General features: G+C 42.5%; 3 protein-coding genes and 2 long non-coding RNA genes across 12 annotated transcripts in view; 3 read left to right on the top strand and 2 right to left on the bottom strand.

Moving 5' to 3' along the window:
* The window catches only part of COMMD2 (COMM domain containing 2), a 5,843-nt gene extending 5,709 nt beyond the window's left edge, over nt 1-134 (bottom strand). Inside the window, exon 1 of the mRNA XM_062603243.1 lies at nt 15-134. Within this exon, the coding sequence (XP_062459227.1) occupies nt 15-81 (67 nt within the window). The 5' untranslated portion in view covers nt 82-134. The remainder of the gene's footprint in view (nt 1-14) is intronic.
* Nucleotides 135-1,345: 1,211 nt separating this feature from the next.
* Nucleotides 1,346-40,005, top strand: RNF13 (ring finger protein 13). The gene is made up of 10 exons (XM_062603248.1): nt 1,346-1,494; nt 7,865-7,992; nt 11,148-11,228; nt 14,237-14,362; nt 18,465-18,552; nt 21,039-21,129; nt 22,577-22,682; nt 26,693-26,786; nt 36,709-36,789; nt 38,531-40,005. The coding sequence occupies exons 2-10, from the start codon at nt 7,879-7,881 to the stop codon at nt 38,893-38,895; spliced, it is 1,146 nt and encodes a 381-aa protein (XP_062459232.1). The 5' UTR covers nt 1,346-1,494; nt 7,865-7,878; the 3' UTR covers nt 38,896-40,005.
* A 2,242-nt stretch (nt 40,006-42,247) lies between these two features.
* On the bottom strand, nt 42,248-47,886 carry PFN2 (profilin 2). 2 transcript variants are annotated; one of them, XM_062603247.1, is made up of 3 exons: nt 47,609-47,886; nt 46,006-46,198; nt 42,248-44,042 (listed from the first exon to the last, which is right to left on the bottom strand). In XM_062603247.1, the coding sequence occupies exons 1-3, from the start codon at nt 47,738-47,740 to the stop codon at nt 43,945-43,947; spliced, it is 423 nt and encodes a 140-aa protein (XP_062459231.1). In that variant the 5' UTR covers nt 47,741-47,886; the 3' UTR covers nt 42,248-43,944. The 2 variants fall into 2 exon arrangements, with proteins under 2 accessions (XP_062459231.1, XP_062459230.1); XM_062603246.1 differs by having other exon boundaries at nt 42,248-44,363.
* Nucleotides 47,887-47,976: 90 nt separating this feature from the next.
* LOC134155760 (uncharacterized) lies at nt 47,977-113,196 on the top strand. 7 transcript variants are annotated; one of them, XR_009961709.1, is made up of 8 exons: nt 47,977-48,106; nt 66,959-67,149; nt 67,756-67,984; nt 71,480-71,715; nt 97,183-97,439; nt 100,676-100,800; nt 101,261-101,382; nt 111,942-113,196. It is a non-coding gene; the product is annotated as an uncharacterized LOC134155760 (long non-coding RNA). The 7 variants fall into 7 exon arrangements; XR_009961708.1 differs by lacking the exon at nt 47,977-48,106 and having other exon boundaries at nt 63,320-67,149; XR_009961710.1 differs by lacking the exons at nt 47,977-48,106; nt 97,183-97,439 and having other exon boundaries at nt 63,318-67,149.
* A 1,324-nt stretch (nt 113,197-114,520) lies between these two features.
* LOC134155763 (uncharacterized) lies at nt 114,521-116,691 on the top strand. Its single transcript, XR_009961717.1, has 2 exons — nt 114,521-114,718; nt 114,836-116,691. It is a non-coding gene; the product is annotated as an uncharacterized LOC134155763 (long non-coding RNA).
* The last annotated feature ends 26,947 nt before the right edge of the window (nt 116,692-143,638 follow it).

The raw sequence follows: 143,638 nt of genomic DNA on the forward strand, positions 1-143,638 counted from the left end.
TCTCGGTGCTGAACCTGCGGCGCCCGCCCGCGGCAAACAGCCCAGATCCGCTCTCTGCGCCTCCGACAGCACTAGCAGCATCGCTCCAGCTTACGCACGAAAGGGTGCGGCTCTGCACTGGTACGCGCCTGCGCGGGGAGTGGAGGCCCGTCTTGGAGGAAGGCGGGAGGCAGTGAGGTCGATGCGGCGACCACCAGCGTTTGTGACCGCCGTGCCACCGTTCTCGGTCCTGCCGAGCTGCGCTGGAGTAACGTAACGGATTCCAATCCCTTGTGCCCTTCGGTTCCCAGAAATCATAAACTAAAGGTGATTAGACAGTAAGTTTGAAAGTGAGAAAAAGGAATACAAATCTTATGCTTGAAAAGCAAGTGTAAAAATGATAGGAAAAGGTAAAAGAGAAATAAAACAGTGGAGATAACATGCATGAAAAAAAAAAAAGGGGAAAAAAAAACCCCAAACCTGAGTATCTATATATGTGAGTGAACTTCCCTAGGAATCCTGATAATTGCCTCAATGGCAGCTCATTTCCTTTGTGCCAAGAACATCAATAGGATAGTGCAGAGAAATGGACTGTATGCTGGCAAGGAAAAAAATACAAAAAGACTGGAAACATACAATGAGCCAATAGGTGATACATGCTATATGACCCCCAACTTGCTACCTTCCTTCCCCCACCCTCTCCTCCTACTACTTTTTGTGTTTAGAGTAACATTTCTCCAGGGTACTTTTCTGGTTGGACTTTTTTTTTAAATACAGAGTGGGGAAAACCATCTTGTCTCCCGCACAGTGCTGGAGTTCGATGTGGCAGCTTGTTGAGGCCCTTCCCTCGCCGGGTACACCCCGCCATTCCGCAGGACAGGCAGGCTCCGCACTGAGGTAGAGGCATGTCGGCTACGTTACTCTCCGGCACCCGATCCCCACGTACTTCGGCGGGACAGTTCCGCCGTCCCTCACTCCAGCTGAGAGCTCGAGGACGACGGCACACTTCGGCCAAACCATGATTCCGCCACGCACGAGGGGCTGAGGAGGCCACTCTGGCCGCCAGCATCGGATGCCCGTGATAACAGCCACGGTGGTCGCCTTCCTCAGGTTCCGCTACTGCGGATAACACAAGCGACAGAGTAAGCCCAACAACCAACCACCGCGACCGCGCACGGTGAGCCCAAACCCGACGCAGCTACAGCTACCCCACTCCTCTCTACCCGGCCGCAAGTGCGCCGCCTGGTGACGTAGCACAGGAAGCCCCGCCTCCCGCGGGCGGGACCGGCTGCTGAGCCCAGCTCCGCCACTCACCTGCTAAGCCCGCCCCGCGTCCGGTGCCAGCGCTTGAGTGGCAGCCCAGGCGAGCAATGGCCTGTTCCCCGGCCAACGTCTCTTGCCGCTCGGCGGTGGGCGGGACTTCCGCTGTGGCCGCGGAGCGGACGGAGGGCGCCATGGAGTCGGCCTAGGCGCGGCTCTCGGCTCCCCGCGCCGGGCCCTGTGCCGGGCCCGCAGGTGAGGGCCGCCACGGCGGGGGCGCGGTGGAGAGGGCCTCTCGGCACCTTTCCTTGCTGCTGAGCGTCCTGGCTTCTTGGCGGTTAAGAAGTTACCTGCGCTGTCACGCCATTGCGCAGCGCTTATTTGCTTCCACCCTTGGAGCAGTGAGGCGGGGCCGTCTGCCCGTGCGGCTTTGGCGGAGCCACGGCCGGCCCCGCTGCGGTGAGCCTAGCTGCCCCTTCCCGTAAGGCCTCACCACAGGCTGCGCGGAGGTCCGCGGGAGGGTGGGAAGGAAGGAGCTGAAAAGCTCTTCGAGCGTTGCTCCAGACTGGGTTAAGCTTCAAGTCTTGCTCTGACATGTTACGGCCCCGCCCGGTGTGTGGTTCCCCTCGGGCTGGCTGTACGCTGTGAGACTGGTTGTGCTTGGAAGAGAATGAATAGCGTGGAGCTTGGCTGGCTGACAACCCAGTTGCCTGTAGAAAGATGGAAACTGGTTGAGAGGAATAGCTTGTGCATTTTACCAGATCTGAACATGGAGCTTGCCGTGTGTGCGTTAGTTTTCAGTTCTGTGGATAGGTGGATATTCAGTTCTGTTGATGGAGATTTAGAATGTTGTCACTGAGTTTGCGTCAGGACAAGGTTTTTATGTGGTCCTGTGATTTTTGGGATTGTTGTAAGCATTGTAATCCTTTTAAGCGCTGAAGTAGAAATGTACAGATATGCGAGGTTTTTTTCACTAATTGAAGGGAAAAGAGCTGTTCTCTTGAGACTTGTAATATGAGCATAACTACTCAGGTAAGGAGTTGCTTTGTGTTGTCTTCTGCTGTGAAATACTTTTTGAGCCGATAGATAAGCGTCAGATTTTCAGAAGCTTCTATGTACTTTGTGGAGCTTGGCTTGTGGATATTTGCCAAAAGCTCTGGAGGTTCTTATCTGTGTCCTAAGCCATGTAATGTATTTATGACATCTGTCTTAAACGTGCTCCTAAGGCTTGTTTGCATTGGCAAGCATGAAACTAGTATTTTTGGCAGGATGTAGGGACTGTATCCAGGAGAATGATTTCCACTGAAGCTGTTTTTTCTGGTTTGGGAGTCAGTGCATTGGTGTTAAAAACATTGTATGTTTCACAGCCCCTATTATTAATGCAGACAATACCGTTAATGAATTAAGAGGTAGGCAAGACATTCTTTGTGTCCAATACAGCAGATAGCTATATCTGTTATATGTTGTCCTTGTGTCGATCTTATCCAGCCATCCTTCTGGTGAGAAGGGAGGTTTTGCTGTCCCCTTCCTTTGAAAGTGTCATCAGAAACATGTTATTTTTTTTGTACAAACAACAGTACTACTGCTGCCTTTTCTTTATGGACAATACCTTGTCTGGTATATTCCAAGTCAGTGTGTTTACTTCATGGTTGCCTTGCTGCTTGTAGGTGTGCTGTAATACAGCACACCCCACGTTCTCCTCTCCTCAGTTCTAACCTGGTTATCCTGTTCAGTCCTGTGAGGGAGCAGTGTAGCTCCTCAGGCTTGTGAGTTCAAGAATGTAGTGTGGGAGGAAAAATGATTCTCAAAATACCTGGAGTTACTTAAGGAGAACTTACACTGGAAAATCAGATGTAAAGTGCTGAAGATTAATGCAGAGACAAGTTTAACTTCTTTTGTGTGGTTTACTGTATAGTCTTTAATTACATAAAACTATATTTCTGTGTGCTCTAAGCTGTCTTGCTCAATTAAGAATGTTATCTACAAATGAGCCACGGAATTTCAGGAATTGTAAGATTTTTGTTTTTGTTTTTTTAAACTTGTATTTGAGGCAATAGTTCTTAGGCCCAGAAGAATCTGTGTGTAACTTTGACAGAGAAGACTGCACTGTGCATGCATGTTATTAGCAAGGACAGCTTTAGTTCTGGTGTTTCTCTGACTTGCTCAATACTGTTTTAATGTTTCTCTGTTTTGTGAGGTATGTGCTGAATTTACTGTCTTGGTTAAAATACTGTGATAGCTTCAAGTGTATTGTTGCTTCTGTCTGGTAGAAGTGGTTTTTTTATGAATTTTTTTTGTTCTTTATCCTTTCAGCTTCACTGACATCCTCTTTTTTAGGCCAGGCTGATAAGGGAAACTGTTAAATCTTAATTTAGAAATAAAAATTTATGAATGTCACAATTAATTACAGGTTCCTGTGACTGTAGCTTCTGTTCCTATAACTAGTTGAAAGTTGCACAAAGTATCATGTCTGAATGACCAAGTCAGAATCATGAGAACTGTTTTTGAAATACCAGCTGTTTCTTCCCGTTAGTAATGGTGAACTTTAATTATCTTTGTGTTAGTGTAAGTTTGAATCAAATTTAACTGACTGTTATTTGCTGTAATTAATATTGAGGACCTCTGATCATGGGACAGTGCTTTTTGCTTAGAAACCCCATAAAGAATACGACAGTAAGACAGGAGTTCTTAGGTACTTCTTGATTGTGAAAGAAAATGTAGTAGTCCTGAAAGAAAACGTAGCAGTCTTGCCTGCGATTCCTCAGTTAAGTCAACAAAGATACAATTTTCACTATGAAGTATCTACAGTCAAAACAAATCCCCATAGAACCATTTAAATAAGAAGCCTCAATTTTGAGGTTTTTAACATATCATACAAACAACTTGAATGACCTAATAGAGTTGAATTAGAAGTACTTTTAATTTCTCCAATAAAAGAAGTTAGAGGAGATCTGGATGCTCTGATAGCGATATTGTGTACCATCTAATTTTAAAACTTGTATTTTTTTAACTATTATAGCAATATTGGATCCAATGTATTTGCTGCTGTTTTGTGTTACCACTATTTTAATTTTATGTAATTTCAAGTAATTCCTCACTGCGAGATTACAAGAATTGCTGCAGAGGCTTAGGTGTTCATTTGTGGACCAAGCAATTCTTCTAAATTCAGCAATGCAAGTGGCTAGATTTCATGCTGAAGGTAGCATTTAGTTGTTGTTTCATACTCTGAAGTAGGTAGTGCACTGGATCATATGTTTTTTGTTGAATATGTTGGAGGTTTGAATGTTGGATTTTTTTAGCTCAATCACATTTAAGTGCGAGTTTTTGTAAGGGGCATAAGGTATTTTGTACTCTGTCTTCTTAAGAGATTGCCTGTGCATGGTCATGCTATAGCTAATCCAAAGAGGAATGTGGAGTTCCTCTGTAGACAGCTAATCATTGTCTATCTTAAGACTGGATTATGACTGTAGCAACAGTGCAAAAAAGAAATTGTCATATGTAACTTGTCATTGAAGAACAGAGGTCGTGATCTTCGGCAGTGGGTTGTGTTTTTGCAGTGAAAGGCGTTTGGAAGTGAGAGCTGAGGAGGAGGTTCTTCCTGGCTGCTCTCATAAACAGTGACTACTATTGTTCTCATGGGGATATTCCTGATGCCAGATGTTTTCTGGGGATTAAGGGTGATCAGGCTGCACACTCATATCTTACTGTATCCCAGGTTAGTTAGAGGCTGTGTTAGGGTACTTATCTGTTACAATTTGTTCTAAAGAGTTTTTGTTGTTAAAACAGTCTTCTTCAAAGAAAAACAGAAAGGTATTTTTTAAGCACTAAAATGTATTGCCTCACTTGGTGAGTAGTAGTGCTTGGAATAAACTCATTCTCTGTCACTTCTTTTTAAGACCCTGTCCAGCAGACTTGCCTGTTGTCCAGGTGGGTCGTAATGGAGACTCCCACTTAATCTTTCCTCTCTAAGCTTGTGTGCTTGTAGCTGTCCCACTGAACATGCATACTAGGGTCAGGTGATAAGAGCATGTCGCACAGAAATGAGCCATAGTTGTTGTCCCTCATGTTCTGTAGATGAAAGTGCAGCTGTTAAATGATCTAGGTTATTATGTAGCTAAAACACATTCTTTTAAAATGCAAATTCAGAAAACATCTCCAGTGTTATCAATGCTTATATATAGGCTCATAGATTAAGTCTATTTTTGTGACTTAGAGTTTCAGAACATGTTGTAATAGGACTTTGAAATTGTACATTGATACTGAGTTCTGTTTTAATAAAATGAAGTTGATAGAATATGACATCTGGGGAAAAGAAAGTAAAAGGGCTGAGTCAATAGAGAGGTACAGAAAACAAACACTGGTTTAATTCTTTTAGGGGAGGGGCAGAGACACATGGCAGTAATCCATCCTGTCTTTTGGCAACATCATATGGGACAGAAGCCTCAACACGTAGTGCCTGAGAGATGGGGAGAAGATAGATGGGCATCTGGCCAGTATTCTTACACAGCTCCATGTCTTTCCAGTTCAGGTTGCATTTCCCAACAGCACAAGTTAAGCCTAAATCTCAGCCCCTCACATTACTGCAGGCTGCGGGAAGTATATATAACAGGAATTTAACCCTCTTTAAAAACATTAGGAAACTTGTAAATCATGGGGGAAGTATTAAAAGGTACAGTTTATGTGGAAATCCAAGGACTCAAACTGGGAAGTGCTACTTTTATGGCTGGTTGCACAACTTCAGTTTATCCATTTGCCCTTTTGTGTAGAAATAGCTATACAGTTTAATAAATTATATTCTTATATTTTTCCACTACAGAACCTTGCTTCATTCAGTGCATGAGTGGCATGCACTAAAAGGCATCAGTCGTTATGTAGAAAGTTGAAATTTCTTCCTCTTCCTTGCCCAACCCAAGTTTTTGGATGTTTGATTTTGTGATTTAGCTAGTAGAATCTTAACCTTAATGTGAATGTGTATTTCCTGTTGTTTCTATTACCAGCTGATAGACCCACGTGAGGTTAAACGTTCATGGGCATTTAATGGTATTCCGCATTTTAAATGAGAACTTTGCAGAAACACCATTTCTTACTACCTTAAATGTGATATTTAGTAAATGTTGCAGATGAGTACCATGTTGTTCTTATTTTTGTGGGTTGTGAGAGCATAAATATGAGGGTCCTATAATTGTGGAGGAAGTTTGTCCTTCACAGGCATATAGTAAATTCTGTGATCATAAGGAGCAGCCTTTGTCAGTCGTGGAAATGACATTTCAACCTGAATCATGTTTGTTGTCTAGACTAGGGACTCTTTGGTGCCAGAAAAATAGTTATTTTGGAGAGACAAGTGGAAAGTATCTGTAACCTGTTTCAAAGAATACTGAGTTTCTAAGCTGTAGATTAATATGTTGTGTTAGCTTTTGTCTTTGCTGAAAATAATTGAAATGTTCAAAACCTAAGCGCTGTATCTTTAACACTTACGTTGCATTTGATGGGCCAATTTTGTGATTTAAGATACACGATTGCAAAATTGGCCAATTTTTGATAATGAGAGATTACAGAACAAAATCTGTTCGTTCAAATGTTTGTTTTCAGGCATGGTTGTTTGGGGGTTTTTGCTGGTGGTTGTTGGGGGTTTTGGGTTTTGGTTTTTTTTTGTTTTTTTTTTGTTTGTTTTTGAGGCAAACATGAAGGTCTTAGTGGCTTCATTAAGGGAGTAGGTATCATTCATTGCTCATACAAGGAAGGCAGTCAGGCCCTTAGTATATTTTTTTTTAATCATTAAAAAAAATCTTTGTGTGGCAAAGGAAAAACATGGAAATGTTTGGTTTGCTTCCTTCTAACCCCTCTACACACTTTTTTTCCTTGGTTAATGATAAATCAGTTTTTAAGAAGAGTTTCTGTCAAAAACCAAAAACCATTTCCAGATACAAGCTGTTGCTCTTTGCTCCTGTTCTTAATGAAAATTTATTAACAAAGCAGAATTAACCTCCATTTAATATCATGAGCTTGCATACAAGCATACTTTACAGAGTACTTGTACCCTTTTTTTAAAGGTCTTAAAAATGCAGATAGTTCACAGGAGAGTAAATCTCCTGTCCAGACCGTAAGTCGCATATGTACATTTGTGCATGTCACCGAACTTCATAGAACTAGTTTGTATTTCTTGCCTGTTGGTATCACACTGGTTTTGCAAGTGTGTATTTAGAAATAAATAAATGCTTTTAGTACAACTATTCCAGCTACATGAAATTTTGCTGATTTGGATTTATGCTAGAAGAAGGAAAGATAAAAATTAACAGTGTCTCAAGATTATGAATAGCATATAAATGTGCATTCCTGTATATAGTTTGCATTGATACATGTTTCCTAAAGCTCTTTGAAGTGGTAATATTACAGTTTTTGGTTTATGCATGCATTCCCATGGAGGTTACAAGCTCTTAGCAAAGAGGGTTTCTATCTCTAAAATAGTTGAATAAATTGAAGATTACTTGTAATCAAAAGTAAACATAGAACAAAGTTTTGCATACTACTTTAGAAAATTTTAACTGACCAATAGAGCCTAGTAAAAATCACAGAGGGAAAATATTTGCTGTATGTCTTGACTCTGGTTTGGTTTTTTTTGTTGCAGGTGCTAAATAAAATATGCTGTTGTCAATAGGAATGCTGATGTTGTCTGCCACTCAGATATACACTATTCTGACTGTTCAGTTATTCGCGTTTCTGAATCTTTTACCTGTGGAGGCAGATATTTTAGCAGTAAGTATAAGAAATCTCTGTAAAACTGAATCTTCTTTTAAACTATTCTATTAATGAATCAGTAAAATAAATGTTATAGTAGGTTGCTCAGAATGGAATTGCCTCGACATTTTAGTTCAATTAAAAAAAGAGTGCATTTTCAAATGAGCTTACAAATGATGTGTGCTCAGATACCGTGACAGAGTACTTCATTCCCTTAGACATTTTAAAAGTTCAAATCTGACCAGATACCCTATAGCATGTTATAATCCTGTTAAAAAATGTCATGATTATTGGTTTAGACACCAATTTAAGTTTTGATGATGAGTACCATTTTGTAGGGTAATGATATAAAATGAAGTAATATAATCTTTTGTGAGTAGTATAATTTATGTGTGTGCCTTGTCAGTTAAGTGTTTGTGTGTGTTGCACCTAGATAGATGTATATATATTTTTTTAATAGCTGATAGTATGTGCTCTCATTAAGAATAATTTTGTTGGTATGTGTAGAATTTTAAATTATCAGGCTAATAAAGAATATAATGAACATAGGGTTAGTGGTAAAAGTTGTTGCAGGGCTGTGTATTACCAATTTTATATATAATTAAACGTAAGTACTACAGTCTTCATAGTCTCTGCTATTTACAGTACTATCCAGGAGAGTTGTTAATATCCATTAATTTAAGAGAACAGCATGAAAAAACCTTGAAATTAAATGTTAAAAGTACTTAAAATATCATGGTAATGTGGGGTTGATGAGTACTGGATTATGCAACTTGGATCTTTGGGATGTTAGTGGTCTATTATTTTTTGTAGATACAAATTTTAAGGATCAGTGCTTTATAGATAATTGCTTTGTTGTGGAACTGACATCACCATTCTATTGTGAAATTTTAAAAATTACTTTCTACTGTAAAACTGAATTTCTCTCCTCCCCTTTCCTCTCTAACCAAGCACGTGATTCCTCTTTTCATAAGAAACCTCTTTTTCATTCTTGCTACTTCCTCCCTTAGAAAATGTATTTAAAACAAAACAATCCACCAACATAAAAAAAGGGCATTTTTTAAAGTTTAGCTTAATTTCTTTTATTTAAACTTGTGTGCAGTATTCTGAAATAATTCCATCTAAACATGAAGTGTGTTATTCATGAAGTGTCTGGGTATTTGGAAGTTATGGATCTATTCTCATGGGAGAATAGCATCATCGAGTGCTTTGGGTTGGAAAGGACCATAAGATCATCTAGTTCCAACCCCCCTGCCATGGGCAGGGATACAGCGGAATTGTGTTGTTTGCTTGTGCTGCTGTTGATTCCCTCTCCCTCCTGCAACAGGAAGGTTCCCAATGCTGCGGGCTGGCTATTGTCAACTGAAGGAACAAGTAGAAGGCTCTCCCCTCATCCCCCCTGCCCCGTTTTGAGAAATAGCACCTTGTAACAGAAAGATGGGTAGAAGACCCATTGAAGGGTTAAAAAAGGGTTTTGAAGGATTTCTGAGAATATCTTTGCAGCAGGAAATGAAAAGATGAACTAGGCACTTCTTTAAAGTTTGCTATAAAAAGTCAGTGGAAAGCTTATGAGATACTCAGAAGAGAGAATGTTTGCACACTGTGTCACATGGAGTTGAAGGCTTACAAATATTTTATAATCTTGGGAGATTTCATGGTTCAGTGATTGTCTGTGGAGTAAGATTCCACTCAAATTTTGGGTTCTCCAACAAAAGAAATTCTTTTCTGACTGATTTATGTGTATTATGCTTCAGTGTTCTTGGGTAGTTGCAGCCTCAAATGAAGGATTATGTTTGTATAAAGTAGTTACATGTATTGAAGCATTATTGTTTATTTTTAAAACAATGGCTAAAAATAAACAGGGTTGTGTCTGACTCCCAGATTAAGTTGGGGGTTGCTAAGTGATTCAAGAGTAGCACAAGCTCAGGAAGGACGTTTTAAGAAGGCAGATGAGTGAATAGTGAGTATGGAGGAAGACAGGTTTTACTCGCACAGTGCTGTGCTATGTGATGGTAGGATGGGAGATAAGGTGAAGAGGTTTTATGGAGCAGGTTGATTAAACAGAACAAAAATGCATCCTTCAGATTTAGTTCCATTCCTGTCTCTTCCCCCTCAATTTTATTAAAATCTGTGGGAAGGCAGCTCCTTTGAAATTTTGCTCCTTTGAAAGAGTTAAGATAAATCATGGTAGTGTTTTTCTGTGAACTGTAGTTTGAGTTTCTGTGTCTAAGCTTGGCTCTTAGGAAATGCCTTGTCCCTCTGAAAGAAACACAATCCTTACTTAACTGTTCTGTATGACAACTGTGTAATACAATGAATAGGCAAATATTTCTGAGTCACTAAGCTATGTAATAAAACTTAACCAACTGATGTGCATTCAACTCAGTTATTATGTAATTCACAACTTTTGCAAGAAACTAACTTTATCACTTTTAATGAAAAAATACAGCATACATAATTTATTTATTTTTTTTAATTGTGTGTGAATTCTGCATTGGTTAGTCATATCATAGAGCTACAGAAGATGAACAGAGAAAGGGGAAACCAAGTTTCCACAGATCTAAGGTCTTTGTAGTATTCCTCTGTTTTGAAATGAGAGTTCATCGTTAATATAAGACAAAACCATATAGTTTTCAGCTGCTAACCTGAATAGACAGCAGGTAATTTAGAAAGGATAATGTATGGAAGCTATTCTTTGCCTACAAGAAACCACCTGTTAGACGTTGTTCTTCCCTGTATGTGAGCGAATTCAAAGGAAAAAAAAATAAATAATACCCAAGCCAACAAGAACACCACAATCCAAAAAAACCCCACACCCCAGAACCTCAGCTGTTTTGATTTTTGAGCTTTTTGGGTTGTTTGTATTTTATAGTCTGCACGTATGATGGTATTTGAATTGTAGACAGTAGAAAGAAAATTTAACATATGGATAATTTAACAGAAGATCTGTTACTTCCTTGTATTGACAACTAGTTAAGAAAAGAATGATATTGCCATGACAAGTGGAAGAAGCAATTTTGTGATTTCATTGACATGGTCCCAAGAGGTTCTATGTCTGATAAATACTTTAATCTAAAAAACAAAAACATGGTTTTCTTTATTTCTGTTTATACCTGTTATCTATTTCTCTCCTGTTCCAAACCTGAATTTTCTTTAAAATTTGTTTATTTTAGTATAATCTTGAAAATGGAACCCAGACCTTTGATGACCTACCTGCTAGATTTGGCTACAGACTGCCAGCAGAAGGCTTGAAGGTAAAATAAAAAATAAAAAATCCCCACTGTGTCTGTTGAACTGTATCTGCTGAATATTTCTTCTGTAAGCCAAAAAAGATAGAAGTTAAATGAATAGCACTGAGGAAGAAATACAGAACAGATTAATCTACTGCTCAAGCAAAACAGATGTGGAAAAGGCCTGAAATGAAACCTCAAGGTGACACCATTTTCATGCCTACTGGTTTTGTTTTGGGAAAAAGTTAGAGCTGTGTAGTTGTTTACTGACTATATGAGAAACAGTGCAATTAAGTAATTTGCCCAAGTAGTGAGCCAGTTTAATAACATCCAAAATAAATACAAGGAGCTTTGATTCTAATCTTTTTAACTGTTAGACATCTGTGCTGTAACTAAGGTGAAGGTTGTCATCTCTGTAGTACTAATAATGAGTCTTAGTCTTTAATACAATACTAAAACTTATTTCCTTGGATTTTAATTATTTTGTAAAAAATAAGAAAAATCCAGTCCAGTTGTAGTTAGCCTTCAGTTTCTATGTATGTATTTCTTGAACTGCAACGTAATGCTGTGTGATTTGTATAAAACTTCTCCACAGAATACAGTTGGTTCCAGGCATACCACTCCAGTTAAAAAGAGTAAATGCTTTATGTGAAACTATATAACATAAGTAAGGTTTGCTGCGCTAAGTGGGGGAACCTCAGGGACCTAAATTTGTGTGTCAGCAAATCAGTGCAGAATCTTCAGTGGATCTTGCTTTTAATAAAGGGTGTGTAGTGTTGTGCCTGTCACCACAAACTTGATAAAGAACAGGTTGCTGGGTGCAGCTTCTCTGCTAAAAGGGAAATTACCGTTACAAAATCCTATTTCCCAAAACAAAATTGCTCTTCTGTTGAAGGTTAAACTTTATGAATACTACATATTTATGGATAAAATGTAAGATTATATATAAAAAGTATATTTAAACTGACAGTTTATAAACACATAAATTGTCTATTAGATATATTTTATATATTTAAACTATCAGTTTATAGCTATGTTTGTATATAATGATATAATTTCTGCACAGGTGGTGACCTCTCTATATATCTAAATCTGTCAGTGGAAACAGCTTCAAGCTGTCAACTGTAGGAGTTTCTTGAACTCACAGGAGCTTCTCATGATCTTTATTCACATAAAACAAATTACTTGTATTCTTATGTTCTAGCAATTCACTGCTCTTTGTCTGTATGGTGACCTCTTCTGGCTTTAAAAACGGTTTAAATCTGTATGAATATTACAGGGATATCCTTATTTCAAATGCTACTCCATTGCATTAGCCTCCAAACTCATCTGTTATGTTGGGACTGTACTGCAGACACAGAGCAGATTTTCTGTAGAGGTGTGTTTCAAATGAAGGGTAGGCAAAACCTGCTCTAGGTATACAATCTGGATTTTTCTGTATCTTGATAATCAAAATCTGTTGTGAAGAGATTGATAGAAGGAAATCTAATTACCAACAATGTAATTATTACCTAATATTAATGAAATTAATAAAGCTGCTCCTTTCAGGTGATCTAGAGATTTGATCAAGGAAAAGAGCATATTCTAGTAAAGGAAAAAGGAATGTCTGCTTTCTTTACAGCTAGAATGGATAGTTTTGTGAAGCGTGCGTGCCACTCTTTTTGGCATTTGCTTAAAGGAAACTTCCGTATCAGCGGTGTTTACAGAGCATGCATTGTAGTAGGGAAGACAGTTTAGAGTAGTAGTCAACCCTGAAGTCACGCCATTGTGGAGAGAGACTAGTGCCAGTGTGTTCAGTATTTGGGTGAGCATATTTTCCAGTTAATGTTAAAGCATGAGGTTAGGACATTTTCTACTCAAACCATTTTCAGTGGTGGAGTACTAACTCAGTCACATAGAGACAATCCAAAGACTGCTTCAAGACTGGTATTTCCAAAACTTCCTACATCTGTGGATCTTTCAACTATATCAGATTTGAGGACCTATAGTCTTTGCTTAGAATAGTAAACAGCTATTCTGTATGCTAGTTCAGTGTTGATTTCACACACATAACCTTCTTCCATTTTCCCCTTTAATTGCCAAGTATGAAATAGGTGTTAGTGCTTCTCAGGCTGTTATACTTCAGTTCTCTTGTTTGGTATCCATATGTCTTAGGTTACAATTCCACAATATTGATGTGGGAGGGGCAGTCCTCTTTATCTGCTGAATTATACTGCAAAGTCTGAGTTATGAACTTCAGATGATGTAACTGGGAAAACTGTATTTTCTGTCTAATTCTTTATAGACATGAAGATTCTGATGAATTACAGTAAATAGGAATGTACCAGAACTCTTGCTATGATGTAGGACTGAATTGATAATAAGAATTTGTTCAGCTGTTGTATGAAAAAGTACTTAGAATCATAGAATAGTTAGGGTTGGAAAGGACCTTAAGATAATCTAGTTTCAACCTGCCTCCCGTGGGCAGGGACACCTCACACTAAGCCATGTCACCCAAGGCTCTGTTCAACCTGGCCTTGAACACCGCCAGGGATGGAGCATTCACAACTCCCCTGGGCAACCTGTTCCATTGCCTCACCACCCTAACAGGGAAGAACTTCTTCCTTATATCCAATCTCAACTTCCCCTGTTTAAGTTTTAACCTGTTACCCCTTGTCCTGTCACTACAGTTGCTAATGAATAGTCCCTCCCCAATATCTTCATACGGGAGGTGCTCCAGTCCCCTGATCATCCTTGCGGCCCTCCTTTGGACTTGTTCCAACAGTTCCATGTCCTTTCTATGTTGAGGACACCAGAACTGCACACAATACTCCAGGTGAGGTCTTATGAGAGCAGAGTAGAAGGGTAGGATCACCTTCTTCGACCTGCTGGTCACGCTCCTTTTAATGCAGCACAGGATATGGTTGGCTTTCTGGGCTGCGAGTGCACACTGAAGCTGGCTCATGTTCATTTTCTCATTGACCAACTTGTCTGCCAACTCCTTTGTTAAGGCAAAGAGAAATGAAGCACCTGTTTCTGTTCGTGTTTTCTAGGGATTTCTAATAAATTCAAAACCAGAGAATGCATGTGAGCCTATAGCCCCACCTCCACTGAGAGACAATTCGTCCAGTGCTTTTATTGTGTTAATTCGAAGGCTTGAGTGCAACTTTGATATCAAGGTAAGATTCTTTTAATATTTTTTCCCCTCTCTGTTTCAGGGGCTTAAAGAATTTACTGGTGTTTCAGAAAAATACCTGTAGGTAGCATCAGGATAGATGCTGATTTGAACCGAAGGGAAAATTTTGTATACAGGCATATAAAGCAGTATTGTAACATGATTTAGTTTAAGATTACCTGTTTGGAGGCCAGGTTACTTGGGAAATAAGGATGGCAGATGCTGCAGTTTTAGAATAAAAAGTATTCGGTAGCAGTATCAGCTTTTCTTGCCAGTTAGAATCTTTGCTGCAGGGGATCACAGCAGAGCTTCTTGTGGCTCACATCATCTTTTGGCACACACTGAGACCATGTAAACAATGGTAGTGTCATAGTTGGCTGATGGGGAGAGGAGACAGTGCACCGTTGAGTAGAAATGGGCACTAATGGCAGGATGGAAATGTTTTTAAATGTTTATAACATGTAGGTGTTATGTTACAAAGTATTTATAAAAATTGTGACCTACAGCTGGAGTATTCTCTGTGTTAATTTCTTTTTTAAATACAAAATCAGAATTATTTGTGCTTGGCTAGAATACATGGTTTTCTTGAAAATGGCCCTCATACAGGGGCAGCTGAGGATATCCTAAGGAAAGCAGTGCTCTTTAATTTGCATTGACTTCCTTGCACTAAAAGGAGATCCAGCCCTGTCTGTTGCTATGTGGTATGGTCAGTTATGTGGTATGGTGTTTAAACATGTGAATTCTATCCAGACTGTAGATGCCACTGCTCACGTAATCTACCTTCACATCAAACTGGGAAATGTCATATATTTTGTACTGTGAATCCTGTCACTGTGTGTAAATGGTTTAGTGAGAAAAGGAAGGGCAGATGACTAATTGTCATTTTCATACCCTCCTTGCCTATCTGATTGCTGCTTCTAAATTGATGGAACAGTATTAGATTTGTAGAATCAGAGAATGGCTAGGGTTGTTAGGGACTTTAAAGATCATACAGTTCCAGTCCCCTTGCAGTTTTACTGCTGAAGACATGGTTAAAGGAAGAGGTCAGAATTTTTCGACCTCTGGAAGGGGTCTCTGGAATTTTTCGACCTCTGGAAGTCTGGAACAGACTTTTAATCAGGAATACTCGCTGAAAATTACTTGTTTTGCTGAAGAAGCTAGCACTGTGACTGAGCCTTCAGCATTTTTTACTGTGGTGCTAAACCACAAAAATCACATCTCTCTTGCTGGCTACAGAATTCTGGGATAGAGAAGCTTTGGAAAGGTAGGCTACAGACAAGAGTCAAGCAGGGGGAAGACATACAGAATTGCTTTTCCGCATAGCTATCAACTTAGTAAATGTAGATTCTTGTACTTTAATTTTACACACCTTGATTTGCCACACACTGTTAATGAGCATTTGTTGCAGAAAATGGAAGATTTGTACATTACTGTTGAGGGATTTCCGTGGTCAGTCCCTCAAGGATTAAGTCACACTAGCTTGGTGTGTAGAAATTTTTTATTATGTTTTGTATTTCATGTTGTATCCATGGAAAAGAGGATTCCCACACTTCATTAAACAAAGAGTATGGTGGAAGGTGGATGAGAAGTTCCAAGGCAGGCGTGGGTATCTATGTACTCACTGGCAAGTGAATTCACTCTTGTGTTGTTAATGCTATTGCAACATTGCGTTACATAATTTTATGCATAGTACAGCATTTTGCCCTAAAGTTTCTGCCATGAAGTGGTATGTGCATAGAGATGTGAGTTATATTACATGTCAGCTACTTGACTGACAGGATGTTTATTAGAAAGCCCTGTCTCTTCTTTTGTTTGACATCGAAAACTACAAATATAGGTGCATCGTTATTTCTTGATTTTTATTGTGTAAAAATATATACTATGCCAAAAACCGTTTCCCCTTGCAGACTCCCAAGGTGTCTGCATTTTCCAGCAATACTGTTTTGCTGTTTGGAATACAGCTGTTAGGAATAGAGGGAGAGAATGTGAATTGCTGGCACTCATGTAACTGTTGAGTAAAGAGTTGACTAATTTACTTATAGTGAAAGGTTACTATGCAGTAAGAAGTCACTTCCTGAAGGTATTTCATCCTGCTTAGGTGTATCTGAAAAATGGGTTAGTGCTTCATTTTTGGTGCACAATTAATGCTCTTGTCTTTCGGGTCCTGAGTGGCAAGGGTGAGCTTCACAATGTGATTGAACAGGCAGTTGCTACTGCTTTTTGCAGCTGGTTGGGGTGATTAAGCCTGTGGTAGCTTGTGTGAAAGGTGCCTGGCTGTGATTGTGTCACTGTTGTCCTTTATTCGACTAACCCTGTGTCACTGATAGCTCGAAAGCACATTTATATGTGATTTTACAGAAACGCCCTAATTTTATAATCCAGTAATTAAGCAAAGGGTCTGTGTTATAAGGAACTAGCAGAAGTGTGCAGGGAAGTGGAACACTTCCTTAAGTAATACAAATTATTTACAATCTGTCCTGAAGGATAATATTTCGTTGTATAATGGACGGTTAATAAATACTTATTCGGGACATGATGTCAAAGAAATAAACCAAGCAAACAAGAAAATGAATGCTACATAGAAACTATCACTAATTACCATAGCACATTTATGTGGCTATGAAGATTAAGAACCTCTGATAACCAGGGATCTTTAAAGCTCAGAACACTCAAACTTTTGAGTTTCTTCAGTTTCAATGCTTGGTGACTTGTAAGTTGTCCATGATGACTCCATTACTGCCATTCTGTGTCACCGGTGCAGATATATAGATATTCAAAGTTTTTAATCCTTTTTTTGTCTTGCTCTTGACTGTTTCATTTAAAATTCTTACGCCTTTTTTTGGGTGTTTTTTTTTTTTTTTTTGCCTGTTTTTGCTATTGTGCAGCAGGCAAGAAGGCTTCATATATCATACTTCACCTAGAGAACCTCTTTTTTTTTCAGTATAATCAGTGGAAGCTTTCCAGCTTTACAACTCATGTTCCTCATTGTTTGTCTCTTGAGAAATTGGGAGTGTGTGTGCGTATACATACACATGTATTTTCCCCTCTCCTGAGGGTAGAGGTCTTGAAAAAGAACACCCAGGTTTCCCCTTGGTTTTCCAGATCTGGTGATGATAGTCTGCTGTAGAAGAGAGGTGGGGGTGACTTCTTGTAGGACCAAGATTTGTGTGTATATTTGTAAGGAGGTGGTATTTGGTGCCATAATATCCAAATACTGCAACTGTTTTCCAGTTTCAAAGGCATTTAAAGCTGTGATCTTCTGTTCGGTTGTTCTTAATGATTCTTTGTTTACCTGTTACATAAATATTTGCATTACAGTGTCCTTCAGTAAATGCATGTATCTCAGTGCCCCATGCTAGCTTAGTTCAGAGCAAGTCTACCCAGCTGTTGCCAAGCTTATTAATGTAGTTTTAAACAGGAGTTGAATACAGGATGAAACCTTAATGTTTTCTCAAGGTTTTCTAGTGCTTTTTGCATTTTGCTATGAGTTTCAATGCTGCTGTGGATGCATTAAAGCAGTATCTAAGATGAATAGTTGTAACTTGGTTATGCTTATGTTAGTAATAGTCACTGCAGCAACTGCCATTTACATGGCCTTTAGGCTTTGTCTATATTCACAAAAAGCCAGTATATATCATAAATGTAGCCAGTACACAATGCTTTTATAGTTTTGTATCCATATTTGTAATTTTATACTTTTCCATGAGAAAGCTTCTGATACCTGGGCTGTCAAATTAGTTATTTCACATTTCTAAAGGCACAGAAAAGATACTACCCATCTGATTTCTTAAGCTATGAAATGGTAATTTCTAGTTTACCAAAGTTAGTGCCTTTATTTTCAGTTATGATTAAATATTATTTTTATCTATCCATAGAAAGTTTTAAGTTCTGTTTTTAATATATGTAAAAAATGTCTGTCTGCAGACAATGTTAAATTATTTTTCTGGAAAAGTAGTATGATTACAGGAATATAAAATAACATTTTTATCTTGCAACGTGCTAGTATTTGTAACTTGTTGAAAGTGTACCTTTTCTTAGAGAGGACAGACAGGTTGCTGTGTTTTGAAGCAGTGCTTTTTGTAATATGTACTTTGTGTGGCTTACAGGTTTTAAATGCACAGAAAGCTGGATACAAGGCAGCTATAGTTCACAATGTTGATTCTGATGACCTCATAAGCATGGGATCCAACGACAGTAAGTACAGGTATCACTTCTTCTCTCCTGTTTGAAAATCATTTCACCCACTAGTGTACAGTATTAAAATCAGTATAAAGCATTATGATGAACTCACACTAAAAAAAAAAAACAACACCAAAAAACAACAACAACAAACCCCCCCCCCCCCCCGAAAACGAACAACCAAAAAACCCAAAACAGACTACAAATGAACCTTCCCAAACCACCCCAACAAACAACGCAACAAAAAAAAAACAACAACAAAACCACAAACACCACTGTCCTGGGTTCAGCAGTAGCAGTCATTTTTCTCCTCCTTGGTAGCTGGTGCAGTGCAGTGTTTTGACTTTCAGCTCGGGAACAGAGCTGATAACAATGATATTTTGGTTTGGCCAAGGACTTTGTGAGGTTCATGCTCTGCCAGGGAGGAGGGGAAGCCAGGAGGAAGCAGAGACAGGACACCTGACCCAAACTGACCAAAGAAGTATTCCATACCACAGCACGTCATGCCCAGGATGTAACTGGGAGTTAGCTGGAAGGGCTGGTGCACTGCAGGGTTGGAGGAGGTATTGGTCAGAGCTTGGTCATGCTGGGGGGGGCAAGTTATCGGTTGGCTGGTGGTGAGGTGATGTATTCTCTTCCCTTGTTATTTCCTTTATCATTATTATTATTGGTGGTAGCAGTAGTGATTTGTGTTATACCTTAGTTACTAAACTGTTCTTATCTCAACCTGTGGGAGTTGCATTCTTTTCGATTCTCCTCTCCGTCCCTCCAGGAGTAGGGGGAGGGAAAGAAGGAGGGGAGTGAGTGAACGAGTTGCCTGACTGGGTTTAAACCACGACAACCACCAAAAAAAACCAAAAAACAAACAAAAAACACCCCAGGAAAAATCCACCCAACCAGAAATCCTCCTTTTAATATTTTAAAATAGGAGATGCTTGTATAAGAAAGTATATATCTACTTGTGTATTATTTGTGGCACTAAGTTTGTATGTTCTCCGAGCGTTTCTTTTGGTTTTCCTTTAAATTTTAGTTCAGCTGTTCTGGGATAAATAGTTAAGTTTGGGATAGACTGTATAACTGATATGGAAAATAGTGGATATGGTCTTAAGTAGAAATATAATAAAATTAAGCTACTGTATTGGAAGGAAATATAACTTTAAAATACAGCTTTGTAGTATTTGATAGTAGTTCAGTAGTTTTGTGTTTGCACTGTTGTGCACATTTTCTGTTCCCTTGGACAAAGGGATTCTAATTTCATATGATGCATATTACGTATTTTCAGTTTTTCAGTTGGAAAAGACTCTTTAGAGACCAGTTCACCATTTTCTGATTATGATGCTAGTTGTTCCAATTTTAATCTTATATGGAGTCAATGTGTTAGAACAGTTTATAATCTAGTCAAAACTTTTGTTTTATGGTGTATGGCTTTTGTCTGTAGTGCTGTAATGACTTTCATTGTGGCATTTCTTTATTTTGTTTAGTTTTTGAGCATGCTCAATATGGAACAAGACCATAAATGAGAAAAAAAAGTCCTTCCAAGTGGAAACACCATTGAGTAAACTAGGAAGTGAACTTTCAGCAAACTAAATGGCAGCTAGGTAGCCCGGAAAGCTACATGAAAGTGGTTTTGATGAATTCTCAACCCATGTGACTGTTATTTTCAGGTTTCGCTGAGAAATCAAAATGTAGAACACATTCACAACAAATGCAGACTTGGGTGGTGTGAGGTGACACTAAGCCATATATGCTTTTGCTTTGGGCAACCTGAATGCTTTGCTATTAACTAAACTCAAGATACTTTGACCCTTAAAATGTCAAGCATAAGTCAGAGGTGCAAATCAATATAAAGTGAAGCTGAGGAGGTTTTCTACAATATGGGATTTATCTTTCAGTGTTTTTCATTTGTGCTGCATCTTTTGAGCTTCTTATTACCTTCACTATTAAGCAGTGAAGGGGGAGGAGAAAGTTGCACTCAGTGTCTTGAGACTGAAATAAAAATCTGGGATTTATTCATTCTGTTTTTCCTTCTTTTTGATCTTTTCTATCCAAAGCTGTTTCCAGTATGTTCCCTTATAAATAGGATGAAAAGAAGGGAAGAAAGATTAATTAAAATTTACAGTAACAGATAACAAAATCCTGAGTTTCCAGAAATTTTGGAAATCAGTGGAGATGCGTGACTGATGAAGTCTCTGAATAAGAGTGATGATCTGGTTAAGCTTACTCTGATGGTTCTTCTTTTGTAAAAATATTTTGGCTGTATTTCTCTTTAAATGTTCCACTAAGAACTTTGATTTCTGTACCTGCAATAAAATACCAAGATATTTTGTCAGAAAAATACTGTCAATTCTTAAGTGATGTGAAGATACTTATATCAGTCTATATGTCATTATGTTAAAATGTCTTTATGTTGTAATAGTCTCATAATATTAAAAAGTCTTATGTCTTAAGAATGCCCATAGTGTCTGCATAATAAGTTTTTTTCCTACCTTTTTTAAATACAGTTGAGGTTTTAAAGAAGATTGACATTCCTTCTGTCTTTATTGGTGAGACGTCAGCTAATTCTCTTAAAGAAGAATTTACTTATGAAAAGGGGTAAGTTATCTCATATGCAGCTGTGTTATTCCTTGCATTAAGTCATTGCCTCTTTTTTAACATTTATGGGTTTAAAATAGGATGCTTTGATGACAGGGGCTATAGATATTCCAGGTAAAACTGTGTGCCTGAAAGCAATGGGCAGAAAAGATTTAAAAAATCAATGTAAATTTATTTCCTGCAGGAAAGTTACCATCTATTTAGGAAATGCTGCTCCTCTATTTTCATATAGCATTAAGCATGAGTTTAGCTAATGATCTAGGAATCACAGAAATGCTCGTGAGAGTATGTCTGTTTCAGATCTAAGGGTGTATTATTTTTACAATGTGTTTCAGTTCTCATTGAAGTCAGATGCTGGTCTTTGATGGGGGGCAGGGAATCATCCTTTATTAATAGCTCTAGAGCATCACAGATAACTTCCTATTCTAGGTAAATCTGCAGGAATCATTTAAGATGATTCTAACAGCATGCATGATTAGGTTTGCACTGCTTCTGTTCTGCTTTTAAGTTTAAAACTTGAAAAGCATTGCGAGAACAAGATGGTTGAAAAACGTATCTTGAATAGGATGGAAAAGGAGGTGTGTTTTGTCATTAGTCTAACAGTCTTGCTTCTGTAGGTTTGCCTGTCCTTTCACTGAGTAAATCTGAACTAGATTGTGTCATTGTTCTCAAGTAGATGCCTTGATAAATAAAGTGTGGTTCCACAAGAGTAGTGGTTATAGAACTGGTAACACTTTTATACATTGTACTTTCTCAGGTGTTTCTGACTGTTCCAACAGAATAATAATGGCATTTTACTTCCTCAGGTATCAGTACATACTGCTATTCAGATATCCAGTTGCCAGCATCCGTATCAGGTTGCCTAGGAAGATGTTTGGTTACTGTACTGTATTTTACTGACTCCTCAGAGGACAGAGGGTGCGCCTTACTATGCTTCATGATTTGAAACTAAACCTTCCGTATAACCCAGAAAACTTTAGTAAATATGAGTGATTTCACAGTACGTTTTGACAGAGTTTATATAGTCATGTTTAATGTATGGTGTCCCTGCCCATGGCAGGGGGGTTGGAACTAGATGATCTTAAAATCCTTTCCAGCCTTAAGTATTCTATGATTCTATGTTATGTTTCTCTCATTCTGCTATTAAAGCAGCTATGAGATTGTTTTCCTGGTTGCTTTAGATGTATTTATGGTTGAAGTCAGTAAGTAGTTTTGACTCCCAAAAATGTTCAAAGAAACATTGTTTTATACTTTCATTTGTTGTTGTCTTTACATTACGTGGCTATCAGCTGAATTTTCTATGTTGTGCATAGGTAGGTATTCCTTTAGTGTGCCTAGTGATAATGCTTTATTTCAGTAGGTTGTTTTTTTTTTTCATTGTACTTATTCTTTAATTCATTATTAAATTCTAACTTATTTAGAAAGTGTTACCTTTTTCTCCCCACAGTGGCCATGTTGTGTTAATCCCAGAGTTCAGTCTTCCTTTGGAGTACTACTTAATCCCTTTCTTAATAATAGTAGGGATTTGTCTTATTCTCATCGTCATATTTATGGTAAGTTTCTTCTTCTAATAACATTTTTTCTTTCAGATGATCATAAAAACCTGTTATTTGCTAAATTTACATGAAGGGATACAGTAAAAGAAAGTAAAGGTCGAAGGAGGTTATCCTGCCCCTCTGCTTTGCCTTTGTGAGACCCTACTTGCAGTTCTGTGTGCAGTTCTGTGTACAGTTCTGGTGGCCCCAACATAAGAAGGACATGGAGCTGTTGGAGCAAGTCCAGAGGAGGGTCATAAGGGGGTTTGAGCGCCTCCCATATAAAGACAGGCTGAAAAAGCTGGGGCTGTTCAGCCTGCAGAAGAGAAGGCTGTGTGGAGACCTCATAGCAGCCTTCCAGTATCTGAAGGATGCTGGGGAGGGACTCTTCATTAGGGGCTGCGGTGACAGGACAAGGGGTAATGGGTTAAAACTTAAACAGGGGAAGTTTAGATTGGATATAAGGAGGAAGTTCTTTACTGTGAGGGTGATGAGGCACTGGAACAGGTTGCCAAAAGAAGTGGTAAGTGCTCCATCCCTGGCAGTGTTCAAGGCCAGGTTGGACAGAGCCTTGAGCAAACTGGTCTAGTGGGAGATAATCTTAAGGTCCTTTCCTACCCTAACCATCCTGTAACAGTCAAATCTCTGTGTACTATACATACCTGTACTTGTAATCCTCTATTTTGTCAGTAAAATAAACTGAATTTTGCCAAAAGAATTTTGGCAAAGGGGTATCTTTAAGGGATCCCTTAGGATGTTCTACTTGGCATATAACTGCTTAAGAACTATCCTCAATGCTGCCCTTTGTTTTTTATCCAATAATGGCCTGTCCTTGTGCTCTCATAAGCTGAGACTATGTCCAACTTTCACAAACTTGTACTGCATAATAAACTTTAGTCCCTTGTTCCACTTTGCAGTTTGTTACTGCAGGTGTAGTAATGGATCAGCAAGCTTGGAACATGTTACAGCATACAGCATATGACTAACAGCTATAATGTTACCTATAGAGGTTCTCAGCTAGACATGCGTCTCCTGTACATAGCTATGCTATTTAAACTTCATTATTTCAGAGTACTTGGCATCCCACTTCTTGGAATCTGTGCTGGTCTCTGACCAATTGTCCTGGGTTCAGCAGTAGCAGTCATTTTTCTCCTTCTTGGTAGCTGGTGCAGTGCAGTGTTTTGACTTCGGCTCGGGAACAGAGCTGATAACAATGATGTTTTGGTTTGGGCAAGGACTTTGTGAGCCTCATGCTCTGCTAGGGAGGAGGGAAAGCCGGGAGGAAGCAGAGAAAGGACACCTGACCCAAACTGACCAAAGAGGTATTCCATACCACAGCACGTCATGCCCAGGATGTAACTGGGAGTGAGCCGGAAGGGCTGGGAGACTGCGGGGTTGGAGGAGGTATGGGTCGGTGCTTGGTCGGGCTGGGGGGGCGGGGGGTGAGTTATCGGTTGGTTGGTGGTGAGGTGATGTATTCTCTTCCCTTGTTATTTCCTTTATCATTATTATCACTGGAGGTATCAGTAGTGATTTGTGTTATACCTTAGTTACTAAACTGTTCTTATCTCAACCTGTGGGAGTTATATTCTTTTTGACTCTCTTCTCCGTCCCTCTGAGAGTAGGGGGAGGGCAAGAAGCGGGGGGAAGTGAGTGAACGAGTTGCCTGACTGGGTTTAAACCACGACACCAATTTATTATTTTACTTTGAGATGAAAATCAAGTAATGCATCAACTGTTCTATAGCATTTTATTAAAATATTTCTTTGTTAGTGGTTTTTTTTCACTGCAAATTACGTATTTCGTTGACAGTCTTGGGCATATTTGGTATAATCAGGATTGCAACAGCTCTCTGAAAACAAAGCAGAAGTGGTTAGCTAGAGGTGATGTAAAAATTCACCAATGCTTTGTCTGACCTGGTGATAACCTTGGTTGGAGGACTTTGTCTCAGTTAATTGGGTGAAAGTACAGCCGTATTGTATCCTGATGGTCAGCATTTTGATGTGAGTAGAGATGGTATGTCTAACAGAGAGCCATTACCAGGGATAATATTCTCTGAACATCTGTTCCAAGACTATCAGTATTCTAACTTGAGCGTCACTAATAATCTGCTTAAAGTACACCTAAGTTGAAAATTGAAACAAAATACTAGTAATCTAATAAATGGAATGTAGAATGCTGTGAAAGGGACTGTAGTATCATTTTGAAAATCAGAAGTACTTGCTTTGCACCTTATCAAAATACGGTGCGAAGCACTGGTCTGTCATTTTTTGGAAGGGTACTGATAAGGGAATGAAGGTGATAAGAATAGTTAGGGGGGCTCTTTTTTTAAACAGCAATTTGGAATGTTACCATTGAAGATAAAATTAATGAAGGAGGGGAGACATGCACTGTTGACATTACTGACATAACAATACTGTTATGAGGAGCGTGAGCTTGACTTTTATCATGACCACCACTGTGGAAATTCAGAAATAAGAGATGGTTTTTACTCTGAGAATATTTCTTCATATTTCACTTCAGAGTTTTTCACCAGTTTAGCTGCTTTTGTTTTTATTTAAGTTAGTGCTGGACTTCAGTCCTGTTAGCTACAGGTAAGTAAATGAACTAAGTTACAGACTAATTTGCACCAGTTGCTTTAGCAGGGAACTAGAGCTACATAACACAGTGCTAATCCCAGTGGAAGGCCATGTCTCCTTAGAATTGCAGTCCCTCGCTATGAAAACATCAGTTTTCTGCATCCAGAGCGTGATTACAAATGTTACAGGAGTGAGGTAAACAAATTTGTAAAGTGTTTTGACTGTAGGGCATAGGTGCGTTCTCTTATCAGAAGCAATTAAATCACAGAATGATTTGGGTTGGACACAGGAGTTGAGTGCACATAAGGTAATGATACTACAATTGGGTTGAATTTGGTCCTCATTCATTTGTGGTTTTGGTCCTGCTTATTTCAGGAAATCTTGTTTTTAACTAAGAAATTAATCTGAGGCTCTTCCATAGTTACTAAATACCTGAATTACAGAAGTAAAACTGCAGTTTATGCATACATATGGGGTAAGAAAAGAGTCTGAACAAACAATTTAGATCCAGAGATGCTTAAAAAGTAAAGACAGGTGTGATGCAAAAGAATAAGTAAACTTTATTTTGGCCAAACCGATTACAGTTTCAAATGTTCCTAATAGTATTTGTGCATAATATACATACACTTGTGCTTTTTTAAGAAATAGGTACTGGTATACTTTGTAACAGATTTTCAGGGATTCCTGAAGTGAGAGATGTTAATGCAGTTTATAATATTAATATTCTCTTGTTTTTTACCTTACCCACAGTGTAGGTAGGTGTAGAGCACTTCTGCAGATTTCAAATGACTTGTTAATGTGTATACTTTGATTAAGGCCCTTTGCTTGTCTGTCACTGTATTGGAAAAAAGAATGTTGTATCAGAGATGCTAGAATTAGAAACTGAACAGAAATAGCATTAGGGATTATTAAGAAAATGGAAACGGTGTCTTTGTTATAGTTGAAGATGGCAACAAAGGCTGGAAGTAACCCCTTTAATGATTCCTAAACTACACCTAGATACTTTGAAAACAGTTCTGATGAGTGTGGGAGTGATACCCTGAGAGAGCTGTAATAATCCAAAACTGTGATCAAAACCACTCAATGAATTGTGTTTTGTGTTGAAATGTGCCACCTCATTATATGTGGCTTTGATAGAGGATTGCCGCAATGGCCATTATTTTATGTAGTATAGACTTTTTTTTTTCCTGTTTCCTTTCCTAAAAAAAGAAAAAAACAACCGCCAAAAAACCCACCAGCTTGTTTATTTTCAGCTTCAAGTGTCATGGTCATTGGAAACTTCCTTTAGGCTTGTTTGGCTTCATCCTTATGTTCAGGCTAGGGAAGTGGTGATTCAGTTAGAGCCAGGATTCCCTTTTGACTAACTTACTGTGTAGACTCATAAATCAAAATATTTTTATGGTTCTTTTACTGTTTTAACTTTTTGTTTTGTCTTATGTCTGTTTCCAGATAACAAAATTTGTGCAAGACAGACACAGAGCAAGAAGGAATCGGCTTAGGAAGGATCAGCTTAAGAAAATTCCTGTACATAAATTTAAGAAAGGCAAGTGAATCATTCTTTGTCTAACTAATTAGACCCCATTGTTTTTAACACCAAAGAACACTCTAAATTGAGGAGGATTTGTAGTTTTGGAGATAATTTTGAGTATGCTTGAAATAGCATTTGGAGTGAAAGCACATGAAATACTTGACCCTGTTCTGACTGAAGTAGAAGAGTTTTAACATTTCTGTAACTGAAGTACAACTGATACCACATGCAGACTGCAGCTGAAAATTAAAATGTTGGTTAATATACCACAGAATTGGTCCAGAATTTCCACAAAAATTCCTTGTTGTGCTGTCATTAACAATGACCACAGCAGTCAGTCACTGATGCATTATTTAGAACTCCCCCCTGAAGGACTGTGCCCAGCTCTGTGATTGTCTGGAAACTGAGACACTAGTACATAAGTTGCCTGACATAGTAGAGACTGTAAACCAAAACTATCTTGTGGGTATAATTTATCTTATTTTCCAGAGGAGTGGTCTTTTCATTCAATCACCATACTTCTGTCAGGGCAAGAGAGATTTAAATTTAATGCCAAAATACTTGCTGCTGTGATTCTTTGTAGTGATTCATTTTTATGCAATATCTAATGACAAGGTGAGAAACAAAGCTGTTACTTTATTCAGTGAAATAAAAAAGCTGCTGTAATTCTTTCTCTGTTGTAGTCTATTCCTTAGAAGTAGAAAAAAAAATCTGCAACTTAATTTTGGGGTTTTTACATGTGCTGTCATTTTGCCATCATTGTTCATTCATAGAAGCTATTGCAAGGCATGAGAGGAAAAGGTGGGAAAAGTACTTACTTGAAACAATTACCACATAACACATGTCAAGAAAGAGTATATTTTCTGAGGCACAAAGACCATGTTAGGGGATATGCCTGGATTCAAGGATAGAATGGCTTACTGTTCTTTGCCCCTGATAAAGCCAACTTGTATTATTCATGACGTCGCTCTCGCTGTGCAAAGCAGATGTTCAATTTGAGCAATACCATGTTTGTAGAATGTTAGTCAGCCTCAAAGGAAAAGAAAAAGTAAAGTGTTTTCTTCTGCAGGGTTGACTGAACCTTGCGACAATGCTATGGATTTAAAATTAACCCTGAAAAATTATCATAAGCCAGTAAAGCTAACCTTAATTGTGTTTCCTCTTCTTGAGTCCTTGTGACATCAAATTAGAATAAAAATAAGCAGTAAATTATGTTCTACCTTATCTTGAAATTCATAAGAAAAAAGTTACTTCAAGAAGGTCAGTTAATGTCTTACTATAGATGCATACAATCAACTGAAAATCTCAAGAATTACATGACTAAGTAGCCAGTATATGAACCTATCTTATTGCTCATTTCCTTACTCTCCTTCCTCTTTGCTTTTGCTGACTTACACCATATGAGTTGTTTGGAGTTCTGTCAGTCACTGGAAAGCAATCTGGCTGTAAATCTCTAGGTAGCCACTGCATTCAGTGGCTTATGAAAAACAGAACAAAAGCTTATTTGTTCAACTAGGATTTCAATTTCTTTAAGCAAATGATCAGTTTGGTTCTACTGCTGTGAAATTAATCTTTTACATTACTTTAAGTCCTTTTACTAAAAGGACAGAATTTGACCTAGTACTTACAGTATATTGTCTTTAGTGATTATAATGAAAATGCATCCCTTCATGTTTCTTTGTGAAACACATGCTTTCTCAGGACATTATTGCACAGTCCATTTACTTCAGATCTCTTGATGTTACATCCAAACAATCTTAACCTTTTGTTTTGGAAAGATAGGTGAAACTAACTCCTGTGGACTATAATCCTGTTTTCAGGAATGCTGGATTTTCTTTTTGTCTCCAGTGTATTCTTAAAAATCCATTAGTATTGAAATGTTAGTCAACTACTGAAGCCAAGACACCGTAGATACTATTTCTTGGTTTTTGCCTTGTTTTTTGTATCATGAACTGCATCCGAAATGGTTTCGCTGTAAAAGGTTTTTAAGGGAAAGTTCGCTGTAGTGGTTGTCTAGAATTTTATAGGTTGATAGGCAAATGATGTAATGAAGATGCTTGTTCTGTATGGGGGATTGCACCCTGACATAACTGGAGTCGTTAACACAGAAAACACATGAATAATCTCTGATTTAAGTCAAATACCACCATAACACATGGAAATTTTTTTACTGATTTCAATAGGCTTTAGATCAGACACTTAGTATTTCTGTAATGAGTAGCAGATGCAGAAACAGAAAGATGTGGCATTGACTATCTTTGCAAAGTCTGAATCAAGAGGCCTTGCCTTTGGATAATTCCACAGAATGCAATGTACTCTGTATTTTCCAGGCTGGTGGATTTTTTTGGATTGTTGTGTTGTGGTTCCTTACAAATGGATTACAGTTGGGTCATGCAAAAGTCAGTGGAGGTTTATATCTTTTGTATGAATGACTTTATAACAAAGTGAACACAGCAAAAAAAGACGTCCATTTAATGTGCCTGTAATTTGATCTTTGACGTATCTGAATATTCAGAAGAATTACAGCTTAGATGTGAATTGGTAGTTACGGTAGAATTTGTTTTTTAGAAATGCATAATGTTATTTCCACATTAGCTTAATGTGGAATCTAGCAAAGACTAAAAAGATTTGTAGATTTTAACATTAGTGAAATTCCAGTGTAACCTCTCACTCCCATAGAAAAGAAAATATTGTAAATTTAGTGAAGATGGAATGCTGCAAAAGGAACAAATGTGTGGGCATATCATTAAGAAATTAAAAATGAACAGAACAATTTTTTTCTACATCGAGTGTCGAAAACTTAAGATTGCGAGTGGTTAGATATGTGATAAAGAATCCAGAATTTGGGAGTTGCTACAGCCACAAGACTTCTAAAAATGGAGCTGTTAGGTGAAAAAAGAGTTTTACTTTAGCAATCAGCTTTGAAATGCTTCATACACACATGAATAAAGCCCCAATATATGGAGCAAATAATAAGCTGTAAGAGTACATTTCATTTTGAGTAAATACATATTTTTATGTATTGAATTTTTGTGTACTTATCTTTATATGCAGACTGATAATACATGATTGAGAATAGTGGGGAATAGAGGTATCTCAAGGCTTTCTAAAAATCTGCTCCAGAATAAGTGCAGTTCTGCCATTTACTGCGTATTCCTAAATTATTTTTTTTTCCCCTGCAAATGGGAGTATAACTGATCATTACTGACCCTTCTGCTTAAATGCACAGTACACTTAATGTCTAATAGAGAAAATAAGTCATAAGGTCTGCTGGTCTTGGTAGTTTTGTTCTTGCGTTTTTCATTGTTCACAAGTGCACATATGTGTGGATGGGTAATTCTTTGTTTCTGAAAATACTTTACTTGTATGTGCCAAGTGGGTAGAAGATAATACTAAAGACTTTTCATACACAGTTCATTTAAGTAAGATACTATTGTGGTTTAAGCCCAGCTGGTAACTCAGAACCATGCAGCTGTTTGCTCACTCCCCCACCTTCCCCCCTCTGACCTGCTCCCACAGGGATGGGGAGGAGAATCGAAAGAATGTAACTCCCACCAGTTAACTCCCACAGGTTGAGATAAGAGCAGTCCAGTAACTAAGGTATAACACAAAACCACTACTGCTACCACCAATAATAATAATGATAAGGGAAATAACAAGGGAAGAGAATGCAACCGCTCACCACCCACCGGCCAGTACCCAGCCTGACCCAAGAAGTGATCTGACCTTCTGGGTAACTTGTAGCAGTTTCCACACTTTTTCCCAATTTTTTGTGATTCTGAGTCAGCTTCTAAAGTACAGGAATGGGTATTTCAGAAAAAGTTGTCTGCAAATCGTTCTTTTAGAAATTAAATCTGTTCTTTGAGGGGCATGCTGTCATGAAGGATCAGCATTACTAGAAAGTTTATCTGTATTTACATGGCCCAGAAATGGATGTGATGCTTTACCATTGTGTCATTTTTTTCTGAATGTGCTGATGTTCATTTGCGTGGGGATGTCTTGGAGAGATAAGCCTACTTAAGAGCAATGTGCTATCATTTTTCTGGTATTTCTCATACATGTTGAATGACTGGGGGGGGGGGGGGGGGATAAAAAGACAAGTATTATTTGAATGTGTTTTTTTTTTTAATTTTCATTTTCTGTGAGCTGATACCCGTGACAGTACTGACTGATGTTTAACATTCATTTCTGCATTGAACATAATGATAATGTGCTGATTATAAATGATCCATAAACGTGGTTTGACTACTAGGAACAACAGAGAGAAGGAATGTCATAGCAAAAGAGGAAGCAATTTTCTTGTAAAAGTTATAGCTGAAGTACTTCACTGTGTTACATTAGACAAAAACTCGTATGTCAGTGATCTAGGTCTGGCAGTAATGGGCTCTACTTAATCACTCTGACTTTTCCTACCTGCCCATGAAGTGGTTTTTGTTTGTTTGTTTTCTCTCCTGCTTTCCCTTTATCTTCTCCTGTTGTATAGGAACTATCAGGAAAACTGATTCTCGTGTCCACTGTGCTTATTTTGAAATGCCAGATTTTCGCAGTGTTGTTTTCCAGTGGTGGTCATCTGCTCTGCATGTTGAATACTATATATTAACAAAAGTAACATGAACCACATTTTACAGCTTCTATGCTACCACAGAAGCCCTTGGAATTTATCTTTGGGGAAACAGATGAGAATTCAGTTTTAATAATGGATTTCTGATATTTGGAAAATAGACCTATGAACTAGGAGGTCCTGAGTTGCAACATATACTCTGATGTTTTGCGTGCTAAGATAAAACAACCTCCATCCACTTTCTTTCGTATTCTTATAAACTGAGAGTTGGCATGTTTATTACTTTGCAGTGCTCTAGTGGAAGCTGAATACTTAATGTTACAATGCTCTCTCAATACAATTTTTTTTTTTGCATTAATTCCTTTTATTACTTTCTAGTTTAAAAATGTTTTTAATTAAAGCAGTGTAATTACTGCATATGTACTAATCTCCGTAATTTACCTTTGCCAATAGTGAAGCACTTTACAGATGTGCTCCTTCACTTATCTTTGCAGTCTTGCTTCCATACTTTCTTGCCTGTCAAACCACTAGCTTTAGCAAACCTGTAATTTAAGTAATTTGCTGTGTCTTTGTTAATTGTACCCGTGCCACTGGCTGGTTTATGTAGTGTGATTTAGTGAGAAGCCAAGCATTAGGTAACACAAGACCTTACTGCATGAGAGATCAGTCTGTTATTACATAGGTGTGAATAGTTCTTGGCATCTGTCTTAACACCCACAAATAAAGAAATCCTTTTAAAAATGTGAAGAAGTTGCCTTTTAAGGACATCTTACGTGCCTTGGTTTTGTATCTGCTATATAATTGAGTACTGTTTGAAATGTTTTGTTGGTTTTATACCTTTGGATATATGAAAGTTATAAGTTTTTGTTCTGTTTTAAAGTGGAAGTATTAGGCACAGGCAAAATACAGATTCAGTATAAATTCTGTCATGGCAATCATAAAACAGAAACAATCAAGTGTATCCAGTATTTTGGTAAAATGAGAGGGCTCATTTTGCATTCCTTTGCTTATTAGGGGAGTTGAGGTTGTACAAGGAATACAAGAGCAAGCCTTATGAGTGAGGCAAGAAAATAGTTGTGTGCAACTAGGCCTCCCTTACTGCCTTCCAAATATAGACCTAGTACCACAATGGAGAGCCCTTCACATACTTTATGGTTTTTCCTGCTTTCGTCTTTAATAGATGTCAATTTTGTTTGTAGTACTTTTGAATGATCGAAATCTTTGTGGGGAAGAAAAAAATAATAATTTTGGCACAACAGCAACATGTGACAGTCGTGATCCCGCATAAGATCCTATTCCATGTCTTCCACCCTATAGAAGACAAATTCCAGATGAACAACACCATGTATTGTCTGTATTTTTTTTTTAAATTGACAGCACCTTTAGAAAAGCCCAGGACAGAACATGTTTTATACTGAAAATTTTTAAATCTACAGAAGCACCTGGTACCAATGCAGCTAAACACAAACTCAGATAAATAAAAACAGCCTTATTGTTAATGAGCTGGCTCAGTTCTTAGAATCATAGAATGGCTAGGGTTGGAAAGGACCTTAAGATCATCTAGTTCCCACCCCCCGCCATGGGCAGGGACACCTCAAACTAAACCACGTCACCCAAGATTCTGTCCAACCTGACCTTGAACACCGCCTGGAATAGAGCATTCACAACTTCCCTGGGCAACCCAAGGAAGCTCACTTTCATTAAAATTGTCTGCAAAAGAAAGCTTGCAGAAATCCTGAATTGAAGCAGAGGAGTGCTTCCCTTGGTCTGATAATGTGGAGTATAAGGCATGTCCTTATTTAAAAGCTAAGGGTACAGTTATTTCTGTGTGGATATATGAATACTATTAGGCTACTACTCTAATTCTTTGGTATGTGTTTTTAATTCTTATTATGAGAAGTATTTAAACATGAGCAAGACTGATGTGAGTTAAGGATTGTTCACAGATTAAACTGGAAAAACTGTTATGCTGCATTTGACTGACAGTGTCCTGCATTTTGGAATTAGTATTTTTATGTTGGGTTTTATTTGAGTTTTTTACATTTGCAAAGAAAGTTTATTTTTCTCAGTGAAATATATTGCTACACAGTTAATGAAAAATCCTGGTCAAGTAGCTTTTTAGAACTTTAAGTTTTGAATTTAACTTTTTTGCTTTATTAATGATCTTATTATGAACACATGAGCAGAAAAATAGTACATCTTTCCTCATCTGTCGCTGAACAATTTAATTTTGCTGATCCTCTTTCCCTGAAAAGTGATTTTTCATGTAATACTTGAAATTTGAGCTGACAATGGCTATTCATCTTCTGTGCCTTTAGTGTTACTTCTGTTAGCTTTCCGCAGCTTTCTTGGAAAGCTCAGCTCCTTTGATGCTGACGTAGAGCTCTTAGTTTTCCTACTCTGATATACTTGGTCTCCTTACTTGTACTAAACAGATACAGAGCCATGCTGAGTTGCATTATGAAAACTGACTCTAAATACCTAATTAGTTAATTTTGCCATCTGTAGAAAAGCATTAGATTTAGCAGGATGGTATCAACATGAATTTTGAGCTGAATTTCCGGAAATTCTCTCCTGCCATGCAGTTTCATCACAGGCTTTTGTGTTGAAAGAACATCTCTTCCAAGTAATGCAAAATCTGCTGGTTTCCTTCAGCTGCAGTCCTTCCCGATAACGTAGAGTAAGCTCATGACCCAAGTGTGGGCCTGCTATAGCTATGCACTACTGAAGTCTGCTCCATTATTTCTACTTTTTCCCTAAAACAGCACTTTGACAACTTGGCTATTGTGTATTGCACAAATTTCTTTGAACAAGCCTGGAGTGTGAACTGCAATGTCAGTCTCGTGTATGTAATCTGGAAAGTGCTTTGGGAAGTAATATAGGATTCGGTATTAAAAAAATCTGTAAATTTGTGCTAAACTCTGGTGTGTCACAGGTTACTGTGGGTGATATGTGTATGTTGAAAGGTGAACTAAGTATGTGAAGACATTCTTTTGGCTATTAACTCTAGCCCTAGCACGTGTCAGTCTTATACATTTAAATCTGACATTTCCAATGTCAAGCCTTGGAGTGAATGTGCAGCAGTGAAGTTCTAGTGCAGCATATAGTCAGGAAAAGACGACAGAAGTTTACTGGGAAAGGATTAAGGTGATGCTGTGGGGCATGGGAGTAGAGAATAGAGTTGTGAGGATAACTGATGAGGTAACACTTGTGGGATGTATGTGGCTCAGGTTAGGTGGATTTTTTAAGGAATTGGATGGAAATGGGGAAGGATGCCCTGAGGGGCACTAGGAATGAGATATACAGCATCTCAGCCCTTCTTTTTACCTTGAGGTGACAAGATCGTGGGGACCTCATTTCTCTCATGGGGGTTGCTGCCTTGCTGTATGCCTTCTCCCTTTGGTATTTCAGTACATGAGATAGTGAACCTTTACTGCACATGCTCTTTCTCGTGGGACCTACACCTCCTTACTTCCCTAGCTCCTCTGTGAAACGTAAACTGCTGCGCAGTGGAACGTTAGGAAGCAGCTGTGAAGATGGTACAGATTGGGAACAGGCAAACTTGGTCTAGGGTTCCTGTTATGAATACTTAGTCAAAATATCAAAATATGCAGGGAATGACATAGTTCATTGGCATATCTGGGGTGTCCTCCTTTGGACAGTCTTTTTTTTCCTGTCCAGTCTTTTATCACTGGTGCCTTTGCTTTCCTATCACAAGGCATATAACCAGGATGCAGGCATACTAGCACCACATGCTGAGCAGATGACTGCCCTTGTGATAGGATGTGCAAATACACATTGGATCACTTGACCATGTAGCTATTATTCCCTTAACCTGTTAGTCAGTTGGTAGAAAAGCTTGCAGTTTAGCCTGCTGGCACGTGTACTTCTATCCCTGTGACAGGGAAGGCTTAACAGAGGGAGAGGTGGGCTGAACCAGGCAGATTTTTTTCCTGGTACATTGTAGTTTAGACATCTAAACAACGCTTCATGGTTGGGAGGGTGCAGCCCTCCCAGGCAGCTGCTTGTGAAGTGACAGTGCAGTATTGGGCAGTGCTAAGACAGTAAGGTTCATTTGTTTAAATGAAGTGCTAATGGCATAATAGAAGTACCATCTGGAAATAGTGAGTTGCAGCAGTGGATGTGTCTTAAGTTGCAAGAGAGGTATGAAAGAAGAGTTCACCAACTTTTGCATATGCAGTGGCTTTGAGCACATGGCCAGAACTTTTCCAGCCTTGACAGAGCTGTACAGATACTCAGCCCAGCTCATGTCAAAGCAGGGGGTCATTAACAAACAGTGACAGTGAGCCTTTCACTGCTTAAGTCCCTCTCAGGGTTTGATCGGATAAGTATTCACAATATGTACCTGAAATATGGCTCCTTATAAATGTAGCTACCTCTTTATTTTAAAATATGTACTTTGCACTACTCACCTTTAATAATACAGCCTAGTAACTGTCAGTCGTAGACAGGAATTGGGGGATCTAGGCTTATTTCTCTCCATTGTCTTCTTTCTTTTCACTTCCAACCTAACAATTCCTGGTCTGATGATAGCTCTTCCCACCTCTCCCCCGCCCCAGCTTCTCTGGGTGATATTGCTCCTCTGTGTTGTTGATAGAGAAAGCTGAATGAATCTCTTTTCAGCCTTCAAATATTTCTATAAAAAATATCTGGCTATTTTATTTTACTCTTCTTGCATGATAGTTTCTCTGTTATGTGATCATAATATTATTTCTTTGTTTCTGTTTGAATTAATCTTTTGAGGATACAGGTGGCTACATTACAGACTCCTGAACAGTACTTAACGCTTCTGGAAAGACTACTCTTTGGTGCTGTCTGCTGTTTCATTTTTGTTCTTCCCCAGTTATATCACACTAGCAACACTGTAGTAATCAACCAGTGCACTCGGTTTCTTCTCAGGTTATTTTTGTTGGGTTTTTTTTTTCATAACTGATTAACTCGGGTTATGAGAAGGGCAAAAGCTTCTGGTGTAACTGCAAACTTCAGAGAGCCAGCATCTTCAGGAAATATGATTGGTAAAAAGGACAGTGTAAAAGCCCTTGATAAAAACGAAACAGGAATTTTTATTAATTTTTTTAATCTTTTTATAAGAATGAACAAGTATTATAGATGTCGTGCTTCACATAGTTCGAAACATTTATTAACCTGAAGGGAAAGTGAATGAGCTGTAGCTTTAATAAGTAAGGGTAGAAATATAGCAGTCAGCTATGTAGTTTCAAAGAACCTGCCCCTTGCATGGACAGGGAAGAGTAGTAGTTTCTTCAGCCTGGGAAGCTCAGTAAGAAGACCTGTATGCACGTGTTTGCAAAGGTCTGTTGCAAATCTGTTAAACTGATTCTCAATTATGTGCTGCAGGAGATGAATACGATGTATGTGCCATTTGCCTGGATGAGTATGAGGATGGAGACAAGCTCAGAATCCTTCCTTGTTCTCATGGTAAGCAGCTGTATGTTAGGTTTGGCGTTTGTATTAAAACAGCTCTCTAAAACACCATGTCTAAACCCCACAGTGAACTTGTTTATTGATATATAAAATTTATTTTTGCTAATATGCAGGAGTGTATGTACAAATTGGGAAAATAACAAACTTTTTTTGTCTTTTTAAATAGAGAAAAAGCTCACATTCCCACTTCTGTGTTTTAATTTGGATGTACACATGGAAGAACATCTGCGTTTAACACTGTACTCTAAATGTCTGTTATTTAATGGGAAAACACATTCCAGAGTTACTTTTTAAATTTAAAAAAAGTAGGCTTTTGCTTTCTCCAAGGCAGTTAAACCATAAAAACATAATTCAGCTATTAGTGACAAAGACATTGGACAAGGTGATGTAGTCTGTCCTGTAGCCTGAAGCTGTATACACTACTGCCTTGGCTGCACTTGGAAGTCAGTGTTGTCAGTGCAAAAATGAGCAGAACATTTATACTGTGACAAGTAAAATACCGTACTGTGTGAACAGTCTTTCTGAAATACAGCCCACTGCAAAAGGTGCATCTAGTAGTTGTGTACGTGTCTATCCACAAGACAAGACTGCTTGTAAGTGCATACAAATACAAGAAGCATTTAAGAGCTTCTGTCTAGAAGTCTCTAAGAGGCCTGGGCCCAAGAGCAGCTCTAATTCTTTTGTATTTTTTATTTTTGTTTTAAACCTGTGTCCACTCTATCACAATAGATTCATCCTTCCTAGCTTGAGACCCCTCTCTGCCTCTGAGTCCATTAACTGTATTACAGCCCTTTTGGCTGGATGCAGTTTTACCCAGAGTTTTCCTCATTAGATTCCTGCTCTGATCAAGCACTGCAACAGCAAATACCACATCACTAAGAGATGTAAAAAAAGAGGCAACTGATGTTACAGCCTCACATCCACAGTCAACACAGCAGGTGACAGACTAAGAACTTTGTGGGTCCCAATCATAAAAATTTCAAAACAGGCTGACAAAGAGTTCTCAGAAGAGAAAGAACAGATCCATAGCATCTGTCTCAGCTAGGGACTGCAAAGTTAATGAAACCCAATCACTAATATCAAAGATTGCTGACAAAAAAAACCCACTACAGTAAGTTTTCATGGAGAGCATGCTACTCACAGGTTTCAATGTGTACTAAACACAGTATGCTCTTTGCCAGATACAAGTCTCTGTTAATAACCAGAGCTTACTTTTTATTACCCTAAGAGACACTTTCAAGTTTTGTTTTTTTTTTTTTTTAAACCAGGCCAGTCTAGTCACAGTGCCAACTGTAGAACTGATTTATTATTGTCAAAATCACATGGTAATTTTATTTAATAACAAGGTGCTTCAGTACACATCAGTGGAAGTTAAAGGCACTATGAGGAGAATGATGGTGGGCATGTTTGCTGCAAGATAGGTACAGATGGGTATAGATCCTCAAGAAGCTTTTAAAAGTTATTTTGTCAAACATGGCCCATTGCAGAATTGCTCTCGGATTGGTTCAGTAGAGGAAATAAGTATTCATTTCATATATCTGCATGGCCAAGCTCATCATCTGTTAGGTGTTTTGTACAGAAGGATAGGCAGTCTACACGCCAACAAACTTGCCACTAAAATTCTTGGAGTTAAAGTCTAAAATTCTCATGTGTTACTAAGCATAAATACAATTGAGCAGGTTTCCTTGTCCTTTTCACTTAGTTAATGATGGACTTGTGTTTTGTTTTTTAACAGCATATCACTGCAAGTGTGTGGACCCGTGGCTGACAAAAACAAAAAAAACATGTCCTGTATGTAAGCAGAAAGTGGTCCCTTCTCAGGGGGACTCTGACTCTGAAACAGACAGTAGTCAAGAGGAGAATGAAGTGTCTGAAAACACTCCCTTGCTTAGACCATTAGCCTCAGTTAGTACTCAGTCATTTGGGGCTCTGTCAGAATCTCATTCCCATCAGAACATGACTGAGTCCTCAGAATATGAGGAAGATGACAATGACAATATTGATAGCAGTGATGCAGAAAATGGAACAAACGAAGAAAGTGTAGTGGTCCAACTGCAGCCCAATGATGAAAGGGAGTACAGAGTGGCAAATACTGTCTAAGACTACTAATGATGAATAGTGTATGAACAAAAGCATTCTGAAGGCTATACTTCACAAACCTTTACATAGGGAATATCTTTTAATCTCTAATCCATTTGGTTTCTTCAATAGGAGCAGCAGTTCATGTAGTAGTACTATGGTTAAATCAGTAGAGATTTATTTCTGACACAGGTATTCAGTCACGCATTCTGTCTTCTCAAAATGAACAGTTTAACTGGACTTCACAATGCTAATAAATAATGTTAATGGTTTGTATCAATAGAAATATCACAGACTCTAAATGTATCTTGTTGAAATGGGGTTTATCTGGAAGTAAATTTTTTTTTCCATTTTGTAGCTACAACTGGGTCATACTGATAGCAATATTTATTACATGTATGGTATGTGTTACCCCTTAAGCCCAACAGAACAACGTATTTGCATGTTTGTATAGAGTTTTCCTAAAAACTGTCATCACTTCTGAAAGAAAAATGTAGAACAGATTGATATTCTATATGGTGGTAATATGAAAACAAAGCAGAAGAAATTCCACTTTTCTCTCAAAGCAGATTCCAAACTGTGGAGTTTGCCAAAGTAGCTGAGTTTAAGCAGTTCCATTGAGCAATTCCTAGCATAAGGAAACTTAGAATATATGTTTTGTTTTGAGTAATTCACAAGATAAGATCCACCATAAATAGATTAGCTATCCTTTCCTGCTACTGTGATGTAGTCTGGTTTCCAGTGATGATGGGGGGGGGGGGGAGAAGAAAAGGGGCTGGCCAAAACAGAGGTTTTGTTCTACATCGGAAAATAATTTGGGTAAGTATTCTATTGATCCTCAACTCATATACCTCTTACTAAAGAGCATTTTATGCTGCATTAGTCTGCTAAACTATGTATATATAAAAAAAAATTCTTTTCGAATACCTGATTTGAAAACAAGTGCTTATAACTGTTTAACAGAACTCAGTACTTACCAGTGTATCATGAAAAAAGTAAATGTTATATAATACCTCTGTAACTATGTAGAAAGCAAAAACACACATATACTCAAAATGCAGAGATTTTTTTTACATGGCCTTGAATAAGGAAAGCTTGAAAGAATGTTAATAAACATGTTTTCCACTTTAAGTATCAAAAGGAATTTATTGAACTTTTGCATTACTTACATTCATGGTGTAGTCTTCTGTATTTATTACTAAGGTTAAAGTATTTTTAAAGATCCAGAACATGCAACTATTAAGATTCCTTGGTAAGCAAGCAGCCTACACTTCACTGTGTATCACAGCACAAAGTGCTGGACTGATCAGTACTGTGTGCAGGAGGACCAAGTTAAACAGAAAACCTTCACTGTTGTTCACTTTTAGTCAGAAGTTTTGAGTCTGGGTCTGTACATGTAATTTGTGTGGGGGAGAGGGAAGGAAGACCAGGGTGCTGTTAATATTTCCTGCCCAGCTGCTGACACCTGCAGAGCTAGTCTGTGAGCCTGTGTTCCGGAAGTCAGAAAACACTGAACCCTGGACTGTGGCGAGTACAGGTGAGGGGTTTCCATTTGTTTTTTCTGACCTAACACACCAAGCAGCAACACCCTCCTTGCTTCAGCCTGGCAAAGGAAATCAGTTCTCTGGGACTGGGTAACAGCAGAGAAAGTTTATTTTGCAGAGTGAGACATGGAAAAGGTATAATAACGGAAGAATGACTCATCTTCAAATCACTGCCACTAGCAATCCATGGGGCTGATGACAAATGGTGTATTGTATTTTCACTATGTAAAATTCCACTCTCAGTGTATGTATGCCTAGTTAAGTCCCAGTGTGAAAACTTACTGAGCTGAAAGATGTTTCTTAAAATGGGTTCCTACTGTTCAGATGTTGTCAGTGCATTCACAATTGTATTTCAGGCACCCCAAAGCTAAGCGGTGCAGTCCTGCTAAAGGAGGATCCATTGCAAAAGGAGGATGATAGGTGTGCAGGACTGCACAGGGCTTGGGTTCAGCAGAAAAAAACAGTTACATGGAACTTTGCAATGTCTGAACCAAAGCATTTCACTGTATTTCTTCTCATAACTTCAAGAAAAATACTAATGCAGATTTATGACCTAGATCATGATTCAGTGCTCAGACCTTTAGCACGGGAAAATAACCCTCAGTATTTTAAATCATCTGTTGATACGGAAATGTGAAATTTATCAACGTTATTCAAGGAATATACTTTGCACAGACCCTAGCAAACTGGGTACACAGACTCCATTCTGCTGTGGAAATGCAACAACAAAAGTATACAGGTGACATACAGACACCTGCTCAGGAGAGGGGGATTAATCAGAAGGGAACAGTGTTAATAAGGAATTTGGTGTGTTCTGCTGGTGGCTATTCCTGCCTCCGAGGTGCCATTACAGGTAAACTCCATCTGTGGGCCTACTACAGAAAAAGCTTTGGGGAGTGATCCTCCCCCCAAAAAAGTTCTGCAGTCAGGATGTCAGTTGGATTAAATTGGGTTTAGACAGTTTAGATACAGAGCAAAACAAGGATTGACACACATTTAAAGGAGAAATGAAAGGTCTGCAACCTCTGTACTCTTTACTACCAAATGTAAACTTACTTGGTGCTATGAGCTTTTTCTTGTCTAACTTTAACACTAGCAGCTGGAAGGCAAGTTTTGACACCAAACAACTGGAGCAATTCGAGAAGGCAAGACCTTTTGTATACAAAGGTTTTAGGTTAGGTTGGGATCTAGTGGCAAGCAAAGGAGCAGATACAACATTCACACTGAAGATGTAGGGGAGAACAAAGACATTTTAATGGTCATCTCCAGGCCCCAGGGAAGCAGAGTATTAGCTAACCTCCTGTGGTTTGGGCTTTTCTTTCTTTCGCAGCCCCTAAGCTCTCATTGTCTTATTGCATCTCACCAGTGCCGTGTTAGTTCACAGGGCCCACCTTGGGTAGCAGAAGCGCCAAAAGCCAGGCAGAATTGTTTTGGGGTGAGACCTTAACTCTGTCCTTTCTGAGGGGAGCATGTTCTTACACTGTGGAGAGCTGACCTTGGTTAGACTGCAACATATCCTAATGTGTCAATAACATGGCAAAGATCTCTAGCTTTTGTTCCAGGGGTTGTACATTAGGTACCCATGTGGCAGGGGAAACTCTCTAAACCTAATCAGATAAACATGGAGTTCTGTGACAAGATATCATCTCACTTAAGGTGATTTACACCAGAGAGGGACTGGCCTTTGACTAAAGAGGTATTATCGTACTATTGCTGTCTTACAAAACTCAGAACTGCACCTACATCTACTATCAGTGTAGTCAGCCATGCAGTGAAGAAGGGCCTCAGTGGATTTCTGTTAGGAGGGGAAAAATTACGAACAGTCGGAGTTTGTTTGGTTGGAATAAATTTATTTCATCTGTCTGTAAACAAGGTGTTTTTAATAGTTATGGCATTTTTTGAAATGCATATTAAATCAGATGAGTTAGACTGTATCCCAGATGTAACAAAGTGCAGGGAAAGAAATGGACAAATCAGCAACAAGAAGTCATTTAAATCTGTACATTATCCACAAGGCCCAACAATAGAAGCAAAGACTAGAATGTCCCTACAGTAGTGCCATTCGAAAGAAACCCTCGTAGTCAGTTAAAATCCATCTCACAATAGCAACAGTTCATTTTTTTTTTTTTAACAATAGTATGGCACAGAATACATATTAAAAAAATTCATCACAAGACAGCCAAGTCAGTTATTCCAACCAATACCATCTCCCATTTATTCTTTTGTATACAGAGTTCTGCAGTTCTCTTTAAATGGACATACAAGTTAGTACCGTGTCTGAACTGAGAGTTTGGTTACAGACATTTCAGATGACTAGTGCACAAGGCAGTTCACTCCATCATTTCTGCAGCAAGGGTGTGACAGGCCAAATGAAGATTTAAAATTTGAAATGGCATCATTTTGACAGTTTAGCTTTCAAACTACCAACCTTCATCCAAACAGTGGCTTCAGAGCAGCAAAACTCTTTACCAGTGAGTGATCTGGCAGAAAGACTGGAGTCAGTCAGAGCGCCTGGTGTAGCTGAAGGTGGCAGTTTTCCACAATAACATTGTAGTTCCATATTAAAAAAAAACAACCAAAAAAACCCCCCAAAAAACAAACCCCACCAAAAAAAACACCAACCCACCCCATGACCCCCCAAGCTGCAAACTAAAATTGGTCCTATGAAAAACTGAAACCAGACACACTCCAGATGGTTATGTTGGGCTATCTAATGTCCATAATGGCAGCCTTTTACAATTCAACTACAGAACAGGAGCTGGCAAAAAAAAAAAAAAAAAAAAGTGCCTGAGCTATTGCAACGATGGAATGTCTGTGGGGATCTGTTCGGGATGTGGCTTTAAGGTCATGGGAGGAAGTGCGTCTGTACCCTTTCTTCCACAGTTTTGTGATTGCACTTGTTAAGCAGTACAAGCTTCAGACATCATGACAAAAAAATAAAAAGACTTAAGCCTAGAGTGAAGTGCAACAACAAAACTAACAGAACGTTAATAGTTTCTGAGTCGCAACTTGGTTAAACAAACCAGGCACTATAAAAACGGGTGTGAGCAAACAAATGTGGAATAAAAAAATAAAGAGGGACAGAAGTAAAGATATGCATGCACTTTTTTCCTCCCAACCATGCTCTATGAAAGGAAGACCAGTGAGCTGTGTAATTGCTCAAAGTGCTGAAGAGGCATTGATCAAATTAGATTGTACAATCGGCACCTTGTTTAGTGTATTTAAGTTGTTTTAGTCGTCAATATCACACTAACTGCTAAGACAAAGCAAAGCCTACACTTGGCATATTCCCCTCCCAAAAGTTTTTCAAGGTATCATGCATATCATCTTTGTGGTGCAGTAATGGTGCCAGATATGGGATTTGGTTACATACAGTGGTTAACATATAAATGAACAAAAGGTAACTGGAATTATGACATTAGGAAATGGGTAAATAAAAAACACAAACTACCATCTACAGTCTGGTAGCACTGAACACAACTGGGTGGTGATGAAGAGAGTTGCTAGGTGGATGGGGAGAGGCTGCTTAGACGTCAGACCTCCTCAGGTATAAAGCCAGTTCATATGCTTTCTTGTTGAGTGTCCCTCCATGGACACCTTCCTTTCCCATGACTATAACCAATGCTGGAGTACACAAGGAAACAAAACAGAAATGAACAGAATTAAAGGGAAAAAAAAAAAAAAAGAAAACACCTTTCCCCACCAACAAAGGGATACAAAGGAGACACAGGTTCATACCCCATCACCCTGCATTGCTAATAAAGTTTCCAGAATGTAAGGTTTAAAGCTCACCGCCAGGAAAGTTTAATAGCAATCTTCCCCTAATACTTAACAGTCTGCCTAGCAACTAGAACCCAGAGTCTCTCAAGTATTTTGCCATTGAGTATGCCTTCTTATTCAATCCGCCTCCATGGACCCCTTCTTTGCCCATTACAAAGACCAAGACTGAAAGAGAAAAGAAAAAAGTTTTAAAAAGAGTGTGTTAGACAAGTAAATAATGCAAGTTTTAGGCAGTGCAATAAACACACTCAAATTCAAGATTTAGTATTTGGCTATAAAGCTAGTTTAACAGGAGTTTTGTAAAAATACAGATGTAGACAGGGCTGGGGGAAGGCATGAGTTATCCTTTGGAATATTATGTGACTATGTAAGTCGTAAGAGTTCACTGCTAAGAAAAATGCAACCAAGTATCTCAAAAGAGCATCACAAGTGCCTCTCCATTATTGGCACCATCCGCCATCACCCAGCAAGGAAACCCTGGATGCATCTTTAAATAAAAAAAAAAAAAAAAGTTTTTCCCCAGAATTGCAACCTTAGAGCAGAAGCGGGAATATTTTTACATTCTTTTCTGCAGTGGTCACTACTGGTGTGAAAAACAGTAACTGCCTCAATACTAGCAAAAAAGCCATGGGGTCAGAGAGCTAAGACTTTTCACACAACCATGCAACTAGAAAACATGCTTTCTGTGTAAGACAAAACACAAGGAAGATCTCGGTGTTGACCCTCTCTCTGTTCCAGTTGTCTAGCAAACAAGAACATCCAAAGGCTTCTCAAGCCAGTAAACACCACTTGCGAGCTGCCAGCAGATGTCACCAGCAGGTACACAGACACAATAAGCCCTCTGCTTCCACAAGCACAGCAGTTGTTTCCCAAGCTAGGAATACTGTAACTGGAAATACTGCAGTCAGCCTACCTACAGGTGACTGTACATCTCCATAGCAATTCCCTCACAGAAAGCTTAAGACAAACAGTTCTTTGGCATTTCACAACCAGCAGCAGAACCATAACTCTGCTTATTTCACTTCAGTGCTGTAACTTTCTTCCAGTATTTTTGCCAACAGCTTTAGCCTACAGAGAAATTTTGCTCTAGTTTTATTTTTATACTTATAAGCAAAATCTTACCTACTTCACAGCAAGGCAAAAAATGCTAGGCCAAGTATTTTGAACACAAAGGCCTGCTACTTGTAGCCAGTATTCTGAAGCATGTTTTTACATCCAAATCTAGTGCCTTCCCCATGACAGGTTTTACTAGAAGTGAGGAGCACAAGGAGTTGGTGTACTAGCATAAAGCAAGTTTCAAAATGATATCAAGTTGGATGAGCTTTTAGCTCACAGACTTCAGAGGGCTCAACAGGAATGCAAGAAGAGTTAGTGCAGAACTTGTTAAGAGCCGAGCAGGAGAAATTCACACAAGAACTCACATCTCTGCAGAATAAGCCTTCTGTTCAGAAGTTTACAACATTGAGAATCAGATTCACCTACTGATCATTGCTAGATCCCTACCATAGCTTTAGATACCACGCTACCTTATACTTGGTAGCTTACTTCAAGCTGTAGCTTGCTCTTCCCTGCTTGCCAGGGATCTGGTTAACCGCTTCCTAGCCTAATGCCCACGTGGGAACAGGGACAAGCGTGATAACCAGCCAAAGACCTAGCCAGCCAGCCAGGCCACTGCCATCCACCCTCCTTGCATCACTTCCAAAATTAGCCATTAAATACAGGAGCCTGGTTTTCTTAATAGCTTAAGTCTACGCTCAGGGTCACACTCTTAATTTAACAAGCTGAGAGTGAAGAAAATCATGCTTACCTCTGCCAGCTCTGCCTACAGCAACGTTGTACGTTGGCTCACCACCTTGACTCTTTGTCCTGATGTCCATTGTGCAGTCACCATCAACATACAGGCTATCTCTGATCACAGAGCACTTCTTTGCACCAAGGGTCAGACCGTTGGTGAAAAAACCCTCTCGGTCTTTTCCTACAATCATATCTATTTCTACTGGCTGTCAAAGAAAAAAGTCCAGAGTTAGCAGGGCAGTATTTTATTGTTTTATTTCTATACAGAAAACATCCTGTCTTGTGTTGAGACGATGAGACGGTACATTTCCCCCTGCTCCCACCAGGACGTCTTCCAGAACACAGTGCTTTGTTAGTCACAGTTTGCACTGCCCTGGTCTATTACCACTTTAAGCAGTGGATCCACTGCCCTGGAATACCTCATCCCAAATCTGCAGCGACTCTCGGATCCAAGCTCTCATTAAGGGAGGTGCTTCAGGGTTGAAACTAGCTAAGCACAGGACCCATGTCCTGGCGACGGAACGCACTAACCCTGTGGAACCCAAACGCCTACTGGCACTTATCCCCGAAAGATCGGCTCAAATGCCACCCGCCTGCACCGGCGGGGCAGGAGCTCGGTCCTAGCCACACTGCTGAGGCGCCTCCGCACACTCGGGGCAGCTGGTACACGCGGTGCCCCAACGCGGCACCGCTCCCACCCGCCCGCGGTACCGCTCGGTTCTGTGGCCGCTGTCCACCCCTACGTGAGGGTGGAGAGCACCCGCTCCGGGCGGACAGCGCGGCCGCGGGGGTCGGGCGGCGGCGCGGCCCGGTGAGGAGGGGGGAAGCCGGGGAGGGCCGGGCCCTGCTGCAGAACGGCGGCCTCAAAGTGCAGCGTCACGACGGGCCCTGCCGCCCCAATCACGGCCCAGCACTGCGCGGCCGCCGCCACAGGCGTAGGCCTTGAGCGGTCCCGCTCCGCTCCAGCTGCCGAACCGGGACCGGGCCCCTCCACACCTGGGGCGGGGCGCGGCTCTGCCGGCGGGTCGTTCCGGGCAGGCCGCGCTGCAACATGCCGGCAGCCCCGCATGGCCCTTACGTAACGGCGGCACGGGTTCCGCCCGGCCTGGCGGACGGCGGGAGCGGTGCGGATGGGAGCGGAGCGGGGCGGCGGCGGGAGCAGAAGCGAAGGACGGGCAGGGGTGGGGGGATGGGAGGGAGGAATCAATGGCAGTGCGCCATCTTGGCGATGAAAAACATGGAGCCAGCGGCGAGGTGGGCATTCACGAACGCCTCCTACGCCGCGCACGTAAGCCTCGCCGCAGCGCCGGGCCCGGGCGGCCCTACGCAAGCCCCACCGCGCACACCCTGCGCGGCCTCTCCCGCCGCATCGAGCCGCGGCCCCCACCCCCGGGAAGGGACCCCGCGCCCGCGGCGCCGCCGCCGGCAGCCACAGACAAAAAGGCAGCGCGGGCTCGCTCGCCAGGCCCGCCGCCGCCTTCCCCCGCCGCCCCGCAAGGTGCCCCCGTCCCTCGTGCGCCGCCGCCTCTCCCCGCCGCTAACGGCCGCGCTCGCTCCCACGGGGCCGGGCTCGCCCTTCCCCGCGCCCTGCCCTGCCTCCCCGCCGCCGCCCTTACCGTGATGCTCTGGAAGATGCCGCCGGCCGTGGCTGCCCAGACGTACTTCGCGTCGCAGTAGCCCACAATGGCGGCCTCCTGGCAGCAGCCATCGCACATCAGGTTGTCCACGTAGCTCTGCCAGCCGGCCATCTTCGCGCGGGCGGCGGTGGGGGCGAGCGGGCGGGCGGCGAGGCGCGGGCCAGGCGGCGGGCGGCGGGGCTGGGCGAGGCGGTCCCGTCCCTCTCCTCTCCCTCCTCACAGCGGAGCGGACCAGAGCGCTGCAGCGGGCGGCGCGGCGCGGCCCAGCCCTCCGCGCTGCCGGCGCCGAGGGGCGGAGGGGAGGAGGGGCGCGGCCCAGCACCGCCCCCCGCGCCGCCCGGCTCCGCGCGGCCGAGGCGGGAACGGCGGGGCTGCGGCGCTGTCTGCCGGGTGGAGGAGCGCGGGGCTGGCGGGAGGGCGTCGGTCGGCGGTGGGTCTGGTCCCGGTCCCGGTCCCGGTCGCGGTCGAGCCCGGCAGGTAGGTGCGGCGTGCCAAGGGTGCTCCGGCCCGGCGGGAGGGGTGCGCTCCCCGCGCTCCTCCGGACCCCTGGGGGGGTTGGGGTCCAGCTCGCCCTCGCCGCAGCACCTCTGGGTGACCGGCTTGTCCGTCGCCCTGAGCCCCGGTGTGGCAGTCGGCGCTGCCGCCGGGCACCGGTGCTTGTGCACGGTCGGGGCTGGGGCCGAGCACCCCTGCGGTGCTGGCGGTTTTGTGTGCCTCCTTCTCCTTTTGCTCTGAGGCTGGGGGAGTGCGAACGGTGCTCTGATGTCCGAGGAATAGCGATGTTCTCATCTTTGGAAGCATAGTCGTTGCCTAGGTAAAGCTCTTTTACTCCTCTGTTGGTAGTTGGCCATGCTCTGCTGCCCTCCTTGCCCCTGCGAGCTGAACCAAAGTCCTTATCTCACAGGCTAACATCTGTTGCATTTTATTTCTGTGTGGTTTTGTAAGTGGCTGTTTCAGGTTTTATTCTTCCAGGTACCACCAGGTTGAAATAGTTTAGTTTCCACATTTGTTTGTAAGATGTCCAGGTCTGATCCCAGTTTTTATGCTACATTGGTACTGGGCTCTGGGCAGGATCACTGCTTGGAAGACTGGCCTGCTGTAAGTTACAGAAATGTTCACCTGCAACATTAAGGGTGTGTTTTAGGGCAATGGCTCTGTCCTTAACATTGAGGTTGCGGGGTGGTAGAGTGGGTCACCTTCCTTTTGAGCAAGGTGGTTTTGCTTTACATAGTATCTGTTGTGATTCTCTGGGAAATAGGGACAGGTTGGAATGTGAAGTGGTGGTCCATGCAATTAACTTTGAAGCTTTAATTCAAGAAGTTAGATCTCACACCTGAATATGCCAAGGCATGGCATACAATAATTGAATCTGTCTTTTCTGAGGTTATACACACCAGGAAGAATATTCACCACATATTTCTAATGAATATCCCTACAGCATGCTTCAGAGTGTAGTTTTAAAACCTATTTTGGTTGTCATGGGATTGAGTGTTGTTTAGATAGTAATAGAGATTGCTTACATTACTAGATGCTTTAAAAAGCCCTTATTTGCATCTTTTAGCTTAATTCTGTAAGTATCTTCTCTGTTTTAATTTTCACAGTGCCTTTCCCACTCTGAATTTGGACAGCACCAGAACTTTGCTTTATTCTTTTCCAGCCATCCATGTGTAGCAAAAATGTCCTCGTGTCATTCTTGGTGACATGGTGTAGTGTGAGGCATTCCTGCCCATGGCAGGGGCCTTGGAACTATATGATTTTAAGGTCCTTTCCAACCCTAACCATTCTATGATTCTGTTGCATCTCCCAATGAATTACAGGCTTTAAATTTGCTTTCAGCTCTTTAACTAGCTAAAGCTTTTGGTGAAGTTTGGGTTGACTTCATCATCCTCCCATTTTTGCCATGGAAAGGAGAAAAAGTTCTCTTCCGTCTGAAGGTGCCCTGGAAGGCCACTTTTTTTTTTATAATGCTTGCCTGTAGGAAGTCCCAGTTTAACACTAGTACTTGCCCTGAATGGAATGCATCCATCTTAAATGAACAGGAGGCTGATGGGTCCAGTATTTTTAGAGTTTGACCAAAATGTGGGGTTTGCATTTTTTCTTGGGTTTCCAAGCTGCAGTAAGGATTCCAAATTGCTTCACTTTAATAAGTGGATTTACTAAATACAGGGGCAGACATCTGATCACGCTGAACCCAGAGGCAGGCCTGGCAAATTTTGGAGCTGCCTGTGTGCCAGGGTCCTTGTCCTTGATTAACAAGAGATAAGCTTCACATGGACAGCGGGCTGCTTGGTACACACATGGAAGAATCTCATGCAAGAACCTGTGGGTTTCCAGGGCTTTTTATAAAGGCTATGCCACCTCTTGCCTTGAGGTATCTCACCTTCCCACATGCACCATTCCACCCATTTGTCCATCCCTTATGCCTGAGGACCGTGCGTTCATTTTGAGGCCCTACATTTTGAGGTCCAGTTTCATGGGAGGTAGAGGTCCAGCGGTCACTGCCAGCTAGGAGATGTCTGGGAGGAAGCACTGCTGCTCTAGGAGCTGCGGAACTGCTGCAAGAGGCACTGCTTGGCTGTCCCCGGGACTCCAGAGCCTTGCCAGTTTAGTGTGGGGTGGGTTCAGTGCTCCTTTGAAGAAATAAATGTTTCATATGGATGTCAAAGAATGCAGAGTGAGTCCTGTAATGCTACCACTGCTTTGCGGGGAATATCACTGTTTTTTAATTAAGCTGCATAAACCAGGTGATCAAGCAGTGTGAATGCTATTTTGATGAGCAGATTGCGTTAGCGACGCAGGGAATACAGGTCTCTGCTTTTAACGATTTAAATTGGAAATAACTGCATGGAAGTCTGGGACCTCCTGAACAGAAATGATGAGAGTAGAGGATTTGCCACTTGCTTGGTGTCTGGGCTTTTAGTCATGTTACTTGTGAAGTAACTCTAGTAATATATTTAGAGAGTGAACTCTAAATTGGATCACCATTATTTAATGTTATGAAATTACCAGGTAGCATACCAGTATAATTTACAGATTCAGCAGCCACCAGTGCTGTTTCTAAAACTCATACTCCTTTATTTTCACTATTAGGTGCCTCATTTGGATGCGTTCTAGGCTATACAATTATTGTAATGCTATTTGTATAGACACTACTTTTGAGACTGTTCAATTTAAGAAGATGAGGATGTGCTCTGTATGATAAAGATTGTAAGAGAGACATTCCAGTTTTATTATTTGTTACAAGTCTTAACTGAAATCTGAGACATTTGTTAAATGAAGGATTTATGTATTAACGAAAATATGGTTGTTAAAATTGATAGATGGAGTGGCTCATTTAACATTGATACCTGGACTGACATAGGAAATGGTGCTGTCTGAACATAAGCCATACATGTATCATAAATAGTTGCTAACCCATGATTTCTTGTATTTTAGTCTCTTTCAACATTCTGCCCGGTAGTTCTTTGTGGAAGTTTTTTGCACAGTACAGCCAGAGTTTTTTTAATGCAGCTTGTAACAGTTATTAGTCATTTTGCTTTGATTCAGAACTTTGTCTGAAATTTGTGTTGGATCACATCTAAAAGAAATAATAATTTGAAAGAATGCCTGTGCTTAGCCAGAGTGTACTATTTGTAGTTTTGTGAGAAACTTGACTGCTTTTATATTAGCAACATGAAAACTGAAATTGACAAAAAACTTGAAGGAGGGTGTGTATTTTGTTAGTAAAATAACTCACATTTTTCTGTCAGGCTTTGTAAGTACTGGAGCATTTGGAGATAAATTTAAGCAGCGTTTATATGTAGATAGAAAGGGCAAGTGACCATCAACAGAACACATCTTGACTTTTGAAAATTAACCTTTACAGAGCCAGAGCTCACCTGAGGCATCATTCGTTACCACGGTTCATGCCAGTTTGTGGTGCTGTTCTGGTAACTTCCTCTTCAGACCATACTAGGTTTCCTGTGGCAGTCTTTCTACTTACCACAAGTGCTTTCGGAAGTGCAGAGGGTAAAACCCATTTAGAAGTGTTATGAGTTAGCACATTCACTTCTGCTGATTAAAAGGCAAGAAGCAAGGAGTATTCTGTCTCTTAGCCTCATGGGGATGACTTGAAACCTGGCTGTGCAGAGTCCTTCCACGGCTACTTAAGTGAGTTGGCTGAAAAACAAGGAAGCCACCAAAGGTGCCTGTTAGTTAGAAATAAATTGTAAAAATGACATATTAATGAGCAGAACGCTTGAAGCTAGCATTCGAAAATAGTGATACAAAATGCAAGAATCACTAGATTAAAACCACAATGCTTTGTCTCCACAGAGGAGGTTTGCCTGGTATGTTTTTAGCAGTATAGGTAGCTCAACAAAACCTTTATCTTTCCAAGGATTAATTAGATAAGCAGTTAAGAAGAATTTCCCTTATCCCTTATTTAACCATCAAATTCAAACACTACAAATTCATATTCTAGTCTGTGGCATCCCTGCCCATGGCAGGGGGGTTGGAACTAGATGATCTTAAGGTCCTTTCCAGCCCTAACTATTCTATGAGTCTATGACTCTATAAAACCCAAAATCTAACTTAAAATCAGATGCAAGGTCAGTACTGTTGAAATGTCAGATATGAGATTGCTTCCATTTTGATGGCTTCCAGAAATGCTTTAAATCTGAGGAAGGACAGTTCTTTGTGGATCTGATTTATAGACTGGTCAGAGCGTGAAAAAAAAAATGTCTGAAATCATGGAACTTTTCCTTTTTTGGATTTTTAAAGGTAAGCTCTTGATCTCGCATGTAGCCACTAAAAAAATAAGCCTTAATCCTAGAAATTAAAGTTTATTATATGTAAATTCTTACTTGGACAGATAGTCTTCAGTTCATATTGGTGTCTTTGGTGAGAGTCCCTGCATGAGTGAGATGTGCAGAATTAGGTCTTTTTGACCCAGCTTTCTTTGTATTCAGATTTATCAGGCAGGCTCTTTGGGGTACTTGGATCCTGCAATATTTTGTTTTGCTTTAAATAAAGCAAACAGAACCCAAATAGGTAGTACTTTGTTAATTTTTCAATTATGAAACAAAAGTACTGTGAAATTCAGTAAGTTTGTAGATAGCTGGATACAGTGGAGGGAAGGTGGTAGCATCTTCAATCCAAGCTCTTTTGTTTACTTCATTTTATCCAAGCTCAGTGGTGACTCATTACATGCCTTTGTTAACTGATTATTTCAGTGGATGCAAGCTTGTATAAAAGTGAACAGTAAGGCTAAGAAATGCTTTAAGGTTGTTGGAAGAGCCCAAAATTAGAGAGTTAGAAAGTTAGGGAGAGGAAGCAGAAAGGTGGAAAATAGAGCAGCGCAAGCATGGGTTCTCAACACGGTCGTTTTTAACAGATGTTTACGCAGTGTGGTTAAGCAGGAGCAGCTAACAGCCTTCTAACTGCATGAAGTCTGCACCTCTGATCTCTGTGCAAACTTCACTGACTGCACTGAGAAATTATATTAGGTGGAAATGAACATTAAACTTTTCCCAGGCTTCATCTGTTACTTTGGTTTTTTTTCTGCCAGAGTTGACTGGTGTATAATTTTATGTCTTAATATCTGATCTGCATTTCTGCACTGTGCTAGTATACCTTAAGAAGAAAGCCCAAAACCTTTCCTTAAGTTGCATTGCATTGCAGGTACACTGCAGTCACAGCAGAAACCTCTCCTGCTGAACACCACCACGGGGTCAGCAGCAGCATTTCCTGCCAGTCCATGTATGTGCGTGGTCATGTTCTGGTTATTGAGCTGACAAGCCTTTATGTTTTTCTTACTCGTAGTTTCTTTAGGTGATTGTTTCTGCACTGCTCTCTGCTGCTTATTCAGTCTACCACGTGGTTTAGCCAGGAAATTCTGAAGCCTTGTTCAGTATGTTATTTCCTTCATTAAGCTTTCTTTCAATAATAGTATCTGTAAATATGTTTATCTGGGTGCTACTTCCTTCTCTAATCACAAATAATTTTGCTGTTGATACTTGTTATTTGTTAAAAGTCCAAAGGATTTTTGTATCACAGATACATAAATTTATCTGTCATGTAAAATTTCTACCCAAAACATTCACTGTCTGCAAAAGCATTTAATAATAATTCTGAAGTAGAAAAAACATATTTTCTGAGGAAATTTATACAGTTCTAACCTTACAATGCTCTGTAAAATTGCAATTATATGTTATTTTTTGAATGAAGCAGAAATTACTGCATGCTTTTCTTTTTTTGCAATCCTTTTAAAAATTTGGTACCACATTTCTTTGTCTCCATGAAGTACTTGATTCTAGCTATGAGTAGCAGTCAACCTGCCTGCTGTCAGCTCACCAAAGAGCCAGTAGATGTGTATTTAATGTTTAGAATATTTTTGTGTGAATTTTGATAGTTGAAATACTAAGTTTCAGCACTCGGATAATTATTTCTGACACAGCTGTAGTGTTTTTCTCTGAATTACATCTAGTCAAATACCACATTTTTGAGAAACAAAGTATGTGAAATTTATTCTGCTCAAATCTGTCTGCATAGTCATAAAAGAAGATCAAAGAAAAGTTTTAAAATACATGAATTGTGTGCTTAGAAATGTTGTACTCAGTCTGGAAGTCTAATACTGCTGAACTGGAGAACAGCCACTGGTGTGGATGAAAGGAAATCTGAACATGGAAATAACAGGGAAAAGTAGAATTGAGTAAAGGGGAAAACAGCCTAAAAGTGGTGTGGTTTAGTTCAGAATATTTTCTTTTTAATACCTCACTGAAGGAAACAAGTAATACCGTATCTTGACCAAACAACTATTTGTTATGAAAAGTAAGCATGCTGAAAGCTTGACAGAGGAGAGGACTGCAGAGCTGAGGCAGATCTCTTCAGTGTCATGGTAAGCTGGTGTCTGCAGAGACCTGTTAGAAGGCTTCAGGAGTTGTGGTTTTGATTGTATACTGATCTTGTGCATGAATTGTGCCCCCAGCATCCCTGGTTTAACATTGTCTACATAGTAAGTGCCAAAGGAGGCAGGCACCTGAACTTCAGATTATATGCTGTTTCAAGCAGGCGCTGGACTTTTGTTACCAATCTTTGCAGCAACTGGGAGTGGACTTGTGATGGTGTTAGTGTGAGGAAGAAGAATCCAGTCGTCTGCTGTGTGACTGCTCCCCTGTCCGTCTTCCTGGCATCTTCGTTCAGCAATGCAGCTTGTACCACGTCATCAGATCATGCTTAGAGTGTCTGCAGTTGCTCATACCTGGTTTTTGGTCATACATGTTTCTAGCTATGTATTTCCTAGTGCATACTCAGGTTATGTGAAAAATGCATCTAATACAGCTTGTCTGTACTCTGGATGAAGATAAACGCCAAACTGGAAAAGGGCTTTTTAAAGGTTAGCAACTCGGGTGTATTACATTTATCTAGATGAGAGAAAGGATTCCTCCTATTTCAGTGTTCACTGAGACTCACATATAAAATGCAGAATGAGGACAGCTTTTCTTAAATGAAAATACATTACTTCAGTATATATATTAAAAAAAAAGTTTTAAGTTACTGCTTTGAATAATCAGAATAACGTCCTTTGCTATACAAACCTTATCCTCATTATTAGGCTAAAATAATGTTCATAAGGCAGTTGTGACACATAGCATGGTTTTGGTTACAGAGCAGAAACAGGTGCAGTTTTGCTGTTGGCATTGCATAAAAAAATTCAGAAAAACAGAGGAAGGGAACATTAGCACCAGCTAGACTTTTTTGTTTGTTGTAATAGACCCCTAGTTTCTTCTGGTATCATAGGTAGATGCCTAGGGAGAAAATAATCATAAACTGCTGGCGGGTAGTCAAGCCCTGTATTAAACATGCATCAGCCTCTCAAAACCAGGATCTAGGTACAAGTTAGTATCAAGTTAGTGGATGAATTGGAATGCACACTCTTTGACTGGAAGGAGATTTGGCTCTTGTACTGAAATAGGACAGCTTGGAGGCAGCATTTAGGTAAAGGTATACTTGTTTCTCAAAACCTACTGTTGGCATGGACCTGGGGACACTCATCCAAATAATGGCTGCAGCAGAGGAAATAGCACTTTTTAGTGCTAGATTATACACCTTTTCTTCATCTTTCTGTTGGACACAGCTGTTGTTTCTTCTTGTTTACATACTTTTCTGTAGTACCAACAAATTTTTTTTTAGAAGTAGTTTGTGGCAAAACCTAAGATTGCACATCACTCCCTGTGCTTGAGGCATTGTAAGTGCACTGACAGTGGTGGTAACTTCTGTTATTCGCTAGTGTGAAGGAAAATCATCCCTGTCAAATGACTGTTAAAGACTAAACAAAACCTTTATAAGAAAAAAAACAAAACGTTTGTTTTTAATTTAAATAACTAAATCTTTTTGTTGCTGTCTTTGTTGTTTTAGAAACTATATGCTGTAGCAGAAAAAGAAATGCTGTGTGTGACAGCTTTCTGATGCTAGGCTTGCTGCTTCTTGATAGTTTTGTGGCTGTGCAAGCCTTTCAGTAGCTTTCAAGACCCTGGCACTAGATGGAGCTTTAATCTACTTGCACTTAGAAGTGTATTAAATTTAACCACAAATTAAAAACGGGGAAGAATAAGATACGTATGCCTGCTGCTACATTTACAGTGCCCTTTTCCCCTTTTGTAAGCAGAGTGATGTAAATTATAATTTAAATTTAATTTAAATTAAAATTAAAGTCTTGCAGCGGGATTTCCTTGATCTAGTAGGTTCTTTATAATCACTCTTACTAGCACCCTTTAATGTACTCTCAGGCTCATGGGAGAAGTTGCTGTAAGTTAGATTTGCTGAAAATGTGCTTCATGTTTAAGGTAATGACTAGTCTGTGCTGAATAAAGGTAATGCCCTTTTATGAACAAAGTTCCTGTTTATATTTCAGGATGGGGTGGGGGTGACCAAGCCTTCTGTTTGCTCTGCTCATTCGGTAATGCATTTGCATTTTTACTTCATGCTACCAAAACTGGCAATTCAGAATCATCTGTTACCAATCACTTCATTTTTCTCCATGTGTTACTCTTGAAAATATTGAACAAATAGAAACAAATAAAAACCAGCTTTGAAACTGTAGTGTTTAATACTTTTCATTTAGCAAGCACCACGTCTCCCAGGCCGCATGGCACATATCAGAAATTTAAGACTATCTCTGCCTTCCACAGAAGTAACTGGAAGTAGATTTGTTTCTTTTCTGGGGTGCCAGTGTTCTTAATCAGCAAGAGACTACCTCACTCCAAACACTGAAGTAACAAATATGTAATCAGTTCCTACTCACAGTCCCTCTGCCATCTTATTAAATGGTTTAATATAGTAAACCAGGACATACATACTTGAGGAAAAAAATCAGAAGGCATACCATGCTCAGAACACTGGAGGTGATAAGAAGATGACTGGATATAGCACCTGACTCACATTGCCTTCTCAGGGTCTAATCCTTCAGTGTCTTTCACCTTTTATCAGCAGGACTGAGGGACTCCACACATACCACAGAATGAAAACCCTTTGTAGAAAACTGTACATGAATGCAGTATTGCCAATATGAAGAAAAACTCATATTTCTGGAAGACTTCTACTTTACTACTAAACTGTTAGGGAACCATATTATTTATGGAAGACTACATGCGGTGCTGTAGATGACAGAGTTTGCATATGGCAATGTGATTACACTACGGGCTGTACAGAGCAGGGGACACCACAGGCAGCTTTCAGAAAAAGACCCTGCTGCAGAACAATTTTAGAAGGGTGTTTTGTAGTTGACCTGGTGAAATTTTAGTTGCTGCTTGTGACCAGATTAAGTGTATTCAAAGTCATAATCTCCATATATGAATCTCAAGTGAAGTCTGGTGATTAGGTATCTTTTAAGAATTTGTTCTTACAAAGTTGTCACCAGTTGCACTCAGACTGTAAAATGTCATTAGTACTGGTTTCAAGGGAAGTACTTTGCCACTCTTTGAAGAGAGAAGGAAGCAGTAGGAATGAATACGCTGATACCCAATTCCTCATGCATCTGGAGAGCAGTGAGAAGTTGTAATTCCTGGTGGCATCACTGATACAGGGCATAAAAAGGTTAAATGTCATTACTTCTTTATACTTTCATTTCATTTTGCAAAGTAGCTTGTAAAGTTACTAAGGATCAAAGTTGCTGGAGCATTCTTTGCGGTATTTGGCAGCTGCTCTGCTGTTGTGCATGTGGACACTGTTTTGTTAAATGGGTAGATATGGCTGGTAAGATGTCCTTTGGCACAATATAGGAAGTATATCTACAGAAATAAGTGTGGTAAAATCTGCACAGTGCATAAACTAACTTCTGTTTCTTTTTTAGATGCTCTTTATCTCATTGTCGTATGTACTGATTAATGTAGCTGGACAACTCTTCCTTTGCAAGTGGAAAAGAAGATACATTTTCAAAGATGGTTGAAGGATTTACCCACAAAGCTTCCTCTGGACTAAAGATCTGGAAAAGTTTCTCCTTTGAAAATGTGGAGGTTAGATATTAGATTAGATGTAGATATTCAAATAAATAACTGTAATCCCTGAAGTCTGGATAATATCTTGGCAAGTAAACTAAGCAGGTTCAGGGAATGCAGAACAAAGGAATCTGTGGTGACTAACGACCGATTAGTTTATACAGAGTATGACAGCAAGACCATGTTTATACAGATGTATGTTGTCCACTGCATTTCTTTTCTTCATTTAATTACTCTTGAGGGTGTGGTTTATGCCCTTGCTTTAAGAATGCTTGACAAGCATGTGCTTGTCTGCACGGCTGAATTTTTAGTGTTCCTTTTAAATGTGGGTATACAAAACTGCAGACACAATTCCAGTGTTGTTCATGCCAATGCTACAAGGAAAGTTAAAATCACCTTGTTCCCTCTTACTACATTGCACTTGCTCAAGCACATCCAGTTGCTGCAGACTGGTAAGTCAAACTGAGTCTTAATGCAGACAGAGACGTGGTGGGACAGCTCACATGACTGGAATATAGTCATGGAGGGCTATGTCCTTTTCAGGAAAGACAGGCCAGCCAGGAGGGGTGGTGGGGTTGCTCTTTATGTGCGGGAGCAACTACAATGCACCGAGTTCTGTCTGGGGACAGATGACGAGCAAGTTGAGAGTCTGTGGGGGAGAATTAAGGGGCAGGCTGGCAGGGGTGATACTGTTGTAGGTGTCTGTTACAGACCACCGGATCAGGGTGAGGAAGTTGACGAGGCCTTCTACAGGCAGCTGAGAGCGGCCTCACGGTCACAGGCCGTGGTCGTCGTGGGGGATTTTAACTTCCCTGATGTTTGCTGGAAGGACCACTCGGCAACCCAGCCGCAGTCCAGGAGGTTCCTCCAGTGTATGGATGATAACTTCCTCCTGCAAATGGTGGATGAGCCGACCAGGAGAGGAGCGCTGCTGGATCTCATCCTCACTAACAAGGAGGGTCTGGTCGAAGCAGTAAGGGTTGAGGGCTGCCTTGGTTGCAGCGACCACGAGATGGTGGAATTCAGGATCTTGTGTGGTAGGACCAGTAGAATAGCAAGTAGAATTGCAACCCTGGACTTTAGCAGGGCAAACTTTGGCCTTTTCAAGCAATTGCTAGGGGAAATCCCATGGGCAAGGCTGTTTGAAGGTAAAGGGGCCCAAGATAGTTGGTTGGCATTCAAGGATTGCTTTTTCCGAGCTCAAGATCGGAGCATCCCAACACGTAGGAAGTCAAGGAAGAGGGCCAGGAGACCTGCGTGGCTAAATAGGGAATTGCTGGGTATGCTCAAGTGGAAGAGGAGAGTTTACAGGTCATGGAAGGAGGGGCTGGCCACTTGGGAGGAATATAAGGCTGCTGCTAGAGGATGTAGGAAGGCAGCTAGGAGGACTAAGGCATCCTTAGAATTAAACCCGGCGAGAAGGGTCAAGGACAGCAAAAAGCTTTTTCAAATACATGGCAGATAAAACTAACACCAGAGGCAATGTAGGCCCACTGATGAACGGGATGGGTGCCCTGGTGACAGAAGATACAGAGATGGCAGAGTTACTGAATGCCTTCTTTGTCTCTGTCTACTCTGCTGCAGGCAGTCCTGAAGAGCCCTGTACCCCTGAGACCTTAGATGAAGTCAGGTCGACGGAGCGGTTTGCCTTAGTCGATGAGGAATGGGTTAGAGATCAGTTGAGCAATCTGGACATCCATAAATCCATGGGTCCAGATGGGATGCACCCGCGGGTGCTGAGGGAACTGGCGGAAGTCATTGCTAGACCGCTCTCCATCATCTTTACCAAGTCTTGGGAAACGGGAGAGGTGCCTGAGGACTGAAGGAAAGCAAATGTCACTCCAGTCTTCAAAAAGGGCAAGAAGGAGGACCCGGGTAACTATAGACCGGTCAGCCTCACCTCCATCCCTGGGAAAGTGATGGAGCACCTTATCCTTGGTGCCATCTTAAGGCATATCAAGGATAAGAGGGTTATGAGGGGCAGTCAACATGGCTTCACCAGGGGGAAATCATGTTTGACCAATCTCTTAGCCTTTTATGAGGAAATAACACGGTAGATGGATGATGGCAGAGCGGTGGATGTAGTCTACCTTGACTTCAGCAAAGCATTTGACACAGTCTCCCACAGCATCCTCACAGCTAAATTGAGGAAGTGTGGTCTGGATGATCAGGTAGTGAGGTGGACTGCGAACTGGCTGAAGGAGAGAAGCCAGAGAGTTGTAGTCTATGGGGCTGAGTCTAGTTGGAGGCCTGTAACTAGTGGAGTGCCTCAAGGGTCAGTACTGGGACCGGTATTATTTAATATATTCATCAGTGATTTAGATGAGGGAATTGAGTGTACTATCAGCAAGTTTGCTGATGACACTAAGCTGGGAGGAGTGGCTGACACGCCAGAAGGCTGTGCTGCCATCCAGTGGGACCTGGACAGGCTGGAGAGTTGGGCAGGGAATAACTTGATGAAATATAACAAGGGAAAGTGTAGAGTCCTGCATTTGGGCAGGAACAACCCCAGGTTCCAGTATAGGTTGGGGAACGACCTGTTAGAGAGCAGTGTAGGGGAGAGGGACCTGGGGGTCCTAGTGGACGACAGGATGCCCATGAGCCAACACTGTGCCCTTGTGGCCAAGAAGGCCAATGGCATCCTGGGGTGTATTAGAAGGGGGGTGGTTAGTAGGTCGAGAGAGGTCTTCCTTCCCCTCTACTCTGCCCTGGTGAGACCCCATCTGGAATATTGTGTCCAGTTCTGGGCTCCTCAGTTCAAGAAGGACAGGGACCTGCTGGAGAGAGTCCAGCGCAGGGCAACGAAGATGATTAAGGGAGTGGAGCATCTCCCTTATGAGGAAAGACTGAGGGAGCTGGGTCTCTATAGTTTGGAGAAGAGGAGACTGAGGGGTGACCTTATTAGTGTATATAAATATATAAAGGGGGAGTGTCACGAGGATGGAGCCAGGCTCTAATCAGTGGCAAACAATGATAGGACAAGGGGTAACGGGTACAAACTGGAACACAAGAGGTTCCACTTAAACTTGAGAAGAAACTTCTTCTCAGTGAGGGTGACAGAACACTGGAACAGGCTGCCCAGGGAGGTTGTGGAGTCTCCTTCCCTGGAGACATTCAAAACCCGCCTGGACACATTCCTGTGTAACATTATCTAGGTGTTCCTGCTCTGGCAGGGAGATTGGACTAGGTGATCTCTTGAGGTCCCTTCCAATCTCTAGCATACTGTGATACTGTGATACAGGTCCCTTCCAGCCCTAACCATTCTGTGATAAATTACAGTTTCACAGGAAGAAAAAAATCTGTGATAAATAAACTACTTGGAATGTTCTTTACAAGTTACAGGGATCAGGCTAATAAAACCAAGCCAGGAAGCAGCACCTCTGTTGGTGTAAACCCAAAGTAATACTATAACTTTGAATGGAATTAGTCCGGAGCAGTATGTGTTAGCATACTATGGGAGGGAAGCTCTGACTTCCTGATAATTACTAATTCTTATTAAAATCTCAGCTTGCCCATTTTTTGTAATGTTTTATTTACCTGCTGTATTAGATGCTTTTGGAGTTGGATGCATCAGACACTTGAGGACAACGCTCTTTACAAATACTGCTTCTGAAAAAGTATGAAGTTCTTTCCTTTTGTTGTGTTGGCAGTCTGGCAGGATGACAGCACTGTGAGTGAAAAGTAGAAAGGGCAAACAGAGACATGTTCTGTAACCACCCAGGGCCTGAATCTGGTTGTGTACTGTTCCTTGTGATGATACCACTCCTGATCTCTGAATGATTCGCGATTCAACAGAACTAGGTCCACAGTAGCTGTGGCAACCAAACCACAGAAAGCAACTTATGACCTAAACCTGAGGTTGCTCCTCTTCGAGCATTAATGGGGTGGGTTTTTTCCTCCCAGCAAGCTATGTTAAATGGCCAAGAAAAGAAAGCATAGCAACTGTTCTTTGATTATGACAGTGCTTTGATGGTTGCATTTTACTCTGATCTAATCTCAGTAATAGGAAAAAAAAAAAACAGAAGTTGGGAACTGAAATTATGACACTCATAATTTTGCCATTAAAGCACTGAATTTTTTCTTTATTGCTTCACTACAAAATCCAACCTTGAATTCTGATCTTCATCCAGGCCTATCTTTTCAGAGACTTTGGTTTGACCAGTAGGAGTATACAGATAGGACAGGCAGGATGTAAGGAAGTCCTCCGCAAGGCATGCAGTTGTTTGCAGCATCCAGTTAGACATGGCCTGCAAAGAATGCACATAAATTGTCATTATGTTCTCACCTTCTTTTTGATAGGTAAAGAAAGCTTTGTTTGTTTCTTTGGATAATTCTGTTATTTATATCAGGAGCGTCTGTGGTGCTCAGTGTGTGACATTTGAGGAAATCTTTTTGAAATCTCACACGCAAACTTTACAGGTTTATTCTGTCATGTACCATTGCACTGGGTCTTAGTCACCCTGCAGCCTTCCAATGAAGCAGGGCTTCAATTTCTATAATTAAAACAAATAAAAAAATTTAATAATTTTAAAAAAAGAAATACATTCAGTCACTTTGGTTCATCTTTATTTCTCTTCAGTGAGCAAAAATCTTTTGTCTCTCACAGCTGAATATTAATAGGTGAGCAGGAAATAATTTTGTCACTTTGCTCCTCTCTGGAAGAGATAAAACCCCTTCTTGCATATGAGAGGCTTAGGCATAAAATAGACACTAGGCTGCTCTGCAGTGTTGAAGCTGATATGCTTCCCAGTATATTCAGAAGATCTGGGTCTCTCGAGACTGTAAGTTCAGAAATGCTGACATTTGTGAGTTTAGGCAGCTGGTAAGCAGGAATGTTAGAGCTCTGGGTCCCTGAAGTGGCTGAACCCTTCTGAAGACTGTTGTGAGAAAGAGGATGTTAGAGCAGGAATTGAGTTCTAAACAGAGCCTAGTCCAACCTCCAATTGCTCTTCTCTCTGTGGTAGACATTTTGTCTCTGTGTATTCCCAGGTCATATACCACTTGCATTTGAGTTTGTGTCCAGAATAGCTCATGTCCAACAGCCTGCCAGGAGCGCAGAAAGCCCTGTGTTGTGACTAACTCCCAGTCTGACCTTTTGTACTGAGCCTGTTACCAACAGCTGGGAAAGATCCCATCATCAAAGCTTTCTCTCTGTAGCAGAAGCATACGTCTGCCTTTAACAGTTTACTGGTGATGTGTTTGACTAGCATTGAATTGCTGGATTGTAGTAGTCATCTTCTCGGGCTTCATTCCTGCTGTTGGGGGAGGTCTCCTTTGTGTTTTCTTGAGCTGGGTTGTTTAGGGGATGGGAGTTGGTGAACTCTGCCTGTGCTGGCCTCCTAAGGTGTTCCTGGTGCCTCTTGCTGCTACGTGCCATGGATGCTTTTGCCTGCTCCCCCGTGAATATAATAGGAGATGCAGGGCAGAGGAACAGGAGAGCAGCAGCTCTTCTATTCTTTAAATGCCATTTAGCCTTTAAAGGGCTAAATACTGGTTTGCGCAGGCAGGTTTTTGAGTGTTTTTTTTTTTCTCTTTCTGGTGGTACCAAACCAAACTCATTTAAATAAACATTTTGCGTATGTTTCCTTTCATGCCATTTTTCACAGACCCCACAGCAGTATTAACTGCCAGCTATTGCAGTATAAGCCAAATACAGTGGAGCATCTGAGTCTTATGTAATAATGATGTGCTGAGTACCTTTTGTGTTTCTGCCTAGAAGAGCTCCATGTTGCTGTGATTACCTTATTTTGATGATAGAACATTGGATTTTGGTTGTTGTTGCAAGTGGAAAAAAACAGCGATTGATAGAGTAGAATTAATTTGCTTCACTACCAAGTTGTTACTTCTGATGGAACAGCAGGCTACATTGGGCAAGAGTATGTCAGGATGCAAAGATACTGTAGTCCCAGCACCTAGCACTATACAGGCCCTTGTTACAGAGAAGATCCTTTGTTCTTCAGTGCATTAATGAGGAATTCCTTTCCACTTTCAGCTCTGATAATGGCAACTGTAGCACTTGCTCCAGCAGCTGATCTAACTAAGGAAGCAGTTGTTTTGTGTGTTCCTTGGAGGCGAATGCAGTGCTACTGCTAAATCTTTGCAGCTCTGTCATGTTAATGCCAGAAAAGAGAGAGTATTTGATTTTCTTAAAAAAACAAACAATCCTACCACAAACCTTGCTTTTTGTGGTCGGCCCCTCATAAATGCTCTGGACTCCATTCAGTTCTTTCTACTGAATAATTTCAGCGTAAGGCCCTTGTAAAGTTGGCTCTAAAATGAATTTAGTCCAAACCTTTTGTTTGTTAGTAAAGAACAAGTTATAGACAGTAGATCTTTCTTGTTTAATATGTATAAGCTCCTTTTACAAGCTCTATCCAAAGAACATTCAGTTAATTACTCAAGGCATCTTGTTATTTGAAGCCACTGCTAGTAGGGGAAGTGAACCTGCTTTTGAGAAAGCGCAAGCAGTTCTTTCTGACTGCTTTGTTCCCAGTCCTACAGCCCTGCTGAGCACTGCATGTTGCTCCCTCACCAATGGGACACCCTCACTGTGTCTGATTCTCTCAGTGCTCCAGCACAGGGGAGGAATAACTGACATCAGGCAAATGGCACCTAGGAACAAAATCGAGCAGCATGATAGGAGAGTTAGGGTGGCTGCTGGGGCAAGGGGAACTGAGCTGACTTCTCTGCTTTCCTGTGTGGCCAGTCCTCTTCATGCTGGAGGAGAGCTGGGCAGGGATGCAGAGGTGGTGCCAGCTGCTGCAGGACACTGTATACTTGTTTTTTCCAAGGCAAGTCACCAGTGGTTTTAGATAAGTGCAGGAAACTGGTGGTGATTCAGATTGGGGTTTAGGCATAGCTGCCAGCTGATGGGCAGCCTTTCTGCTTCCAGCAGAGCCTGGCTGTTCCTGAAAGGGCTGGCACATAGCTTTCCTGACCCCTTTTCCCAGCCCAGGAGAACAGCAGTTGCATTGTGCACCTTTAGGGAATGGCCGTCAGTGTTAGGGATCCCTGTGCCCTTCCTTGGGGGGCCCAAGAAGGGATGTGCTGAGGAAACCTGAGGCTGGTCAGGAGGTAGAGAGGGATGTCATGGGCAGGTTGTGAGGGCTTCTGCCCTTCCATCAATGCTGTTGCTGCTCCCCTGTTACAGACCGGGAGGTTTCATGCTGCAGAAGCACTGTAAGAGCTCCTCAGCCTCCATTATCCCCTGGCACTGGACATGAGGAGTAGGGCAGAGCGTTTCTTCTTGCCAAAAGCCCATGACACCAGCCTCGTGCTGCTGCTGGGTCTGCTGCTGCCCTAGGCTGGCCCTGCCTGCTTGCTGGCATCCAAGCACTGCTGTGACCCATGGAGGTGACTGGCTCATGTGCTCTGGGCATGCAAGGTGGGAACTGCTTTTCCTCATCTGCTGCATCAGTGCAAAAAGCAGAGGCTTAATGTTAATCCCCTGGAGAGCTGGCATAGGAGCTGCCTGTTAGAACCCTGGCACAGCAATTAGACCCGGGTGATTAGCGAGGGAGTACTGCGGCTCTGCTCTGGCGCCGAGGAGCACGTGTTCTCTTGTGCAGTGAGTGGAGCCGGGCCTGGGCCTGAGTCTTGGCTTTGGGTGGAGGCACAAGCTGGAGGACTGGCTCCCAGGGTTGCTGGTTTCCATTCCTGGCCCAGGCAGAGTCTGGGTTAGTAACCAAGGCAGGAGTCCAGAGTCCCCCTCCAGAGACACTGTGCAGCACTTCAGGAGTGAGATGGGACCCTGCATGTCCTGCTGCCGGTGGCCAAGGTCCTTTCCCTCCTCTCAGAGGCTCAGTCGTGCTCCTGACCAGTGAATGCACAGGACAGAGCCGCAGCAGCTGTGCAACAGCGAGGTGTCACAGTGGTTGTGCTGTCAGAGTACAGCAGCTTTCACATCGGGGGAAGAAAACTTCCAATTGCAGAGACGGCTGCCCCTCTGTAAATAGCAAACCAAGTGACCTAATTCAGCGCAGCGGCAGCTCCTTGGAGGCGTCCCTAAACAGGCTCCATGGCGGCCGTGCTCAAGCTGACTCATCACTTCCAGCAAGGCAGAGATTGGAGCTTTCAGGCCCTAAGGATTTCACTCTCTTTATTAATTTTAAATTGATTAAAATGAATTTTTGAAGTATCAGGAGAGACTTGCCTAAAGAAATGGTTGCAAAAAAAAGAAGGAAATAGTCTGTGGGAGTTAACTGTGTGCTTAACAATCTCTGGCTCAAAGAGCTGTGAGCACCCATTGTGGCTTGGGAGGAGTCTTATGTCAGCTATTATGTCCTGGTAGATTAGCAAAGATGGGATTAATCCATCATTATTATAAGAAAGTTACAATTATAAAGTGTCTTTTCTTATACCCAGCACAAACCCACTGGTGTCATCATCCATGCCGGGGTGCTATTACAGGCATCTGCTCTCAGCTACAAGGCTTTGTCCAGAAGTGAAGGTCTCTTAGGGAAGTGCATCCCTACAGGAGCATCCTGTTCTCTCCCAGCCTTGCCCAGTGCCTGATGGGTCTCCTCATATGGTCCAGAGACTCCCTGAGGTAGCTTGTGGAGTGTCTTCTACCAGAACAGGCTGTCGGTTCCTCTGCTCAGCCTCCAAGTACAGGTGCTGCAGCAAGTGTAGGCAGTAACAGATGGGTGGAGGATCCCTTTTCCAATCAGTTAGAACTAAGCTTTTCCTCTGGGCCATTCTCACTTGCTGTTTGTGCCCCTGCTCTGCTGGGTGGAAGATTCCTTATGCTGTGAAGCAAGAGGATTGCTGTCTCTTATGATTTCTGTCTGCTCCAATGTAACAGCACAAGTCAAGGTTACACAGATACTTACAGCTTTTCCATTCCACCTCTCAGCTTTCACACAGATGGGGAGGTGGGTGCAGTCTGCCATCAAGCCAGCACCCCAGGGATGCCTGTGGACCCAGCCAAGGCAGCATCAGTGAGGATCCTTCCATGCCATGGTGGACTCCAGAGGTGTAGGAACCCCCTTGGATGTTACAAAAACATGGTCAGAGCCCTCTCCACACGTGGATTTCCCCCTGAAGGTTTGTCCTGGGACACTATCCCTCATCCTCCCACCTGCTGCTTTGGAGGGGGAAGGTGGGCAATGACACCCACCTCCATGGTGCTGCACCAAGAAAATGGTGCAGGGTGTGGCCCTGATTGTCAGTAGGGATTGTTCTCTGGCAGTGAAGGTCAGGGCTAGCTCAGACAGCATAAGCAGTACATTAATTGATAAAGCTTTTTGTTCTGTAAATAAATACCAGCAAATTCAAAAGAAAAAAAAAAGAAAAGGAAAAGCTGATGGAGAGCTCTGTGGTACTTCAGAGAAGACAGAGGAGAAGGCAGAGAGTGGAGGAGCAGAATACGGAATTCACATGGAGATAATGAAGCAGCAGGTTTTGTCAGCCTGTTTTATGCCTATCTAAAAAAAGATACCCCCTATTTCAGTGAAACTAAAGAATAAAAAAAAACAAAAACAAAACCTCTGCAAAAACAATTTGACATTTGCTATTGATTAAAGTAGTGAGGCACACAGAGTTCTAAGAAGTTGCATGAAAGCATTTTTGGTCTGCTTTAAAAAATTCCTCTGAAAGATATAGTGGTATCACTCATATGCTGTCCACCTATCTGTCTCTTCTCATCTCTAGGTCTCAAAAGCTGAACTGCTTCTAATTCAGATGCCAAAGCAGAATCTGTTTCTCATGTGCCCTGCATTCGGCTGTCAGACTTGCACGCAATGCTGTAAAACAGATCCTGCTGAGGAAAAGCCTGGCTGATGGGGAGACCTATAGTTCCTATGCACCTCCTTGAACATCAGGAGCAGTCAACTGGGGTGACTGGAGGAGTCCATCTCTTTCCCTTGCCCTCTAAGATCAGGTACAATGGGGTCTTTCTTAGTTCTTGATGTCCCACAGTCAGCGTGCTGTGTCCTGGGTCACTCACCACTCCTGTAGTATGCTCCCTTTGGCTTCACCTTGGAGATCTGTGAAAGATGGTAAAGGACTGGGTTATTTTGCATGGTGTGCAGGTTGTTGTTTTATCTGAGGGTGGCCTATGTGTATGTTTTAACATGTTTTAATTTTTTTCTGATCAAGGTACCTTCCAAATTAATAAATTATACTAATTAATTCCTTCCTGTGCTTAAATATTTAGTCATACTTAGTGGTTTACCCAAGTAAGGAAATTATAAAGTAGGATAAGAACAGTGCATTACAGAATGTTCTTACTTCATCCATTTTGTCAATTGCAGTTTTAGTTTTAATTATTTATAACGCACCATAATGTACTAGTTAATTTACAGTAGCATATTTCTGTACTGCCATGAAATTAGTGACATGAGACTTACTGCAGCACTTGCTGTTTACTCTTTGCTGATTGATATACACATGAATTATGTGCAGAATAGAATTACTTTCAAATCTATATAGACTCAGCTGGAGGGTTAAGGTGTTTTAAACTTGCTAGCTCTTCATGTAGTTAAAAATAGAGTCATCTAAGACCTGATCCTAAAGAAGTACATGAAATCAGTATGACTATTCGTGGAAGGAAGGTTCTGGCAATGTGAAATTCTTTCAGTCTCTCTAGGGCCAGGCCTCAGTCAACAGTCATTAAAGAGCATGTTTTAGTGTTTTTAGAGCAATATTCTTGTATACGGTTATCTTATTCCTGTTTCCTTCTAGTTAAAAGGTACCTAACAAGACTGCCTTCTCTGTCCCGTGTGAGTTGCTGCAAAGCCTGTTTTAAGCTCTGCTGCTTGTTAATGATGAGCACGGGTGTGAAGGTCAGAGAAGTGCTGGCCCTGTGGGCCTGAAACATCGGTTTGACAAAACAAAATGGTGTGAGATTCACAAGGCAAACAGACTTGAAAATAGAGAAAATATTTTTCACATTTTTTAAGTTTTATCACTCAGCTGTGCTATTTGTAGTAGTAGTAGTAGACATAACATTTGCAGAAAGAAATGTGACAGATCTATTTAGCTGGCAATATGAGGTATCTCTGTACTGATACCACATCTTGCCAACAGCTCCCATCCTGTGGTGAAAGTTGTGTGTAGTTACCTAACAAGACAAGGGGCTATCTTCCTTATGCATTTCCATTTTTTCAAGCCAGAGATAAGACATGCCCAGCTATGCCAGGAATTAAAACAACCCAGCATGTTTGTTCTTGTTGGGTGAAAATGTTGCCCTGTATTCTCAAGAGCAAAACAATTATATTCTCTGTATTGTCACAGGCTCTGCTATTTAGCGGTAATAGCTGACAAGCATCAAAAAAACCCACAACAAAACAAATAAAAAAATGCAACTGATGACATTCTTCCTAGCAAGTGCCCTACCTTACTCCCTGCTTTGCTTCTTTTAGCTCCGGGCTAAGGGTACTGCTTCTGAAACAAGCATGATTCACCCCCTCCAGCTATACCAGCAGCTGGCCTCGGAGGGTTTGGTTCTCCTATTCACCCTCTTACAATGGTTTGCTATGAAACATGCATAACCGTGCTTTCTTGCAAGTCTGTACGTGAAGCCACAAGGACTTGTGAAGGCAAGGACTGGCTGGATGAACAGAACCCGAGGGGCTTTGCCCCTCAAAATTCGGCATATAGGTCCCATCAAGTAATTGAGATTCATTTTCTTTCTCCTTGAGACTTTTCTGGAGGAACCACCATCGCCTTGCTGGGTGGCCAAAGTAGTAGAGGTGCAGACCTGTGGGTACCTGCTGGGTAAGCACTTCTGCACTCCTGCCAGTGGTGGTGGGTGGAAGGGCTGTGTGCAGGAGGGTCAGGAGCTTCTTGCGCAGCTCCTCTGTCCCACCAGCCCTTGTGTTGAGTCACACAGCTCCAGCTGGGCTCCACATGACTGAAGGCAGAGTCACACCCCACACTACTGCACAGGAGGTGAATGTGTGCACTGGCAAGCACATAGCCTCCTTTAGTTTTCTGGAGGACAAGGGCTGGGGTGTAAAACTTTCCCACAAAATCACCCTTGGCATTTACGCAAGCATCCCTCTGCTTGTTCCTGGCTTGTAGCCTCCCCCTTCAAGAAGTCAGTACGACAGACAGATGAGTTTTCCAGAAAGCATGTGACTGAGTAAACCCTGCAGGGTAGACAGTGGCTCTGTGAATAAGCCCCACAGGGGAAGAGCGCTCAGTGGAGACAGGCAAGGGTGACAAGACCCTCAGAGTAATGCAAAGAAGCTGACTTTATCTCAGCGTGAACGGAATGGGAGGGTGGCCTTTGTTTTAAATAAACAGGTATCAACAGCTGAGTAAATCAACTGGGGGTGTAAATGTCTCCCTGAGTTAGCCATGCTGGCAAGGGAGGGGGGAGGAGTGCTTATATGGCTCAGCCCAACCTAGGATAAAACATCTGAACAGCTAACAGGGGAATTCTGAAGAACAACAGGCTTGAGCTGGCATCAACCCACATATCCCTGTTTGGGGATGCCCAGTGTTGTGACAGTGAGTGTACTATGGAGAATGGCAATGGGAATCAGGGAATCACACTGGTATGAGGACTGAACTGTGTATTGCAATTGCTAACTTGCATTTATGTTGTGTTTTGTATTGTTCCGCTAAGTCAGAAATCCTGTGTGCAGACAGTGGCAGGAGTGCCCAATAGCTGTCAGGGCTGGTGGCTTCAGGCCATCTCACACTGCGTGGTGCCAGCACTTGTTCCAATTCTGCACATCCCATTACTGTCTGGCCTCTATTTTCCTTCACAGACAACAGGGAGAGCACCCCTTTCAAACATTGTGGCTGGCGCAAATTATTTTTGTAGGTACCTTTATTTCACACATGTCCATCCAGATAAACAAGGTTCTATGTTGTTCAGTCAGTAACAGATTCTTTGTCATTTAGTCTTGCTGATTTTTTTAAATTGTTAGCATCAAAATGCTGGTGGCCTGTGGTTTCTTGTCCTCTCCTACGCACCACAATCATTCAGTGCTGGGTAGTAAAAACGATCCATGCACAAAAAGCTGGGCACCCCAGCTCTGCCTGTCATCCTGATCTCCTGAGTATGGTGCCAGTTCAGCAGGTCAGTGGCTCTCTGAGCTTGTACTAGAAATGTAGGGAGGCAGCCAGCACAACTGTATGGATGGAATAGTAATTTATAACGGTATTGTCCTCTGTGTCCTCCTATTAAGGAGGAAACTGCAACAGTTACTTGTGCAAACCATTCAAAACATGAACTTGGGCAGGTCTTTGTTAACCCATGTTGGGAGACAGAGAGTCCTTTGGTGGCAGTTGATTTCTCACATTTCTTGTGTGTATGAAGAATTCTTATGTAGCAAGAATGTGTGTATGCATATTGCAGAAAGGCAGAAAATAATTGAAAGAATTTCTCTATTATTTTTTTTGCTTCTAATTTGCTCTTTAGGATTTATTAGAAAGAAACCTAGGCAATGAAGAACCTACAGAAATCTCACCAGGAGCAATACCCACATGCAGGTGCCAAATGCCTGCATGCACCTGAATTCAGCTGAGGCAAAGGAGCTGAATATAAATGTACTACAGAACAAAACAGGGCCAGTTGGAGGGTTTTCTGTCAGAGAAAGGAAGAGCCTGGGGAGGTAGCAGGCAGAAACACTAGGCGGTTACATATTCCTCCTTGCTGTAAGTAGTGTATCTGGAAGAATGGGTATGTCTTGATCTGGTCATTTGGCCTAGTGAACTCTTCCAGCTAATGCTTTTTTATCTAACATTTGAAATGTTGGAGGGATTTATATTTTTTATGTATATTTAAAAATGTGTGTGTGTGTATATGTATGGGTGAGGTTAAATATGTATCCATTATCAAAGGCTCCAGAAACACTATGCTGCTGTCTCTGAACATAAAGAAAAGCAACAGAAGATACAGAAAAGCTTGTCAGGGTTGCCGTGAGCGAACTAACAGCTGTGTAAGTTGTGTCAGTATTGGATTCGAGAAAATCTTTTGTTGGTGTGTAGTGGTGCCATGCAGTTCAGGCTGTTGCTGGAGCACTGCAGAGTGGGGAGACTGGTGCTTGCTTGCCAGCCTGCAGCATCTACCTGCTGTGGTGGGGGGGCACGGGTGCCAGGGCTGGGACAGCTTCGCAGTGGTCAGGGGAAGAGGTAGGCTTGGGGAAAGTACCATGGGGATCCTGGTAAACGGGGCTGCAGAGGCTTTCAGCAGGAGTGCTTGCTGCTGGGATGCCACTGCCAATAGGCATGTATGTGGTATGGTGCAGCTACTGTCCTATTTCATCTAGTCTTGGCCTCATCCTCCTGCACCAGCAGCTTGAGGCTGGGAGTGCCTGACCATGGTGTTGCAGGGAATGAGACCCACAGCACCATCTTTGCCCTGTACAGCCCCTGTGCTCTGTTGCTTCTGGCTTTCCTACAGGAGCGGTGGCAGGTGGCTCTCGCAGGTCCATAAAACACCTTGTGGGTTTGACAATTTCACAGGCTTCTGAAGCTGTTAGGTTTCCAGTATTTCCTTCAGCAGTCATTAATGAAAAAGCTTCTTTAAGTCAAGTAAAAATGCATTTAATTCAGTACTTATCTTGCAGTCTCAATCTCATCGTACCTCTAATTTTAATGTAGGCTGAGTCACTTTCATCCTACTGCTTTAAAATCAGACTGTGGAGCATGGTTGTGTTCTGGTATGTTTGGGAAGTAGAACAATTTTTCTCTCAGTCAGATCTGTCCTGCCAAGTTTCCATCACTCTGTGCTCTTAGGTATAAAAATAACATATAGCTGGGGATGGTTTGCGGAGTTAGTTTTATGACTGTAAGCAAAATTGAAATGTGAAGAATGCCAGCTTACATTATGCAGATTGATTGATAAAAATAAAGTATTAGTCCCGGTGAAATATTTAACCCTGTTTAGATAATTCCTTTGGGAAGAATTTGCATTGTGTATGCAGTACAGTAGTTTGCAGTACTTGCTTTCTCTATTTTGCTTATCTGTGGCCTACTGGTTCCTCTTCTGCCTGCCTGTAGAACCTTTCTCTGAGGTTGCAGTTGCTAATGCTTTTGTGCTTAAAGTACTATGTTCCCCCCCCCCCCCCCATTCTTGTTCTTAGAAACATCTGATTTGGTTTTTGCAAATCCAAAGACTTCCCTTTGAGACAGATTCTTGGCATGGAAAACACAGGCAGAACAGCTGTAGTCTGGCAATGCTATAAACTCCTGGAAACAGTTGTGATGTGAAGCCTTGACAGCAGGTAGAGCTATTGCAAATGCTGTATTTGCAAGTAAATGTCCCTGTGAATACAGGAAGAGGGTACAGAAAATACAAGAGGAGCACCACAGTATGTGTGTGATTGGAATGCATCTAAAATATTGCACTCCTGGATCCACAGTTTAGGAAGAACATGGCAAAACTAGAAAAATACTGAAAATGGGACAAATCCAAGATTGAACAAGCTTGCTCTGTTTATATACAAAATGTGGTTGTGAATCTGGGCTGATCTATTTTTTGCATATACAGGATGGTTTCTTCACAAGAATTTGAAATGTAAAACAGTGACTTTTTTCGGGGGGGGAGGGGAGGATGGTAATTATTTCTTTTTATTTGAGTACGTTTGAGTCTGCATCCTGGCAACAATGCGGGTCACAAGAGAAGCAAGTACATACACATTACATGGACCTATGTAGACTTCTTTCACCTCTTGGTCTGTAGAAAGTCCCTGTGCCACTCTTCCACCTCAGAGTGGGTGCTATGCTGTCCTGCCATGTTCTACTGCTGGTGCTGCACTGGCAGAGGGAGGTGGATAGAAGCAGCAAGACAAGCCCTGGGGCTCAGCTGTGTCATTGTAATGTTCTTCCCAGGCTGCTACAAGTGTTTCCTGCTAATGTTAAGTGTGGATTTTGGCCCATAATATGAAATGAAACCTTGTGAGAATTTGCCTTATTTCTACTGTCAAACAGACATTAAAGATCTCTGCTTACTCTTAAGTTATCAATCTGTTTGCACAACCAAGAAGCCTCTGGTTTGCTTGGCCGGTTTTGGCAAGACTCGGGGATAGTCCTTGCTTACAGAGATACACTAGTAATTGTTTGCCATATTAGGGGAAACAACATATATTTTAAATGAAAAAAGATAACTTGCTTTTAGTTTGCTTTATCTGTTCATTTTCTACCACTGACTAGTTTCAAACCAAATTCACTTTTCTGCTAGGTGAAAGTAAAGCGCCTTACAATAGCAAAAAAACCCCAACAATACATTATTCAGTAGGGGTTATCTGTTTTGTACATAAGTTGCTATTTGTTATCTGCTTAAAAGTTGGTCTGGTTGAAAATAATGCTTACAATATTATGTATAATTCCGTGTTTCCAACATTTATGATGGCATATAAGGAGCAACAACAAAAATGACAGTAGCAGACTTTTTATTTCCTTACAGGAAGTTACACTAGGATTAAAGATTAAATGTAAAGCAAAGTCATGCCTCTTGGCTTCTTACTCTGAAGACCTTAGTATAAATTGAAAACAAGCTTCACATGTTCACAAAGGAGTGTAAAGTATGTTACCTTACACCTGTCAGGCATGAGCTTTGGCTTCTCTTTCTTCTAGATGCAGCAGGTTTTATTGTGCTGCTCTGTTGCCACAGTGCTTCCCCAAAACCCCTTGCTTCCCAGATTCACTCATCATCCTGTGGGAGTCCTGATCCCACCAGGAGGACCTGTGGGATCCTTGCATGCCCCTTTATATGGGGTTGTTGCCCATTTGGAGCTCAGTCCAAGGAAGTAAATAAGACTCCTGACTTTCTTTCAGCTGCTTGCCCTGATGCTCAACCTGCCAGTGAGATGATGGTGGTGATCTCTGGTGGTTATTTGTGTTTCTGGAGACTGGGGGATCTCCTCCAAAGACCAGCCTTGTTGGACCAGATGCTGGACAAATGCAAAGAAGGCGTAAGACAATGTTTGTGCATCATTTGATGCATTTGCTTGCTGAATGAGAACTACGCCGGGATGGTCAGTCTCCTCTTGCAATAGCTGCATCATCTGGCTGTGCCTTTCAGTTGTTAACAGGCAGGTGTCAGCCACTAAAACAGGCTGTGCCTCATTACCAGTTCCCTAAAAGCTGCCACCTGCAAAAGTTAGTTTTCTGTCTGTAGCCATGGGTTTATCTGCTGGTGTTTGAAAAAAAAACAACAAACAAACCTTACACAAATGGATCTCCAGCCAGCTAGGCAGACACAAGCTTGCATGTCAATTAAATCTCCTTCCTTAGTGACTGCTGTCCTATTGTATCCCATATTGTACATGGCACATTCCAACTTTCTTACAAAGCCAGAGGTGATGGAGTATATAGCAACACTGACTAATGTCACTTGTCAGGTGCCTTCTAAAGGACAAGGTGAGGCTGAATGTATGTAATAGACTTAAGAGAGTATGTTGGTCTGGATATCTCCAAAACTTCAGTACAACAGTAGAAACAGTGGTATCAGAAACACCACTTCCAATATTGAAGATAAATTTATTAAGACAAATGTAGCGTAAAATAAAGGAATACTTAAAAAATACATAAAGGTGTATCCTGTGAATAGTGTGTGGCAGGGCGGGGCTTCAAGTAGGTGACCCCTTTGCACCACTTATCTAGATTTGGCTTCTAGATAATTAAACTGACTTATGTTTTGCTAAGCTTTTGAAAACAAATTCACCATTTGCAATGCAGGCTTTAGCCGGAATGAAACTGGTATTGGGCTAGGCAACAATTTTCTGTTCTCAGGCTGTGTTTGGGGTGTTTGTAGGGTATTTGATTTCTGCTTAAATGTGGAGCATGCACATTTATACCAGCAAGTTAAGTTCATCCACGTATTGAGATCTTTCTTTTTTTTTCATGCCTGTATCTTCCACAGAGCTTTCTTGAAGATTGCAAAACTCTCCTACAGGATAAAGTTTTTTTTTCCATGGGATGGCAAAAAAAAAACAACCTGTTGTAATGCTTTCCGCTGCCAAGGTCTGGTGCGTACTGTACATACTGAAAGACTCAAACCAGTTAGTTTGCTGGAAGGAACAAGGTCATGGTGGCTTTCCCCTCCCCACTTACCCAATTTAATGGATGTTTTTCTTTTCTGTTATTTTAAGGAGCATTTTCATTTTGGCTTGTGGCCTGCTTATGGTGAGACAGAGTGACTGTGCCCTCTGGCTCCCACAGATCTCCATCTGTCTCTGTACACCTTTTCTTTTTTTTTCTTTTTTTTTTTGAGAACCACTGTCAGTAGATTCTTCTCCTGCTTACTGCCAGCTTCTTGCAGTGGTGGCTCCACCTGAGCAAGGATGTGCTGAAGACATTTAGGCTGAATGTTCTCTGCTCTATCATCTAAATGGTAAAGGCTACTTTAGTGAAGCCACTGTCTGCTCCTGGCTGAGCTTTCCTGTGTGTCAGCATGGACTTAACCACTCTGTGGAGTAGCAAGGCTCTGGATGTGTGGGTGATCAGCGCTTCACTTCTCTTACTCTATGAAGCATGCCAAGACACAGATTTTTGGAGTCGGAACATTTGTACTTGGTGTCTCAAATGAAACAATAAGAAAGTGACTGTACCTACAGTAACTCATCTCATTACACTGTGGAAATCATGAAAGTAAGTCTTTGTGCTATTAATAACAAGGAGGGCAAGAGCCTTCAGTAATGCCATCAGCAGTAGCCATGGGTCAGATAATGTCAGTGAACTGGCTGTTGGTACATGTTCATAGATATTTATCCTGCGTTTGTAACTGCAGGCTGTAAGCCTGACTTTTACTTACAAGATTGGTGAAACAGTTCTATGCTCTTGCTATGATAACTACTGTGGTTGCAGCGGAGACTAGTTTAACTGTTGGTGCTGTCTAGGGTTGGGCTTAAATCACAGATGTCTGTGGTCTGAACTTGACAGAGGAGGCAGAGCTTCCTGTTCACTTTGGTCTATCTGGTAGCATGCACTAAAGCTTCACCTTGACTCTTTTCCTTAACTGTATATGTATTATGCTGTAACTTGCTTAGGTGAGATTGTAATGTCTATGTTCAGCTGATCAGGGAAAAGGGAGCAAGGTAGTGAGCAATATCTGTGCTTGTCCTCCAGTCCCTTCCCCTGGTCCAGGTCTGGTGACTATTGGCTGAGGTTTGCTCAAATGCCAAATGGATATCACTGTGGCCAGCCCTCCCACAGGCTGATCTTCAGAAACACATGGCACATGGGAGTGTTTGTCACTTCTGTTCAGTGGTCTGCATGGTTTTCTGAACCTAGACAGAAGATACTAACCTAAGTGCTGAAGAGTGAGAATCTAATAGGTACAATTCAGATGACCACAGCTTACCTCAGGTTATAATAAACCACACATATTTGAACAGTATATAACAAAGCCATGCTTCTACAGACTTCAGTTTTAACTAGATGAACTCAAAGAATTTTTTGAGAACTCCAAGCAGTTTCTGAGGAATTTATAGTCTGGATTAAATTGTGTCTTCATTGACCATAAACTGATAAAATGTCAGTTTCCAGCTTTCAGAAGGTGGCAACTTTCACTTTTTTTAATCAGGTTTTCTACGTCTGAAATAATGAAGTCTACCAATGCAACTGGAGTACCAGTTACAAAATCATGCATTGTTCTTCTGAGTCTTTACAAAGCCATTTTGGAGCCTTTCACGTGCTACAGAAAGAAAAAGTTGAAGTACAGAAGTTTGGGGTTATGGGGGAGGGAGGGAGCTATCTTAAATCACAGAAATATGATTGTTAGTCACGTTCCCTCTGAAGCTTTCTCTTTCTAGACTAAACAAATCACATTCTTCCCATTTCTCACAGAAATGAAGGACAGTTGAGGTTGGAAGGGGCCTCTGCATCATCTGGTCCAACTCATCTCTTCAAAGCAGGGGCAGTGCAGCAGGTCGTGCAGAGTGCTGTCAGGCATGTTGTGTTTCCTCAGCATGGAGACTGCACAACCTCCCTAGTAACTCACCCCAGTGTTTGACCAGCCTCACAGGAAAAAGGTTTTCTCTTATGCTTGAATGGGTCTTCCTGTATTTCAGTTTGTGCCTCTCACCTGTTGCTCTGTTACTGCACATCACTGAGAAGAGTCTGGCTCTGTCCTGTTTACTCCCTCCATCAGTACTTACACATTGATAAAATCCCCCCAAGCCTTCTCAAGCCTGAGTGCTCCCAGCTCTCAGCTTCTCCCTGTATGTCATGTGCTTCTATCCCTTTACTGAACTCTCAGGTATGTCCAAGTCTCTCTGGTATTAAGTGATATTTAATATTGCCAGATATTGAGATCACACCAGTCCCAGCTGCTGTTCTGTTCCCCAGAAAGACTAATGTGCACAGATACAGTTCCCTCTGTGTTTTGCAGGGTGTTTTCTTCTAGTGAAATACTCTGTAAGTTACTTCAATCTCTGTATTAACTCTTATGTAAGCCTTTTCCTGGCTGGTGTCTGTGAAATGAGATGTCCTGAACTGCAACCAACGAATAAAATAATAGGATTTCTTCCCTCCCTGGTACCAACAGTTTGGTCACTTCAGTCTCCCTTCATGAATATAGACTTTAAGATTTCAGAGGTATAAGATTAAAAGATTTAGGAAATCCTAGGAAAAAAATTGTGTTTCTGGCTGCAGTGGAAAGGTTGGAATCCATTTGAACCATCTGTAGATGGAGAACTCCAGTCTGGCAAACAGCCGGGGCTACTGTGCGTTTGGAGGAACCAGTGTGTGCTTGTCAAGGACACTTATTTAAATGGGAGAAGCGGCAAAACTAAAACAGGGCTTGTGTGTGGTGACCAGAACTGGGTAGTGTAGATCAGAAGGGTTTGAGTCTTTGTCTCACTCTCCTATGCTCATTGATCTTGACCAAGTTTCAGCAAGTGCAGCTCTTTTCCAGGAAGTCGTTTTTGTTAAGAGAGATTGGTGAAGTCCCAGATGTATTGCCATGTGATGACTGCCCCCACAGAGGTGAGGCAGGCAGCTGGAGAAGAGGCAGAAAGACATGAGCTAGCTTGGCTGTGCAGAGGCTGTGCATGGTGAGGCATGGTTTTGGGGGACAGCAGAAAGGTTTAGCAGAGCTGGGAGGATGGGATTTACTTATGGTGAGGTTTGTCTGTCTGTTTCTTTTTCCCCTAATCTCTTTCTGCCACTTCTGCAACACAGCCAACATCCTCAGAGTATCTCCACATGGAGAACTCCATGTGCAGAATGCTAGAACACATAGCTCACACGCTATCCTAAGCTAAGTCTTCATGTGGACAGTGTCTGACAGTGGAGTAAGCTGCCTTGCACCCAGTGCAGGCTGGGGATGTCTGCTGTAGGTTCACACTGCAGCTGGCTGTGCACTGTCTTCTTCAGGCAGGCTATCTCCAAAACTCACGCTGGGTCCCTGACATGTCCCTGACTTCTACCTGGAGCAGGGATGCCATCAGTCCTGTGGCACAGGCTGTTTTCTTTACATTAAACTGTGTAATCTGTGCAGCTCTGGGCCTTTATAAATAGGGTTGAATTCTTTTGGCAATGAAGAAATACTGTGGTGATGGGACAGTTGCAACTCGTGATTGCCAAGGCACACAAAGCCCGCTGGAGAAGAAGCAGAGGACTTTAGGCTGAGTGTAGGTATAGTAATTGCCTTGAGTTTCTCTCAGTTCAGTTAATAATGTAACTGATTTGTCAAAGAGGGTGTCCAACAAAACGGTGTATGGTGGCTGAACAAGGGTTCTGTAACCATTACGGAGCAGAAGGGGGGAGACGGTCAATGTTTTGTCCTCCTGTGTTCCCATGGGATTAATGTGGTAAATGCAGAGCAAGCACAGGTGATGATTAGCACTCAAAAGCAGCTGATCTGTTCACATAGAAAGTGCCATTTTATGTCCTTGCCTTCAGGAGGGTTTTGTTTTCCAGTCTGTAAAGTGAGAATGACAGTCCCTGTCCAGAAGCCTCACTGTACCATGTGTTAGCAGTCACAGCTGCTGTTGTTGTCTGAAGTGACTTGTCACAATTCCTTTCTTGGGAGTTGCAGTATTTCTGTTCAGCAAAGGTACAGCTAACCTAGAAGTAAAGGAGTGAAAACAGTAAGTGTGAGATTGCGTGGTGTGCAGAAAGAGGGAGGCAGCTCATCCCAATAAACCATGAGGTGGCATGTTGAGGTGGAGCTGTGAATCCAGTCTGCAGGATGCAATCTAGGATCTGTCTGAGCTTCTAAAAGTGTATGGGGTAATCATTGCTCATGTTTGCTGCTGCAGTGGCAGCTGGTGTTTTGGGGAAGGGCTCTAGCACAGATGTGTATCTGACAATGGGTTCATGAATGCAGTTAAACAGTCACACAGAGCACAGCAGGTTAAGACTCTTGTTTCTCTTCTGTGGAGGTTCTTGTTTACTGCAGTGGAGGTTGAGGCTTCCATTTCAGACAGAAGTAGTCCTGCAAAGCCTGGTGTGTTTTGAGGAATTTGGTGGCCTTCTGTGATGCGGCTAAAGAACTGATGGACAGGGGTAGAGCAGTTGATGTCATCTACCTGGACTTGTGCAAAGCATTTGACACTGTCCCACATGACATCCTGGAGAGACATCAATTTGATGGTTGGACCACTCGGTGGATAAAGAACTGGCTGGATGGCCGCACACAAAGAGTTGTGATCAATGGCTCAATGTCGGGCTGGAGACCAGCAACGAGTGGTGTCCCTCAGGGATCAGTGTTGGGACCGGTCTTGTTTAACATCTTTGTCACTGACATGGACAGTGGGATTGAGTGCACCCTCAGGAAGTTTGCCCATGACACCAAGCTGTGTGGTTCGGTTGATACGCTGGAGGGAAGGAATGCCATCCAGAGGGACCTTGACACGCTTGTGAGGTGGGCTGATGCCAACCTTATGAAGTTTAACCATGCCAAGTGCAAGGTCCTACACCTGGGTCGGAGCAATCCCAGGCACAGCTACAGGTTGGGCAGAGAAGAGATTCAGAACAGCCTGTGGAGAAGGACTTGGGGGTGTTGGTTGATGAGAAAATGAACATGATCAGGCAGGGTGTGCTTGCAGCCCAGAAAGCCAACCGTATCCTGGGCTGCATCAAAAGGAGCGTGACCAGCAGGTCGAAGGAGGTGATCCTGCCCCTCTACTCTGCTCTTGTGAGACCTCACCTGGAGTATTGTGTGCAGTTCTGGTGTCCTCAACATAAAAAGGACATGGAACTGTTGGAACAAGTCCAGAGAAGGGCCACGAGGATGATCAGGGGACTGGAGCACCTCCCGTATGAAGATAGGCTGAGGAAGTTGGGGCTGTTGAGCCTGGAGAAGAGAAGGCTGCATAGAGACCTCATAGCAGCCTTCCAGTATCTGAAGGGGGCCTATAGGGATGCTGGGGAGGGACTCTTCATTAGGGACTGTATGATAGGACAAGGGGAACGGGTTAAAACTTAAGCAGGGGAAGTCTAGACTGGATATAAGGAAGAAATTTTTTCCTGTTAGGGTGGTGAGGCACTGGAATGGGTTGCCCAGGGAGGTTGTGAATGCTCCATTCCTGGTTGGTGTTCAAGGCCAGGTTGGACAAAGCCTTGGGTGACATGGTTTAGTGTGAAGTGTCCCTGCCCATGGCAGGGGGGTTGGAACTAGATGATCTTAAGGTCCTTTCCAACCCTAACTATTCTATGATTCTATGAATGCTGATCATAGAATCGTTTGGCTTGGAAAAAGACAATAACATACAACCATTGTCACTGCCAAGGCAACTGCTGAACTATGTCCCTGAGTCTGACATCTACATGTCTTTTAAATCCCTGCAGGGATGGTGCCTCTACCACTTCAGTGGGCAGCCTGTTCCAGTGTTTGACAACCCCTTCAGGGAAGAATTTTTTTCTTAGTATCTAATCTAAACATCCCCTGGTGCAACTTGAGGTCATTACCTCTTGCCTTGTCTCTTCTTACCTGGGAAAAGGGACTGACCCCCACCTCACTACAACTTCTTTTCAGGTAGCTGTAGAGAGCAGTAAAGTCTCCACTGAGCCTTCTCTTCTGCAGGCTAAACAACCCTAATGCCCTCAGCTGCTCCTTGTAAGACTTATGCTAAAGACCCTTCACCAGCTTCACTGCCCTTCTTTGGCACTCTCCAGCACCTCAATGCCTTCCTTGTAGCGAGGGGCCTGGAACTGAACACAGTATTTGAGGTGTGGCCTCACCAGTGCAGAGTACAGGGGGATGATCACTTCCCTAGTGCTGCTGGCCACACTATTGCTGGTACAAGCCAGGATGATCTGAGCCTTCTTGTCCATGTGGGCACACTACTGGCTCTTGCTCAGCCAATGTTGACCAACACTCCCAGGTCCTTTTCTCCCAGGCAGCTTTCCAGCCACTCCTCTCAAGCCTGTGGCATTACGTGAGGTTCTTGTGACCCACGTGCAGGACCCAGCACTGTGCTTTTTCCTGGGCTTGGTGCTGCCTCCTGCTGTGGCAGATTTTTCTTACAGTGTTTTTTTGGGCATTTGCTGCTTGTATTTGCTGCCTTGGAAGTCTCGGTAAACATGAAGGTTACTGATGCTCATGATGTGTGTAGCATTTTTTTTAATTTTCTTTTTCCACAGGCTGTCCAGTAGTCCTTTAACAGTTCTGAGCAACACCTACCTTTACAGAGGTTTTACATCTGTGTTCCATGCCATTTTCCACATTCTTTCATGCTCCAATTCTGTGCTTTCTTTTACTTACCAGTTTGCCTTATAATCATCTCCTCTTCTCCACCTCTCTGAGTCCTGGGCTGTGGCCTGTGTGTGGACAGTGGCCAGCCCAGCACATGGTGTGAGTAGCAGAGAAGAGTGGATGCTTCTCACCTGAGTCAGCCCTGGGGGAGTGGCCACAGCAAACACACTACAGACCAAATCTGGAAATTGTTTATTTGGATAATGAAGCATGGATGTTTGGGGTAAGCTGTGCACACTGGAGCCTTCTGTTATGGAGGAAAGAAATCCTATTTGGTGCAGCAGCAGAACTAACGGCCCCCTGAGATCCTGCAGAGCTGGATGTTGGCTTTGAGCAGCAGCCAAAGCTATCCTGTGCAACTGGACAGAACCTGGGAATAAATGGAACTGTAGGTGCCTGTTGCTTGTATATGGTTGGAATAGAACAGGCTTGGCCTTGCGACAGTCCTCTCTGGTCCTACAACTGCTAAAAGCACCTCTGCCATAGGCTGCTTTAGCTGAAGACTTGTGTGAACTAAGGCCCTTTCAGGTTTCAACATACATCTGGTGTTTCCTTCCAGAAGCTGTTGCATGTCTATAGCATAGATTATTGCAGGCCAACACAGGGCGTGCTGGATTGAATGACATGCCACCTGGCATGGCTAAGGCAGTTTCAGTGAAACTCCTGTTGATGAGATACTTCAGCTGACATCATACTGCGCCATGAGTTGGCTGATACGCCTCTTGGCAAGGCTGTGTCGGCACCAGCATGCTTCCAGAGCCAGTGCCTGGGACATGTGTAACATCAGTGGTGAGTGGGAACTTCTCTCCGCCACCAGTAGGTTGTATCCCTTTCTGTTACCAGGCAGAGCTTCTTTAAAAAATCGCTAGCAGTCACCACATCCAGAGACATGGGCTATCTTTAACTATAGGGGTATTCTTCTGTAGCCATCTCCACAACAGTAGTGCTTGGCATCCTGCTTCCTTTGCACAGGAATACTGTGAAGATGAATCTAGTCAGTCTAGTCAGGTGTATTTGAGGCATCTACCTTACAGGCATTCGATTAGAGTAACACCTGCCTCATCAGACACCCAGAGGGACAAAATAATTGTATGGGAATGCTGTTCCTTTTTTTTAACACTTTATTTCTCTTTTACTACTTGGGTTAGAGCCTTTGTTTCAACCATAGCCCAAACTGCCTTTGAAATCAGAAATGTGGCTGCACCTGGATGCACCATGTTATTTCCTTTCTTCTTCAGACAGTGTAATTCTTTTCCTCCCTTTCCTCATGAAGCGAGCAGCCTCTGGGGTGTTTTGCAGTACTACTGATGTTTAACGTGAAGAGGCTGAGAAACTGATGTATGCAATGACTAAGTCACTTTCACAAGGTCATGTAGCGAATCACTGGCGACGCCAAGAATAGCACCCCAAGTCTCTTGGCTCTCTCTAGCCCACCCAAAACACTACAGCCTGCCTTTTCCTGGTGAGCATGATCTGATTCATAATGCAGCAGTTCTGCTGTAAGGCTGGCTGCCTCTCTGCGATCTCTCTGCTATTGCAGAGAAAAGCAGTCAGGCTCAGGCAGCAGCAGAAATTGCACGTCTCTAGCCAAAACACTAAACCCCAGAAATGGTATTTAGCAGCTTATCTACAGATAAGCTTATAAAATGTACTGACTGTTTAAAAATAGGTTCTAAAGTTCAAGATGTTTGCCAAGAACTTTTTATTCTTTGGGTTTTGCTGCAGTACAAAAATACCTTTTCAATGATTCTGATTCATATTGGCTTTTTCTGGTCTTTCTGGAAAAGTACTGAACTATTGATGGGTGGTTTTTGCTTTTAATTGTGCTTGAGTGCTAAACCTATTCCTGCTATTTGTTTGTAGTATGTTAGGCTATGTTTAGGCAAATGCAAATGTCAGTGGTTATTCAGTGCCTTTGGCACTCTGAACAGAATGTACCGAACTCCCGGGGCTTGTTACAAAGCCTCAGCCTTCAGCACTAACAAAGCCTTTGCAGTCAGTAGCTAAAATATGAGAACTACCTGGGCTTGACAGAGGGGGTTCAGAGTATCTTGGGAGTTCAGGGATTATGAACTTGCACCCAATTTTTGCCCTGTGGGTTGAGTAAATGAAATACAGGGGCCCCTGCCTATGTGCTGGCAGCTAAGGGTGCTCTCGAGAGATGAGCTGTGCTGTGCATGCATGCGCTGCCTGTCATGCTGGGGCCAGGCTGGTTTAACATTGTGGTCTGTGGATCTTTTTGCAGGGTGTAGTTTACCGATGAAGTTTGTCTCGCTGTATCAACACTTAGCTGAATGTGTTCCTGAATCATAATGGAGTCTTTCCTTCTAAAAACACCACATCCCTGGAAGTGGAGTGAAACAGTGCGGTGCTGCTGCCTGCTGCGTGTCCGTTGGCAGCAGCTCGGGATTTTTTACAGTTGTTTGCCTTGTTACCCTATTTTAAGCTCTGATGGAATAAGGATGGCATTTGATCACAGTACCGGGCACAACTGTTTGGCTTTCATAACCCATGTTTTAAACCCAGGGGCTTTTTCCGTATATGCTTGTGTCTTCAAATAATTTTAGACTTGTGGCTTTAGACTTGCATGTACTTTTGCTGGCCTTTACTGCTGTATCTTATGAGAGAACTCCTAACTTACACTTAAGCGGGTGTTGTTTACCTAGGTTAGACCCCCCCTCAAAGGAAGGAGTGTGGTGATGACTGGGTGGGGGTGACATACACTGAACAAAGCACTTTCTCGCCTCCATCCTTCCTCTGGTTCTTCTGATGGGAAATGTCTTTGTAACTCTGTCTTTTGATTGGATTTTCTTTATCATCTCCACACGTGCGCCACTGTGTTCTGATCTTGGTTTTGGTCTTGGGTTTATTGAGCAGGTACTATGTAAAGACTTTACAGGATAAATCTCTCCCATCGTAGAAACGATCAGCTGCTAATGCTTGTTCTGTGTTCATCTACCTCTAGTACACTGAATAAGCAGCCTCTGTCTACCCCATAAAATACATTTAAAACCGGTGCTCTGCATTTTACCCACAGGACTGAACTTCTGAGAGCAGCTTGTCCTGTAACCTTGGTCCTTCAGCTTTTTAGTAGATCAGGTGCATTTGTGCTTAGCTGTGAAGTTTAGGCCCATGTCATTTTTTTTTAATACTGTGCAGAGCAAGGCAGGCAGCTTGTTTCATCTTGCAAGTGAATGTAGCCAGGAGATGAATGTTTGCCATGTGGGAGGAAAACCAGGACTGGCAGTAATATGAAGTCAGAAGAAAAGGAAAAGGAAGCGCTCGGCTGAGACAGAGTACAGAGAGGAGGAGAGGCAGGTAGTGAGATGTCCGTTGTGGTTGTCTCTCATCTCCTTATGTAAGAAACCTGGAAAGTAAATCACCAAATCTGCTGCTTTACACTGTCTTTGGGTAATAAGGAAAACCATGGGATTCTTACCTGCTTTATTCCATACAAGTGTTTTTTCAAGGCCCATGCAAATGACCAATACCCATAAAACTACCGTGCATTTATTGTGTATGAAATTAGACCTCTGCCCATATATTCTCCTGCTTTTCTGTATTGATTGCCACGTTTTTATTAAATCTCTACCTTTTGGGTTTTGTATTTCCAAGCTGCACGTGCATATACCAGCTTTGAGGCAATTGTGCACCATGTTTTTACACCCAAATATCTGCTACTTGGGACACCCTGGGACTGAGGTTGGACATTTTGCTCTAACCTTTAAAATCAGGACTGCTGGGTTATTTTGCAAGCTGGTGCTTGATGTGTGAAAGAAAATCACATTCTGCATGAATTATAGTTCCTGAAGCTTCCATGCTGTATATAATATAGGTGGAAAGAAATCTGGAATAGCTGGCATGTTACAGTAAACTACAGTTTGTGCTTGTGCTGTTGGGGCCTGAGGGACAGCTTGTTACTGCAAATGCTGTTTTCCCTGAAGTGAAAAACCTTCACTTTCAGTGAAGGGGCAGATTACAGCAATTCAGGTGCGTAACACCCCAAAAGCCATGTATGCAGTCACGAAAGGCAGTGCTGTTTGAACCAGCTTTTAATAAGAAATACAAAGAATTTGATCATTAAAACATCTAGCTAATTCATTGGCTGAATTTAGAGTAAAGACAAATGAACCAAAAGCTAATACAAGAAAGCAAGTTCAAGTTGTCTGTGGGAAGGGAGATGGTCTTTACTGCCACCTCCTTCCAATAGCATCCAGGACTGAGTGTGCATCATGCACCCAGAAAAAAATGGAATGTTTTGGTCCTTAACGAAGACTTCTTAAGCTGGAGCATGAACTGCTCAGGTGTGGGAAGAGACAAGCAGGCCCCTGACTGTGCTCGCACCACTGGAGTCCTGCTGGCTCTCACCAGTGGTAACAGGCAGCATGGCTTGAAAGAAAGATCTCCAGAGGAGATCTGTGTGTGTGGGTTGGGGTGCTTGGCAACACATTCTCTGTCTCAGAGCCATCTGTTCCCTCCTGGCCTTCCCCTGGAAGGCCTGGGAAAGCAAAGAGCTGACGCCAGGGTCTGTTGGGTTACTGCAGACCTCCTGAAGCTGGGTACAAGGCTTCCAAGAGCTCAGCTGGCTCTCATCACTGTAGTTTTGCCCAGTGGAGGGTCCTGGACTGCTCTGCACATTTATTAGTACCCTTTGGGAAGCTCTTCCCTTGCCTTGGGCATGAGGTACACCAGCACACAGCCTCGTAGCCTGGGAGCCATGTGCTGTCCCCCTGGTGAGAGGGTGCCTGCATGTACTGGTTCAAATGTGTTCTGGCCATCTGTGCTCCAGTGCCTGGCCTCGGGAATGGTGCTGGTACTTCTGCAGCCTCGTCACACTCTCTCCCAGTGGTTTGCGGTGCATGCAGGCATCTCCAAACACACCAAGCCTGCAGCGAGCTGGGAGGCTGTTTGCCTCTGTGCCGTGCTGGGATCTGCTGCAGAGCTGCTGCAGGCTGCACCTGGGGGAGGTGGCTGCTTCAGCAGGACCCCTGTTCATGTTCATGCCTCGTAACTGAGCCCATGGAAGAGGATGCCTGGGACACACCCCCAGCTGCTTAGGGGTCAGGCTCCATCAGGTATGATGGTGGTGAGGTGCCTCACCAAAGGTCCCTGTCTCAGTGGTCATGCATAACTGGCACTAGGGCAAAGGGCTGCAGGTACGCCTGGCCAGAGCCCTGCTCTTGGCCACCAGGCTTGTGTTGGGTATCTGAAATGCCATAGGAATCTTCTGATGGAGGTACCTCTCAAAAAGTTGTTACACTTCAGTGCCTTTTGCTTGTAATTTCCGAAGCAACCTGTGTCCTGTAAAAACATTTTTTCACAAAGCTCTGAATATGTTTTCCAGTACTTCCTGGGGGCGTCCCTGATCCAAGCTCTGATTTGGTGTGAATGCATGAGAAGCTGAAAGAAAAACTGGTTACTTTCTGCACCTCAATTCCATTTTTCTGCTTGTGCTAAGGGCCATAAAGCAGAAAAGTAATTGAAAAATGGTAGCTTAAGACAGTGCTGTACATGTACTTGTAATAGCTGGCTACCCTTCCTCCTCCTTGACTCTTCTCTCTGCTGTTAATGGATTTGGATAGAAAGCGGAAGATTCTTGTTTCATTGAGGCGAGCTTGCTGGCAGCTCCTCTTGGTGCTGTCACTGGCAGCCTGTGCTGGCCATGAGGTTCCAGCCCCTGGAAAGGCTGCCTGCCCTGCAGTCGGTGCAACAGCTGACTGCTGGGTGACCAGTTTTCTGTATTTAGAAAGTTGGTACATCCATAGGCTGTAACACGATAAATAGCGAGCAGCTGAATGCTTTGGTGCGTACCAAGAACAATGCGGAGAGGTTGGGACTTTCTGCATTTTAAACTTTTGCCATAGAAGGCAAAAGGAATACTGTGGTTTTGCTTATTTGTGTGGTCCTCGTGCACGGTATTGTGAGTTGCAAAGAATGATCAAAGTAGACAATGTTTGTGCTGGTAACAGGGATTGGCATGTTTCCTGTCATGGAAAAGATGAACAAGCCAATTCCACACCACCTTTCTTTTCTGAGACTTGTGAGTACCAGCAGTGTTGCTGCTATTTTAATTTGTGAGCTATTGCCCAGTGTGATATCAACACCATTGCTATGAATGGTCAAATGTCACCTTCCCAGGAGTGCCAAGAAGGGAGTAAGAAGGCATGAGCCCTCCTGGTATTCCTCTATGTCTCCTGCTCTTCACTTTTTGCTGTATCACAAGCTGTTCAAACCAAGGCAGGGGCAGGAGAGAACAGGTACTGAAGGTGGCAGCAGAAGAGACGGGCATAAAGGGGCTAGAGGGAGGGGAGATCCCAGAGCAGTAGCAGAGAAGGCCAGGGCACCATCCTTGGTGCCAAAAGATTTCTGTGGCTGTGGTGGGTACCCTGTGCTGAGGAAAGAGCAGGCCTTAAGAAGCATTTCCTGTCATTCCTGGCTGGTGACAAGCCTGGCCACAGCAGCCTGTACCTTGAACAAGGAGGAAAACTCCATCCCTTCCTCCTCACTGGAGGAGGAACCTGGCCAGCCCTGAAAAAATCATCACAGGTGTGTCCCCTGTGGTCAGCGCTGTGGAAGTCAAACCTCCAGCTCCGACGAGAAAATTGTGAGTTAACTCCTGCTTGTGGAGGACGGCAGCTGTATTTGCTGGAGGCAGCTAGAAGGGGCAGAACTGTTCAACTGTCTCTTGCCTTCTAATCTGAAACATTAAATAGAAAAACTTTCAGGTTCTCTTGAGGTTGTTTTTTCTTGCTGTAATCATAGGCAAAGAAGACTGGATTTTTCTGGAGCGTATGACTGTAGTAAAAAGCCCTGCATACGTTTGCCGTTGTAATAGATAATCAGTATTGGACTTGACTGAAAAGCAGCTTGTGTGTGTGCAGCAGGTGTTTTATGCATAAACTTGGAGAACATGATGCTGGTACGTTTTAAGGCTGTTCTAACAGGTGTTCTGAAAGGGACAGTTGGACAGAAATCCCCTTTAGTGAATCTGAGACTCTTGGGCCTTTTTTCTGTCAAAAAGGGAAGATGACTTAATTGTCCCTCCTGTAGTCATCATCCAAACTGATGGTGCATTATCTTGAGCCAGCAAATATCTCTTGCAGTGAGTGCATGTCAGTGGGTACAGAACCAGACAGCTGAGAAACTTCTTGGAAGTTTCCTTTTGCCTCCTTGGGAGCAGAAGCTTCTTCCTGCACCCTCAACCCCCAGGAGCTGCTCTTCCCTAGACTGATGGATCCACTTGGTTTGTCCCTTGCTACACAGCTTGATACTTCTGAAAGTCTCCTAAGTATAAGGGCCAGATACTTCAGAAAGAGAAGCAGTGAATCAGTGCTGAAACTGGCAGAACCTGCCTGTACTTTATGTCCCTGTGTGTGTGTGCACTCACGCATATCTCCTCTTCAGCACTTTATCTCCCTCTTCTCTTTAGTGCTTTATCTCACTTCTGCTCTTTAGTGCCCATTATCTCTTGTCAGCTATCTTCATTACAGAGTGTAGGACACTATTTAGGAGGAGTCATCTTGTCTGTCATCTCCAGGAGAGCTACGCGTATGTGAGTGGTGCATGTTTCACATGAGTATGCTTTTCCTCCTAGGGTACTATAATATATACATGATCTTGTGCTGTGCTGCAGTAGCCAGCAGCACACTTTTGGTCTTCCCATCTCTACTTGAGTAGAGGTGTAGGCAGCTGAAGGTATGTAGCCTAACTAATGTCTGTCTGCAGTTCCACCATCTTGATTTGCTTTCCTGTATCATTCATTATCATCCTGTATCAAGTGAGTACCTTATGCAAGCACTATAGATTAGCTTCATAATCACCTGTCTGTAAATCATTTTCATGCTCTGGTTGTGAGTAATATCTGCATGCTTTGGTCATGTTCCATGTAATGACCCCAGTTTTCCTCTCATTTCTTAGCAGCATGGCTCCACTGTGCACAAAGAAATTGTGCAGGGGTCAGGGCTGCAGTGAGCAAGAAAGACTGTCCCCAGGCAGGTTTATGCTTTTCATAGATACCTGAAGTAACTAGAGAAAGTAGCTTGTGTCCAGAATATGCACATGCAAGTGTGTGACAAACAAACCAGTTTTCCATTTTTTGGCGAATTAAGTAAAGGAGGTGTACTCAGCCAGGCAATGAGCCCTGTGCTCCTGTGGCTACAGGAAACTTGTCTGCTAAAATGGGAGCCTGGTGGGTAGAGCCCAACCTGATTTTTGTCCCCAGTGTGATATTATTGCTTGTGGACTGCTGCCCTCAGCCTGTGGTTGCAAAGATGAATAGCTGGTAGGAAGGTAGCAAGTACGTGCTACTTAAACATACATTGCCTAATGGCTGTCTTCCCAGTGCCCAGATGTATGGCTTGTTCTAGGACACTGGGACCTCCCTCTCTGCTGCAGTAGACACTTCTATTATTAGCTTAGTGGCAGTTTTCCATATGCCAACACTTGTGACTGCAGGACTGTTTAATTTTCACTTCTCTGAAGTATTTAATTTGTCAGCTCTTGGCTTCTATTCGTTAAAGACCAAATGTCAAAGTCTTTACCTAGATTTTTGCTCTCTTAGGGCTGAAGCACAGATCCTGTCTCAACAGGCCATTATATCTGTGCAGAATTAGACACAGGATAAAGTCTTAAATCCAGAAAGTCAGTCAGTACTGGGCTATTTGGTAGAGAACTCCTGTCTTCAGAGATGGGTGTCTAATCTCTCTTGTTCTGTTAACTTCTATTCAGAGAGATGAAAAATCGGTTCTGCTGAAAATACTGCCTGCTTGTGTTTCTGTACCTGCCTGTGAAGATGTGGTGCACAGTTGCCAGTGCCTGTCTGCAGGTGCTGGCACTTTTCTGGTGGTTGAGGTATCTGAGGCTGTGAGATAATCACCCAGCAATTCACTGCTGGGGGCCTCTCTTTAATTATTGAATGCAAGAATAGATGTATATTGAATTACCTTGCTGGCAAATATCATCTCCAGCATCTCATGTAACAATATTCTTGGCTTGCCTACTTGCGTAACATGAAATCTTCTTCAAAGAATCTAAAAAAAAGGTCGGAATATGTTTTTATATATTGCTTATATTGCAGTACATGTTTCCAAAGAATAACAAGTTGTACATTGGCTTTGAAGATATCCTTCCCTGGCAGTCAGTAGCATGTGATTACTCTTTAAAGTCAAGCCTGCATTTGGATTTTTAGCAGAATGAAGCAGGATGTGCATGGTACATTAAAAAGGCAACCAAAACCACAACCAACAAAAAACCAACCCCCCCACCCCGGGGGAAAAAAACACAACCAAACAAACAGAACGAGAGAGAGCAGCCTAACTTTGTTCTCACTTATCTGCAGTATTTAATTTGTCAGCTCTTGTTGCAGAAAATATGGCTGATATGTCTTGAGGAAATTGCAGCTGTAGTTCTGGTCCTGTGGTGCACAACATCACAAAGGCCTTCTGCATCTGTGCAGGGTTTTACTGGAGTTACTTGCAGCAGCACATAAAGATGGGGTGGGAAGAGAGAAAATCAACATCTGCATTTGTAATTTTTCACAGCTTGCAGAGATGCAAGTAAATGCCAGTGTTGCCCCTCATCCCTCCGCCCCTGTCCTGCTGTTACATACAGATTGTAGGTGTTAGGTCTGCAGGCAATTGTTGAGAAATTGGCCACAGATCCCTTGACCTTTAGTGCCTGTAAAATCCTCTGGATAATGCAGTCCTCAGTACTCGCAGGCATGATAAGATTTTTTTCTTATGTTCTCTCAATGTGGCAAGCAAAATTTCTCATTCCTTATTTTGCAAGAGAAATAAAACATGCCATGTCATTTCCAAACTGTACTGAATTCTGTGTAATCCTGGTAAAAATTTACAAAGGAAGCGCATTACACAATGCTTAACTGGAAGGAAAGGCAATACTGTGCTTAATCAAAGATTTTTGTCATTTACAAGTTTTGGAGAATTTCATGCTGCTGAGTGATGTCGAGCAGACAGCTGTGGAGCCCGAGATCCCCCCTTTGTAGCCACCACAGATCGGTCAAATGTAGCAGCCCTAGCAGGTGCTGACAGAATAATTACAGTGCTCGAATTTGTAATACTGCAGGCATTAATGGACTCCTGAAGCTGGTGAAAGGAGAGCTCCATCTACTGTTGTACGGAAGGAAGGCAAAAATAACTGGCGTGGCCTTCCCCCCACACCACTGGAAAGCTACTGGGTACCATGTACCACTATTTTTTTAATTTTATTTTATTTATTTATTTATTTATTTTCCTCCCTTCTTCCTGTGGCTTTTAGAGTCCTCCGTTTCAAATCCAGTTCCCTCCCTTGGATACTGTGCAGGTACATAGCTGAGGACGATCTGACAATCCCTATTTAGCCATTGCTGAAGAGGCAAGGCAGACAAAGGATTTGAGAACAGCAGCATGGAAACGAAGTGACTTTTACATGCACATATAGAATTAGGAGTAGAACCAGAAACTGACCCCAATTTATAGTTAACAGGAGGGGGTTCATTCTTTAAAATGTATTGAATGCAGAGATTTCTTGGAGAGCTGCAGGCAACACATGCTTTGGAGCTGTAGAAGCAGGGAAGAGGTGTATATATCACATGGTTCTGCATTTTTTTGCTTGATCTGCCACTGCACTTTTATTAGTATATCTCATATTGCTAAAAAAGTATTTATTCTGTAAGTATAGGTGGGCATTTATGAGAATTGAACCCTGCAAAAAATGCACAAAAAGAGGAGCACCCTCTCCTACCAAATCTGGAGATGCAACAAGAAATGTGAGCCGTGAACTGAGGTCTGGATGCAAGTTATGCAAATGACTTCTATCCTCCAATACTGTCAGCTGAAATCCTGCTCGCTGCCCATTGGATAATGCTTTTGATAGGGGAGCAGGTTGCCCAGAGAAGCTGTAGCTGCCCCATCTCCAGAAGTGTTCAAAGCCAGGTTGGACAGGGCTTTGAGCAACCTGTCTAGCAGAAAGGTGTCCCTGCCCATAGTAGGAAAGTTGGAACTAGATGAGCTTTAAGGTCCCTTCCAACCCAAACCATTCTGTGCTCAAGCACCAACTGTGCTGACCTGAGCTATATGTTATATGTACAGCAATTGACCAGTTTGAGTAGCTCCTAAAGCAGAGTGTGTACAGTTTAGTTCTAGAAAAAAACAAAGATTTCAGGATTTAGAATACTTTTAAAAAGTACTAATTTTTCTCTGCAAATGATATGCTGGTAGTAAAAATGCATTGTTATTCTGTGCTTGCAGGGAACATCAAGTGTCTGGATTCTTAGATTTCCACAAAAAGCTTAGCTGATAGTTGTTCTGCACTGATGTCAGGGAGAGTTTGTGCTTATGTTATTTGACTGAGAGCTCATCTCAAGTTGTGTGAACAGATGTTTCAGATTTGTGTTCAGCCTTGCAGAAGAGAACAGTCTAGTCCTCAGCATTTTCCATCTTTCGTAGTAGCACCACAACCTCCCATCCCCTGCATATGCCACATCTTCTGCTGATACTTGCAGTCCCTTTTCTGCTTTGGGGGGGGGGGGGGGGGGAAACAACAGTGATTTTATTTGGGGGGTTGGGGTATATCCTTTGTTTGTGTTTTTGTTGTTTGTTTTTACTGGATTTTTCTTTACCATGAAACTGAAATGTGAACTCTAAAAGAAAAGGAGAGATTTAGTTTTTTCCAGCCTAGTACTTCTCATGTGGGACGGTACTGAGTGAAACGTGAGAGTATAGGGTACTCAGTGTCCCAAGAGTTACAGAGGCCCCTACCTAAATATTTTATTAATGCTGGCCTTTGCTATACATAAAGAAGTTTTTGCATCTAGGTATGTGTCTTGACTGCTTTAGAATGAGACTTGCCATGGATGCAGGATGTATCACAAGTCACAGTTGAATGTTGGATCAGAGAGGCACAGACACTGCCTGTACCAGGTTCTTCTGCTTCTGGGCTGAAGTACAGCTGTGGCTGCTTTCTTCTTAGTGCTACAGTTGGGTGTGAGCAGAGGTTCCACAGCCTTGTTTGGCCTACTCTGATAACCAGCCTGACTGCTGGCTTGGTCATAGCCAATGTGACACAGGTGCCTTTGTTAGAGAGATGGACCCTGCTGGTCCTTGGAGCTTCAGCAGGAAAATACAATTTTGCAAGTTTTCCTAGCTCTGACAAATGTGCTAATAGCTTTGGATTTTCTTTTGTGAAACGATCCATACTCTCTGAGCATCCTCCAGTCATTACACTAATTAACTCTGTACTTGCTTACCAATAATCTGAAACTTCAGAGCTTCATGCCTGTTTGCTCAAATGCCTTTTACTTGTCAATATTTTACTGTATAGAGCTGCAACTATTTCTGTAAAACTGTAATGAACTAAATCCCTATAACCCACTCTCAGGAGATACCGTCTTTCCACATCCTGGTGCGTGTTCCACAGCTCAGAAGCTCTTAATGTAGCAACTTGTATGCATACAGCAAGAGGAACAACAAAAGATACGTAAAATACTTCTCATGACACAGCTGTCAACAATTAGGCTGTGTGAGGCTTTGCTAGCAGAGGTTATGAAGAAGCCCATGGAAATCTGAAACAGCTTTCAAAAGAAAGCACTGAAAATATGTGCCAGAAACCGAGGAATAGATTGCAGATGGCAAATATATGTCTCTGCAGACTGTCAGGGAACAATTTGGTTTGACAAATGGAGCTGTGTAGAAGATGAACTGTGAGGCTGCAGAGCAGCAGTGTATAAAAATGATGAAGCAAAATTAAGCATGTCTGATACTGAATTTTATGGGACAATTCACCCATATATTCAATGGCCAGATCTCACGACTGCTGGGAGATGGAGGACTCTTCATTCCTTCAAACAGTTCTGTTTAATTTTTATACCATGCCTGACATCTGTAAACCCTCAAGACCCATTTTAAGAAAGAAGATATGGTGGTGTTCACCCATGAGTTGAGGCATGGTGATAAAATGGTCTTTGAGAGGCTGGAGAGCAATGAATTGGTGCTGGAAAGACATGCTGAAGCCTTCCAGCCCTCAGCATTGTTCCTGCAGGGCTGGAGGGGATCGAGTCTGTCATAAGCAGTGAATGAAGAGAAGAAAATGTTAGAGGAGTGCTCACAGCAGCTCTGGCCCTAGCAGCCTGGCAAACTCTGTGGGGTGGCAGTGCCTGTTCCCAGGGACTGCAGAAGTAGGCAGGCCAACTGCATGTTCCCCAGGGCTGCTGCAGCCAGTGTGGTAGAGCTGTCCCCATCCTCAGAGCAACCTTACCTTGAGTGGGAGCTCTCTCAGCAGCAAAAGAACACAGAGGTATTAACTGATCGTAGGCCTTTGCTTACAGTGCAGCAGGACCAGGCCATAGGCACTACACAGCCCCTGAAGATTCGCTTCTACTGCAAGTCTTTGTAGCTTAGTCACTGAGCTTCCCGGGGTTTTGGCACTGTGCAATGTGGAGAGTGGCTCACCATTTCCTTGGTCACCTGTTTCTTTCACAAAGCATTTTCTGAATTCTCTCGAATTAATGATTTACTCCACTTTCTAACACTGCAGGCTAAATTTTGCCCATGGTAATGTAGCCTGTTAACAACAGAGGGTTTGAATGGGGCTGGAAGTTTCCTATGTCCCAAGGCAAGACTCTGGATTTGGTCATGTTGCTGTGCTTGGGGAGAGCGTGAGGGTGGTGGGAGGTGGGGATCTGCAGGGCTGCAGCAAGTAGGTCTGAATTTGCATCTAAAATAGCTGAACTGTGATGTTTTCTCTTGACAGAACTGGTAAGAGGCCACAGATGCTTACTTTCTGTGATTCGGAAACTTGCAAATCTTCTTTGAGTCACACCTTATAAGTAAAATTAGCTTGTGCCTTGCTGTTGCCAAACCTTTTCAAAGCAGAGATATTTGTACAAAGGAATTCAGCAACAGAAACGGAATTCACTTGTGGATCAGATTACTGTTATTTCTGGCTGGAAGCAGCACCAAAAATACTTGCAGGGATTTCCATTTTGCCTTTTGAAAGATGTTGTGCATATTGTTGATAGAAAAGTAGCTATTTGGGAGGATAATTCATGTGCGTTAAGAGACAGTAAGGGAGATGAGCCCCACAAAGCTGTCACAGCCATGAATGAGTGTTTAGCTTTGCACTGTAACATTCAGTCGCTTTTGAAATGGGGATCTTTAGCTGTTGTTGTCAAGAATGTTGTGACGTGAGCAGCAATTGCTGCTGCTTGGGAGGTGTTTCCAGCCAGAAGTCTAAGCTTTTATTCAAAGAGCAGTTTTTATGCTGATTCTGTATTGGCATCCTAGAGAGTTGTTTCAAATGTCTTCCTGCATGTGACAACTCTGCAGATGATGCTTAATGAAGGGAAATATTTTGATGTTAAAGTAGCGATCATTTGTGATACTGACAAATGTGATGTTACCTTAAAACCTGTCGGTTGGGAGCATAGTTCAAAAAAGTCTGGTGTTTAAAATACATGCTGATCAGTGGTGTATGTTTTACAGCCAGCTTTAAATAAAGCCTCAGTCCACTGGATAGTGCTCTCCTCAGGGACAGACGCCAATGTCATCTGAAGAGCTGGGCTTAGCGGCTGATGGACCTGCACAGCCCGCAGAGGGGGAGCGGGGCACTGGGAAAGTGCTGGCAGTGACAGTGAAACATCGTGTTCCCCTCTGGATGCCAGGACAGAGCAAATGTCTCCAACAGCATTAGCTACCTGGGGCAGCCAAAAGCAGCTGTAAACTGTGGACTTTCAATACAGGTACTTGATTGCTTGTAATATAGTTGATTTTTAGAGTAAGGTCAGAGTCTTCTGATCATAGCCCTAAATGCTGATAAAAATGGGGAATGAACGGATGTCTGCAGTATAATATAGGACATTTTTACTCCTGGCAAACTGAAAATTTTAAAGCAAAAGACTATAAAGCAGTTGTACTTAAGTAGGCATGTTATGTTGAAAATATGGTGGGTTATATTACTTAACCCCAAAATAATAAACTTCGTGTCACTGTTAAATGAAGTCTTACTAAGCAACAACATGGTTTTGTGGCCATCTTGGCTAGGTTTCTTCATTCTGCTGGGTGGACTGTGCACAAAGAAGCGTATCTCCAAGGAGCAAATTTTATGGCTCTTTTGTAATGTGTGTGAAAGGGGACAGCAACATATGGGCTTGGCATACCTTGGGGGATGACTGTGGGAACCTGGGAACATTTCATGCCTGCAGCAAGTGTAGGAAGAAGGGAGGAGGAGAGACCAACCAGCTGCAGTGAGCTGTGTGACTGCACTTAATTACATAGCTGCTCAAAGGAGCAGAGCAGCACCAGAGGAGCCCAGCCGTGCCCAGGTCTTTATGGCAGTTGAGGTGAAGAACACATCTTATACCATGCTCCTTCCTTCCATGTGGGTTGCAGCAGAATTGGGAGATTCTTGCAAGAAGCCACAGGCAACGTCTGGACCAGAAGGTGCAAATGAAATTGTGTCCAGACCAAAAGCAAGCCAGATGCTGATGAAAGAACGGAAGAGGGACTGGTTTGGAAGCTCAACGCTGTCAGTGATCAGAGGCTTCAGTTGCCAGCGGAGGCGGTAGCACGTTGTGGCTTTTCCAAATGTACCACCGTGAGGAGATGTATTTATGGATCAGAAACTCCAAATGTTGTATAGAACTAAAAATAAAACTGCAGCAAGCTTGACAAATTGCAGGTGAGCACACCACAGGCAGAAGGGTATGCACAGAGTCCTTGCATTGAAAGCCTGCAAGAGTCTGTGTGCTGCCATATACTTCACAGCAAGTCTTAATCACATTTTCTCTGGGATTGGGACAGAGCAGTTGTTTCAGTGCAATGACTTTGCAGCTGTAATGACAATATGTTCAGTCTCTTGTTCTGGGTCTTAAAGAACAGCCCCCTCATATTGTAAGTAAATGTACGATTAAATAGCATTAGGCATTTTTCTCTGCCTAATATATGTGACACACCCTAGTGAGGTCAATGGAAAGGCTCACATTCCTTTCAATAAATTTTGTTGTGCACCTTAAAAGAACATCTGATTTATTTACAAAGCGTGCTCACAGAGGCTGGGCCTGTTTTCCACTCTGACACCCTGATCTGGTGTTTAGCAGGAGATGTTTTCACTTCCTTAGCTGTTAATATTAGCAACTCCCTAGTACTCTAGGAACAGCACAAGCCTGACATCAGTTCAGACTTACCTGCACATAGGACCAAGTGACATTGCACAATTGCGTCTCATAATCAGGTCCATGCTGCACTCTTGCCCTGCAGCTGTGGGCACCGCGTGAGCAAGTGGTAGGAACAAAATGGGAAATTTGCCTATACCTAAGCACAACCCACTTGAAGGAAGTAGTTTTGACAATAATGTTACTGTACATCTATTCTCATTTTCTTTCAGACTATATACTAACTCTTTGTTATCACATGAAGAATTAATAGTATGAAATTATCCAAGAACAACAGAAATCAGATTTTTTTTTTTTTTTGTCTTGAATTTCCACTCAGCTCCAATGAACCAGAACTGCATCCCAGAAATATTACTAAAGCAAAGGAAGTCACTTCTAGAGCTAGTGTGTAAACCAAGTTGCTGCTTGAGGAAGAATGTAGCACTGACCTAGCTGTCCTACTGAGTAGAGGGCCTGGAGTCAGAATCCCATTTTAGCCTTGGCAGCAGGACAGCTGATGAGGCTCTTCCAGTGCACACCTAATGTGTGTACTCACAGACTTGCATCCAGCCACCTAGTCATTCTCTGAGAGTCTTGAATTCTTATTTCTGAATGGCTCAAGTAAATGGACCAATAGTCCTTTATAAGCCATGAGGCAAACTCTGCAATAGTAACATCCTTCAACTCTGGTGCAGAGGAGATTCAGCATCTGACAGCCTCACTTCTCTCCTGTCTTCTCTCTCCTGATCTTTTGTCCGTATCCTGCATGTGTTTTTATTTGTCCATTCCTAATCTACTGTGTCTCATAAGTATTCATGCACAGGTGATGGTTAATGATGGCTCCCATGCCCTGACATTTTTGTAAAACAACGCTGATTTGTGAACACATGATCTCTTTTTGAGTTTGTTCCCGACACTTTAATTGCTGGGAATGTTAAAAGCCCTGGAAGAAGTGGCAGTTGAACTCCCTGTGTGCAAGGCATGCCAGGCTTACCAGGGCTTTTCCTTGAGGAGCAGGGAGAAGCATGAATGGGAGCTGATTTTATGGTTATTTCAGTCAAGAAAAATGAGGGATATGAATTGCTGAACTGTCATCAGTTTCAGTGACTGCAGTGCTCAAGCCTCCAATTTTAGTTTCATGCTAATGCTATTGTCAGCTCTGTGAAGCAGGTGATGCAGTTCCAGATGTAGCTCCTCAGCTGTTATGACTGGATTGTCTAGTTCCTATAACCTGACACCCAGCAGGAGTATCAGGATAGCATTTGGAAATGCTTTAAAAGGCTTGGGGTTTTTACACTGGGTTTGTTGTAGGTATTTCCTTAGGGGTGTTGGGTTGGGGTGGTTGGGGGGGGGGGCGGTGTGTGTTTTGTTTTTTGTTAGGGTGGGTTTTTTTGTTTGGTTGGTTTTTGTTTGTTTTTGGATTGGGCTTTTTTTTTCCCACTGCCATCCCACTGCTGCCCCACCATGACCCACACAAGATCAGCCCTGCTCAGGCACGATACTGCCTCAGCTGACCCCCCATTTGGTAAAAGATAAAGGTTTACTTAACACAGTTACATTAGAGCTCTCTAACTCACAAATCAAAAACAGGGTGTCTGCAAATTTGGGGATGTTGCAGAGATGTGCCGCTCTGGCCCCATATCTGTGAGCAGCAAAAAGGACAGAAGTGTTCCTTAGGCAGCAGCTGCCCATGGGTTTCTACTGTGTGTCCCTTGGACATGCTGGGCACAAGGTGTCAGAACAAAGGGCAGCGGCAGGTTCAGCCTTGTCCCGCTGCTGGTGCGGTCCCAGCACAGCCTGAGCATAATGCGCTTCGCTCCATACAGGCGCACTCTGGATTGCTGCGTGGCCACAGCAGCACATGAGCCTGGCCTCACAAAGAGCAGTCAGCACTGCCGAGGGTGGACATTTTGGGTGTAACTGTGCTTCACAGTGTTACATCTGCTTGCAGGTGCTTGTATGGCTCTAGTCTTCCCTATGTTATCCCTTATGGATCTTTAGTATTGAAGTGATGCCTGATGGGGTAACTGGGGACATCTAGAAAATACCTGGACATGGTCAGGTGTTAAAGTGCAATGCAGAGGTTTATTCCCTTCTGGAAGATGCTGAATGTGTAGATGGGAGTGCATGGGAGACAAATGCCTAGCATCCTTGCCAGGGGTGCTTGGCACCTCTGTCCATTGGAGCTGTGGGATGGGAAAAACTTCCATGAAATGTAGTGGTTTATTTAAACATATATTTAATGAGCTGGACCCACAGCATTGGTTTTCTAACTTCAAAGACTGGTTGCTGACCTAGAGCAGTTGAGCTATATTTGCAAAGAATTGTTATTCTCCAGTGAATTTGCAGGGAGGAACGCAGCATTATGTTAACTATTAACACTGATTTTGGCTTCCCTGTTATACTCTCAGCCATTCTAGAGGATCCACACACAGGCCAGAAGATGACAGGAATGCCAGAAAAGGCTTTCCACAAAAAAAATCAAAACTTTCTGAAGCTTCAATAATCTGTGCTGACTCATGCTGTTTCTGAGGTATGTCCAAGATAGTGGTCACATATGAGTCTTTAGAGTTCCTTTTGAAGGTCTGAAGGCTTTGTTTTCCAGGAGAAAAGTCTATCTGAGCATTATTTGTGCTGGACTCAATTTCAGACAAAATTGCTGCTAGCAACTGACAGCAGACTTTGTATGACAGCTAGTGATATGTAGCACAGCCCTGTCAAAGAATGGATAATCCCCCATCCTTAAATACACTATTTATGTTGGCAGTATACAGACTTCTAGGGTTTTTACCAGCTATCTCAGACATAACACTTCAAAAGCACCACTGAGGGAACATCTGTGCAAATCTCCGTTTCAGAACTTCTTAACTAAATAATGTGAGTGGGCAAATATGTTGCAGCCCTTTGGGGCTTACAGTAGAAGAATGTTCAAAAGTAAAAGGAAAATATTTGGGAAGTATTAATCTTTATTTATTTATTTTTTTATTTTTATTTTTTTTAACTATCACACAGACCTGGAAATTGTGTCAGCTGAGGGGATACACCAGTTTGTTAGTGCAGCTTAGTTTTCCCTGGTTAATTTACTTTTCATATTCATCAGAATTCCAAGGTACTAAACTTAAACCCTTCCTCACGTTTCCCTAAGCTTGAACTGACAGTTGTCAATGAATGGTCAGCGCTTTCACAAGAAACGTCACCATATTTCATTTAAGTATTACAAGGATGCTGTATGTCAGGATTTCTGTGAGAGGAGCTGACAGCATGGAGCTGTGCTGCTGCATGGCCTCTGCTTATAGTGCTGCTGTTAGGGGCAGGGAGCAGCCAAAAGCAGCCCCTGAGTTCAGCCCCTAAGCAGCTGCAGAGCATAGCCTGATGAGCCTGGCCAAGGGCAGGAATTTCTGTCTGCTGAGCAGTGGTATGCTGTGCCCCACAGCCTTGGATTGCTAAATATACTGCTTGTTGGAAGTGACCTGGTGGGATCACACTTCGTTGCTGGCCCTGACTGCTAATTTCCGTTCTTGGGTTTAGGTCAGCCTATTGTAACAGAAGTTCTCGTGCAGCACAAGACATCCTCCACTCACACCACAGCTAACAGCGTCCCACCAGTCAAGTTACCCCACCAGCTCAACAGCCTTAAGAGCTTTCTGTCAGGGCTTGCAAAGTTTCACAGAAGTCTGCACTAAAGCAATCATATTCATACATTCCTCAGATTTGGCCTCAAGTTCTTCTGGTTCTGGCCTGCTACCCAAATGTGCTGGAGAGCTGCATCTATGCAAACACCACCCTCAGCGTCCAGTCTCCTCCTCCTCTTCACAGCTTGCAGAAAGCAGCTAATAGTGTTAGCAGAGTCGGATGTTTCGTGAGTTTGGGGAAGGAGGGACTTGGTGTTATACCCCCTTGGTTCTGTAGCTATATCAGACACTTTAAATTTTCTGTGGTTTGTGTTCTGAAGAAATTATCTTGTGTTCTAAGGAAATTATCTTTAAATGAAGTTAGATGAATGAAATCACATGTCTGATGAGGAATTTACATAGATTCTATTTGGTTTCATCTCAAAACCAAGGAATTTTTTAATTTATTGGTTTTGGAGGTTTTTTTTTGTGAGAATAAAACTCCAAACAAGAGTCAGGAATGTCTTTTTTTATTTAAATGAAACATTTTGACATTCCCAGACTCAATAGCATTCAGTTTGTGGAACCAGCTTCAAAGTTAATTTCCACTTGAAGTCTTTTCCCTGTTAAGCTGCATTTTTTAGCTAATACCTCATGAACTTAAATCTCTCCAAGTGTCAGGGTCCCCAGGGAGAGGTCAGCAGCTCCCAGGGTGTGTTGCGCAGATTGGCATCAAGACATCTGCATTGCATTAGGGGAAACATGATCTTCCTGGAGGCTCTGCAGTTCTAACACAGCCTACAAGGAGATGCAGTGTAACATTTGTTTTAACTGACATGTAACAGAACATTTTAGAATAAACTAACACAAAAAAAACACCCCCAAAAACAAACAAAAAACCAAAACAAAACAAAACCCCCACCGAACAATGAAATACGTTTCTTCCATTTTTTTTCTCAGCAAAATGTTGAGCATTTTTGGAGATTAAAATAATGGTTTTCCACATTGTTTTATAAAAACCCCTCTGGATGCTGGTTTGCTCAGTAACAGCAGGTTAGGCTGCTGGTAACTGTACTAGAAAGTTACAGTGGAAACTTTCTTGGTTTTTACCATCAGAATCCAGGGATCCAGTTTCTGGCTTTCTCTTATGCTGACTGGTGCAATCACCACAGGCCTGGTTAGAGTTAATTGAATTAAATGGGAAGCTTGCCAGGGACTCCAGTGATCTTGGTTCAGTCATTAGCACAAAAACAGTGTAAGGATTGGCTGCAGTTTGCTATCCCAGGTGTTAGTGGTGACATCAGCCAACAAGTTAAGGTCTTGTCAGAAGCAGTGTGTTCTGGAAAAGAGAGTAGCCTTTCTGACTGGTTGTATATGTACCAGTTTTTTTTAAATGCAAGTGTTCCTCATTGGAATAATTTTATTTCATTGCTCACTTTGGAAAGTTTAATGTGTTTTGTATCTTCCCTTTTCAGTTGTCACCTGCATTTGTATTTTTCAGTGGTTTTGCAAACCTATGAGGTGGATTTACTCATCTTTCTGATGGACAACATTTCTGGAGGATTCCCTTTCCAACCCTTCATGGCTGGCTTTGCCAGGAGTCCTGAAGGGTGATCAGTGGTGCAGGTGGTTGGTGCTGCAGCTGCCAGGCTGAGCCACTGCTCCAAAGCATTTGCTGCTGTCAAGTGAGCTTTGCAGGGCGGGGAGGAAGGAGTTGGCCTGTTTGATTTGGAGGGATATTGCTTTGATAAATAAAGAACAGCTTTGACTACTGCAGGAAAGTGGGGGATTTTGCTGTTTAATATCCTAGATAAGAAATTCTGGTCATGAAAGTCTGTATAATTATTGAGGAAGCAATGGGAAAAGTAATATTCTCGAGTGCCCCAAGAGACCCTCTAGCAAATCGAGGAAGAATTAACATGCCTTAAATACTTCTTAAACAAGGCGGGGGACGGGGGGGACGGACCCAAAACTTGTTCCTTTTCCTGCTCCTCCAGCATTTCAGACTTTTTGTCTGTTTTACAAATAAGCAAAATGGGAGACAAGGTCAATTTGTGAGTACCCTTGTGTGGAAGGCTATTCACCTGGCACAGACTGACCTGTCCTGAAGGGCTGTGTGTCTCCCCAGAGGGTTCCAGAGAGTGGAGCCAGCCGTGGTCCCCACATGCCATCCCACAGCAGTGCCTGCATCCCACCTATGGTAGTGCATCATCTCTGTGGCCCATCTGGAAGTAAAAGACAACTGCGTTCTCAGGCTTGGGAGTGTTAATTAATGGGTGGAACTGATGCCAATAGTACTGCATGAACTGGTGAACTCAAAATGTTTTCCCTGTCCAGGTTTTATGGGGGCTGTGATTGCAGCTGGGCTGTAAACAAGGATTTGGAAAGTGCTTCTGAAGCAGATCAGCCGTTTCCCCAGCTGGAGCAGTTTCTAGTCCTGCTGGATGTCACCACATAAATTCTCTCTGGGTGAGTCTGAGCCCTGTGTCTTTTTGGTGGTGAAGTCCTGCCGGGAGCCAGAGAAGCTGTGGCTCCTGTTTGTTAAAGCTTGGTCCATGCCAGGCTTGGCCCATGCTGGGCTTGGCCCACAGAGGTGAGAATAGCCAGAGGTGGCTCCACATCAAACCCCTGACCTAGATTTCTTAATGCATTTATGCTTTAATAAACCACTTCTTATAACACGGTACACTGTGCAATAGGATTTGCAGTTATGCTAACTCCATGATTTTCAATAATAACCTCAATGCATTCTGAATGTTGTGAAAGGCCATTTAGTTTAAGGAGTAATTTTTGAACTCTTTTTGAGGGACCTTAAATATTTCTAAACTTTCAAACTAAATTCTTGTAATTCAATATTTATTGTTGCATTTAGCATGAAATATAGAACAAAGCCTGAATTCAGGGATGCTCTTGACTTTAGCAATAAACACTGACAGCATTTTTAATATATACTATATTTTAGTGGTGAATACTTAAAATTCTTCTTGTGTTTTGTGTCCTCAGCTATTTCTCTCTCTACTGTGGTTATCTGTAGATTCTGCATTGGAATGAGCAACATGCAGAGATCAAAGACTTATGATAAGCTTAGCCTAGACTGGTCTAATGCATGTTTTGAGGAGAAGTGTAGGTATTTTCTGACAAAGACATAGATTTTTATTTTTTTTATCTTTAATGTGAAGTTCCATCTGCATGTTACAAAAAAACAAAAAAAGGGTTAAAGACCACAGCAGCCAATGAGCTAAGTATAGCAAATGCAGTAGACAAAGAAACCTGTCTTTGGTTCTGCTCTGTATTATGCTGCTCTGCAAAGGCCATCCTGGTGCAGCCACCAGCACAGCGTGCTGTGAGTGTCCTGCCTCAGGCTGTGTGAGCTCGGTAGCTGTGGGTGCAGCGGTGATCCCCTCACACACTGGGCTCAGTTACACAAGCCTGCTGTGAGCCCCAGAGGCAAAGCTGCCCAGGGCATAGGCCTGTAGAGACCATCTGCTCTGGTCCTTTCCCCACCACATTGGCTCTTTCTGTGCAGCAAAGCATCTGAGAGGCTGAAGGTGCGTCCCAGCCCTGCTGGGAGGTCCACTGTGCAGCAGATGGGTTTTGCTCCTTCATGAGCCTTTTTGTTACTGACTGCAGACACTGTAGATCGAGCCAGCCTCTTGGGTCACAGCCCCCATTACAGGCCTTTCATACATAGGAAGAACAGTGCCACTTGCGTTCATGCCCGCAAGACTCTTAGTAGGTCGTGACTCTTGCCTAGGTAAAGCCTGCCAGTCCAAGAGCACCAATTTCGGTCTCTTCTGTCGTTGCAAAATAGTCCATTCTTACGGATAAATCAGAATTAATGTTCTGTGGCAGTGGAAATATGGTTCAGTAGAGGGTCAGTGTGGTGCTGACTGACAGCCTAAAGCTATGGGCCTTGACCTGGGTCTGGCCTGCAAAGGCTAGTACAGTTTCCAAGGCACAGCTGTTAATTTCTCACATACTCTGGAGTATTATCAAGAAATATAAATATACAGGGCTTAAGAAAATGCAAAAATCCACAAAATGTCTTTTGTACTGTTTGACAAAATCACATAAATGTTTCTTTCATGTAAAATATCCTTGGTGTTTTGCTGATTCCAAAGAGAAATGCAAGGTGGTAACTGCAGTAACTAGTAAATAGAATTATAACTGCTTTCTGAAAGTAAAAACCCACTGTAATGATATAAGTGCAGAGCGGGTACAAAAAAGTAGTCTTCATTAGAGTCAAAATGGGACAGATGTGAAACATTATGCTAGTATTTCCTCAAGGGTAGCACTTAAGGAGTTCTTTGCTTACAGAAATGTATCACAGAAGGTTTGTATCAAAGTAACGTTAGCATAAGTTATTTGTGTAGAGGAGATAACCATCTCTCTTTTGGAATTTCACAGATAGGCTTATCAGATGTGAGAAATATGGCACAGACGTAATGAAAGCCTTCAAAAGATGCTCTTTGTCCCCCAGCCTTTCTCTGGAGAACTTAATGTCCTGAGGGGACACTGAAACAACAGTTGCTTGTGTTGAGTGAAAAAGCGGATATGTTCAAATTACAGTAATAAAGAAGGTGCACAGCTCACTGTAGTGTACCCTGTGACCAGCAAGTTACAATAGGTAATGAACTGATGTGTTCAAAGACTCCAGCTTTCCCAATGCAGCAGGATGATATTAAGGTGCTTTGCGGCCAAACTCCCCAACACTCCAACATTTGCCATAGAGCCAGCGTAGCCTTTGGTTGCAGTCACGCGCTGTGCATGGGCCCCTTGGTCTTGCTGGCTCTGTACCTGGGTTTTCTTTTCATTAAAGCTGCAGCACTGGTGAGATGTCTTCATCTTCTCCTGAAATAGTGGCCAAATGTGGCTGTTGTCTCACACACTCTGCAGGAGCCCCACAGGAACCGGTGTCTTCAGACAGTGCCTGGTCTCTAACATGTTGAAGCCAGTGAGTGGCCTTTGAACAAACAGCTGGTGCTACAGCTGCTGCCCTGATGCTGCATGCTGCCGAAACATGCAGCTCATCCTCAGCATGGAGGAAATGGGGGGAAGGTGCCATTGGCCCTGGAGAAAAGTTCCTGGCAAGGGTCCCATCCCCAGGAGGAGGGTGATGGCTGTAGAGTCACAACGGGCTGGCAGCACAGAGGCACAGGAACCATGAAGCTGTGGGGTCCCCAAAGCCCACTGCTCTCTCTCCTGATTTGGGTGCATTGTGGATTCTGCAGGTCCTTGGGCCAGTCCTCCAGTCTGGGAGGACTTCATTCTCAGCTCTGCTTTCCTCTGGGCCCAAGGTGAGTGAGCAAAGTGGTTGGGGGGGGGGGGGGGGGTGGTGGAATTCAGAGATCCAGCTTTCCAGGAGTGAAAGGAAGTTAAGGACAACATCTCTCCCAGCTTGCGCTTTGAGCAAGTGTCAGAAAGAAAAGGAGTAAGTAAAGGATGCTGGACTGCACCAGGCCCATTTTCAGATGAACACTAGCCATAAAAATGATTGGTATTTAATGAACTGTGCAAAGTTGAACTGGTTTAACTGAAAGCATGTTTTGTAAATTGATTTCACTAAGCTGGTTCAAAATCCCCATCAAATCTTGCCCTGAGTTAATACAGAGCTGTCTCCAGAATATTACGTTATGCTCACTGAGAATAACTAAGCTAAAATCGTGACCTGATCTAAATATGTCTGTGCTATTCTTTATGCCAATTGAATAGTTATTTTTAGTTTAAGAACCAGCGATTGGTGTAACTTGTGGCCCAAGGCTATGATCATCTGTTTGTGGGAAGAGAGATATGTTAATGGTTTGAACTAATGCTGCTGATGATTTCCATCAATGAGTCTGAGATACAGAAAAAAGCCACTGAAGAACTCTCCAGAACCACAATGTCTTGTACAGAGGGACAGAGGGCGTTCCAAAAAATGCCACTGGGATATGTCCCAAAGGGTTCCAGCTCTTTCTGGCTGTGTTGTAGCAAATACTGTTCTGTGACATCCTCATGTTTTAACAGTCAAAGTAGCAGCTGGGGATAAAACACTTGCTTTTGTTTCTGAGCAAAAAATCAGTGGGTAAGAAGATAGGACTGTATTTCAGAGCAGTGAAAAGGGCCTCAGAAAGCTCTGCTTTACCTCTGCTGGATGTAAAGAAGTTGTGATGTCTCAGAGGTACCACAGAAGGAGCCAGAGCGTGCCCATAACTTTCCAAAACTCTCTGTGCTTGTGTTTGTCCCACTGTCACAACTCCTAGGCTATAAGGAGAGCTGAAGCATGTCTGCAGGGGAGTTTTGGGAGAGAATGGCTTATACTAGGTATTCAGACTGCACAGTAATTAAATTGTAACAGTAAAGCATTTAGTAAAGGTGAAGTTTAGTAGCTATCTACTTCCTTTTAGCAGATGTGTGTCTTTGGGTTAAGGCACTGCTTTGGCATCCTAAAAAAAGCTTTCCAGTAATGTTGCTTTGGTGATGTGGATAATCTTTCTTCATCTCCTCCCTTATCTAAAACACAGGCAAACTTCCCTTCTCCTCAGCAGACTTGTTTGGGTCAGGGACTGCCTCTGAGGGTACAAAAATCATACTCATCACCATACAGAACTGACCCTGGAGCTCAGTTCAGCTCTAAGAGTGCTGCTGCAGCAGGAACAGATAGCAACAGGCTGTGCAATACTCGCTAACACAGAGGGTGAAGGGAGGCTGTTTACCTGACTGCAGAGCCTGATTTTGAGTGTTCCTATAAACAACTTTCTCAGAAGCCAAGGTGAAATCTCATGCTCCGAAAGCATCTATTAGTATGTAATAATCTAATTATTTCTTCTTTTTAAATTTTAATGCAAAGGAATATATGTTTTGTACATTATACAAATCCATAAAGAGTACTAGAATGTAAGTACCAATCCTTGATTCTAGGCTTCAAAATAGAAAGGCTTTGAGTTTTCTTTTAATTTCTATTTCAAGTCTTTTCTGAATTCTGTGGAAGTTTCCCATAAAAGGGCTTTGTTTTCAGCTGTAGTTCCTGCTTTTCCCTGAGAGCGCAGTGAAGGGGATGGTTAGGTATGCCGTCACACTGAGTTGGTCATGTTAGTAAATTCTTTTCTAAAAAGAGGTGTCAGATTGTTCAGCCAGCTGAAGTAATCCAGTTGGCAGGAGAGTGACTAAATTCAATAAGCAGAATTTTAAAAACACTGTGGTTCTTTGTTTAACAGCCAGATTCTACAAAATTAGCTCCAGCTCTGAAATAATTTCTCTCCCCACCCTGCCCATATTATCCCCCTTCTGTCCTGCATGTCACTACCTCTTCTCATTGCCTTGTTTTGTTTGGTACTATTCAGCTCTGGAGTCCTTCTGCACGTCTCCTATGGTGATCTGCTCAGCACCGAGTCAAGTCAAGGCTCTTGATTTCAGCTCAGGGAGCGAGGCAGCTGGTGTCGGGTACTGCTGTCCCACTCTGCGTGCCCTATGCAGTAATTCACTTCTCTCTGGAGGGAGTGCCAGGTGTCTAAAATAAATCCTCAGCAGGAATGCATGACTTGTGCAGGCAGATGACAGAGGTTGATCTAAATCTATCTGTAGACATGGCTGGGCAGGGAGGACCCATGTCCCTTCAGCACTGGGAGGGAAGATCGTACACCCACAGCACACTGCTGGATTTTACACAGGGAAATTTTTGTAAAGGGTTGAGTTCAGTTATCTTGAGCAAAGAGCATGCTTTGACCTGTTATTGCTGTCGCAATGTGAGCATTGCAATGTGAGCACCAACCACTAGCAAATCTGGTAGAAATAAAAAACACTCAGGAAAGAGAAACTGTCTGTGCTACAGTCCTAAGTTTTCTACACTGCTGCTCCTCGCTCCTGGGAAGATGCGCTGTTCTTTTCTTTTTTTTTTCCCTTGTCTATTGGGATGGATGAGCAGACAAGTTACCTGCCTGGTGCTGCTGGCAGCTCCTGGTAGGAGTAGGCTCCACTACTGCTCAGAGATGCTTCTTAACATATTCTCCCTCTTTCCTATTTTGCCTTTCCAGAGTACAGTTTGTTTGTGCACTGACCAGGTTCAGGGTTGTACATTTCATATTGCCAGCAGCCCTGGAGCTTTTTTCTGAAGATATTTCTTCCTTTCTCTTCACCTGTGCTCCTCTTTGTACCTTTCCTACTTTGATAAAACCATCACTGTTGGTTAGTGTTTTTCTTCTTAGAGGAGAATATCACTTTGATCTGTATTGCTTGAAGCCACACAAAGTTTGTTTCAAAGCACATCCTGCAGAAGCATTCCCCAGGGAAAGGGCTCTGAGACTACTGATCACAGTTGGCAAGGGCATTTTCCCCTCTGCAGTCCTCTGCTGGCTTTCTGTCCCTGCAGTGTGTGTCCAGCAGCAACAGCTGGGAAAATAAATGGTGAAGAAAGATAGCATACAAAATACCACTCCATACTGGATACACATGTATGGCAGGCAGCTCCCTGGGAGCAGCAGCTGCCTGTTCCAGGTCTTCATTGCAAACCTGCCCACAAGACACTGTTGGAGGAACATCCCAGGATAGTGCCAGGGAAGGTGGGGGAGCAGCACAGATTCACATGCTTTCTGTAAGGGGAAATGGCTTCAGGACTGCTCTTAGAGCTGTTCTTCCTCTGAATTCACCTCTTTTTCTTGCTCTCCCTACCCCCGTAGAAAGCAGAAAGGGATCAGGACAAACTGAAGGGAGTTTTCCTGGTGCTGCCTGCTCTCCCAAGGATGGTAGGGGAGAGTGGCATGTATGTTGCCACTATGTTTGAGTTCACAAACCAGGAGAGCTGTAGGAAGTGTAAAATGTTTTGCCCAGATCAGGTTCCTTCTGAGGAGACCTGGAGGTGTGAAGCAGGGTGAATGGTCAGGCCCAGGGCACAAGTGCTCCAGCAGCAGCATGCAGAGCAAGAGCAAAGCACCCTGTGCCCTGCAGCACCTGAGCTGTTCCGTCATTTCAGGGAGGAGGCAGCCAGCCAGGCTTAGTCCCTTCAGAAAAGTACCTGGAGGAGGTCCTGTGGACTTTTATTCAGATTCATGAATAATGCAAACACTCCTGAAGGTCATATTAATGGAAAACTACAATTTTCCTATTAGCCCATATTTCAAGTCATGTAAAGATCACATGTTCAGAAATAACACAGAGAAGTATATGACTGTCTTATTTATGTGCTGCCAAGTTTTACCACCCTTTTTATTGAGTGAGCCATTTTCCTGGCTGAATATGGTGCCATCGACTGTAAGTATGGCAGAGAGCCTGACTGATGGAGAATGAAGGTATGCAGCAAGTATTGCTTGTCTCTCTCTGGCAACTGTGCTGTTATGATTTGTGTCTGTCATTCACAAATCCTTTACTTTCTTTTTCAAATGTACCTTGGTAATCTTAAAGAAGCACAGATACGACTGAAATTCTAGGCAAAATTGCACTAAACATATTACCCCTTTTGTTCTTTTCTACTACTGGCATGTGATTTATCCTTTGCTTTTCATTTCAGGTCTGCTGTTTTGTTGTTGGAGTATATTTTCTAGTCTGCACTATAAGAAAACCCATACATGAAGAAAGGAAGAAAAAAGTAGATATAAAACAAACCACAGGCATGGCCATTGATTTTTCTCGAGAATGGATGACCTGCCTTCTTCAGGTGTCCAGACCTGCTGCAGAATATGCAAGGTAAAAATAGAAAGCAGAATACTAAAACAAAGAGGGAGTAAAGAGTAATACAAGGGACTTGGTGGTTTAGATATAGACAATTCTGCTCCTCTCCAGTGACTTACAGTAACAGAGAATATCCTGCAGCCAGCATGATTTGGCCAGTAACCAAAATATAACACAGAGATCTGACAGTAGGGATTGCAGCTAGAAAATGTGACATTCTCTTTGGCGCAGCTGTCATATTATACTAAGCCAGTTACTTCCCTTTAATCCTAATTAATTCTCTTTCCACTCTGAGCCAGGTTCTCTGGTCAGCAGTAATTCCAGGGGGTCTGCTGCTGCTCTTCCTACAGGAGCCCTCCGTCTTCAGTCAGCTTGTTCCTTTGCGCTCCTTCCATAAGGAGCTAAAATCATTCATTATTTTAGCTGCTTCTCTAATATCAGTTAATCTCATTAACTGATATTAAATAGAACTCCTGCCATCCTCGCCAGCAGAAGAAATCAATGTTTCATTCATTAAAGATATCCACACTTATATAGGGAACACATGTTTGCCAGATGGTGCCAGTTCAGGGTTGCTGTCAGAGGGAGAGGTCTGCCCCTACTAAAAACAGGCTCCTGTCTTGCTGGCAAAAGCCATCCCAGCCCCTGGGTTACCCCAAGGTGCTTGCTAGTCCTCGGTGCACTAGGGCAGATGCCACTGGACCTCCTCTAGCTTGAGCTAATTTGCAACCCCAGACAGCTGAGTAATGTACAAAATGATGTTTTGTGGGAGGAATACAAGCTGATATCTAGTGTCTACATGCCATGCTCTTGTAACAGTGCTGATACAGACATTATTTTAGTCCCAACATTTTTCAAATTATGTGATTTAATGCAGTTTGCTAATACATACAGTAACCAGAAGTTATTTTAAAGGACAGTGTGTCTTTGACAGATGCTGAATATATGTTATATAAGCATTGCAAATGTTAGACAATGTATTTTAAAGTTTTAGACTGCTGTTAATTTGAACAAACAACATGTTTGTAGTCTCTGAATGTTGAAATGGTTTGGTCTCTATTTCTTGTAATTATAAAATTTCATATTTACTCAAAGTCGATCTCCATGTGCATGTTATGAAATATTTCATCCAAACACACGTACAAGATAAATGCAGTGGGAGTGCACATTGACTTGCATCAAGAAATCAAAGTGGGCATGAAGGAAAGAGAGTATGGTATGTCAAACAGCAGGTTTTTAACCTTTTTAACCGTGCAGAAAGGATTGATTAAAAGACATTATGTTTGAACTTCAGTAGAGAAAACTCTGTGAGTGTGCATGTGGTGGACAGCTATAATATTAGAAATAATCAGAATTAACATACTTTTTCTTGTTTCTTAAAGAGCATGTATTTCTGTGGAATGTTACGAGTGGAGGATAGATAATGTGAATGTGCACACTACTCCCTGTGAATGACAGTGAGCAGTATGCAGTGCATGCCTGAGTGGTTTCTTCTTCCCACATCTTGTAGTCATAGGCGTCAGGGCACTACTTACAGCTGGCAAGTGTGCTGCACTGTGTGTTACTGTCACTTGTGGGACACTCCCATCTCACATAAACCTACCTCAGCTAGGGTTTTCTCATCCGAGTCACCATGGGAGAAGGCTGGTGATTCTTCCTGCAACTGCAAAAGGTTCTGTGCAGCCTGCAAATGTCATTTTGCCTGTGTTCCATGCCACAGCCCAGCAGCAAAAGCAAGGGGAGAAGGGAAGTTGGCTGCAGCACTGTGTGGCAAGCCCAATGTTAATGAGAAAAGAGGAGGACCAGATTTAGTGAGCATTCCTTGAGCTGCCCACCTAATACTGATAGACAAGTGTCTTCAGCACTCCCTCAGCCTAGGAGCACCAGGTCTCTTTCCTTGGAACATGCCTGTTGACAAAAGCACCCTGAAAATGTCTCATTCTGCCTCAGACTCTTTCACGTGCAGCCCCTTTATGGAGTCAATCAGTTTTAGTTCATCCGCCATCTATTTTGGCACCCAAGGATCTTACCAGCCATGCAAAGTGCACAGCTTTGAAGCTGGTAGGTTTTGTGGAGCAGCAGCATGTCTTACTGTGACTATTGTGTGGGGCAAGATGGGTCACCCGTATGTTGGTATCTGTAGCATTATTTTTGTGTCTATGAAAGCTATTAATTAAGTCTTTTCCTTAAATGTCTCAGATGGGACTTCCCAGAAACTGTCTTTGGGCTGATGCTGATTGCATCAGCCAGCACATGTGCAGGGAGCAGCTTAGCTGCGTGCACCACTGAGCAGCCCAGGTGATGGCTGCAGTGCAGGAGTGCCGGGGGAGGCACAGCTCTGAAATGCCATGGATCCCAGTGGCTGTGCCTGCTATGGAGACATCCACAGAGGACCTTCTCTCAGGAGGAGCACAGTTCAGCCGTCAGCCAAGGAGCAGCGCATCAGTAAGCTGAATAACAAACCTCCAAAACCTAGCTTTTTTCTGCTCAAGAGTTCTAGAAGAATGTGAAGCCTGCACCACCCAACTAACTGCAGTGTGAATCTTTGTAAATCAGCACTGAGGCTGAGAAATGGAAGTCAGCAGGTGTAGCTAAGCCTTGTGAAAGGCTTCAGAGGTAATCCATTGACCTACTGATTAATGTCAAGCTCTTTTACCAAACAATCTATTTGAGAACTGTGTTTGTGTAATTATCGTTTCTGTTCCTTTATGGTCTGCAAAATGTTTGGAATAGCAAATACTTTCCAGAAGATTGGAAATGGTTTTGAGGTCTGATGCCTCTACTGGCAATCTTTGAAAGAGCCTGCAAGAATGTGGTTCAAACGATAGAGTCAGCCCCAAGTACTTCAGTTGCCTTGCACTGAGGAGCTGATAATGACAGCTATTGGACACACTGTTGGGCTGGATAAAACTCAGGCAAATTGTGTCCCTGTCCATGTCTTGAACAGCTTCTGAATCCTGAGGCTGTCTGTATTCTCCAGAAGAGCTCAATACAGAGAAGTCACTTTCATCATCTTGATTTGTGCAGCATTTCCCCAGTAGAGGTGCAGATCTTTGTCCAATAACAACAGCTTGCAAAAATTACTTTTTATGGAAGCTCTAGAAATAATCAACAGCTCTCCATAGTCCGAGGCCATAGGCAGGAGAAGGAAGGACCAGTGCACTGCTACACTTTATCTTGATTTGCTTTTATTTTGTACATGGCTCCAAAGCATATCCTTGAGTTTTTCCAGTCATTTTGTCTCTGACAGCTACTCCAAAACCAGCAAATATGCCTAGCAAGCATCAAATGCCCTGAAAACCAATGAGTTTTATCTTCAACCCAGATCTGGAGCAACAGTAGTGAAAAAATGCTGATTTTCTAGATTTGATCAGGTGTGTGGCAGACTACTTTGCCCAGTATGGCTGATAAGACACCTTGATGACTTCACACCCAGGAAGAGCAGCAACAACAGGTTTGGATGACAGCAAGTAATTTTTGCTCGGCACTTAGCCACATAGATACTAGCCAGCATTAATCATCTGGAGCACACAGCCTCACGGAGCTTCAGAGGAGAGGTGTCAATGCTCCTTATGCTTCAGAGGTCCCTCAGCAGCATCCTCTAAGAAAACAGGGTGAAACGAGTAGTTTAATTCTTGGTCAATAAGCGTGTTGCTACTGAAGAGGAGATTTATTCCAACCTTGAATCTGCTCTTTTCATTTTCTGTCTCTCAGCCAACAGTATCAATCACCTTACTGGGGTCTGCCCTTGCTATACTGGTGAGGGACTTTTTCCCAGCATTCAGTTAAAGCCCATTGTTCCCTGGGAGCGCTGGCCTGCCGGACTTCATCACTCCGATCACTATCAGTCCTTGCTGGACGCTGCATTCCTTTGGGATAAAGCTTTAGAAGAGCTTTTGTGTGAGCCATCAATGAGGCAAACAGCTCTGACAGCCCCTAGAGCTGGGCTTCCTTTGGCCTCATCCAGAGCTTGGCGTCACTCAGCCTAATCCAGACGCGTTTTAGTGAGGCGGTGACTGCTTTCCTTTTTACTAGTTCGTGAGGACATTCTGCAGCTTCTTTTTTTTTTGTTAATTCTTGCAAAAGCTCTCGTGGGTAGAATCAAGCACAGGAGCCTGAGCTTAATCTTTAAATGGGGTATGGAGTTTTTCTGGTATTTATGTATTTTAAACACAGTTTTAACTCTCTGCCAGGAGTGGACCACCACACTGGGGACAGTGGGTCCAAAGCAGTGACTGGGCTGAGTGGGGTAAGGCTTGCCTTGCCAGGAGGATGTGGACCTCATAGCAGCAGACACAGGGGAGGTGGGAGACTTCTGGAGGAGCGGTGGGGAGGGTCAGGTGGATGGTCCCATGTCCCCCAGCACTGTATCCATGGGGAATGTCCGCAAGGGAAAATGGGTTTGTGCCAGTTGGGGTTCAGTGCCCAGTGGAAAGTGGAGCTCAGGTTTCATGGAGTGCTTCTGGTGCAGGGCACAGCGTGCAGCTCTTCTGTTGACCTGCAGCAGCCAAAGTGCTCCCCAGTGCAGCTGTACTGGGGGTTAGCAGTAAATGCACTTGCATTGCATTAAAATTACTTTGTCAAATGTATTTGTCAGTTTTCATGTTTTCCTTAATTAAAATGTGCATCTCTATGCGTGTATCTGACCACAACTGCCATCGTATTTGGGTCTGTGTAATGATTGCTGTCCAAAGTCTTGAAATGCTTGTGCACATTCACAGTTATGTGCAGGAAAGGAATCCTGTGCAATGCAAACTCTGCATAACTTTTGTAGTGGCTGGAGCAACAGTAAAGAATTTGGGATTGGGAACTCACTGCATTGTTATTTATTAGTATTACATTCCTAAGAGGACAAACCAGGGCCTCTTTGTGCTAGATTTTGCAATTTAAGAAAGCTTTTGCTTTAATAAATTTACAGCCTAGTGGCATTGTTCTGTTCTCGATTACAAGTTGTTTCTCAGAAAACAAGTCCAGTTTATTAAAATATCTCCTAAAATAGAAATTTTATCTAGCAAAGCTGCCCTGTGCTTCCATTCTTACTGTAAAACAGTTATTTACTTCTGTAGTTGAAATTGCACATATGAAAGAAGAATGTAAAGTTTCTTTAATTTTGTTTGATGTTCTTTGTCTATTTTTGTATGAAAGTTAGGATTATGTGACCATCTTGTGGCTGTAACACTTGTCAGTTCATTTAAATGATGTCTTAATTTCTTATTTATTATCACAAAGTTTATTAGTTTGATAGTGGTAATACTCAAATTTACAATGCCTGAAAGAAAAAGCTGCAGTGTGGAATCACCTATAACCCTTAACATCAGAGAAATCACACAGAAGGGAAAACCACAGGTATCCGGGTTCGCAAGCACTCCTCTTTGCCTGTCTGTGTGTCAGAGATCATTTTTAGGTTGTTTTTCATATCATGACACAAATGAAAAGCCTTTTTTGAGAAATCTCAGAAGTGACTTAGTGTAAGAATCTACTAAGAAGTGTGTTTGAAAATCTCAGCAGTTCTCAGGGCAATGGTGAGCAATACAAATTTTGTACAAGCAGGTGACTTGTGAAAATGGGTGTCTTGGAAAGAAAATGTAGAAGGAAATCATGCAAGGATATGGGACAGGCGGGTTTATGGGGCCAGTGAGTTAGAGACTTTTACAAAGCCACCTTGTTCTTTTCCTGGGCTTTCATTTAACAAAGAAAGTAGCTGGAAAAATTGCCCAGAAATATTTGACCTTCAAAAAGGCCTCTAAGACACAATTACCTGATGTTCACTGAACTGGTTCATGTGGTTCCCACTCTAAATTATTTTCTAGTTTCACCCATGTGAGAAAAGGGGTCTGATTATACGGAGGCGGGCAAATGAGAAAAGAAACTTAAGGAAGGAGAGAAATATGCCAGGGAATTCTACTGATTGTGTTTACTTCGCGGGAAGTAAAGGGCAGGTAAGTGTAACCAGCTCAAAGTAGCTTTTCGTCTTTGAGCTTCAAAAGAAAGTAACATAGGAGATATCCGAGGTATCAACAGCACTGGATGTAAGCTGTTTCATGGAGTTGGGTAGGAATTGTAGGATACATCATACTCTGCTTTCTTACTTCAGTGGGAAATTCTTTTTTTCCCACAAGTACAACAAAAATATAACAAAACCTCACCTTATTTTCCCCCAGTGCCTTTCTTTCCTTCTGCCCTTTGTTGTCTTGCACACAGGAGGTCACTTGGCTGCCAGTGTTCACCCAGGGTCCAGCCATGCCCTTCTCTGCAGTTTCAGCTCTTTCCACTGCATGCTTCAGACACTGGAACAAAGTGAGTGAGTTATCTAAGGCTGCAATCTCTATTAGGCTTTAGGCAAAATACTTTGGTTTTAAGGAAATAAATTCTATGTTTGGCACAAAAGTGCCTCTGCCATGCACTCTTTTCAGTGGAAGATATAACCAGGTGCACATAAAAGTACGACTTCAATAGTTTAGTATTGGCAGAGACACAATGCTCCTCTGCTCTGAACTGCCAGCAGAATTGCATGGCTGTGCAGGGAGACAGGCCTTTGTGCAATGTGAAAGCAGCAGCTCCTGAAAATGGGAAGACATTGTGAACCTGGGGAACTGGATTTCCATCTTTGATGAGAGATTATAGTGTGCGATAAGTACATTTGTATGGAAGAAAACTATTTTAAATAATTGGGACCTATAGACTTTCATGAATAAAAGCAAGCAGTCAGTACCCCTCCTGTCTGCATTACTTAACAAAAGGAACAAATTCTCTGAGACAGGGTAGAAAGACAAGAGCATCAATGTGATGATAATTGTGCCACTGAAGCAGTCTTTCATTATTTGATCAAGTTTCTTTATGTAAATAAAATATTCAGATTTCACATTTGGAATTGTGACTTGAAAATTGAAACTCTACATGCAGACAGGTAGCAAAAAGAGGTTTTGAACACTGCAGTCTTTCAACCTTGTGTTACAAAAGAGCAGGAGCCTCCAGTATCCATGGGGCATCATAGCCTGTTCTGCCTGAGAAGTCCTTTGAAGACAGGTTTTGACTGTGTCCCACTATGTGCCGCAGTGTGTATCTGATTGTTGAATTTTTCTCTTGGATATTTTAACCATGGTTCACTAAGGACAAGTGGGCTCATACTCCAAGGCATGGCACTGGCACTTGGAACTGCAGGTAGGCGTGAAGTTGCCCTGTGAGCATAGCACCTGCCAGCATGGCACCTGCAGCAGCCAGTACATGCCGTGGTGTGCCCTGAGTCGCCCAGCCCAGTTCCTGTTGGGACTCATGCTCCTGGCTCTTCTCTGCATCTCTCTGCTGGGGTGAGACAGCGTGGTGCTGCAGACTTGCAGCAGTAGGGTGATGCTGTGGTTTGTTAACCTGGTACTCGCAGTGCTCAGCTGGAACATGGGGAAACCTGGGATCCCATTTCTCCTGTGGCTGGGAGGGCCAAGGACTTCTGAGCACAGCTGGTTTGCTGCATGGAAGCCCCTGCCCCAGAGGAAGGAATCGGTCACCCCAGCAGACACTGTTTGCTTTGCACAGCTATTGAAGCTGTCCACAGGACTGGAGGCAGCAGCAAGACCCTTGGTGATGCCCCAGGGTTACTGGTGGCATTGCCTGGGACTTCCACACCCGGTGGCAGTGGTGCTCCCAGCGATGCTGTGGTGCAAGGTGAAGCACCCACAGCCAGAGGCTGTGTGCTGCACAACTTCTTGCCTTAGTACTGAGGCATGACTGGAGTGAGCAAGGTGTGGGACACAAGGCCCTCCAGGCAGAGTCTTAATTAGATCCCTAATCTAATCTGATTAGATAGATGAGCTCTATCTAACCTGTGGTCACCAGGCAAGAGGATGTTGCTTGTAGGCTGAGGCACCCACCTCCAGGAGGCAGTTCATGGCTGTGAGTGATGCCTCCATGGGAAGCAAAAGTCGGTGGTGGCAGGTGAGCAGAGACACAGTGAACTGTGGAGCGACCATCTGAGCACAACTATCCAAAAAGGCTGGAACTATCACACCTTTCTTGTTGACGTGAGATGACTCCACTTGGCACTATGTGGGGTCAACATGCCAAGTTTAATTTTGGATTCCAGTGTTTCCACAGAATTTTGGGACTTTGGAAATGTTCTGGTGTTTTACAGCACAAGTGCATGAAATAAAATCGTCCTTCAGGGACAAAACAAAACATGAAAAATAAGTGCTCATGTAAGGTCTGCAGGTTGAGGCGGTCTCAAAGTGGTGGTCTTTCTGCTTGTTTTACATCAAGTTCAGGAACAACTCTGAGGAGGATTTGCCTCACTTTAGGAAGCAGAAAAAAATTGTGTGCTTTAAATAAAAGAAGAATCTCTGAATAAGAAGGTTTTACAAAAAGCCGTTTATTTTCCTAGGCATGACATCCAGATCAAAAATGAGTGGTGATTCAGGAAAGCGCTCAAGCACATGGTTACAACAACTTCCAGACTCCCTCTGACAGCAGCTCCACTGGAAGGCCAGTTTAGTTTCAGCTCATTGTAGCACAAATACGGGCTCATGCTTCTTTCGCTTGGAGGCTGAACAATGCGTGCATGTCCATGCTCCTGAATTCATGCCTGTTCTGGCAATTTGTTTGCCTGATCCTTAAATTTATGTGTTCAGCTTGGTCTACGCCAGCTTGGTCTGCCTCAAGCTCTGACAAGCCTATGGCAATTAGCAGTGGCCTCAGATGGATGCCTCAACTTACCAGAGACAGTGTGGAAGTTTTCAGCCTTCCTGCAGTGCCTGCTCCTTGTTAACAGCTGATCCCTAAAAGCAGCTGACATAAGGGCACTGAGGAGTGTATGGCTTTACAGAAATACCCTGCATTTCTGACTAAGGATATGTGCTGAGTAGTTAAACTATGGCAGAGACACTGAAATATTTGAGAGGTTTCTGCTGGAGCCTGTTTTTAACTCTGTTTGGAAAAGGGCTGTAGTTAGTACATGCTTTTAGCTTGAATTTGCTCATCTTAGGTCGTGGAGGAAGAATGGAAGAAATGTTCTGAGAGCAAATTCCACGTACATCTTCTGCCATCTGCTAATAGCATGTGTGAACAGCTCTGCTGCCAGAAACTGAGGAACAAAGATAACATCATCGTTGAGGAAAAGTGCACTGCTCAGAAAATGAGACTCTTATTCCAGATGACTTGATAGCTCAGCACATTCTGGGGCCAGGTTCTGGTGACCAACACTTGTATAGGCCCAAGATAATGTCGCTCAAACTGGCATGAGCTCTTACAGGGGCAACATTATTCCTGCTGAGCTTAAAGAACAAATAAGTTTTATAATCCATTTAGTATGATGGCCTTGCTGGAATCCCAGAAATGAGATTACTTAGGGCAGGAGGAAGGTTGAAAGCTGAAGAGCTTCTCCACTGAAACCACATGCAGGCAACTTGCAGAAAAAAATGTGAGGAGTCCAGGCAGCAGCGAAACACTGAAGAAACTGCCAGCATTAACCTTCCATGTCTCTCTCTGTGTCAAGTCTCATTTGTGCAATGCATGTATCAGTGCATCCTTTAACACTGCAGCAATGGCAATGGGATCAGAGCCACCCCAGTCCCAAAGCATGAATCCCTGCATGCAAGCCACACACTTGCAGCATGCTGGGCTGCCTCCCTCCTGCTGTACAGCTGGTATTGCAGGGCAGGAGATGATCCCCTACTGCAGGGTAGGGGATAATCATAATTTACAGGTTTGAATTCTGACAGAGTATAATGGCAGAGTATAGTAGGGGTGCAGCTCTTCAAAAGTAAACATCCATTTACAGCAGGATTATCAAAACCTTCAAGGCACTCAAAAGCAAGTTGCCTGTGGCTCTTCACCCTTGTACCTTCAGGAATTACTGCTCAATGAGGGAGTATGTGCTGTTTTGTGTGAACCAGGAGGTAATTGTGAACAGCTACTTAAATAGCCCTAATTATGTTTAGAGAAGGTTGTTCCCTGAAAGCAACTAGAATCTGTGAATAAACATATTGCCACAGGTGACCACCTGATCTATGCATATGGACCTAAAAAAAGCCAGTAAGCTAAGTTTAAATACCTCAAAGTAAAGCTGAGCAGACACCAGACGCCAGTAGCAGTTCGTGCTCTGTATGCTACCAAAAGCAGCATTGTACAGGGGCTTTGTAGTGAAGGAGAGTGCAGCTCAGGTCCTTGTGGCATTGCAGACAACCACATAATGTCTAGCCAGCCCATAATGCTCTCCTGAGGGGACTAGTGGGCTTAAAATATAGGCCTTTAAATACCACATTGACAAAGAAAGATGAAGAAGTGACTAGGCCCCATGAATGTGGGGATGGAGAAACCCAGTGGCTTATTTTGCTTAGTCCTTTTGCAAACACACTCAATGCCTGCTGAAGTCCAGGAGAGCTCTCAGGACATTGTGGGCACCCACACCCTGCCCACAGCTGATGGGGCTGGGTGGGCGCAGCCTTGGCCCTGAAGCTACCCCCTCATGAGTAATGCTCAGATGCTGTAAGGCCTTGTAGGGCACCCTACCCAGCCTCCTGGTGAGGCTTGGTGCTTCAAGCAGAGTTGAACCCATCCTGCTCTAGATCACCCTTGCATATAGCACTAGCCTATAGTCTGGCCCTTGGAGAGGGCTGAGACCTGCTCAGCTCTGCCAAGCCCACTGCCTGGCCAGAGAGGCCAGCAGTTCCTAGCATTAATTTGCAGCACTTGGGTAGTGAGCTGGTGATCTGGGCTCAGGTGAATGGGGCTCAGCTACAGGACCCAGCTTCCAGCTTGGCAGCAGCCCTGCTCTGCCAGAATTTTTTGGGAGTCTGTGACAGAGGGGACAAACACGAAGCTGGTTAACGTCTGTGAGGATTGAAGAGTTCATGGTGACAGCTGAGATAGCGCCAGGCCTGGCTGCATGCCCCAAGCCCTCCCTGCACTGCCAGCCTTCTCCTCCTCCTGGAGCAAGCGCCCAGCTGCCTCACCCGACCATTAGCCATGTGTGGCTTCAGCACAACTTAAAATTAACAGCTATGTGTAAAATCGGTACATAATTATTATATATTATGACATGGAAGTACACCAGCTCTAGAAATAAACTCTGTGCCTTTTTGAATTAACCTGGCGGCCCTCTGAACAGCTGGAAAAATATTCTTAGTATCGATGGTAGTCAGCCACTTTTTGTTCTGTTTAGATCAATAATTGCTTTCAGACTCCTCATGCACGGCCACAGGAGGAGGCATGCTCAGAGCCTGTCTCCCTTCCCCACGGCGCTTGTTCCTGCTGGCAGTGCAAGAGATGCCATGGAGATGCCACCTCCACCACAGCTCCTCAGGACAGGTGATGGCGATGCCGACTGCCTCGCAAGAAACTCCTGGCGTTGCCTCGTACAAGACAGGTTCACCTTGTGCATAGCACCTACCCATTTTGGCACCAGCCTCCTTGCCATCACCTCAAGCTTATAGGAGCCCCTGCCCCGTGCACCTGCCCAGGCAGTGCCAGCTCCTGCTGCTGCTTTCTTCACTCTGGTGCTGCTGGAAGGCCTCCATGACAAGGAGGTACTCCAGCAGGTACTCCTGACCCACCCAGCTTTTCTCCTTCTCCTTCAGCTCCCATCTCTGAACATTTCTCTGCATCACTCCCCTCTGGTATCATCCTGGTGGTGTCTCTGGATTTTGGCTTACCCTGCATGGGAACGTACCTGGGTGGCACCACTGAAGCTGGCACAGAGTGGTAAGTTTAAAGGCATTTTCCGAGGAAATCAGGGACAGCCAGTCCTCAGTAAAAGGCTCAGTAGAGGATTGCTTTCAACACTTGCACTACCACAAGTATCAGCTCCCAGCAGAGGAACATCTGGATGAGGATGCTGCCTGTGGAGGGTAAAAGCCTCGCTGAGCCCTTTTAGCAAATTCCTCTGATGTCCCAGGACTTCAGCTAGAAACTGTGGCTGAGAATGGAAACCTGTGTGAGACAAGACAGGACTGCCCATTCACCCATCGCTCCTGGAGCAACTGTGCCACATCTCCCCACTGTCCCCCAGCCCCACTGCCTCCTCGCAGCACAGCCAAGATGTGAGAGGTTTGGATCCCACCAAAATGAGGCTGAGCTGCTCTACTTGGAGAGAGAGCTGAGCATGCCCAGCATTTAGCCTATGCCAGTCTATATTGCCTTGCACATACAAAGTGCAGAATTCAGTCAGCTTCTAAATTTTTTTAACATTTGTAAATGAAATTCTTAGGAATGCAACTTAAAATACCCCATAGACAAAACCCTTCGGTAGCAAAGAGATTTTACAGAATTGTTTTAGAGCAATTATGGAATTACAGTTGAGGTACCTTAGGAAAGAAATATAGTTGGAAGGGGAAAAACAGTATATCTATTCAAGTAAGAATAATAAGGCGATAATGAGAATAAAGGTAAGTTTTAGAGAGATGAGTAATATGTACCAGAGAGATGAAAGATTGTCACAAGTCCTCTGGATGATCAGTTTTTCAGGGTCTTCAGTCAGGCAGCCCCTGCACCTGAAAAAGCCATAGGCTATTGCAGCAGGTTGGGGCAGTTTCAGGGAGTGCAGAGCTGTGTTGCTCTGTGTTACACAGGTTACACTCCAGGCTCGGAGGCTTTCATAGCCCTGCTATCTTGCTGCTTATGCTTGAAGTGGCACCACTATCACTTCAGGCTACAGGGGGAAAAGTCCATTGAACCACACTGCCTCTTTGCTAGACAAAACCCAGAAAGGTGACTCACACCTGAAATATGAGGGTTTTCCTGACATCTTCCAAACAATCACTTGATTTCATGCCTGAATTTCCAAGATAATATGTAAACAGAGACAGTTGTGAATCAAAATATCTAGTGTTTTGTTCACACACCATAGAGCCTTTCAGCAGAACTTCGTGTGCATTGCACCAGGCAGGAGAACAGCCACTGTGTGACTCTGTCATCAGCTAAAATCTGTGCCATTAGGGGACAGCTGAATCTCCAGTTACAACCTTCTGAAAATATAATGGAAAACACACAGAATACCAGAACACAGTAACATCCAGTGAAGGTACAGACGTGAACCCGATGTGCTAAGGCAGTCACTGCTTAAATAAAGATGCTGTTCAGCGGGATGTCTTTCCTGATGCTATTCCTGAGACCAGGGACCCACAACGTTAGTCAGTATGTGAAAGCAGATCTGTCTCCCTGCTTGTTTATGCAGACTCTCGGTACAGTGGCTCTAAATATCCACAACCAGCACCACATCCCTTTTTCAGAGAAGTGTTTTGAAACATTCACTCAGACTTTTCAGCAAGGGTCAACAATTACCAGAAGGAAAATAGCAACACAATTAGAAAAAAACAAGCCACAGTGGAAGGGGTAGACTGCCTGAATCTTCAGTGTATGTCAGAGATTTATCATGCTCTTAACAGAGTCTTAGCTACATTTCTGCAGGCAGAAGGCCTAGAGACTGGGTGCGTTTCAATGTCTGTGTACTTAGAGGTTTAGTCCTGGGGTAGCAACTGTAGTTATCAGCAACTGCAAGGCCGCGTGATGAAGAGCTGAGTGGCTCTAACATGCTTCTTCCTTCTTCATGGTACTTTGAACTCAACCCAGAGATATTTTTTTGTTGCCTGAGCCTCACTGGACCCTTGCTAGAGATCAGTCTTGTTTTTCTTTCCTGGTTTCTCTATAATTATAGAGCATGAGGCTGGTAAATGGAATACAGGATTGCTGCTAGCCAATTCCCTGCGCTGAAGACGTGCAGGCAGAGGGAGGGCTGTTCATACTGACTTGTGAAGGACACTATTCGGTTCCTTAGTAAATCTATCATTGTGTGGTCGGATGATGATTCATGTGCAGCGGTAGACTGAACTGCATGCCCAAAGCTCTTGTGGCCACAGGCTGCCTTCCACATCACTATCTTGGAGGCTGCTGTCCCTAAAGCAAGAACAGACTAGCAGGACACACAGAAGCCTCAGAAAAAACACACTTTATAGTCTGGTGGACCAGGGCTCTCCTGTTAGTCCAGTGTCCTCTCCCCCTACTCAGCTGCAAGCAGACACCTACAAAACTGTAAGAAAATGGCAAACATATCTATTGTTTTTCCCTTGCTAACTTCCCAGCCTTTAATATTTTCAGTTCAGGGGATTTTACGAGCTAGTTGTGGTCTCTTTTATAATTTCCACTGGCTCTGTTCCATGTACATGTCCATTTTCCCCTTGAGTCCCTGACAAATTTTTGCATGTTTTTGCAAATACTCTTTGCAAAGCATTCTGCAAGGCTAGTGCTGCTGTTTGAGGAATGACCTCCTCTGATTTGCTTTGAACCTGGCTCTTATGATCCTCTGCTCTTTGTAAGCACCCTTATCCGCCCTGCTGGATAGCTTCTAGAGTGTCACCTTTCCCTGAATCTTTTCACACTACCTAGCACAAGGTCAAGGCCTCACTCATGCCTGGTAATGGTCAGCTCAGTTTTTGTAGGTGAAGCTATAACTTGGTCTAGTTAAATAACTTTACAGCTATATTAGCATTAAATATAGTTTGCTGTTTTGTTTCCCTGTACTCATTTTTGCTAGGGTTTTGCACATTTCTTAGTAGGCACCTCTTAGTATTGCAATATATTGAAATACGTGCTAGTAATCTTTAATGCACTGAGTCAGGAGCTGCTAGAAGCCTTGTTCAGCATTTTCCCTCCGGGGTTAGCAACATCCAAGAGAGTCAAGGCAGGAAGTGGGAGATGGTTACGGCATCAATCATCTCTATGTAATTTATTGTCAGATGTGAATCAATGCCTTAATCCCACTGTGATGAAAATCTTTATGAACTCTGCAGTGGATAAAGCTGTTTGGCAAAGTAGCCAATTTCAAACTAGTAACTACAATCCCCTTTTTCACCAAAGAATATGATTTTGTAACCATTGTAAATACTAGATCCCACCAGGAAATCATTATTCTATAGCATTAACTGCAACATTAAATTTACTTTGGACATTGTTAGCATACATGATGGAGTTGTTAATTTGCTTCATTCTAATATCACAGACTGCACTGACATGTAACATACAAAGCTAAGTTTATGTGCACTGCTACCAAACAAAAAAGACTAGAGTAGCATCTTTTTCAAGAATGATGAGCAAGCCTCTTTAGTTAGAGGAAGAAGGGAAGTATTGCAGTTAGACAACCACTTAGGAGCCATAGAACTTGGCTTGTTTCCAGTACTGAACAGATTTTTTGTATTATCTTTGAGCCCCAGCTTCCCTATTCAGGAATTCTGTGAAGTTCAAGTGATTCATATTTCCTAAATTGATTTCTGTCTTCCTCCTTTAACCATTTTGGCTGACTAGGTTTGTTCTTCTCTTGCAACAATCAGATTTAAATATGAGACAACCTGGAAGAAATCAGCAGTGTAGGATATACTGGCTTTTACCAATAGAATAGTCCTAAATGCCTACATTTAAAGAATTAGAGTTTAATTGTAGAGTTATGGTACTGTCCACGTAAAAGGTCAGCTTCACTCTTCTCAGCTGACATAAGTCTGTTCGGCTCAGAAAAGCCAGGGATGCAGCAGACAACGGCTGTGATGATATCCATTTCCCTCTTGGGTAGGAATATGCAGAGCTCCTGTAAAGGAATGATTAACATGCTTTTCTCCTGATGTGTTACAATAGCTTTCCAAAGATTAACCCATGCAAACAAAAGAATTCATAAGAGAAATACCATGAACCTCTAGACCCCTCATTTATTCCCAGGAAACTTTATCACTGACATACATAGTCATGAGATTCTCTTTTGCATTCCTCCTGGCACATCCGCTGAAGGATATGATTCAGAGACTGCCTCTTATTGTGGACAGGATGGCATTTCTTAGCTTTCACAATAATCAGATGTTAAAACATAGATGACTATGCCAGAGCAACCCCTTTTTTTTTGAATGGCAATGCTAACATTTGGCACATACCTCATGTTTCCAACAAAAAGCCCTCGTTGCATCACCCCAGAACAGAGTACAGCATGTGCTTCCCCTTCCTCCTGACATGTCCATTTACTACCACACTGCTCAGAGTAGGGCAGGAGCTTACGGGTATTGCAAGGGGGGAATACATCCCCAAGAGGCTATTGGCACTGTATATTTGATCTCTCCACATTGGCAGACCTGGGTTTGTGATGAGTGATAAAAGAGTAAGGCCCAATGCCAGCAGACACCCAGCGCAACCACTGACGATGTCTGCTGTCAGTAGCTGAGTCTGGCTACCTTTCTTAAGGAAACAAAAATACTGCCTGGTAGTAAATATTTTAAGTTACCAGACAGAAAAAAAAAAACAAACAAACAAACACCAAACCCCTCAAACCGAAACAAAACAAAAAAAGAAACAAACAAACAAAAAAGAAACAAACAAAACCACACACAGGCCAAAAAAAAACACCAAAAAAAGAAAAAGAAAACAAAACAACCCACGTAGCCAAGTCTTTGGGATAGAAAAATCTCAAAAATCTAGATGAGATGGATGCAGCATGTTTCCTGCCTGGAATACCTGGGAGTGTTTGCTGGTAGCATGCCTGATCATGTACTGCTGGTTGGACATGGGGCCAAGACCACAGCTGCCAGCTGAGTGATCCCTGTCCCTTGTTCTGGCCGTGGGAGAAGCAGGTGATGCCTGGGTGGGAGAGCTGCCAGGCATTAGGAAAGACCACTTAGGCCTATGGTTCCTTTCCCAGGCAAGGCATGCCTGGTTCCCAGGGTGTGAGGCACTGGTTGCAGTCTCCATGCCCACTGCTTTGCTGTGACTGTTCTCAGTAATGTGCTGCAGCCCTTCACAGCAGCGTGAGACCACTGAGGCTGACCGTGAAAGCCAATAGAGCAATAAGGTGAATGGTACCAGACTTGTCAGAGGGGAAGCAATTTTGGTGCAGTATTGACCACCCATACTTCAGAGTTGTACTTTGCAGCAAGGCAAACAAGGCAGCCTGCATCTCTTGCAAGCCAGGAACCTGCACCAGCTGCTGTGGCCGCAGGTCAGTCCTTCAGGTGATACCAAGGCATGGGTTGTGCTCCAGCTCTTGGACTCTTTCACCTATGTATCACCAGGATTTCTTCAGCACAGTCATTAACAGCTCACACATACCTGGCACACCTTCCAGCACACGCCTCTGCACTCCTCGCCCTCCTCCGAGAGATGCCTTCTTCATGGGATTGTGCTCTCAGAGCTCCCATTCACTGTCTGTCTTATTCATGTGTGATCAACTAGTCCTATGAAGTCTCATAAGTTTTGGTCTTGATGAATTTAACCCTGTCTTTACAAGAACAGATCAAGGACAGATTATCCTGTTGCCTCACCAGTACTTTTCGGAAGTATTTTACAATTTGCATAAGAAAAATAAGTGCTGGGAATACCTGATCTGTAGTGACAACCTCTAGACCTTACTACACACATAACACCAACTAATGTCCATCATTTTTGCCTGTTCTCTGATCTGTGGCCAGAACTCGCAAGTCTTTTCTCAGCTTATAAAGCTTTTCCTACCACTCTTATATTTACCAAGTCTCCAGTTCCCAAGTGTTGTGAATATTTCCAGCTCTCAGAGTTTCTGTGACAGAGGCAGCTCCACCTTCCAGGGGATGCAGTACCTGGTAGGTCTGACAGAACAAGCTGGGAGTCACAGCACCCGACCCTGGAGGGTACCTTGACCCTGGACCTTCACACAAGCCAGCCAAAAAGGGATCCCACTTTCCCCGTGTCATTGTTCTTACACAGCATATTAAAACCTCAAATCAGCACAACTCCTATTGTTGCTTGATTTGCAGCTGGGGGGGGGGGGGGGGGAATCAAGCTCCCTATTTCCATGCAGCAGGAAAGTGGGAACCAGCAGTGGTTGGCAACTTTCTAGCCTTAGCCAAGAGCAAAGGAAATAGTTAATCTGTCACTCCTTTGAAACACAAATCTCTCTGCTTCTTACTGGGGCAAGGGAAGGATCCTGAGTCCTTGACTAAGATTAAAACACTCAACTTAGGCTGATTTCATTTCCCATTTTTCTATTTTAGTCTCAAATTTTATGCCTTGATTTTTAGTATAATCCTTTTAAGGTTCACCTGGTGTCAACTGCTTCTCAAAACTATTCATTCTGTTCGTTAATTAGACTTACGAGCTGTTAACCTAACATGTTACCTGATTCTAATTAAAACGGTATTCTCTTCTGGGGACAAAAACATCTAAGAAGGGCTATCTCAAGAAGAGTTTGTTAGATTTATACAGTAGAGAAGGTGTCCTCAGGCTCTGGGTGGGAAAGATGTCACGCTGATTACCCTTATTTTCTTCTGGTAACCTTTCTGCACATGCAGGTCCTGTCCTGACCATTAGATATGAGGGTCATGACAGATTAAGGTATATATTTTGAGAACTTGTATGTAGTAAATAAGACATTGCTGACAGTTTCACTTCAGGTCCTTTGCAAAAGACCTGAATCACGCAGGAGAGATGCCAGGAAAAGAGATGGAGACACACGCAGGAGTCAGGCTGTTTGGGCAGAGAAGCTCCCACTCTTGCCTGCAAGGTTTGCAATCCTGCTGCAGGGAGGTGTTCAACAAGCCTTCCTGAGGGAAGAATGACCTGGTGGTGGGAAAGGGCTTTTTTCTGGGACTGATCCCAACCCACGCCTGCTTTGAGGCTGTGGATTTCTTTTGTTGGTTCTTTGCGATACTGTTTTGATTTAGGAAACTGACACACCTTGAGATGTGATATCACTTTGATTACAGCAGAAACTCTTGTGGCCACACACCAGTGCAAGGTTCACCTGCTGTCTCAGTTTTATTTTCTAATCTGAGCTTTGCAGTCTTACATCCATGCTATTTCGGCATACGCAAAACTGCATTTTAAAAGTGGTCAGTCTGTTTTCACTGAAAAAAAATCCCACCTTTTTTTTTTGCTAGCATCAGTAGGTATTTTTGCTAACATCTACCCAGAACATGATCACTAACACAGGGAACATGTTCCCCACTGATATGGCAGACAAAAGTTCATGGTTTTGTCTTACTGAAAATGAAGTCTTGATTATTCATGCAGTTCCCAATGAGTCACTCCACACCCTTGAATTATTTCTGACAGATGTAAAATGCCTGCTTCTGAATTCCTACTCCGAAGAGCCTTTTGCATGACTTGTTTATCAGTGAATGTGAGCAGACTCATGATGTGCTTCATCTTCATGGTATGTGTAATATTAGACATGATGACTGTGGAAACCAGACCCACCTACTTTTTGCTATAGCCTCACAGCCTCCAAAATCTCCCAGCAGCCGCACAAGAGGCATTGGTGCAAGGCAAGGTATGTGCACAGGAAGACCCTGTATTACCCTGTGGTTCTCAACACAGCTATGCAGATGAAAGAAAATTGATCGGTTGAGGGTATACGAATTCACTTGCTAACTGCTAACCTGAAGGCCTATTTCTGTCAGTTTTTGCTTTCTAGCCTTCTCTTTGCCTCCAAGAGTGTGCTTACCACTGGCTAAATGCACACCTGTGGTGCAGGTCATGCATGGTCACTGTCCTTATGCACAAGCAGTGGTAACCAGATGTTTCCAGTTGTGAGCCAAAGCTCAGCCCTGCTCCCTCTGCCTGCTGTGCTGGCCCCACCTCCTTTAAGCTGGAAGTGCAAGCTGGAAGTGCACTCTCTGCTGTGTTTACCCACAAACACGATTTGTACATATCACTCAGTACACAGTCGGGAGACACAGATGAGCTTTCCTGCAGAAGTCAGGTGTAGGCTGATCCCCAAAGGTTCTATGGCTTCTTCCTGAAATAAGGGATCCCCGGACTGGCCTGAGGATCTTCACAGATCTGCTTTCTCCCACAAATAAAAGCTCTTTTGGGGGCTCCAACATTGAGGGGAGATTTTTCAAAGAAGAACCTCCTCCAAAGCATGAAGGTAGGTACTGTATGGATGCTCTGAGGGGAACCAACAGCTCAGAGCTCCCTCTGTGACCTGGCCCTGCTCTCAGGTGCAGCTTGGCTGTGCACCACTCCATTATGAAGCAGGAACATACCCATGGTAATTCAACTGCTGACTTTGAGATAACACTCGCGCTGTGGGGTTTAGTCTGGTCAGACGTAATTGCTATCCTGTACATGATTCTACATGTGTCTCACAAGAAACAGCATGGTCTCTTATAAAAGTGAGCTCTGTTAAGCAGCTGAGCACTTACCGTCAGAAAAGAACATATAGAAATCCCTGTTGTCCTACCTGCAGCTAGTGAAAGGGCAGATGTGCTTTCACTGATGGCTGCAAGTATTTCAATGACATTCCCTAGCAGGCAGCCAGTTCTGGCACAATGTGAGGCTGAAGACATTACCTCTGCAATGTGAGATTTTAGGCTGGGATTCCACATTTTTCTCCTGTGGAATTCTCTGTCACTGTAAAACAAAACAACAGCACCCAAAACCATGTTAAACAATTTCAAAATCTATTATTCATCTGGCTAATTAAAAAACCCGACCATGCATTAGACCTTACAGCTGTAAATTTTGTATTTTCAGTGGTGAAACTCCCCACTTCTTTTTATTCACAGATGGTCATGATGATACCTTTTGTTCAATAATTAATCATTTTTTGTCAGGTTTGACTTGTTCTAGGGAGAGGAGTGTCATGGAAATCTGTAACTGAGATACAAATCTGTGCATCTGGGCTTCTGTGAAAGACTTCAAGATTTGTGCAGATGACTAAGTATATGTTTTAAAACATATATTTTACTACCTTAAAGGCATAGACACACAATGTTAGAAGAGGCTGATCTGTCATCTCTCTGTCCTGTCAGTAGAGCCACTGGATTCTGACAGCTGAATAGATGCTATTAATTAAAACTGCCAAGTTTTGCCAGACTTTTGTCATACTCCCTAGATAATTCAGTCTTACGCAATTCAAGCAGCTTCAGTGGGAACATGACCAAACCTTTGAATTTTCCCCCTAAATTCTATGCCTGTCTTTTTAAGACAGAGTATTTATTCCCACAGGACCAGCCCTTTGCATTTTGGGGGGTCAGTGTAACTCAGTGCTGCATTACAGAGTACCCAGGTTTTTGCAGACTCCTCAGGGAGCAGTCCTAGGCACACAGTCGAGAAGCAGCTGCGCAAAGGCTCTGGTATTGACTCCCCACCCTCAGGAAGGTTACAGAGGATAATGCTGCAAGTTCTGCAGGAATAAAGAGACCTTTTCTTGTTTTTCTAAGGAGGATCTATGCTAGAATAAGCAAACAAAAATTGGACCTGATTTCACATCCTTCTGCTCCCACAGCTATCCTCACTGGAGTCAGTAATCTGCTCGTGTGGACATGCAATGCAGCATAACGACTCTCAGCTATTCATTCTTAAAGGAGAATGTAACTATGTAACTATGACCTATTTTTAATTTTTGCTATATATACAAACTCACTCTTTGTGGTCTATCTGTGAATCCTTTGAAATTCATGTGATACAGAGCAAATGATCAGCTGTAGAGGTGTATTTAGGAAATGCCAGTTTCATTTATTTTGCATGTTTAGAATTGTCTCTGGCCATATTATCATTCATGATTTTCCATGGGTTTCCATGAGTTTCCATAAGTAGCTTTCAAACTAATGTTGGTTTGTCTGGATAATCAACATTGCTAAAAAGCACTTAAAATGTCAAACACAATAACAATTGTTTGTGTGTCACACTACTAAAGCCTAATACAGACTTGAGCCATGAGCCATCTTGTTACAGCTTCTGAAATCTAAGTTAAGGTAGATTATTTATAGCATAGCACAAACATATCCTGTAAAGATACAGAAGTATCTTTCATAAATCCATAGCATACAAGTGGGTGGAATTTGTATTGTTCTCTCAAAGTCATTTAAAAATAAAATTGTTTGGGTTGAGAGATTGGTTTAGGATGAGATAATAACCTGTAGTCATAATGGACAGGTCTTTTATTATGCTGCTTACTTTCTAAATTATCCTCACCACAACCAGGGCATTTCCTTAAACATTTAATTACTCTGCTCCTATCTACTCCCTAGACTTCACTAGTCAGCAAGGACTGAACTGGGTTAGGACCAGGAATTAATGTGTTCCAAAGGGAATTCATACAGCACCTTCCTTGGAGGCAGCTATGGAAGCAAGAACTGGCACCTTAGGCATTCAAGAGGATTTTCCCATAAGTCACCTGAATTCAGGTGGTTGTCTCCAGAGACTCTGTTGTCCATCACACTTTTTCTTCCGAGGTGTCCTGTGCAGTAACTAATGTGGTAGCCAGGTTTTCTGTTCTTGGTCCCTTCTTATGGGACTGCTGAGGGAATGAAGGGCTTTGGTCCACCTTTGGGCTATCTCACATGTCAGGGTCAGTCTGCCAGAAGATCTTGCTTTTATTCTTGGTGCAGGTAGTATCTTGTAAGACCACCTGCTGTTATTCTCTGCATTGTGCAATGCAGTATAAGGGCTAAGTATAATGTTGAATTACAAAGTGTTGTGAATAAGAGCATCTGCCAATGTGTGCTCATATATGAGGTGAGTGGGTTTACATTCCTTCAGGTCAGAAAACAGAACAAGTGTGATCTCATCCCCATGCCAGTTTCTCCACATTACAAAGTCACTGCAAGATGTGACAACACATTGTTCATGCTCTGGGAGAATGGGACTAAGGGCTTGTATGCACTGCTTGGAAAAACAATCTGGAAGGAACAACCACAGACAATCTCATGGTAAGAATGCAGCAGAGAACAAGCACACCAGTTTTCCCACAGTATGTAACAGCCAAGCTCACAATATGTACCTCCAAAAACACTTAAATACCTTTACTGTAATTTTACCACATTTATTCATGCTCCGTAGTAAAACTATACTGCAAGATCTTAGTAACCACATTTGCTTGGTGTCTGCCCACCTGGTGAGCAGAAGAGGTCTATTGCTTCAAAGTAATGTATATGACCCAGTGTCCAGCCCTGACGATTAGCAAAGGAAAGTGGAATACTGGGAGGCACCTATGCAAAATCTCCACAGAAGAATTGTATTTTCCCATTGCTCATTTGTTATTCTGTGTGCTAATGTATTAATTCTTTAACTAAACCCTTGTGATTATTTTTACAGCCCTTACTGATGTCACTGTTAATATTACTGTTATCCTCACAAATACACAATCCCCTTTCTGATGAAATTTTAGCCATCCAGCTAGCATGCCCTATGACTTTGAAATCAGTACCATGAATTCATCAGCAGAATTGAAAATAAAATGAAGCTTTGGATGAAAGCTGCAATATATACCCCTAAGGCTTATAAATGTGGTGTGGTCCAAGGTGTAAGTAAATGTCTTATGACGAATGTAATTCTATGAGTGTTGTATGTTTCTTAGAACTAGACAATCTTAGAAGCATACATATGCATGCAAAACAAAGCTATGGTTATAAAGGCATGTTCTGGGTTAAGGTAGCAAGCGTTGTATCATACATTAAGGATGTTTACATTAAGGATGGGACTTGCTCATAATTGGTATGAGTAAAGCATACCTTTAAGTTTTATCCACTTTAGCAGTGGATCAGACTCCGTTTGCACACCTTTGCTCTCTGTAAGCAAGCCTGCTGCAACATAATCTGTCTAGTGTGGAAGAGCCCTGCACCTAGATCTGAGTGTGACCAGGGTGTATCCAGTTCTGAGGCAGCAAACTGGGAAGCTGACATTGGCACAGAGCTTGTCCCCAGCAGTGGGCTCTGCTGTGTGTTCCTGTGTGGACAGCCATGCTGTGATAGCTAATGGAGACATTTTTTTCTGCTGAACACATACTGTAAGGCCACCGTATGCACAGGTCTGTCAGAGCCAACAGGCGAGAGGGGCTGTAACACTGGCACTTTCAACATTGAGTTCTTGTGCTTACTGGAATGCTAAGCCACTGGACAACGTCTTAAAGTCATGGATGGTCTTGATCCTAGAAATAGGAATGCATCCATTCTCCTTCAATTTAACACAAAAACACTGGACTGTCCTTAAGCATGACGTGTGAAAGTTAATGTTGATAAATGGTGGACATACCTCTGAGACCCATTTGGATTACGTTTTCTTTCAAAATGATTGTCTTCATAGAGATTGACACTGATTAACTGTTCAACACCTATTTTCCATGCTGAGAGATAAAAATTTCCTATTTCTTTTCTTCAAAAGCCACAAACCTTCAATATACTTGCTACCTTTGGGCCCAGCTCTGTAAATCATAGAATCATACAATGGTTAGGGTTGGAAAGGACCTTAAAATCATCTAGTTCCAACCCCCCTGCCATGGGCAGGGACCCCTTACACTAGACCATGTTGCCCAAGGCTCTGTCCAGGTTGGCCTTGAACACTGCCAGGGATGGAGCATTTACCACTTCTTTGGGCAACCTCTTCGGGCAACCTCTTCCAGTGCCTCACAGTAAAGAACTTCTTCCTTATATCTATCCTAAACTTCCCCTGTTTCAGTTTAAACCCATTACTTCTTGTCCTATCACTATAGTCCTTGATGAAGGGTGCTCCTCTGGCATCCTTGTAGGCCCCCTTCAGATACTGGAAGGCTGCTGTGAGGTCTCTACGCAGCCTTTTCCTCTCCAGGCTGAACAGCCCCAATATTCATAAACATTCTCATGTAATGAGAGAAAGTTTTTATGGAACCATGTTTTGTAAGTACTAGTGAAAAGCTAAGCTAGATAGTACCTAGATAAGGCAGTGACGAACACATGATAATCAGGTTTCTGTATTTATGGCAGATCCTAACACCCACAAAATGACCATATATATTGAGCAACAACCAAATGAAGGAGTCAGTCTCTGATGATCTACTTGGATAATGCAATTATTCTTTTCAATGCATAAAACTTGAATAGGTCTCTGGGTGTTAGAAACAAAAATAATGATGATAGTGATGAGTTTAAAATGCTCTCCAAACAAGAAATCAAGGACATCTTTAGAGAGGTCTTGTGGTGAAGTTAATGAATCTTTCCACAGTTTTTAATTCTGAGTATTAGTTATTTCATAATCCACAGTGCTTACTTTGCAACTGCTACAGGCTATTGAATAAACTACCATGGCAGCATACAGCCTTTGCCGTAGGCCAGGATCACAAAGCTGCTTGTGTATCATTTGTCATCCTGAATCTGCCTGTGCTGTAGTTATTTTATAACTGCAGCTCTCAGGACAATTAACAATGCTAGATATTCATCAACCTTATTCTGAAAATGGAGTAACTGTGACATAATAAGGTGAAGAAATTTGCTTGACATCATTGACTAAATTAGCGTCCATACAAGGATTAGAACACGTTTCCGTATTCCCGGTGCCATTCGTAATCCACCGCTCAACAACGCCAAAGCCAATTCCATTCCAGCAGATTAGGGAATTGAAGGATTAGGCATTAAATCTTCTTCATTTTACACTTTTTTTTTTTTTCTTAAGAAACTCTTACGACTAAAAAGAGAACTTGAGCAGCTGCAGAAAAATTCCACAGTGTGTGTGTTTTCGCAATATAGTTCCTCTCACAGGTCAACCTCCATTCCCTTACTTCATCCTCTTGAAAAACCATGAATACAGTCAAGTGTTAAGGACACTGTGTGAGAAGTTGTGACATTGTGTGAGAAGTTTTTACAGTTTTTGACCCTCGCAGGAACACAGCACATAGCCAACACAGCCATGATACAAGGCATTTCTCTGGCTCACAGATCTATGGGGGGCCACAAACTCCAGTTTGTTCTGAGTGACTTTACCACCACCACTGTTGCTCTCACCACCCCAACAGCCACCAGAGACAGAGCAATGCTTGGCATTATTTTTCATATTTATACCTAGGAACATAGGAAATGGGAAAAATCTGGCTGACTGCAGTGGCACAAAGTAGGACAAGATACACTGAGAAAAAGCAATCACTGTCTGCTGACAAGAGTGATGAGAATGTAGCATGAACATCCCCTGAGAGAGATACCACTGTTCTAGGATCACAGGTTAACAGGTTGGAAGGGACTGCAGTAGGTCTCTAATCCAACCTGTTATTCAAAGTAGGGCCAGCTGTAGGGTCAAAAAGGGCAGTCAAGCCTTCATCCAGTCTGGTCTTCAAAACCTGAAAGGGCAGTGATGGCAAATGGGCTGCCAGCTCCACATCTTGACTGTCCTCTCCTTATGTCCGAATCGCCACTGTTTCAGCATATGTCTGTTGTCTCCCACCTTTCCACTACACAGCACTGAAGAACTCAGTGCCATCTTTTCAGTAACCTCCGTGTCTGTACTGGAGGGCTGCTGTTAGGTCCCCTTGAAACTTTCTCTTCTCCAGGCTCAGCGAGCCCCAGCCCATCAGTGCAAGTGCAAGTGCAAGTACTCCAGCCCCATGACCATCTTGGTGGCCTTCTGCTGAACTCACTCCAGTTTATTGGTGTCCTGTACAGATAATCACTCCCCTCGATCGACAGCTGTGCTTCTGCTAACACAGCTCAGAATGCTGCTGGGCTCTGCATGTTTTTTCCATTGATAAAGATTCAGATTGTGGTTCATTACAACCAGAATCCTTCAAGCACAAAGACCATGGCTTGTTTCAAGGATGGCTTTGCTTGAGTAAGGACTGTTGTTATTTAGCTTAGACTGTCATGGCTTCTTAGGAACTTAAATTCAGATTCTTCAAAAGGTCATATAAATTCAGGACAGGATCGTATTTATGCAGAGGTGATTTTACATGTAGAAGTGTGGGTTTTGGTAGTCTTTTTAGGCTTCAAGAAGCCACTGAGGAGAATAAAATAAGAATATATAACCATTATGTTTTTAGGACATTTGCTTTCTTGGGCCTTTTTTTTGTGTATGTAATCAAATATTTAGTGGGTAGTTGGCATATGGTTAAAAAAAAATGTGATGGAAAATGTAAGCATAGGAAATAGAAGCAACCAGTTTGCAAATCCAACAATTTTCAGAGGTATCCACTGGGTACTTCTCAGGTCCCTTTGTGTTACCAGAGGTCAATTTCTACACAGTCAGACTGTACATAATTTCTGTATTACTTCCACTTGATAGTGCAGTTCTTACAGATAGATACCAGCACAATTAAGAACAAGGTTTGTCTTGAATTATATTTAGTGAATTTGGAAGCAAACTTGACATCAAGTTTCTGTGCCTCCATTGTTTTTCTTCTAAGCGCATCTCCAATGCACTATTGTATTTTTTCTTTAAAGTCTGTTAATACTCATAAAATTTATGAAGAAAAACAGCTGAATTACTCTTTTCTTCCTGTTTTATAACCTGTGAAAATAAACTCATAAAACTCTAGCACATTTTTAAGTTCTGTCTTCCAAGATATTCCGATACTTTTTCTTTGCAACACAGCACAGAGGAGATTGCAGACAAGTGCTTTCAGGTTTACTCATTATCAGAGCTATGATGTGGGCTTGTAATTCAGGTTCTGTTGTCTGGGAAAAACTGCAGAATGCCCCTTGCACCCACCCATATGTGGCATCAGATTCTGATCGCTTTAATCATTAACACTTTATGTTATTATTTGAATTATCATACTGTCTCGATAGACTTCTTACAGACCGGCATGTTACTATGCTAGCAGTTACGCAGTTTCTTCTGCTCTGTATTTGTAGATCCTCAAATGGCTTGATTTACCATGTGTTATTCCCTATAAACATAACATCAAAACAAAGGCAGAAGGATTGTCCTGCTGTCGTGGTCCTACCACCAGTGCTCTGCCATAAAGCTTTTCCTGTTGCAGTTGAGTGGGGTGGTGCCAGTAACTACTGCAGAGAGGAATTTGACCAGGCTGGAATGAGGGCCAGCAGGGACTGTGAGGTGTGGTTTTCCATTTTAGAATTTCAGCAAGACAAGGCTGAAAGGTATTAAGTCTAATGATTTACAAAGCAAAAACAGGGTTACAGGGTTCCTATCTACGTGCAACTGTAGATGAGTCACGGAAGGAAGTAATACATGTTACACATTCTACAGGGTAAAGTCATACAAACTTGTCACTTGGGGTTTCTCTGCACATAAAACCTGTCAAGTTCCTGTTACTGAGTCTTATTCACATCCCACAGCTTGTCTTTGTAAATACTGGCCAAAGCAAAATCACAGATCTAACCAACTCCTTTCAGTTATGATGACATGACCTAAATACACATTCTCATATAAAATCTCTAGCCATCTGCTAGGAAGACAGAGGAGACTGGTTTGTAGTCTTCGAAGTGCTGTGCTCAAGAACTCTGATGACCAGGCACTAGACAACCAGCACTGGGAAGCCACTGCAGCTGCATGGAAGCCACTGCAGCTGCATGGAAGTCAGAAGCACTGACTTTCCGTGGAGAAACTTACACCATGAAGCTAGCAAATTTCCTTCTGCTGCCACACATGCAAAGGGGGAAGGAGGAATGAGAAGGCAAATGTCATAGGGAAAGATATAAACAGAAAATGTGGGAGGAACTGAAAGCATCTCCCTTCTCCTTGCCCAGCTTTATCTCTCCAGCTTTACAAGTTTCTGCTCTGCATCACCTCTGTTAAAAGCAGAATCCTGTTTCCCTTCTTGTCAGAGAACACACAAAGAAGTATAGGCTCAAAAGTCCTTTTGTGATTTAACACTTAAAATTGCTTTTGCCCCTATATCCTAAGTGTTGTCAATGCATCAGCACAAATACAGATGCAGAAACAACACTAGTGCAACAATATTATAAAATACATATATACACTCAAGATGTTTACACGCTGCACTGTTTAGTTTTACATTCTGCACAGTACTAGGAATGAGCTCAAGAAATCCTAGATTTTAATTTTACTTTGGGCACTGACTTGATCTGCAGCTTTGAGAGAATCATTTGTAGTTTAGTTTTCAGTTTAATTACCTGAAAAGAACAATGGGACATATAAGCCTTGTAAGAAATTCCCCTAAAATCCACCTGTTAATTACATACCATTCACAGAAGTGGCACTACAGAAACAGACAGTGCATGATACAGAATATATGGCATATTTCTTCTAACAACTGGGTATATGATGGTGTTGAAGGCCTGATTCTATGAAGTACATGAGAAAAAAAGTATGCATTTTCTTAGGTGTGGAGCTAAAGACTAAGAAAATTGAATACATTAGCATTCTTGAAAAGAGTATTTTCAAATAAATTATGAATTTATTTGTCATGCTAATTTGACCAGCATGCCTGCATTCACATTTTAACTTAAAAATAATCTGAACCTTCCTTTCTGCTACTTGCACATACATTGATATTGTTTAACCTTCATATTCTTACAGAGCTCACCATGAACTTTCCCACATGCTAAATCTATCATACTATGTATTTACTTACCATTATAAAAGTCTTTTGCCACATAAGTAAATACTGAAATATTTACACAGGTTAACCATGATATTGGTCTACATAGAATAAAAATACAGTTCCACTGCACTGTTGTTCTGTAGTTCAGCACCATACTTCCACCATCATCTTTGACTCCTCTAGTTTATTCTGCCCTATATGTACTCATAAAGACCTTGATGATACAACAATCTTCCAAACAGAGCAGACTATGACTGGAGAATCACCCCTAGGATCATCCTGGGAAGAAACTCTGTTTCTCTGAAGCACAATGTAGCCATCAGACCAAGAATTAAGCCTTGAGTGTCTTTCCCTGAAGGGAGCCGCTTGCCATAGTCAACCTTGGCCAGGGTAGAGGAGAGCAGGAGTGTGCTCACCATCTCCCTGTCATTGCTGGCAAGGTAAGCCCCCATGCTGAAGCAGGACAGGGGCCACTCATACTCTGGCAGTAACTTTTTCTCATAATCTATATCCAGAAAACTTCCCTATGTTCATTATACACCCTACATTCAGAAAACTTCCATTTATAGTTCACATCTTGCTCTCAGATTATTTTGCATTGGTTTACGTACACCAACATTCAATTAGCATCTCTAACTAGTAGGACCATGCAACTTGCAAGCAAACTTGCCCATCAAGGTGTCTGAGATCTGGAGGACTACTGCAGACCTTTCAGTATTTTGTTTGATCCCCTGTATAGCATTGTGCAAACTGCAGTTCTGTAATGGAGAACAATATTGATTTCACTTACTGTCTCTGCCTTTGTTATTGGCACTACATGAGAAGAAAAAAAATCTGCTCCAAGATAATTAGATGGAGAAATGCCCTAAAACTTAAAAAAACTCCAAAGGATCTTTGATCTGAACAGTGCCCAATTGATAATAAGATACGTAATCCTCTGAGTGCCTCACTGAGGAGAAAAGAGTGAGAAACTGAATGGCTTTTATACAGTCATCATAGTGCAGACTGAAGATGCTAATGCTGAAAGACTAGGAAATTCTGAAAAACTTTTCCCTTTTCCTTTAACTGATCTTCTCTTTGTATGACTGTATCATCTAAAAATTGTGTGTGACTTAATGCTGACAAAAAGCCAAAACCTCCTATACTGGAGAGACCACAGTGAAACTGCTTACAGGCTGAATTAGTCATAATGTACATTACCATGTGCTATTGAAGTGAGTTATCTGTGGAGTGTGAGTATTGGCCAGTACAAATACTACTGTCCAAGGAAGGAAATCTACATTACTTCTGGCATTCAATAATCAAACCTTGTCCATCTAGTACTTAAGTAGAACAGGTTTGGTTTTTTGTTTGGTTGTTTTTTTTTGCATTTGTTTTTATTTTTGTGTTGTTTTGTTTTCCATTTCAAACATGATATAAAAACTGGAAAAGAAAACAAATGAAAAATATGGGCCAAATTTGTGCTGACCTAGAACACGGTTATTCAAGTAATAGGATAACTCCAAAAGCATTTCAGAACCATTCTCAAGGGAACGCCCATGTGAGCTGAGATTGTTATTGTCTCTAAAGAGGAAGGGAGAAAAGGTGGAAATGAAGACAAGGTTAACAGACAAGCGTAAGATTTACTAATTCAAAGAACAATAGTCCATATATTTTCACAGAGCAAACCTCCTTGGAGATATTGGATAATATGTTGCATAATTATTGCCCAATATCTCATTTTATTAGGGTGGCCCATTCTCAGATGAATGCATGTTATCCTTACAGGTTTGTGACCACAGTGGTGAAGTAAAAGGAAATCTAGCATTTCACTCAGTATTCACCTCTGTATTTTATACTATTTTTCCAAACCATGTTTGGTTTTAGTATAAATGCATCTGAGACTTTTCCTAGAATTTAGAAAAGTATTAAAAGAATCAGTCATAACAATTTGATGCCTGCAACTTCAGGCAGCATTCAGAGTGATATTTCATCTCTGCATCATCTCCTGCCAAAACCGAACAATGCCACAGTATGGGAAAGGCAGCAAGAATCCATTATCCTCACTGCAGTTTCAGCAACTGTTATTACATACGTGATGTTCAAATGCTTTGGTTGTGTATTCATCTCTATTTCAGATCCAATTAAAAACTTCTTGAGAATTCCACAGGCTTTGTCACCAGTTCACGTTTAAGTTAACTCATCAGCAGTGCCTGCACTCGACTAGCATTTTAATGAAAGAAAAAAACATCAATCTGTGTGTCAAAGAGTGCAAAGCATTTAGAAACAGTTTCTTCATTGTAGCAGACATTGCTAAAACTGGTGAAGTGTTTGCTCACACCTATTTCCAAACTGGA

This window comes from Pezoporus occidentalis, unplaced genomic scaffold (assembly GCF_034315485.1).
Source record: "Pezoporus occidentalis ecotype Australia unplaced genomic scaffold, CSIRO_AGI_Poc_V1 ctg8, whole genome shotgun sequence".
In the NCBI taxonomy this organism is placed as follows: Eukaryota; Metazoa; Chordata; class Aves; order Psittaciformes; family Psittacidae; genus Pezoporus; species Pezoporus occidentalis.

What these genes read in the sequence shown, in the direction of transcription:
- RNF13 (XM_062603248.1), top strand. Translation starts at nt 7,879, where the DNA reads ATGCTGTTGTCAATAGGAATGCTGATGTTGTCTGCCACTCAGATATAC. An exon ending in AGTGCAACTTTGATATCAAG is followed by an intron (nt 14,363 to 18,464) that starts GTAAGATTCTTT and finishes TGTGGCTTACAG; the next exon opens with GTTTTAAATGCACAGAAAGC. An exon ending in TTCTCATCGTCATATTTATG is followed by an intron (nt 22,683 to 26,692) that starts GTAAGTTTCTTC and finishes GTCTGTTTCCAG; the next exon opens with ATAACAAAATTTGTGCAAGA.
- PFN2 (XM_062603247.1), bottom strand. Translation starts at nt 47,740, where the DNA reads ATGGCCGGCTGGCAGAGCTACGTGGACAACCTGATGTGCGATGGCTGC. An exon ending in GCATCTTCCAGAGCATCACG is followed by an intron (nt 46,199 to 47,608) that starts GTAAGGGCGGCG and finishes TTTCTTTGACAG; the next exon opens with CCAGTAGAAATAGATATGAT. An exon ending in TGTAGGCAGAGCTGGCAGAG is followed by an intron (nt 44,043 to 46,005) that starts GTAAGCATGATT and finishes TGTGTACTCCAG; the next exon opens with CATTGGTTATAGTCATGGGA.